Genomic DNA, 118,519 nt, shown 5'->3' with positions numbered 1-118,519 from the left:
AACTAGCTAGAAAGGGATACATTTTGGAGGGAACAATATCAGGCAATCACAGTGCTGCCTTTTGGAGGAAACCAATAAGACAGAGGATCCAAATACAGCAGCTTAAATGAACCAATAGTAGCTGTACCCTCTGGAACCAAAAGGCAGTTACTTTACCCTAAAGCACATACAGACAATACTAGTAATACAGAGATAAAATCCTTTGACTCAATACACAACACCCACACTGGTACTGCACCTCCAGTGGATGTTAAAGGAACACACAGCATATCCTTTCACCAGCACAACCCAGTCACACCCCAATGGCCACCTCGACCCCACTTTCTGACGCACCCCAATGGACACCTGGAGTCCACCTCTGACGCAGACCGCACCCCAAAGTCACCGCCACCGGCACCTCTAACCCACCTCTGATGCAGGCTGCAACCCAAAGTCAGGCCGCGCCCGAGAGACAGACTGGCCACCAGCATCTCACGGACCACACCCGATCCCGCTTCAGATGACATCGCAACCCCCACCCCAAATACCTGACATACTGGCCGGGATACACCAACACCGGCAATGGGGGACTCACAGGGATGAGACGGGGGACACACGGAGGGGGATGGGGGAAGTCATAGGTATGAACCGCATGGTGGGAGGAAGAGGGGGCATTACAGGGAGGGGGTGGGACCACTCACAGGAATGTGCCAGGGGTGGGGTGGGGAGGAGACTCTGATACCTCATGGGTCGGGACAGGGTGGGGACGGTCACACGGATGAACCGTGGGCTGGGGGGATGAGGGGCCAGAATAACTCATGGGTCGCAACAGAGTGGGGGGGACTCACATGGATGACTCAGGGTGGGGGAGGAGGGGGTGCGATACCTCATGTGTCGGGACAGGGGGGGGACTCACAGGCATGACCCTGTGTAAACAGAACACACGTAAAACATTTCGGTAAAATGAAGGGATACTCTGAAGGTGAGGGGAGTCTGAAGGGGGACTCTGAGGATCCATTTAACAGACTGACGGAGCCACAGCAACGCGTGGCCAGGCCAGCTATATATAGGTGTGTGTGCGTGTGAGAGAGCTTCCCAAGCTAAGGGGGAGGCAAGCGGCGAAAACCCCCGCCACGCCATACTTTGGCTTGGGGACTGGCTTGGCGGCAGCGGGAAGAAGGGAAGGAATTCCTTCCCTTCTTCCCGCCACCGCCAAGCCAGTCCCGGAGCCGAATTGCGGCGTGGCGGGGGCTTTTCGCCGTTTGCCTCCCCCTTAGCTCGGGGAAGGCAAACGGCGAAACCTCCCCCTGCGCCGCAATTCGGCTCCGTCCCCGGGCACTTCAGCTCGGGGAAGCAGAGAGGGAGATGGCAACAGCCCCGGAGCTTCCCCGGGCTGTTGCCGCCTGCCTGCCTGCCTTCCCCAAGCAGCCCCCTACGATCCCCGCTGTGTGACAGGCGGGATGGGGGGGAAGCCCAAGCCAAGGGGAAGGCAGGCGGCAAAAAGCCCGCAGCGATCTTTCCTGCGCTTGCCCCCCCATCCCGCTTGTCACACAGCAGGGATTGTAGGGGGCTTGAGAAGCCCTCTACATTCCCCCGCTGTGTCGGTTGGGATGGGGGGGAAGCGCAGGAAAGATCCTGCGCTCCCCCCCATCCTGCCTGTCACATAGTGGGGATCCTATGGGGCTTGAGGCATTTGGCTCGGGCGGGCGGGCGGAGGGAGAAGCGAGGATTGGATCGGTCCTTTGCTTCTCCCTCCCCCCGCCCGACAGAGCCGAACTTCGGCAGTGCGGGGGCTTTTCGCCGCCTGCCTTCCCCAAGCCAAGGGGAAGGCAGGGGGCAAAAAGCCCGCGGCTGTGTGGGGGCTTTCGCACTGCCGCGCTTTGGCTCCATCCCCTGGAGCCGAAGGGGCGCAGTGTGAAAGCGAAAAGCTCCTGCACCGCCACGCTTCGGCTCCGGGGGATGGAGCCGAAGTGCGGCGGTGCAGGGGCTGCTTCCCCCCACTGCCTGGCACACAGCTGCTTGATTTACAATCTCCTACCTTCCCCTTGCCACTTCCTGGGTTTTTTATGGAACCGAACAGTTCAGGCGCTTCGGAACATGCCTTCTGTTGCTACGGGGCTGTGGGTCTTCACTATTTGATCCCCCCCCCCATCGGGATTATTAAAGTAGTTCTCTGGGTTCTCTGGGTCACCTACCCCAAAATTAGAAAATCCAAATAACAACAACAACAACAAAAACCATAACGCACAACAACGCCCAAATAATACAATACCCACCAAAATAAATGACAACCCCCAAAATAAAATTAAACAATAATAACTTCTGCTTCTCATGTTCTTATTCCAAAAAATTTTAATCTAAATACAGTGGTGCCTCACTTAACGAATGCCCTATAAGAAGAATTTCTCGCTAGACAAATGGATTTTGCGATCGGAGGTTGTCTCGTAAGACGATGAGGTTTTCTATGGCTGCCGCTTCGTCTTGTGAAGCGTGGCCATAGAAAAATGAACCTCCGACTGCAAAGCCTGCCGTGTAGCGAGAAATTGCCAGGGCTTTTTGCCGCCTGCCTTCCAAAGGCAAGCAGCTGTGTGCCAGGCAGCGGGGGGGAAGCAGTCCCTGCACCGCCGCACTTTGGCTCCATCCCCTGGAGCCGAAGCGCGGCGGTGCAGTGGCTTTCGCTTTCACACTGCACCACTTCGGCTCCAGGGGACGGAGCCGAAGTGAGGCAGTGTGAAAGCCCCCGCACAGCCGCGGGCTTTTTGCTGCTTGCCTTCCACTTGGCTTGGGGAAGGCAGGCGGCGAAAAGCCCCCGCACCGCCGTAGTTCGGCTCTGTCGGGCGGGGTGAGGGAGAAGCGAAGGACCGATCCGATCCTACGCTTCTCCCTCCATCCAACCGACAGAGCCAAATGCCGGCTCTGTCGGGCGGGGGAGGGAGAAGTGAAGGACCGATCTGATCCTCGCTTCTCGCTCCGCCCGCCTGACAGAGCCAAATGCCTCAAGCCCTGTAGGATCCCCGCTATGTGACAGGCGTGATGGGGGGGAGCGCAGGATCTTTCCTGTGTTTCCCGCCCGACAGAGTGGGGTATTGTATGGGGCTTCTCAAGCCCCCTAGGATCCCCGCTGTGTGACTGGCGGGATGGGGGGCAAGCGCAGGATCTTTCCTGTGCTTCCCCCCCATCCCGCCCGACACAGCAGGGGATTGTAGGGGGCTTCTTCCCTTGCTACAGCTGGTTCCCCTTTCGCTAGATGAATGCCCTGATTTTCTGATCAGAGGTTTTTATAGAAAACCTCGTCGTATAGCGAGGCAACCTCCGATCAGAAAATCCTTTCGTTAAGCGAAATTTTCATCTAGCAGGGCATTTGTCTAGCGAGGCACCACTGTACCACTGTATATATATAAGATTTTGCCATAGGTCTATGTGTGAGGTTGGTGGATGCCAGTCATCAGAATGTTCATTTGATTATTTTATGATGAGATACTAAATAAAATGTCTGCATCTGCTGTATTGTTCAATGCATGTACCCTCTTCATTAGTTTTTCAGTTAGGGTAATTGTTCTTACATTCACTCTCCATTATGTGATATGCAGATGTTCAAGTTTCTTCCAGCTCTTTGCTATAAGTGAAAGTGTTGCCACCAGAAGGAAAATAATGATCCTTATATAATCTTCTTCTTCTTTGGCGATCACTCGTATCTGAGTAAGATTGTCTTCCATAAACACGGTTTTAACAATGGGTCCGTAAGTGACTGTGGAGGCCAATTCTGGATCCACATGTCCTTCCACAGTGGGAAGGACGTGTTTATATAATAAAGCAAGTTGGTCTTCCTTTAAAATTGTTAATAACCCAAACTTGGATTACACAGCACTTTCTTATTTCTAATATAGCTTCAGTGAATATTCCTCCCCATAATGTCCACCTTATAGGGAATGTTGTACAAGTTGCCCTGCATCCTCTCCACTATGCTGGCAAATATGTTTTGTCTATGTAACTGTCTTAAGGGTGTTTAGATGCCATCTGTCATCTGTGAATTAACTTGAATGCGTTTTCTCTAAGCCTTTTTCTTTCCATTTCACAGTTAAGATTTCTTTCTTTCTTTCTTTCTATCTTTTAAATAATGTTTTCATTTATTTTTCATGGTGCAGAAGATACGTTTTAAGAAAACAATTTCCAACAGTAAACAACAAATAAGTTGTCCTGATAAAATTACAGACTTTTGTCATGCTATGTAATAAAGTTGCATTTGATTGCTCCAAAAAATCACGCCACATTTTCCCATGAGTGTTGGGTGGATTCCTGCAACAGTCAGAACAATTTATGTGTTCAATAAACATTTGCCATATGTTATGAAAGGAATAGGGATTGTGTTTCCCACTTGCCACTTGGCCCTGAAATGTTGTTTTCTGCCAAAGTGATTGAAGGAGCGTTTCCACCCCCATCATTCATCCCGGACACTGAGGTCCACCTCCTAGGATCAACCACGCCACAGACACCAGGGAGCATCTGATGGGGCTTCGGAGAAGCGCTGCGCTTCTCTGAAGCCCTGTCCGATGTCGGCTTTGTGCCAGGCGGCAGTGGGAGAAGCGGAGGAGCCGCTTCTCCCACGCCGCCTGGCACACAGCTGCTTGCCTCGGCAGCCGCTGTCTGGGTTCAGGCGGCGGCTGCTGAGGCAAGCCGGCTTTGTGCCGGGCGGCGATGGGAGAAGCGGCTCCTCTGCTTCTCGCGCAGCAGCCTGGCACATAGCTGTTTCCCCAGGCAGCCGCCGTCTGAAGCCAGGCGGCGGCTGCTGAGGGAAGCGAAACCCCCGCTGCTCACTGCCTTTGGCTGGGGTCTGGTGCATAGCTGCCAAGTTATCCCTTTTTTTAAGGGAAATTCCCTTATGCTGAAGGGACCCAGGTGGCGCTGTGGTTAAACCACTGAGCCTAGGGCTTGCTGATCAGAAGGTTGGCGGTTCGAATCCCTGTGACGGGGTGAGCTCCCGTTGCTTGGTCCCAGCTCCTGCCAACCTAGCAGTTCGAAAGCACGTCAAAATGCAAGTAGATAAATAGGAACCGCTACAGCGGGAAGGTAAACGGCGTTTCCATGTGCCGCTCTGGTTTGCCAGAAGCGGCTTTGTCATGCTGGCCACATGACCTGGAAGCTATACGCCGGCTCCCTCGGCCAATAATGCGAGATGAGCGCGCAACCCCAGTCGGTCACGACTGGAGCTAATGGTCAGGGGTCCCTTTACCTTTACCTTTTACCCTTATGCTGAATAGGCTTCCTCGTGAGAAAAGGGAAAACTTGGCAGCTATGGTCTGGTGGCGATAGCGGCATGAAGGGGTCCTCCCCTTCTTGCCGCTGTCGTCAAGCCAGACCCCAAGCAGAAGGCAGTCTGCAGCGGGGTTTTTTCGTCGTTTGCCTCCCCCTTGGGGGAACGCAAGCGGTGAAAAAACCCCGCTGCAGACTGCCTTCTGCTTGGGGTCTGGCTTGATGACAGCGGCAAGAAGGGGAGGACCCCTTCTTGCCGCTATCGCCACCAGACCCCAGCCAAAGGCAATTAGCAGCGGGGTTTTTTCGCCGCTTGCGTTCCCCCAAGGGGGAGGCAAACGACGAAAAACCCCCGCTGCAGATGGCATGGGGTGCAGTTTTGGAGGCTTCTGAAGCTGCACCCCATGCCGGCTTTGTGCCGCGAGAAGCGGCGGTGGGAGAAGCTTCCCCCGTCGCCGCTTCTCGCAGCGCAAAGCCGGCATGGGGTGCAGTATTGGAGGCTTCCGAAGCTGCACCCCACACCGGAGAAGGCAGGCGGGAGAAGAGAGCTTCTTCCCCAGCCGCCTCACACACAGCCGGCATCGGACGGGGCTTCGGAGACCTTCTCCGAAGCCCTGTCGCATGCCGCCGCCAGTCCCCCAGAGCCTATAGGAACGCACTGATTAAGTTTCAATGCATTCCTATGGGAAACTGGGACTCGCTAGACGAAAAATTTGTTACACGAATTGACCCGTGGAATGAATTAATTTCGTCTAGCGAGGCACCACTGTATTAGGAAGTTTTTTTATGTTTGATGATTTATTATATTTTGATATTCTGCTGCGGCCTCCTAGAGTGGTTGGGGAAACCCACCCAAATGGGCAAGGTCCTATTATTATTATTATTATTATTATTATTATTATTATTATTAACCATACTCTGGTATACCAAGAATCAGTGTTCATCCCAACACCAGTTTTCCAACATCCGACTATCTCCATATAGCTAGCTGTCAACAGAAAGGCTAATTATTAGGGTAGTCTTGAGCGGGTGGGATCATAAGCCCAAGTAGTGCTAGTGCAGGAGACATTCAAATTGTTTTATTATATATAATTCCACCCTCGTTTTGGCCAGGACATTCCATATTTACACCAGCTTTACAATTTCCCTTGCAAGATTCAACCTCTTACCATCTGCAGTTTTGCAAGGTAGATTTTAAAAAATCCCCTACTCTGAAAGATACAGTACAGTGGAACCTCGGTTTATGAACACCTCGGTTTACGAATTTTCAGTTTACGAATGCCGCAGACCCATCTGGAACGAATTAATTCACTTTCCATTACTTTCAATGGGAAAGTTCACTTCAGTTTATGAACGCTTCAGTTTATGAACAGACTTCCGGAACCAATTACACCCATGCTTCGGGTTAAGTACGCTTCAGGTTGAGTACTCCGCGGACCCGTCTGGAACGGATTAATCCACTTTCCATTACTTTCAATGGGAAAGTTCGCTTCAGTTTATGAACGCTTCAGTTTATGAACAGACTTCCGGAACCAATTGTGTTTATAAACCGAGGTACCACTGTACTGTGCTTTCGGTCGAATCCATCACACACATTTTACCGGTATTTTATTTCCCATTCTATGCAAAAATATATGATAAGTATTTGGCCTCCTTATTGAAGGAGGGGATTTATTGCACTGATTCTTCCAGGGTGTCTTATCTGCTGAATAATTGTAGATTGTGGATAATGTGGCAAGATTTTTGAGTGACACTATGAACCTCACGCTGTCTGGACAGGTTTATCCTAAACTATCTCCTACTATGTTTCGTTAACTGTGTTGTGTTCTGATCCATGTATATGATGCACTTTTTCTATGCCAATAAAGGAGATTGGTTGATTGAATTGTTTTCTTATGTATCAAGTTATTTCTTTGAAGACACAACTCTGAAAAGGTTTGGTGATGTCACAAAACCACCACATATGGAAAAATGTATATTTGACTATGCAGCCCCTCCAAAAATTAGGATAAACTTCCTTAAATATTACAGATAGCATGATCAGTGTATAGTGCCACCTAAGCAGAAGTTTTAATGAGGATTCCCTGGTTTATGCAGAAACTGATTTCAATGGTCTCTTGGACCACAAAGTCATCCCACAAAGATACGCTTTTTATACCAGATCAGAAATTTCTATATCTTCTATAGTTGTTTTGTTATGGGCAGAGGGGAGATGGAGAGGGGAAATGTGTGAGTTTATGGCATGTTGGGAGATGTTTGCATATGCTGATCCTTAGGGCAGGGTTGCATCCGAGCGGGAGGGGTGCGAGTCTCTGAAGTGGAGCAGAGGTGAAGAAGGTAGCATTGTGCAGGATTCTGGGTAACTGCAGCTGTCAGATTTGGTCACCCCTCTCTGTTCATTTGTAATGGGGTCCTGCAATCCCCCCAATATGATTTTATAACAAAACCCACTCTCCATTTATTTATTCCCACGCACACACTAGTGCAAAATTGAAATCACATATCCTTTACATGGTGTTAGGGGCTCCAACAGCATCCCAGAACGCTTGTGCCACCTCTCCAAAAGCAGACAAAATTGATCTTTTCATTTTGGTGCAACCTCAGGAATGAAACTCCAGGGCTCTGGCAGGTTCCTAGAGCCGTTCACTCCTCCCCAAAGATGGGCAATAACTTACTAGACTTCCGGCTTTGGAAAGGCGACGCATGGCTCTGTGCCACCCTCCAACAGCCACACAAAATGGATGCACTTTGTAATCTTTCCTAAAATGGCGGTCTGTGATAGGCCAATATTTTTGGTGCCCCCAAGTGGATCTTCTAAATTTTGCAGGACCTCAGATCTTGAATAACAGCTACGGTATAACATAGCACTATGTAAAAACACCACCAGAGGAATATACCCTGCAACGAATGCAGGTCCTACGTGTAACTTGCACTGCATTATATCATATATGAGGTTCTGTTACTTGAAAGAGGAGGAAGACTGAGAGACTGAAATGAGCATCCTACATAAACAGAGGTCAGAAAGGAAGGGGGCTGCAATGAGGGCTGAACGATGTCTGCTTTTCAACATTGCGATATGTCACCAGCTAAACATCGTGATATATTGATATAACAGCATGCCTGAAATTAGGATGGAAACAGTGTGTTCTTTCTGGAAAAATAGGTGGGGGAACTCACCACCAAGTTTGTTTATTGCAGTGCCACCACACACCACCCTCAGTGGCTAAATGTAAGATGTGAATTAATAAGCGGACAATGATCTGGATTGGAAATGGCCACAACTTTTTTGATTACAGATATAGGTGGATTCTGGGATCAGGTATTGGCTGTATATCCATTCCAACCCCACCCTGCCCGACAAAAAACCCATTTAATTTAAAAAAGGCAACGGAACTGAATTCGCCCAAACCTCCCTAGATGGAGCTACCGTATGTAGAGGCAAACAGGGTAATGCCCTGATAAATGCCCTGACTTAAGGAAGCAGGTGCAGTTCGACAAGGTCCGTGTTTAGAAAGCATACCCAGGCAAGTAGATAAATATATGGTGGTGAACCCCATAGTTGATAACGACTGGACATAAGCATCCAGGGGTCCTTTACCTTTACCTTTTACCTACTACTTAGGGGTGGTAAACCTACAAATTATTTACCCTTAAGATATTGTTACAACTGTTATTTTATAGTACAGATCATTTTTAAATTAGTACCTTTTCCCTACGGGGAAAAAAAGCTGCGGGAGGAATTACTGGCATAGATACCAAAGGTAAGGTGAGAGAAGAGAATGTTCCATAAAAGACAGGAGGGAGACACAGAAATACAAGCAAACACCCCACTGGCACCAGTCTGGCTCTGGGAAGGAAACTGCAGGACTCTGGCAGTTTCCTTGAGCAGCTCCCTCCTCCGCAATGCTGCACAAACAAGTTTTAGACTTCTGCTTTGAGAAGGCTGTACCAGGGCTCTGGCAGCATCCCAGAGCGCTAGCGCCACTCTTCCAAAAGCTACACAAAATGGATGCACTCTGTAATCTTTCCTAAAATGGCGACCTCTGGGAGGCCAATTTTTGGCGCCCCAAGTGGATCTTCTCAGGTATGCATCTTCTCACTTTTGTGTGGGCAAGCCCTTACTAGGCTTGCGGCTTCAGTATGGTGGTGCCAGGACTTTGGAAGCATTCCAGAAGCTTAGTACAGCCCTCCTACAGCCAGACAAAATGAGCACTTTGTAAAAAATGGTGGTGTCCTGTCTGAGGCCACTATTTTTGGCACCCCCAAGTGGATCTTATCAGTTCTGCAACACTTCAGATATTTTATTGACTGCAATAGCATAGCACTATGTAAAAAGGAGAACAGGGATAATGGACTGGAAACAGCTTTGCTTACCCTTTGCTTACCCTACAATGGAAGCCAGTCCTATGTGCAATGTACTATATCATACATGAGGTTCTGCTACTTCTACTTGAAAAGGCAGGTAGATTGGCAGACTGAAATGAGCATCCTACATAAACATAGTTAGAAAGCAAAAGGGTTGCAACCAAGGCGGGGTGATGTCTGCTTTTCAACATTGTGATATGTCACCAGCTAAACATTACGATATACCGATATAACAGCATGTCTGAACAGCACTGTCTCATGGACTGCAATAAGATCAAACCTATCCATTCTTAAGGAAATCAGCCCTGAGTGCTCACTGGAAGGACAGATCCTGAAGCTGAGGCTCCAATACTTTGGCCACCTCATGAGAAGAGAAGACTCCCTGGAAAATACCATGATGTTGGGAAAGATGGAGGACCCTAGGAGAAGGGGACGACAGAGGATGAGGTGGCTGGACAGTGTTATTGAAGCTACCAACTTGAGTTTGACCAAAGTGCAGGAGGCAGTGGAAGACAGGAGTGCCTGATGTGCTCTGGTCCATGGGGTCACTAAGAGTCAGACACGACTAAACGACTAAACAACAACAACACTGTCTAAAATAAGGATGTGACTATGTAGAGGCGAATGAAAGGGATGAGGTGATGGAAACTGCTATTACTTAGCAGTCTAAAATTTATAAAATCGAACTGATAACGGAAAATCTGAGGGCTCCCTTGGACAAAACAAGACTCCAGCCAAAATATCAGAGCAAAACAGCAGCCAGTAGGCTTGGTCTTTATTAAAGATGGACTGTCGCGACAGGGCCCCACCTGCAACGAAGTGAAGCAAGATGGAGACCCCGAACAAAAGGGGTCTTCCCTTTTTATGTGCTCCCCATCACCAAGATACACCCCTAAGTCTACGTCACTAAAATGTCACTAACACATCATCAGTACATCACAAAAAAGGAGGGGTTCAGAGGTAGTAATTTGAGCACCTGGCCAGGTGTTCCTGGCTCCTTCTCACCCCCTCTCTTCTATATTTCCTCAGGTCAAAGGGAGGTGCACAGTCATCAGGAGGGTGATGGTTGTCCATTGATTTGGGCTTGGTCCGAATCCACATGAAGGGGGAAATCTATAGGAGATGGTCGGCTGTCTAGCACAGTTGGAGGTGGAATTTCCTTGTTTGGGAGGAGGCTGTGTTCTTGTCGTCCCGCTCACCAGATTATGGCTGCTTCTCCTCCCAGGATCCCCCCTTTGATACAGTTTAATATACAGACTTAAACATGGAATCAAAGGAACCAGAGTCATGAGTGTTTCATTTTAGATGTACAGTATGTGAAAAAACGGTCTGTCCTTGACGGTAATGGGTTAACACATTCAAACACTTTGGGTTACAGGCAACTTCAAAAACCAGTCAGTAATCACATGAGGTAAGTGTAGAAAGGGTTCTTATAACGTTGCAATGTCCAGTATATGATGGGTAGAAGTATATTTGGGATGTAGGAAGCTGTCAAAGTAGGTTCACCCGGTCTACCAATTGACGGAAAGCAGACGCGGGAAACATGCTGATAGAGCTGTCAAAGTAGACTCATCCGGTCTACCCATACAAGGAGCGGGAGCGGGAGCGCGTCCTTCCGGAGGGACGAAGTGTCGGCTAGCCCTTATTTACGGGGGGCCATAGAAGAAAGGAGGCTACGTGAAGAAGGGGTGTGCTTGTGGGACTGTGTAAACCTATATTTAGTGTAGAAAGATTGGGGGGGGTTATTCCTACAACAGTACTTACCTTTAATGTATTGTTACAACCTTTATTTTATGATACAGATAATTTTAAAATTCAGACCTTTTCTCTAAAATCAAACCTGTGTAAGTAAATAGTAGCCTGGATATCAAAGTAAAGTGGGAGAATATTTCCTAACAGACACAAGGGAGACATACAGAAGAAAGGGGTCAATGGAGAAATGAGGCTTAAAAAACAGGGCAAGGTTTATTTTTTGAAATAACCCCTGTTTAGGGAAGTAAACAAATAGAGCTTGCGTACACCCACCCACCCACCCACCCACCCACCCACAGAGAGAGAGAGAGAGAGAGAGAGAGAGAGAGAGAGAGAGAGCTTTCCAAAGTTTTCATATTTGGGACACACTTTTTAGGCATACATCATTTCAAGACACAGTGATTCAGTTTTACTAACAAACTGCAGGTTAAACGAATCCCTTTCCAGCCCCAGGAAAAAGGGGGGGCAGGCGAGTGTTTGGGTGACAGGACACACTTACGCATTGCGACACACAGTTTGGAAAGCTCTGCACTAGAGCAAAGCTGCAATCACATTTGTTTTACTCAGCTGTGGGAAGGTGCTGTTTGGGCTCTGGGACAGAGCCCTTGTATTGCCCTTCCAAGGGCAGATAAAACAGATCCTTAAAATTTTGTGCCACCTCAGCTAGGCACCCTGTGCAGAAAAACTGACCATACCGCTCTGGCTCTGGGAAGGAATCCTAGAGCCCTTCCCTCCTTCCCAAATCTAGGCAAGCACTCACTGGACTTTCCGCTTTGGGAAGGCGGTGCCAGGGCTCTGTGCCGCCCTCCAACAGCCACACAAAATGGATGCACTTTGTAATCTTCCCTAAAATGGCTGTGGCCTGTGGGAAGCTAGGATTTGGCGCCCCAAGAGGATCTTCTCAGGTATGCATCTTCTCACCTTTCTGTGGGCAAGCCCTTACTAACTTCCAGCTTCAGTATGGCGGTGCCAGGCCTTTGGAAGCACTCCAGAACCCTAGCGCTGCCCTCCTCCAATAGCCACACAAAATGGACGCATCTTCTCAATTTTGTGTGGGCAAGCCCTTACTAACTTCCAGCTTCAGTATGGCGGTGCCACCCTCTTCCAACAGCCACACAAAATGGATGCACTTTGTAATCTTTCCTAAAATGGCAGCCAGTGGGAGGCCAGTATTTGGTGCCCCCAAGAGGATCTTCTCAATTTTGCAAGGAGGGCTGAGCGATATCTTGCTTTTCAACATTGTGATATATCATTGCGATATATACCGATGCAGCACCATGTCCATGTCTGAAATATGAACGGAGATATGCAGAACGAACAGGGTTACGTGCCGGCAACTCATACTTCTTAGGGGTGTAAAACTTATTCATTTTTATTTACACTTAAGAAATTACATCTGTGAATTCATATTACCAATAATTTTTTAATCAGCACCTTTACTCCAAAATAAAATCTATGGAAGAAACCAGCAGCACAGATGTCAAAGATAAGATGAGAGAATGATCCCTAACAGAGATGAGGGAGACACAGATTTGGGGGGGGGGGCGGAAAAGGGAGGAAAGAGGTTTAAACTCAGAATTAAATAACCCCCATTTATTATTCCATCAGACTAGTGGAGGCTGCCATGCGAGCCACAACAACCTGCCAGGCTTTTGGGAGGGGAGGCAGAAAGGGCTTTCTGCTCTTGCAAGAGCCCCAGATTTTTTGCCCCCAGGCTGGGTGCCCTGTGCATAAAAAACTGCACGCACAATTTTGTGCCACCTTGGCATGGCACCCAGCACAGGAAAACCAGGCTCTGGCAGCATCCTGTAGAAATTAGCAGCGTAGATGTCAAAGCTAAGGTGAGAGTAAGTTCCCTAACAAAGATGAAGGATACACAGATGGGGGAAGGCAACAGGAGGAAAGAGGCTTAAATAGGGCAAGGATTATTTTTATTGTTTTAAACTCAGAATTAAATAATCCCAGTTTATTTTTCTACCAGAGTAGTGGAGGCTGCCATGCGAGCCACAACAACATGCCGGGCTTTGGGGTGGGGAAGCAGAAAGGGGTTCCTGGTCTTGCAAGAGCCCCAAATTTTGTGCCACCTAGGCAGGGTGGCTCTTGCATAAAAACTGCAGGCTCTGATTTGGCTCTGGGAAGGACACTGCAGGGCTCTGGCAGCACCCTAGAGCCCTTCCCTGCTTCCCAAAACTGGGCAAGTAGTTACAGTACAGTACTAGACTTTCGGCTTCAGGAAGGTGGTGCCAGGGCTGCAGCAGCCTCCCAGAGCCCTAGCGTCGCCCTCCAACAGCCACACAAAATGGATGCACTTCTTCTTTCCTAAAATGGCAGCTAGTGGAGACCAGTATTCGGTGCCCCAAGAGGATCTTCTCAGGTATGCATCTTCTCACTTTTGTGTGGGCAAGCCCTTACTAACTTCTGGCTTCAATATGGCGTTGCCAGGCCTTTGGAAGCATCTGAGAACCCTAGTGCTGCCCTCCTCCAACAGCCACACAAAATGGACGCACTTCTTAATCTTTCCTAAAATGGCGGCTAGTGGGAGGCCAGTATTTGGCGCCCCCAAGAGGATCTTCTCAAGTATGCATCTTCTCATCTTTGTGTGGGCAAGCCCTTACTAACTTCCAGCTTCAGTATGGCGGTGCCACCCTTTTCCAACAGCCACACAAAATGGACTCACTTCTTAATCTTTCCTAAAATGGCGGCCAGTGGGAGGCCAGTATTTGGCGCCCCCAAGAGGATCTTCTCAATTTTGCAAGGAGGGCTGAGCGATGTCTGCTTTTCAACATTGTGATATGTCATCGCAATATATACCGATACAGCACCATGTCCGTGTCTGAAATATGAACGGAGATATGTAGAGATGAACAGGGTTATGTGCCGGCAACTCATACTACTTAGGGGTGTAAAACGTATTCATTTTAACTTACACTTAAGAAATTGTTACAACTGTGATTTTATATTACCAATAATTTTTAAAATAATACATTCTCTCTAAAATAAAAGCTGTACAAGACATTAGCGTAGTGTAGATGTCAAAGGTAGTGTAGATGTCAAAGGTAAGGTGAGAGAAAGTTCCCTAACAGAGATGAGGGAGACAGAGATTGTGGGGGGGGGCAACGGGAAGAAAAAGGCTTAAATAGGGCAAGGATTATTATTATTTTAAAAACTCAGCATTAAATAACCCCAGTTTATTTTTCTACCAGTGAAGTGGAGGCTGCCACGCAAGCCTCAGCAACATGCAGGGCTTCCGGAAGGGGAGGCAGAAAGGGCTTCCTACTCTTGCCAGAGCCCCAAATTTTGTGCCACCTAGGCTGGGCTTCCTGTGCAGGAAAACTGCAGGCAGTGATCTGGTTCTGGGAAGGAAACTGCAGGGCTCTGGCAGTCTCCTTGAGCACCTCTCTTCTCCGCAATGCTGCACAAACAAGTACTATACTTCCAGCCTTGGGAAGGCGGGGCCACCCTAGCGCCACCCTCCCAAAAGCTACACCCTCCCAAAAGCTTTGTAATATTTCCTAAAATGGCAACCTCTGGGAGGCCAATATTTGGTGCCCCCAAGTGGATCTTCTCAAGTATGAATCTTCTCACTTTTGTGTGGGCAAGTGCTTACTAACTTCCGGCTTCAGGAAGGCAGTGCCAGGACAGCAGCAGCCTCCCAAAGCCATAGTGCTGGCCTCCCACAGCAGCACAAAATAAATGCACTTTGTAATCGTTCCAAAAATGACAGCCTGTGCATGTCCTATATTTTTGGCGCCCTCAAGTGGATTCTCTGAATTTTGCATCACCTCAGATTTTGGAATGACTGCAATAGCCTAGCACTATGTGAAAATTGACTGAAAATGTGTAAAGTACCTCCAGAGGAATATATCCTACAACAAAAGCAGGTTCTATACGCAATGTGTTATATCCTATATGAGGTTCTACCAATTGAAAAAGCAGGAAGATTGACAGACTGAAATGAGCATCTTACATAACCATAGGTCAGAAAGGAAAAGGGCAGTGCGATTTCTGCTTTTCAACATAATGATATGTCACCAGTTAAACATCACTATAAACCACCATATAACATCATGTCTGAAATAAGGATGGAACTATGTACAGTAGAGGCAAACAGGGTGATCTGCTGGCATATTTTTTGCCCCCAGGCTGGGTGCCCTGTGCATAAAAACTGCAGACACAATTTTTTTGCCACCTTGGCATGGCACCCTGCACAGGAAAGCCAGGCTCTACCCAGACCCCTATGCAGTAGGGTAGGGCAGTCTAAGGCTCTGGCAGTGTCTTAGAGCCTTTCTCTCCTGCCCAAATCTAGGCAAGCAAGTACTAGATTTCCGGCTTGGGGAAGCCGGTGCCACCCTCCAACAGCCATACAAAATGGTCACACTTTGTAATCTTTCCTAAAATGGCGGCCTCTGGGAGGCCAATATTTGGTACCCCCCAAGTGGATATTCTGAATTTTGCAACACCTCAGATTTTTGGCTGACTGAAATAGCATAGCACTATGTATAAAGCAGAACTGGAATGATGGACTGGAAACAGTTAAGAACCTCCAGAGGAACATACCTACAACAGAAGCAAGTCCTACATGCAATATATTATGTCATAAATGAGGTTCTGATACTTGAAAAGGCAGGAAGATTGACAGACTGAAATGAGCATCCTACATAAACATAGGTGATAAAGGAAAAGTGCTGCATCTAGGGCAAGGCGATGTCTGCTTTTCAACATTGTGATATGTCACCAACTAAACATTGTGATATACCGCTATAACAGCGTGTCTGAAATAGGGATGGAGCTTTGTAGAGGCGAATGGACACATAATTCTTAAATTAGCAGCTTTTCTCTAAAATAAAAGCTGTAGAAGTAATGAGTAGCATAGATATCAAAGGAAAGGTGATGGAACGTTCCCTAAAAGAGAGGAGGGAGACACAGAAACGCACACACAGGAGGGGAGAAGAGAGGAAAGAGGCTTAGAAAACAAGACAAGTTTATTTCAATTATTTTTTAACTCAGAAGTTACTTTTTCATTGGAATAGTGGTGGCTGCCAAGAAAGTCTCAGCAACATGGGAGGTGGGGTTGGGGAGGCGAGACAGAAAGGGCTTCCTGCTGTTGAATGGGCTTAAGCAGAACTCCGGTGTCAGGAGGTGTGGGGAAAGTAAATAAATAGAGAGCAGAAGAAACCTACTCTCCCTTGATTTATTGCCACCACACAAAGACACCTGCACAGAGCCCTTATTGCATAAGGTTTATCCTCCCCAAGAAGAATAAAACGGGGCAGACTTTGGTAATCTTTTGAAGCCAATATTTGGAGCCCCCAAATAGATCTTCTCAATTACGTTCCCCCCCAATTTTGTACCACCTCGGCTTGGCAACCTGTGCAGGAAAACTGCCTGCAGCGCTCTGGTACAGCTTCCAGGTCATGTGGCCAGCATGACAAAGCTGCTTTTGGCGAACCAGAGCAGCACATGGAAACGCCGTTTACCTTCCCGCCGGGGCGGTCCCTATATATCTACTTGCACTTTGAGGTGCTTTCGAACTGCTAGGTGGGCAGGAGCTGGGACCGAACAACGGGAGCTCACCCCATTGCAGGGATTCGAACCACCGACCTTCTGATCAGCAAGCCCTAGACCTAGACTCTTTGGTTTAACCCACAGCGCCACCCTGGTCCGTAAAAAGGAGAACAGGAATAATGGACAGGAATAAGCATTAAGTACCCCGGGAGGAATATACTCTACAATAAAAAGGGGTCCTACTTTTTACCATTTTAAAAATAATAATTTTCCAAATTATTATAAATCAAACCAAATTAATTTAATTTACTACAATTTCTTAAATTCAGGTTTCCCACTCCTCTTCCAAACACATGGTCATCATCATTTCCTCACATAGTCACATCATTTCTTATTTAGAGTCCAGTTCATATGTGCACTTGGTGTCCCAGGTAGCTGTTGTAAAAATTTTGCAGAGCTACACGGCCCTAGAATTAAGTGGATCCTCGACCCAGGAAGAGTCCAGGTATCCTGGCAAGCAGACAAAGTTTAAGCGTCTCCTGCCCACCAAATAACAGAGACCAAACCAGGACATGCGAAGCAAGGCACTTTTATTTTTGCTGTTGCAACAGGGTCCTTCCTCTCACACAGGAGAACAAGGAAGGACCCTGTTGCAACAGCAAAAATAAAAGTGCCTTGCTTCGCATGTCCTGGTTTGGTCTCTGTTATTTGGTGGGCAGGAGACGCTTAAACTTTGTCTGCTTGCCAGGATACCTGGACTCTTCCTGGGTCGAGGATCCACTTAATTCTAGGGCCGTGTAGCTCTGCAAAATTTTTACAACAGTTTGGCGACCACTTCGGGGACCCAGTTTTGCCTTGAGCTCCGGGTTCACTGAGGAAGGGGAGCCCAGCGCGCCCTTGCCTCTTTTGCAGGGGGGTAAACCAACCTCAGGACCCGAGGCACTTGGTAGTAATTGAGAGTCCAAGCGGGACCCCCAGGACGAAGCAACGTTTAAAGGGACAAGGCTGTTTTTTTTAGGAACCAGTTGGAAGCTGGAGACAACGGGATTCGACTGAAAGGATCGGTCGTGAGTATTAAAAGGGGACACCTTGGGTGAGCTAAGAACCACAGCAACTAAAAATCTATTTCTCCACTTGGACTATCCTTTTCTACTCTCCTCTTTGGACCTTAGTTGCAGCAAGGCTGCCAGGCACAGTTACAGAGTAGAACTGAGGTCCCGGGCAACAGTCTTTACGTTAAACGCAGAGCTTAGAAAGACTGTCCCAGCTCCCTTCTGCCAAACTGAGCAGAAGTCTGAGCAAACTGTCGCTTTTCTACCAATCTGGGAATCTGGCTATCCCAGCTCTGTTTCCTATTCCTCTGCTCTTAATCTTCGGGTGAAGACGCCCCCCTGCCATGGCGACCTTTGTTAGGAATGACCCATGACCAGAGATTGCAAGTGCGCCCGTTCCTCTCCTACTACTCTGTATTCCTCAGTTCCGACCTGACATTGCGTAGGCAAGCGTTCAGTAGGATCTGAGTCTAGTGTGTAAGAGGCAGGGAAGTTGCTGTGGAACCCTCAGGCAATTGATGACCAGTGGGAGGGTTCCAATAGGGTTTTAGCTGCACCAGGCCGCCTAGTAGTTAGTGCACGCGAACGGCAGGCAGGAACACCACTAGGACGTGGGGGTGAGTCATAGACTCGGGAAGTTAAGAGTGTCCAGGAACAGGGTCGGGGACCCAGAACTGCAGTATAAAAAGACAGAAGTAAAATGGGTGCAACCCACTCTAAGGAATTCCTTTCCCAGACTCCCAACCGAGGCAAAGCACAACTGAGGCTTTGCTCCGGTAAGGACTTTGAGGATGAAAGTCCACTCCAATTCGTTCTCTTAAATTGGCATGAAATCCCCGGGGCGGACAAGCTTGAAGGGAACCAATTGCAAAAACTTTGCAAGAAAAAAACATTGGGTCCGATTTACTATGGACCACCCAGATGAGGGGAAATGGCTACCAGGAGGTTCCTTTAACATACAGTGAATCTCCGCTTTAAAATTAACCCTGGTGAACTCTGAATGGGAAAAGTTTTGTGAGGAATCCTGCAAAGTATGTTATGGTATAAAATTATATATGTTTGCATGATACATGTTGTCTGTGTTGTCTGTTACGTGTATGTGCGTCTGTTCCTTGTGTCTGCTATAGATAGTTGTTTCCTTTAAAGTAAATGAGAGATATAATCCAGGTTTAGGAAATTAGGGGTTTGTGTTTAAAATTTGGCCATGACACCCACAGACTGCCTTTTTTAAAGCATGCATAGTTTAAAATAATATAAAAATTAAGGCAAGCTTGCTTAAATAATCTTATGTAAGGGCTTGATCAACCCAAAAACATGGCAAATATTTAAAAGAGTGGAGGTAGTGTGTAAAGGTTTGTTTTAAAGAGGCTGTAGAAGGCCATTGTTTCCTCTCCAAAAGTAAAAAGAGGGGGCAGGATGAAGGAAAATAACGAGCTGTAAGTTTAAAAATGCTTGCTCAATGCTTTGAAAATATTTTAAACTTGAAAATGTTCATAAACTCCAGCTATAAGTGGATAAGAGATGTACTCAAGGTTTAGAATGTTATGGGGTGTGTTTAAATTGGCTACAACATCCATAGACTGCCTTCTTAAGTGTGCATAGTTAAAACTGCCAACTTGTTTAAATTTCTAGTATAGAAACAATGTTGAACCGATCAATCTTAAACATTATAAATATGAGAATGAGGTGTGCAAATGTTTGTTATTGAGAGAGGCTCCAAAGGGGAGTCTTTCTCCAAGTGACTAGATGAATATTGACTAAAGGAAAATTGAACAGCTATTCCAATAAAGGTGATTTGTTTGTCAAAGGTAGAGCTTCCATAGCCAGGAATTGTCTATCTGAGTCTAGTTTTAACTTCGATTGTGTTGGACAGAAGGGTTATTGTTGGGCTCCCCATATCAGTCTCTTAAGAAAAAAACAACTCATCTGCTCAAGGGTTCTGTATAAAGTTGGTATTTTCATTCAAATCTTGTGAATCCTGTATCTTAGAGGGTTAGACTAAATGACCTCAGGGTCCCTTCTAACCCCCATTTTAGAGCTATGTGAAAGGCAATGTGTCTGATGTGGTGATGGGTTGAAATTCAGCCCAGCTCTGCTTTCTGGCAAGGAAAGATTATTGGTTTTCAGAGTTGGAACAAGAGTGTAATTGTTGTTTTTATGGAGTGATTATATAAGTTTTTATCACTTTCTCTATTAAGGTTTAAAGTTTAAGCACATATGAAAGTCTTGAACATTTCCCAATCTTTCTCTAGAGAGTAAAAGAGGGGTGTATGTGCATACCTACCCCTTTCACTACAGAAAGGGGGAGCTGGAAGGGAAAAGGGAGATTGTAACCTTGAAAATGTTTGTTTGTGAACTCACAATATTTAAGGTCTGTGTCACAAGGGAGCCATGTGCTCTGTATGTAATGTTTCACCATGTGACTATGGAATATGGTGTTCCTTCTAGGGAAATGTTATTAAAAGTAGAGGCTCCATAGCCAGCAAATGTCTATCTGAGTCACTTTAACCTTGATTCAAATGGACAGAATGGTTTTAGTAAGGAAGTAAATTCCCTCTTAAACTGTTTATCCAATCTTAAGGTTTGCTAAAGACTTCTATATAATGTTGGTACTTTTAATCTTCCCCTTCCTTATTTTTCCCTTAGTACACACGTGTGCTTCCGTGATAGGGCATAACCTGTGTTTCCCTCCCAGTCAGGCATCTGTACTCAAATGTATGTGTATCCTAAGGGCGGTGATAGTGTTGAGATCCCCATATTTCAGAAGGGGTAGACTAGATTACTCAAGCACTGAAAAGTGAGTTTAAACTCTGGTGGCTTAGTGAAATGGCCTGAATTCAGTCAAGCTTTACTCTTTGGTGGAGAAGGATGGAAAGACAGATTTTAAAGTTTGGCATGAAGAGTTTGAGGTGCCACTTAGAAAGAGGTAGAGATGGTATATCATACATTGAAAATGAATGTCTGGTTTTTTTCCCCCCACCATATTGTCAGCTATTTTTTAACTGCAAAACTCCAGCCAACAGTTCAAGCACATACAAATTCATAATCAAGCAGAATGAGCCTTGACCATCCCTGTAAATAAAGGGCCAGAATTTTTTGTCTGGAATCGGTAAGGCTGAAAATCAACAAGAATGCAAATGATTTTATGAATTCTGACTGGTCATTTACCCATACATAAGGGGGCGGGTCATTGTTCCGCTAATGACTAGAGGGAAAGCACACTAATAATAATAATCCACATTTGTGAAATATTCTTGAATACAAGTCTGCACCCCCAAAACCCTGTAGATAAAGGGGGCAAATCAAGATTTATTTTGCCTGGGGTATGAGATGTTTATATAGTACAGTAAACATGGCTAATTAGTGCCATGACTTCATTTAGGAGTTTAATTTGACCAAACTTTTCTTGCAGCTTTCTGGTGAAAATATTGGGTTGCCTGGATATTGAAGTTTTATATATTTAAGGTTTAAGATTTATAAGCCTGCTTCCTAAGCAGCAAGGAACAGGAAATAAGAGGTGTCAGAAATATCTCAGGACACAAAAGCTAAAGAAATGGATTTAAACTGATCAAAGAATTTAATTTCACCACTTTTGTTGCTGGTTTGGTGGAAGTGTAAATTGCTGGGTTTCTGTGTAAAATCTAACCCTATTTTAAAATCTACTCTTTCCCCTTCCCTTCCTTCATTCAGATGGTAATTTTGTCAAGAGGTGCAGCACTTTAAAAAAAAATGGTACAATAGACTGCCGAATCATGAACTCTGTACATGCACAGAGGCTATGTCAGCTTGAAGAGGAAAATAGAGGAGAAAAAGGAGGTTTTAACTAAGGGGCGAAAAGGTTATAATCTGCTCATGAAATATTATTCAAATTTCTTAATGTAAAGCTTTGAACCACTGAGGGAAAACAACCTCATGTATGTTACTGGTCCATCAAAGTTAAATGGTTGCCAAGTTTCAAAATCTTAACATGCCAGATTCTTTCCACAGGTATAAATAGCAGAGTACTACTATAAGTCTGTCTCTTGAGTAGTTTATAAATTAATTAAGAGGTTCAAGGTTATGCTTTGCACATGAAACTTAAATTCAAATTTCCTCATGTAAAAATAAATAGATAAAGAACCATTGAGAACCATCAACTGTTTAGAAGCTGCCAATTCCAGTTCAACATGCAAAACTCTGTACATTTTAGGAACATTTCCTGACTGATTTTCACATGAAATAATTTTCCCTTTCCAGCAGGATGCTGAGATTCAGGGTGCAGAAATTCTTTCAGGACCTTAATGCAAAATTATCTCCCAATGGGGGGGGGGGACACGCCACCTAAACAAGCCCCCTCCACACTTGGAAATTCATAGAAAATTGCTGTCTACCAGTTGACAGACTATGCAAACAAAAGGCTCCATTTCTTTCCTAGCAGGTACTCAGGATGGATACTTATCTCTCATTTGCATTTCACCCCGAAGCATTACCCTATGTTAATATAACCCTCCCTTTTCTAATGTAGCAATGATTGAGTGTTTTGCCAATTCTTTTCTTCCACAGCAAAAAAAAAAAAAGGGAGGAGTGAGGAGATACAAACAGTAATTTCATTTCTCTTTGGCTTTGCCTCTTCTCTTTAGCTTATAATCTGCTTCCATTTATTAAATCAGTTTTTCCATTATGTCTATGAAATTATTCTAACAATAACCAGGTATTGTTTTGTGATGCTCATTATTAGATTTATTGGTAAGTGTTTTGTTTTGTTATATTTTGGGGCATGTCCACCAGTCCATCACGTGGAATGAGGTCTTTCACTTATTGCATATCCAAAAACTTATTACTCATGTTTGTTCAGGTACCATCTGTGTTTTTCCCCAAAGAGTTCTCTTTTATCAGATAGCACATGATGAATTTCAAAGCTTTTTCCGTTATTTTACCATTTTTCCATCTTAATTGGATATTTCACCTTCAGATCTTTAAGGTTCCTCTCCAATTTATAATGTCTTTGTATTATTTAATGATAATTCTTTTTTTAAAAAAAAATCTGATAAGTCCAATTTCATTTGAAAAATTGTTGTGTGAGTGGTAATCTACAAATGTAGCATCTAACTCATTCTTTCCTGTAAATAATAATAATAATAATATTAATCCCTTTCAAACAAGATACGTGAACCTCAAAGAGAATTCAGAACCACATAAGGAAAATGTTAATAACTTATCGATTGTGTCCTAATTAACAAAATTTTTCTCCTTTGTTTCCTCCACAGCCAAACTAGGTGAAGTAAATTAAACAGACTGAGCAGACAATAACAGCAGTAATTAAATATGAATGATAATAATAATATTTAAATGAATAAAATGCTTAACTATGATCTTATATTATTTGCAGCTTCCCAAGAAGAAATTTCTAGAATATTCTCCCCTTTCTTGATTATTTTTAACTAATTATATCTTCAGGCCCCAACCCCCTGCAGGCCTATTTTCAAAAGGATGTGTATCATTTACAGCTTCCCGACAATTTTTTTAGAAATACTGTAGGATATTCTCCCCTTTTGTTTTCCCACTCCTTCCTTCCTACGTAACTGTCTTTTAGTTCCAAGCACTCCTGTCCCTCTGCAGACTGTATTTCTGAAGACTGAATAATGAACCTACAGCAGCTGAACAGCATGAGAAAGCCCACAGCCATTGTTTCCATAAATGACTTTTTTGGGACTTTTTGGGACTTAAGGGAGGGGGGAGAAAGGGGGGAACTATTGTTGAAAAGTTTTAAGGATTTTGACTATAAGACTGTTTATTATCTGCAACAACAACAGACATCAGATTTTCCAAAGTAGCCACAGCATCTTCAAAATCTCCTTCCAAAAGAAACAGACTGAAGAGGGGCAAGGGAAAGTGAATTGCAAGGACATACGCTCTCTTTTGACTTCAAGACTCTGTGCCCTATTAAGAATTGGCCTCAAGACATACAACTGATATAAATTATTATGTTTTATGTTGTGTGATATTCGACAGAAACATTGAACTATGTCTGACAGTATGTTATTTCCACAAGGAGGGGGGGGGGTGAACCAATTTTGTGTTTAATTGTTTTTTAATGTTTAATGTATAGTGTCCCAATGTTTTTTTTTTGTATTATTGCCATGCATTGTATGCCTTTTAAAGGATCAGGATATTGCATAGTCCAGTATTTAGATTAGATCAACTTATGACCATGTTTTCTTGTCCCACCTGGCACTCTGCAGTGTGCCAACCTTCTCTACACATTTTTTAAAATTGTTTTTACTCATTTTACCAAGAATAAGCCCCAAGATCCATGAAACACCAGATAAATGAAGGTATTTATGTCTTGATTTAACAGGAATGGTCCCTTTTAGAGTTAAATTTGACTAATTTGGACATGTTTTATGGGGCTGTATAAATTTTAATTTGGCTTCAGTTCTAATTGGGCAAGTGTATCCAAGGTGCAAGTAGCTTTCTTCCTTTAAGAGCAACTGGGCAACTCCCTACAGTGCAAGGCCAGAGCCTCTAATAAAGGCCCATAGAAAGCCCAAGGCAAAGGCATCTCTCTCATGACATGTCCAAACCTGTGGCAGCTATGGTGAGTGCCAGGCGACATGGTCAATATGAAAGCCCTAAGGGGATTCACCAGGGATTGTTGCTGTTGTGCCACGATGGAGGTGTGCAACCAGAGGAGAGCTAGCTTTTGACACCTGAAGAACACACAAAAGGGTAAACAAACAAACTGCACTTTCCAGTCAATATTGGTGGACCATCCTGTTAAATGAAATACGTAGACCATTTTTGAGAAATGCTTCTCCCAAAGTACTAAAACAACACATCTGGTTATTCTTTTGTGGGGCAACAATTTTTAAGAAAAATTATAGCCCCAAATGGGGGATATTGTTATAAGAATTTTAAGGTCATATATATATATAATAATTGTTCATAAAACATGTACATGAATGTACAGAAACATGTCTGAAGCAGCACAGGAAGATAGGCCTGACTGACACCATTTTGACTCTCTCAGACCTGGCATTCCTCTGCAAGGAAGAAGGGGGGGGGAACCTTCTCATTGTCTCAGGAATTAAAGTGATAATCCCTGGCATCCTGATACCTGACTGCCAGACAAAAGGGTGTGATTAACTTGGCTGGGAAACAGGGAAATGTAAATATCTCTAAATTTTGTTGATTAGGTTTTGGGGGCAGGGGGCAGGGTCCAGGATGCTCAGATTACTGCCACCAGACCTCCCCTTTCATGATGTACCTATGATGAATCTAGGGAGAGGGGTCTTGGGCTACACCCCTTCTGTGACATATGGATGATGCTTCTGGGGGGTGGGCTGAAACCAATTTCAAATCTCTTTTTAAGGACAAGACATCTTTGTTTGGGGTTCCTTCCTTGTTCTCCTGTGTGAGAGGAAGGACCCTGTTGCAACAGCGAAAATAAAGGCTTTGCTTCTCAAACTTCTCTGGTTGGCCTCTGTTATATTCTCCAACCGATGGAGAACCCAATAAGGGAATAAAGGCAGATTTTTGCCTATATCATAGCCAAGGAGACACAGGTACAGGAGTGTTGTATATTCATCCTGTATACCTGAAGGAGCGCCTCCACCCCCATCGTTCTGCCCGGACACTGAGGTCCAGCGCCGAGGGCCTTCTGGCGGTTCCCTCACTGTGGCAAGCCAAGTTGCAGGGAACCAGGCAGAGGGCCTTCTCAGTAGTGGCGCCTGCCCTGTGGAACGCCCTCCCATCAGAAGTCAAAGAGATAAACAACTACCTGACATTTAAAAAATATCAGAAGGCAGCCCTGTTTAGGAAAGTTTTTAATCCGTGACATTTTATTGTATTTTAATTTTTGCTGGAAGCCACCCAGAGTGGCTGGGGAGACCCGGGTGGATGGGCGGTGTACAAATAATAAATTATTATTATTATTCATTCATTCATTCCTCATCCCACTTAGAAGAGGGAGTTCTGTTCATCAGAATCCCCCTTACGCTTGAGCAATATAATGCAGACTGCTCCATGCATGGAAACTCAACATCCCACAATCTAATATCCTAGTACCCCAGTGCAGAATAGGAACTGCTCAGAGTTCTTGCAAACAGGAAGACTCAACAGGATGATGATGATGATGATGGAAAATTATTTATTGCCATCTCTACGACAACCAGAGAACTTGTGAGGAAGGAAAATATTATGATGTCATCATGGAAGATGGAAATGTAGAACAAGAACTACTCAGGGAGGGAGGGGGTAGAAAGAGAAATAAATTCACTCTTCCTGGTGGTACCCAACCCATTCTCACTGGCTCCCTACACCTGGAGGGGCCAAACCTATATTTTTGAGAAGGATAAATTGGGGGGGGGATTCCTATCCTCCCAGCCTATTTAAACTAGGCTAAAACTCTTAATTCAAAATCCAGTTGTCTACATTGGGGTTTTGTTTTTAATATTGAAGTGTATTCTGTCCCATGAGCCCCCAACTACCATCCAAAATGGTAAAGCCTAGAGTTTACCACCTCATCAGTTGTTGTAGGAACTAGGCCCAGAAGCCTTCAAAAGGCCAACTCAGGGGAACATTTTTGACGCCTCAATTGCTGAGCCCAACTCAAAGTACAGGCTGTTCTATTGAAAGCTGTAAATGAAATGTGGACAACCATTGGGCCCTAGGGCCTACATAGAGTCTCATTTTATGCGTCCCACGTCTCCTGAATTTAATCCCTTTTCTCACATGCTAACAGTGCTTTTCTTTTCATTATACACCCCAGCTTTGTTACATGTCTCCTCATCTTAATATATAGTGTTGTGACGTGGGGTTCATGATTTCAGCTCTCTTGACATAATATGCTGGAGACAGTTCTCTAGTAACACTTCTTTATTCAAGCAAACAAGACTAAGCTCTGAGGAGAGGAAAGCTACATTTATAGGGACGGGGGGACTAGCTAGAAAGGGATACATTTTGGAGGGAACAATATCAGGCAATCACAGAGCTGCCTTTTGGAGGAAACCAATAAGACAGAGGATCCAAATACAGCAGCTTAAATGAACCAATAGTAGCTGTACAAATTGGACACATTCCAATTTGCCTACAAAACGAAAAGATCAACAGAGGATGCCGTGGCGATTGCCCTCCAAGCTGTTCTTGCACATTTGGAGCAGCGGGGGAGCTATGCCAGACAGTTTTTTTGTAGATTTCAGCTTGGCATTCAATACCATTCTACCGCGACGTCTGATAACTAAATTGGGAAATCTGGGGCTCCCGCTATCACTCTGTGGGTGGATACTGGACTTTCTTTCAGATCGCTCCCAGAGGGTCCGGTTGGGCCCTTATATGTCTAACATGCTTAGGACTAACACAGAAACACCACAAGGATGTGTGCTTAGTCCGCTCCTTTATACTCTTTATACGTATGATTGTGTCGCTGCCCACCCTAGAAATAGGGTTGTCAAATTTGCAGATGACACAACCGTGATCGGGCTCATCTCTGATAAGGAGGGTGAAACGGACTATAGAGATGAGGTGGAGCGGCTGACAGAGTGGTGCAGAGTTAATAACTTGCTCATAAATACAAACAAAACAAAGGAGCTTGTGGTGGACTTTAGGAGACAGAAGAACGAGGTCCAGCCACTTTTGATTGACGGAATCTGTGTGGATAGGGTAACAACGTTTAGATTTCTAGGCATTGAGTTACAGGAGGATCTGTCCTGGAATGTTAATACAAGGGGGCTTGTGGAGAAGGCGCAGCAGAGACTGTATTTTTTGAGAATTTTAAGGAAAAACCATCTTCCACAAAAGCTGCTGCTTGCCTTCTATCACTGTGCCATACAGAGCGTGCTCACGTACGGTTTATGTGTATGGTACGGAAGCTGTACTTCTCAGGATAGAGCAGGGCTGTGTAGAATTATTAAAACAGCAGAGAGCATTATTGGCTGCTCACTCTCCACCTTAGAACAAATCTACACCACCAGGTGCCATAGAAAAGCACTAGACATATCAAGAGATCCAACGCACCCTGGTCACCATTTCTTTGAGCTCCTGCCATCGGGATGGAGATACAGAACAATGCAGGCAAGAACGAGCCGTCTCAGGAACAGTTTCTTCTCTAGAGCGATTTTGGCCTTAACTGGAAAGCCTGGACTTTGAAGTCATCTTATTTTACTTGTTATTTTGTATTATATTTACTGTTTTTAATTAGGTTTTGTAATTCTGGGTTATGTGGAATGCTTTATCTGAGTGGATGTAGCAACCGAGTAATTTCGTTGTTCCCGCAAGGCGACAATGACAATAAAGATATCTTACCTTCTGGAACCAAAATGCAGTTACTTTACCCAAATGCAAATACAGACAATTGTAATACCGATATAAAATCCTTTGAATCAATACACAACATGTAGTTTCAGAATGACTGGAAGGGGCAGTATTATTATTTTTTTAAACTTTATTAATGTCAAAAGAAAAAGTTAAGAAAAACAATACAAACCAGTAATCAATAAAAACATATATCACATTTCGTTATTGAGTCTTCTTTATCCCTTTTTTCCCTCTCCACCCTTATCCCTCCCCGCCCTTATCCCTCCCCCCATATTTCTCCCCCTGTTTCAAGCTTATCCTTTTATACCATAAGATCTTAACATACCAAAATTCATTGAATTGAAAAAGGTAAGTAATATATACATGCTGTATTAACAAAGTTATATATCGTTTTAGTGAATTGTTCATAACAGAGTTGTTAGACGTCTAAGATTATATTTGGTTTTTCCAATTTTTCCTTAATATAGTTAAAAAAGGGTGCCCAATTTTTTTTTATATCTTCTGAATTCTTTCCTCTAGTTTCTTCATAATGTTTTGCTAAATTATAATAATTAAATAATTTTATTTGCCAATCTTCTTTGCTCGGGATTTCCGGGGTTTTCCAATTTTTTGCGACTAATAATCTGGCGGCTGCTGTCGCATAGCTGATTACACACCTATCATTTGTTTGTATGTCCTCAGGCATCATTCCAAGGAGGAACATTTCGGGACTTTTCTTAAAGGAATATTTTAGCATTTTTTAAAATTCCTTATATAGCATTTCCCAAAATTCCTTAATTACACTACAATTCCACCACATGTGGATAAATGTTCCAACCTCCTTTCCACACCTCCAACACAGCATTTCATTTGATAAAAATAAATTTATAGGGTGTGTGTTTGTGTGTGTGTGCCCAAAGTCTGAGAACAAATTGGTAGGCTTCTACCAGCAGTGTGGAGAACTGGAGTCTATGATATCTGAAACCAGAGAGACAAAATTGTCCTGGGTTATCTAATCCAGAATAAAAAACTGCCCTGTTTCAATTTTCACTGAGGCTACCTCAAATTAGTTTTCAGTCCTATGCAGATGTCCTGCAAAGGTGAGGGGCCCCAGCCTCACCATTTCTCACTGGGAAAGGGTAGGAGGGAAATGTGCATAAAGATGAATATATTAGTGAAAGTTACATACAGAAATATTAGGAAAAATGCTTGCAAAATGTTTACACTAGTCAAAACTGCAGAGAAAGATGTGTTTTATCACAATAAATTTGCACTACAATGCTGCAAATTTTTTGTGAGGGGTTTTAAAAGGAAAGTTGGCAAACCGCTTCATAAATGTGGAGAACTTGATTAAAGATTGGGAAAATGAGAAACTGAAATGGCCAAAGTTGACAAGAACCTTCCATCCCTGGTTGGTTGACACCAACCGGGAATCTGCTTGAAAGTAGAGCAAATGCCTCTTCTAACCCCCTGCAATCCTGGTTTTCTCTTTTCTGTCTTGTTTTGCTGTGTGTGCATTTTCAAAATAACCCATCCCAAAGCTCCTATTTCCATCACTGATTGTTTGGCTGAAGCCAGTCTCTGCAAACATTGCACAAGCCTTCCTCCGCCCTTCAGCTCCTTTGGCAGAGCCCCCAGCTGCAGCAGAAAAATACCTTTTCCCCTGAAATGCCCCACCTCACTTGTTTAAACACTCTGCCGTTTGTTGATTCTGCTCCACAACACGAAAAAGTCAAAAGGAAGCCCAGAGTTTCTCACTTGCTCCGAGGTGTACATTGTAGATCCTTCTGGTATCATCATGACCCTAAACACCTGGGTGCTATTTTATGCAGTGTTCCCCTTGGGAGTTTGCTGGCTGTCAAGAACCCAACGGGTAAGTTTGACCTCTAGAAAAACAGGGTTGCAAGGGTAAGAGTTTGTTTCCTCCTGCAAAAGAAAAACTTGATGGAGTTGATCCAGCTCTTTAAATGAGACTGTGGGGTAGTTCAGTGGTAAACCTCCATTACCGTTAATTTGCCCTCCTCAGCTTTGAGCCTGACCCCTGCTCCCACATCTGTATGAATGTTGTTTAGTCGTTTAGTCGTGTCCGACTCTTTATGACCCCATGGACCATAACACGCCAGGTACTCCTGTCTTCCACTGCCTCCCGCAGTTTGGTCAAACTCATGTTCGTAGCTTCGAGAACACTAGTCAGCAGTTTTTGTGTGGCTAGTTTCACGCATGGGATGGAAAGAAGCACTCAGTCAGATACCAGGTTGAAAGAATATATAAGCCCACAGCATTGCAATGGACGAGGGGAGAATGTTTTCCAGTAGTGATATCTCTGAACATGGGCGTACCCAGGATCAAAACTAGGGGGGGGGCAAGGGGAGGGGCCAAGGCACGGAAGGGGAGGGGCCACAAAGTGGGCGGGAACGGCGAACTCGCGCTCCGCCGGGCTGTGCCCCTCCCTAGCAGCAGGGCTGGTGGGCGGAGGCGGAGCCCAGCCCAGCGGAGCGCGCGTTCGGCATTCCCGCCCACCGCGCCGCGCTCCCTGGTTCCCTGCCGCGCTTGGCCTTGCCTGAGGGCGCGCCGGGGAGCTGGAGGGAGGGTGCGGCGCGGTGCGGCGGGAATGGCGAACTCGCGCTCCGCTGGGCTGTGCTCCGCCTCTGCCCACCAGCCCTGCTTCTAGAGTAGGGCAGCTGCCCTAACTTGCCGCATGGTGGGTACGCCCTTGTCTCTGAACAAGATATTTAAAATTTATTTATTATGGCACTTGGACCTCTTTAACCAGAGACTTGTCAGAGCAGCTTACACAGATAAACACTAAGATGGCCCCAGCCCTCAACTATCACAATCTAAAAAACACACAGCAAACAAGGAAAAAACAAGAGGGAGGGAGGAGTATAAAGTTCAAGCACAAGTCCTTTCAGCTGCAGTTTTTAATTTACAGCCAATGTCAGTGGATGTTCTGGCATGCTCTCCAATATTCCTCAGATGAAAATAGGGACGTTTCTCCCCACCTCCCAAGTGACCCTCCTCAAATCCCCATTCCACCCCACAAGCATTTCCTATCAGAAGAAGGGTGGGGGCCACCACCACTTCACCAATGGGACACAGTACACACGCCTTCCACCTTCCTGGGAAAACCCACCACCACCTTAATCTTGATTTTATTTTATTCTTTGGTAGATTTACAAAAAGAAAAATACACCAAAAACTTGCAAGGGATTATGAGAAAAAACAAACTTTTTACAAGCGACACAAACTTTCTTAGAATGCTAGGGGTGACTTTTGGGGTAAGGGCTCCTGACACTTGGCTCCTTTTAGAGCGGGGCTATTTTTTTGTTGTTGTTGTTGTTAAGAGTCCTGGCTATTTAGTTTCTATCTCAACACAGTACTTGTATTTGACCTCTTTAGTTACACAAAGACCTGTTCACAAAGTTAGCCACTAAGGAGACAACTCTCAGATAATTTCTTCTTCTTCTTCTTCTTCTTCTTCTTCTTCTTCTTCTTCTTCTTCTTCTTCTTCTTCTTCTTCTTCGATCACTCGTAGCTGAGTAAGATTGTCTTCCATAAGCACAATTTTAACAATGGGTCCGTAAGTGACTGTGGAGGCCAATTCTGGATCCACATGTCCTTCCACAGTGGGGACATTGGTTTCCAGGCGGGAGTTGATCACGATGTGGATTTGCCAAGTGTGCCTTCCTCTTAGCACGTTTCTCCCTTGCGTCCTGAGATCGAGTTTCTTCAAAGCCCATGACATCTTTGGTAAAGGCTGTTCTCCAACTGAAGCACTCGCAGGCCAGTGTTTCCCAGTTGTCAGTGTTTATACTACATTTTTTTAAAGATTTGCCTTGAGACAGTCTTTAAACCTATTTTGTTGACCACCAGCATTATGCTTTCCATTTTAAAGTTCGGAATAGAGTAGTTGCTTTGGAAGATGATCGTCAGGCATCCGCACAACATGACCAGTCCAACGAAGTTGATGTTGAAGAATCATTGCAAGATAATATAGGGACATGCCAGACCAGTCCCTATCCGCTTGACAACTATGGGTTCCCCAGACCTGCTTTAAAATCATGATCAATTACACACAAACTAGCCACCTCTTAAGCAACACACACACACACACACACACACACACACACACACACACACACACACACCTATCATTCCAAATACTGTATATGACTACACTTTCTTGCTTTTAAAAATGGCCCTCAAATACAACCTGGGAGGGTGGGTAGGGATTGGGACCCTCCATATTGCAGTTTCGTCAGGCAGGCTGTCATTTGAGGAAGTCCCCTCTGGTTTACCCCTCATACGGTAGTCGCCAGGTTCCCTGTCTGCATTGGAGGGGCTGCTCTATCATCCCACCCCTCTTCTTCAGAGGACATCCCATCAAGCCAAGAGCCAGGTCCACACATTGATAGTTTCTGACTCTCTCCCCGCCCTCTCACCCGTTGCAGACGTTTTTGGATTCTTTGGAAACTCATGACATTTCCTCATATTTTGGCACCAATACAATATTTGAAGGTAAGAAGCTTTGCATTAGCAAGCCCAGTCTGGGTTCAAATAGGTCATCTGCTCTGCAGTTGCAGGGGGGGAAGCCTTCTATTGGCTACCAACTTTGTAACCTGGGATTGGAGGGAGAAGGGGATGCACTGTGTGTGTGTGTGTGTGTGTGTGTGTGTGTGTATGATTATGATTATTAAAATTTGTATACTACCCTATACACATGGGTCTCAGGGCTGTTCACAGGATAAAATCACAACAAAATACACAATCAAAATGAAACAAAAACAACCAAATAGCACCCCCCTCTCTCACACACACATACACATATTTTTAAAGAGCATTTGGATGTCAATCAGCCAAAGACCTGGTTAAAGAATCACTGCACCTGTATGAATTCTTCATCAATATCTATTGTTTTTTATTAACGCCAAGTGTTTCCACTCCCAATTTCTACAGTGCCAGAGTTCAAAGTGGCGTACCTGACTTGCTCCTGTGAAGAGGGCCATGCCGGACAGACATCTTGCAAAGCCCAACTTTGCTCATTCAGAGCCTCAGGCGAAGTCTTTGCCTTCAAATTCCCAGAGTACCAAGCCCTCTTTCCCACTTCCTTCGTGAGCAACCGAAGGCTGAGCTCATCCAGCAGTTTGCTGCGCCATTTCTGGGGCAACTGTTTTGCTGGGGGACAGGTCCTCAGCCCTCCAGGTGCAGAAGGCCGAATTACATATTGTGAAGGGCAGCTGGTGAGTTTAGCCTCAGCATGTTTTAGGAAGCAAAGAACCCCCATGAGGCGGGCAAATATCACATTTCTGCAAGTATCTAAATACATCACATTGGGCTCCAAGATTGGCAGGGCAGGCCCTCTTGGTGATGTTACCTTTGGGGGTTACCAAGTTGGTTCTGACCTGGCACAGGGCCTTCTCAGTGGTGGTTCTCCATTTGTGAAACGCATCTGGCTGATAGATACTGTTTCTAGAAACTTCGAAATTATTAGCTGTGAGGATCTGTGATTGTTTCTATATATTTTACAAAAAATTGTTAACATTGTTAGTTGAGAAGTATTACTTTTTGGGGTGGGGGGCTGGGGTTTTTGGTTTGCCAGGCTGGGCTTTGACAGCAAGGGAAGAATATAATTTTAATTTAATAATCATAATCATATCACATAGTTAAACTATAGAACTCATTCCCTGAGTAGGCAGTAAGGTAAAGAGTGACCGACTCTGGGGTTGCGTGCTCATCTCACATTATTGGCTGAGGGAGCCGGCGTATAGCTTCCAGGTCATGAGGCCAGCATGACAAAGCCGCTTCTGGCGAACCAGAGCAGCACATGGAAACACCGTTTACCTTCCCGCTGTAGCTGTTCCTATTTATCTACTTGCATTTTGACGTGCTTTCGAACTGCTAGGTTGGCAGGAGCTGGGACCGAGCAACGGGAGCTCACCCCGTCACAGGGATTCGAACCGCCGACCTTCTGATCAGCAAGCCCTAGGCTCAGTGGTTTAGCCCACAGCGCCACCAATTTGGATGGCTTAAAAGAGGACTGGATAAACTCACGGAGGATAAGGCTTTCAGTGGCTACTACCAGTAGCCATGATGGCTATTCTGTGCCTCCACAGCTGAGGCAACAATGCTTCTGGATACCTACCAGTTGCTAGAGACTGCCCCAAGGGAGAGTGTTTTTGTGCTCAGGCCTGCTTGCAGGCCACTGTGAGAGGTGGATGCTGGACTAGATGGGCCTTTGGCCTGATCCAGGAGATTCTTCATACTTTCTTATGTTTTTTACATTCTCCTAGCAAGGATTTGTCATTGTCCATGGGGCTAAGATTCACATTAGGCCAGTTAGAAGACAAGACCAAGGGCTGCTGATGGGCCCACTCCTTCCCAAACCTCACGTCATCTTCAGGACTCAACAGAATGACAAAACAACACAAACAGGTAGACATTTTCCCCCTCAGAATCTTGTCAAGAACCAGGGGATCTGGTCTGCATGCCAGTCTATGTTGTTCAGAGGAGGAAAGAAATTCAGTACAGTAAAGGTGAACCTACCTGTTCCCTGAAACAATATGCAAATCGAAATGCAGGCATCTCCTGAATTTTGCAGTGCAGGTCTCTAGCCAAGTAATACTGTACTTTTAAAAACACACACTGTATAGTATGCAATGCATGAAATACTTAACGTTAGTTATAATGACATCCATAAATCTGAAGGCAGTCCTGTTTAAGGAAGCTTTTAATATTTGATGAATTATTGTACAGTGTTTTAATATTTTGCTGGAAGCTTCCCAGGGAAACCTGGCCAGATGGGCAGGGTATGAATAATAAATTATTATTATTATTTATTAAATGGATTATATCAGAGAAAACTGTGTAAACAATGTGTATATTAGGAGAACAAAAGGAAGCAGCCTCATATCGGCTCTGAGCACTGGTCTAAATAGCTCAGTACTATTTGCTGGCTGGCAGAAGCTCTCGAGGGATGCAGTCTGTGTGCTATTGCAGGGCGGAAGTTCCCATCCCGATACCGTAGAGGGGCTGAAGGGGACGTGAAACACTTGGAGCTCTTGGTTGTGGTGGGACCAGATGTCTTCCACTTCCACAAAGAGGATACCGAGAGGTACATCCTCACCAACGTGAACATTGTGAGTTGCTCTCTGGCTCTATGTTTCTCTCTCTCCCTTCTTTTCCTGATCCTGTGGCAGTTTGTATGTGATGTTACACTAAAAAATTTTTTAAAGGTCCTGCTAGATCAGGTGAAAAGCCTATCTAAGAGCAGGATTCTCAGATCCCAAGGCCCAGCCCGATGCCCTAACAAGAAGTTTGCAAGTAGGGCATGAGCACACTAGTAGCTAGAGCACAAAAAAGTAGGTGTGAAGCAACGATATCTATACATCTAGCAAACTCTGCAAACATCCTGATGGCGCTGGAGGTTTGCTTCTTCCCCTCCACCCCCAGTAAAACCCCTGCTTCATCAGACCAAACGTTTGTTGTTAGCACCCTGTTTCACTTCCATGGTGGTGGCCAGCCAGATACCTTTATGCCCTGCTCATGGGCTTCCAAAAAGCCAAGCCTCCTCCTTTGCTCTTCCTCGTTTCCCCCCCCCCCCAGCAACTGGAATCCAGAGATAGTCTGCCCCTGGATCTGGAGGTTCTATTCAGTTAAGCGTTTCTGAGACAGTTTCAGCTCTCACATTTATTGCAACAGAGAGTGCAAAAAAATCAGTGTTGAAAAGGTGGCCCTTTCCTTCCAAAGCTTCACGGAACAAGTTGAAATGGCTTGTGTTCTGCACTGTAATCCATCTACAGCTGTTGATATGAAGCTCATAGCTTTGTCTTAAACCAGGGACTTGTAGCCCTCTGTGTAAAGTTAGATTAAAACTCCTTCCATCTATGTCCGTTGGCTATGCTGGCTGGGGCTTATGGGAGCCGTAGTCCTACAACATCTAAGATATCCGCATGTTCCCCACCCTTGCCTTAAGCTTTCTTTCTTTCTTTCTTTCTTTCTTTCTTTCTTTCTTTCTTTCTTTCTTTCTTTCTTTCTTTCTTTCTTTTTCTCAACAGGGAGCAGAGCTTCTTCGAGATGCGTCACTGGGAGCGCAGTTCAGGGTTCACCTAGTCCAAATGATTGTCCTCACTGAACCTGAGGTATAAATAAATAAAGATCGTGTCGGCTCTAGGCATGGGTGATGTATCGATTCATCACCTGAAAACAGTTTTGAAACCTGCATCACAGTGACAAATTCACGATTTTAGGCAAGGCAATATACTCTGAATGCCAGCAGGTGTCACCAGTGTTTCATGCATGGCCTCCTCAGCTCTCCTCAGAGAGCCATGCAAGGCCACCTGAGGCCCACTCCCTCCCTCCCTCCCTCCCTCCGCTGCCCAGCCATCCCCTAAGACAGTGTTTCTCAACCAGTGTGCCTCCAGATGTTTTGGGACTACAACTCCCATCATTCCTGACCACTGGTCTTGCTAGCTAGGGATGATGGGAGTTGTAGTCCCAAAACATCTGGAGGCACACTGGTTGAGAAACACTGCCCTAAGATACTGGAGTGGTCCTGGGGGCAGCAGCCGTGCCTGTACCTACCTGCACTGGCTCACTCGCTCACCCACCTGCCCGCTGGCCTGCCAGCGCCATCCCCCCGCCAAACAAGTGGGCTGCATCCTCCCTTCTGCCTCACACTTGGTGCTGGGAAGCGGAGGCATGGCCGCGTCCTTTGAGCCCCTGAGGAGGGAGCACACAGGGAGCAGTGGCAAGAGCAGTGCTAGCTCCAATTCCTCGCCTCTAGGCCCAGGCCTTCATGGTGGTTTGGTGGTAGTGGCGGTGCCCATTTCCCCTCAAGTGGCTGCCCTCAAGATGGAGGTTGTGGGACTGGCTGTGGCGCTGGCACCATGAGGCGCAGCATGAAGCAGCGAGGCCCATGGGGTAGATCAGAAGGGAGCCAATGTGTCTGCTTGGGGGCAGTGAGAGGTGCTGAGGCAAGGTGATACTGTCAGTATCTGCTGTCCCATCAGTGATGGAAGCTACAATGTGGTACTAAGGAGGAAAGGCTGTGGAGAGCTGGCTGGCTACTGTACTGAGATAGTTCAAACTGCTTTGAAGTCCTCCTTCCTCATCCTTTTCAGACATTATCATATATCACAGTGTTTGGCTGGTGATACATCACAGTGTTGAAAAGCAGATATCACCCAGCCCTAGTCAGCACCAGGTTTTAGTTGGCCCTGGCGCATGACACCCTCCGTAGGGACCTCTCGCACAATGAGTCCGTCTCCTAAATGCATCAGGTTCTAGGGACTTTTGTCAGTAGAGCTCCCTACTGGGAACCTTTAGTTCTGAGTCCAGCTCATATGGATCTGTGTGCACTCAGATCCAGAACCCTCCTCAGGCAGGAACAAACTAGCACTCAGATTAAAATATTAAAGCGAGCCGTGGGCCAAGCTAGGATCGATAACTCGTGAACGGTAAATGAAATGAATTCAACTCATGAATGACGTCCCTAATTGGGTGGTTGTTGGCCGTTGGGATGGGGAGGGGGAGGCCAGGAGGCCAAACAGTAGGTGGAGCCCCAGTCCATGGCAAGCAGAGCCACAGCCATTGAGGACCAGAGACAACTAATTCTTGTTTGTGCCCATCCTCTTCCCTGCGGAGTCTCAAGGGCACCCCTGAGACTAAAGTGGCCTCAGTGAACACCCTCTCTCTAGGAAGGCATTGACATCTCTACCAACATCACTTCCTCAATCATCAGCATCTGCAAATGGGCTGGGAAAGTCAACCCTGAGAATGATTCGGATCCTCACCATGCAGATCTAGTTCTGTACGTGACCAGGTAAATTAAGCTCTCTCTCCTTTCTTTGAGTGATGTGTAATGGAAGGTGGACCATAGGCCCAGTGTGTTCCAAGTTTTGCTTGCCTGAACCTCTCCCGTGAGCACATGGTCCCTACATGGATGGTGTGGGAGCACCCAGTGCTGGATCTTAGCGGTTCAGTAGATCTTGCAATGCCCATAAAACTGCAAAGCAGATCTTGATAGCCTTGTCCAGTGACAGGAAAAACTGAGGCCTTCCAGATGTTGCTGAACTCTAAGTCCCATCAGTGCCAGCTAGTGGAAAGGGGATAATGGGAATCGTAGCCCAACAGCATGGACAGAGCCACTGGTTTCCTATCTCTCCATCTTCCTGGGCTCCTCTAGACAACGTATTTACTGAACATATTGCCCTGATCTGCTTGCACAAAACTTACACAGAGGTTAGACAATGCCTGTCTTTATTGAACATCTATCTTGATTTGCTTGCAGGAAGTTTATACGTCTTTCCATTAGTCATTTCTTAACGCTGAACTTTTCAATGCATTCCCCCACCACTTTCCTAACTTCAAAAAAGGTAAAACTTTGCTTAAAAGTAGATTTGTTGCGCCAGGGCAACTTTAATTATGCACACCTAAATCTAGTGTTCTTCCTCTTTTCCTGTTTTGCTTTAGATTTGACCTGGAATTGCCTGATGGAAACAAGCAAGTGCGTGGTGTCACTCAGCTGGGCGGGGCTTGTTCCAGTTCCTGGAGCTGTGTCATCACCGAGGACACTGGATTTGGTCTGGGAGTTACCATTGCCCACGAGATTGGTCACAGGTAAGTGGGCAAGGAATTAATCTTATCATTATTACTTATTGAATTTGTATACAACTCTTCATCCGAAGATCACAGGGCAGTTCACAACATTAAAAATACCAAATGAAAACAGAAAATGCATGATCAAAAACAAATCAATAACCCCCCCCTCTCACAAATGCATTTAAAAGGCCATAGAATGTTTCATCAGCCAAAGGCCTGGTTTTAGATAAATGTTTTTGCCTGGCGCCTAAAGATGAAGGCTGGAAGGCCTCTCGTGTTTTGAGGGAACCTACATAGTGGTGTATGGAAGTGAGAGCTGGACCATAAAGAAGGCTGATCACCGAAGAATTGATGCTTTTGAATTTTGGTGCTGGAGGAGACTCTTGAGAGACCCATGGACTGCAAGAAGATCAAACCTATCCATTCTGAAAGAAATCAGCCCCGAGTGCTCACTGGAAGGACAGATCCTGAAGCTGAGGCTCCAATACTTTGGCCACCTCATGAGAAGAGAAGACTCCCCGCAAAAGACACTGATGTTGGGAAAGATGGAGGGCACAAGGAGAAGGGGATGACGGAGGACGAGATGGCTGGACAGTGTTCTCGAAGCTACGAACATGAGTCTGACCAAACTGCGGGAGGCAGTGGAAGACAGGAGTGCCTGGCGTGCTATGGTCCATGGGGTCACGAAGAGTCGGACACGACTAAACGACTAAACAACAACACAAAGCTAAGGGCAGATCCACAGCATACATTTAAAGTCTATTCAAAACACATGACTTTGCTCAAAGAATGCTGGGAGCTGTAGTTTGCTGAGGATGCTGGGAAATGTAGCTCTGCAAGGAATAAACTGCTTTGTGCTTTGTATACAGCCTCTAATATATTTTTTTCTATGTGACTTCTGGGTGCTTTTATTGCACTTTTCTAATTTAAAACCATGCAATACAATTCAAACAGCAAAGAATAGTAACGTGTGTCTGTTGTGTATTGAGTCAAAGGATTTTATCTCTGTATTATTATTGTCTGTATTTGCATTAGGATAAAGTAACTGCCTTTTGGTTCCAGAGGGTACAGCTACTATTGGTTCATTTAAGCTGCTGTATTTGGATCCTCTGTCTTATTGGTTCCCTCCAAAAGGCAGCACGGTGATTGCCTGATATTGTTCCCTCCAAAATGTATCCCCTTCTAGCTAGTTCCCTGTCCCTATAAATGTAGCCTTCCTGCCCTCACAGTCAGTCTTGTTCACTTAAATAAAGAGCTGTTACAAGAGAACTGTCTCCAGCATGTTTTGTCAAGAGAGCTGAAATCACAAACCCCACGTCACAACAACTGGCGACGAGGATGGGATCCGGAATGCTGAGGAGCGGTTAAACACAACCCTGCCTCAGAGTCCGGATTGCAGCTGAGAACAAGACTCACTGGCCAGCTGAGAAGACGACCCTGCCCGCTAGGACAATGGAGAGTCCAAGGGTATTGGAGCCCTTCCAGCCATCAGAACCCCACACCTGGGAAGACTACGTCGAACGCTTCGAGTTCTTCGCAGTGGCTCAAGGGATCACCGATGCCAGCAAAAGAAGGGCCACATTCCTGAGCTACTGTGGGCCCGAGACCTTCAAGCTAGCCAAGGCATTACTTGCTCCAGCGAAGCTGAGTGAGACATCTCTCCAAGATATTCTTGCCTGCCTAACAAGCCACTTGGCGCCTACTGAGACCAAGATGGCCCGGCGGATGGAGTTCCATAAGAGGCAGCAGCATGCTGGGGAGTCTGTATCCGCATTTCTGGCTGAACTCCGGAAGCTCGCTCAGCACTGCGGCTTCCAAAATCTGGAAGAGACTCTCCTGGATCGGTTTATTGGTGGTCTGAGCAGCAAGAAAGCCAGAAGACGCATCGTGGCTAAAGAAGAGGTTACCCTTGCTTCAGCCTTGAAGGAGGCCACCGCCACAGAGAATTATGAAAGAGAGGAGCTTGATGCCAGTCGCAAGGCCACTAAGCCACAGATAGAAGTTGCGCATGCCATGGACGAGCTAGAGGCTACTCCGAGCCAGAGCCCAGTCCGTGGGGTCGAGTTGGTGCGTCAGGCCTGCACAGTGCACAAAGATCGCGGAGGCAGTTGCCCAGGTTGTGGCGGAAACCATGGGCGGAAGAGTTGTCGTTTCAGGGATGCTATGTGCCGGATGTGCGGGAAGACAGGTCACATCGCCAGGGTCTGTAGATCGGCAGCGTCAGGAGCAACAGGAGCACCTATACTGGAGCATCGCAGACCGCCCACAGCAACTCATTTTCGAAAGGACTGCCACTACATAACGGAGATCAACGGGAGGGCCGTGCAGTTTCCAGCGCAAGGCAAGGCACACGTCAAGGTGAAGATTGAGGGTCAGCAGTGCGACATGGAGGTGGACTCTGGATCTGCATTCACCATTGTGTCGGACCAGACCGCGAAGACATTCTTCTCCAGGGGTAAGTTGCCCCCTCTGGAGCCCTTCCCGGCAACCTTGCAGTCGTACTCAGCAGGCCGCATCCATGTTATGGGAATGTGTGCCGTGAGAGTACAGTTCCGGGACAAACAGGCTGTACTCAAACTGGTGATTGCGAAGGGCAGTCGCCCCAGTCTCCTGGGCACTGACTGGTTCCCCGCCCTGGGACTGAGTATCTCAGGGCTTAATTCAATCCAAACCTGCCCTGAGATGAGTGAGACATTATGCAAGGAATTTGCTGGTCTCTTTAATGGAAAACTGGGTTGTTATAAAGGGCCCCCAGTTGACTTCGAGTTGGACCCCGGGGTGGCCCCAATCCGACTCAAACCAAGGCGAGTGCCATTTGCACTGCAACCCAAGATCGAGGCAGAGCTGGATAAATTGGTCAAGCAAGGAGTTCTCTCACCCGTGGACTCTGCTAAGTGGGAGACTCCAATCGTCACGCCCCTTAAAGCAAATGGGGAAGTCAGAATATGTGCAGATTACAAATGTACTATCAATAAGGCACTCAGGGGAAACTCATACCCCATTCCAGTCGTATCACATCTGTTGGCTAAACTGGCTGGGGGCAAGGTGTTCGCCAAAATTGACCTGGCACAAGCTTACCAACAGCTGCCAGTAACCCCACAATCAGCGGAAGCACAGACTATTGTCACACATAAAGGGGCGTTCAGAGTTAACAGATTACAGTTCGGAGTTTGTGTGGCCCCAGGGATTTTTCAAGGGCTCATGGAACGCCTGTTAAGGGGTCTGCCGGGGGTCTTGCCATTTTTTGATGACGTTTTGATTGCTGGAAAAGACCCACAGGAACTGGTTGTGCGTGTCCGTGCAGTGTTGCTCAAGTTCAAGGAGGTGGGGTTGCAACTGAAAAAAGAAAAATGCAGTTTTGGGGTGCCAACTGTGGATTTCTTGGGGTTTAAAATTGATGCATCAGGCATCCACCCCACAGATGCTAAGATTAAGGCCATCATCGAGGCACCACGACCACAGAACAAGACGGAGTTGCAGTCATTCCTGGGACTTATTAACTTTTATCATTCATTCTTACCCCAGAAAGCTTCGGTAGCTGAACCATTACATAGACTTTTGCAGAAAAAGAATTTGTGGCGCTGGGGGCGGGAGCAGCAGAAGGCTTTTGACTCCTTGCGAGAAATGCTGAGTAGCAGGAGCGTCCTTGCTCATTATGATGAGTCGAAGCCGCTGGTCCTGGCATGTGATGCCTCTCAATACGGCCTGGGGGCTGTGCTGAGTCATAGGGAACCGGATGGGTCGGAAAAGCCCATCTCTTTCTATTCCCGTACGTTGTCACCCACGGAGCGCAACTATGCTCAAATTGATAAAGAGGCACTAGCAATTGTGTCAGGAATCAAAAGGTTCTATGATTATTTGTACGGTCGCCATTTCTCCATTGAAACGGACCACAAACCACTGTTAGGGTTGTTCAACCCAAACAAACAAACGCCACAAATTCTCTCCCCCAGAATGTTGCGTTGGTCAATATTCCTGAATGGGTTCCAGTACACCTTGACCCATGTGCCGGGGAAACAGTTGTGCCACGCTGATGCGCTGAGTCGATTGCCCCTTCCTGGCGGGAGCAATGAGGATCCTGCTCCGGCGGAGCACATTATGATGCTAGAAACACTTCCTGGGGCTCCTGTAACAGCTACTGATATAGCTGAGAAAACGAGGAAAGATGCTGTTCTCTCCTGTGTGCTCACTTGGGTGGGGAGGGGGTGGCCAGGTGGTCCGCATGAAGAAAAATTCAGGCCTTATGCGACAAGGCAGCACGAATTGTCCATGCATAAGGGTTGTCTCCTATGGGGAGATAGGGTGATCATCCCAGCACCACTGAGAAACAGGGTTCTTGAGACGCTTCACATGGGACACCCGGGAATGGTCAGGATGAAGTCGCTAGCCCGATGTTATGTGTGGTGGCCTGGAATGGACCAGAACATAGAACAATGGGTACGAACATGCAAGGCATGCCAAGAGGTGCGGCCAGAAGTGGCCAGAGCACCAGTACACTGGTGGGAGCAGTCCAGGACTCCCTGGAGCCGGCTGCACATAGATTTTGCTGGGCCATTCCAAGGGAAGGTCTTTTTGGTTATCGTTGATGCATATTCCAAATGGTTAGAAGTGGTGATGGTCCCTAGCATGGCATCAGCTGCCGTAATCAAGGTGTTGAGGCAGCTGTTTGCAACCCACGGGTTACCTGAGACCATTGTATCAGATAATGGGGCAGCTTTTGTATCCCAAGAATTCAGGGCATTCTTGGCTGATAACTTCATAAGAGGGGTCACATCCGCGCCCTTTCACCCATCCTCCAATGGGCAGGCTGAGCGCATGGTAAGAACAGCCAAAGAATCCATTGCGCGCTTAATGGAGGGTAACTGGTCGGCTCGCATTGCACGAATGTTATTTTTGCAGCATGCGACGCCGTGTACTGCGACGGGCAAGTCGCCAGCTGAGCTGCTCTTAGGTAGAAGACTGGTAACGGTGCTGGATTATGTCCACCCAGATAAAATGCCAAACCGTAATTCAAGAGCAACCCCCCAGGCTGAGACTGACACAACAAGGTATCTCGCCCCTGAAGATCTGGTCTGGGTGAGGAACTATTCACGAGGTCCACGGTGGGTGGCCGGTGTGATCACCCGGGCTAGTGGACCTGTGTCCTATTATGTGACCTTGGAAAATGGGCAAGTTTGGAAGAGACATATAGATCAGCTGAGGCGCCGGGCGCTCAGCAGGGAGGAGTCAGATAATTCATCCCTGGCTAATGACGCACAGCTGCGAGACCAGAGTGAAGATGGCCCAGAGGTGCAGTCACCAGGGGCTTCAGCAAATGAACCAGGGTCTGCTAGTCCTCAGGATGACGAGGTACAGGTAGGGGACCCTGAGATGTCTGGGACTCCATCTGTTCCTGACGAAACCCCTATAGCAGCCCCTCCACCACAGGTAACACCCAATCCAGAACCTGCAACACCTGTTGTCAGGAGATCAAGTAGAAGTTGTAGGACCCCACAGTACCTGAGGGATTACGTCTGCTGTGCTCACTAGGGGGGGAGGGGTGTTGTGTATTGAGTCAAAGGATTTTATCTCTGTATTATTATTGTCTGTATTTGCATTAGGATAAAGTAACTGCCTTTTGGTTCCAGAGGGTACAGCTACTATTGGTTCATTTAAGCTGCTGTATTTGGATCCTCTGTCTTATTGGTTCCCTCCAAAAGACAGCACTGTGATTGCCTGATATTGTTCCCTCCAAAATGTATCCCCTTCTAGCTAGTTCCCTGTCCCTATAAATGTAGCCTTCCTGCCCTCACAGTCAGTCTTGTTCACTTAAATAAAGAGCTGTTACAAGAGAACTGTCTCCAGCATGTTTTGTCAAGAGAGCTGAAATCACAAACCCCACGTCACAACAGTGTCCATTTATGAATATGTGTTTTACCCTTAAACCTATACCCGCAGAAGTTCTTGCACAAAGGAATAAGTGCATGCACACTTCTTCAGATACCTTTTAGTGGCAACTTGATTCACACGTGCTGACCTTTCCGAGGTGTGAGCAGCTCAGGATGTCTTCCTGACTGGCTTTCAGAAGATGTTTGTGATAAGGCTGGTACCAGGGCCAAGCAAGGTTTATGCCATGATTTGCAGTAATAAACCATAGTATTTAAGTTCAGATTCTCTCTCTCTCTCTCTCTCTCTCTCTCTCTCTCTCTCTCTCTCTCTCTCTCTCTCTCTCTCACACACACACACACACACACACACACACACACACACACCTATTCACACTTCCTTCCTTTCATTCCTTCCCTTTTTATTGTCATTGCAGCTTTGGGATCCAGCATGACGGAGAAGGGAACCGATGTGCAGGCGATGGGCACATCATGGGCTCTGAAGGTGGCCACAACAGTGTGGATTTGACCTGGTCCGCCTGTAGCAGAGAGCAGTTCTTAGCCTTTGTCAGGTAAAAGGGCCAAGGGGTGCTTCGGACCATCTCTTTTGCAACCTCTTGGGCAATGGTGGATGGGTGTTCCTTGGAACTGGTAGGGCAGAAGGTAAGGAGCACAACAGTAGGGGGAGCCAGCCAACACCAGGCAGAGCCAACTAATTTTTGTTTTTTCCCCATCATCCGCCCAGCTGAGTGCTCCCACCCCCTGGAATGGTTGTAAGTAAGAAGGCAGGCAGGCGGGGTATGCCAGGGTGGGGGTGGGGGAGACTGAGATTGGCAGGGCTGTGCCCTGCTTGCCTCCTAATGGACCATCCTTCACTTGGTCTTGGGCACACAGTTAATGGGAAGAAAACACCAGGCAAGAGAAGCCACATACACTTTGTATAGGTCATTTTAACAATGGGATTCTGTGATCACATCAGTCTATATACAGGAAAAACCACCAGTAGCGCTGTGGTCTAAACCACTGAGCCTCTTGGGCTTGCCCATCAGAAGGTTGGCAGTTTGAATCTGCGTGACTTTGTCCTAGCTTCTACCAACCTAGCAGTTTGAAAGCATACCAGTGCGAGTAGATAAATAGGTACCACTGTGGCAGGAAGGTAAATGTCGTTTCTGTGTGCTCTGGCACTTGTCATGGTGTCCTGTTACGCCAGAAGCGGTTTAGTCATGCTGGCCACATGACCCGGAAAGCTGTCTGTGGACAAACACTTGTTCCCTCGGCCTGAAGCGAGGTGAGCGCTGCAACCCCATAGTCGCCTTTGACTGGACTTAACTATCCAGGGGTCCTTTACCTATAGACATGGAGAAATTATTTCAGCATATGTTCTCCACAGGGTGTGGGGAAATAAAACTGGGCAAAAATCTCCTGCTATAAGGGAATCTTCCTTTTCCATCCTCTTTTTATTATTATTAATATAATATTAATATAATCTTATTAATTCATCAATAGCAAAGCCCCAGGGCAAGTTAATGATTCATATCAGTGGAAGCCACTGAGAGCTGAGTCAGCCTTCAACTTCATAGCCCCACTTCCTTCATCTGCAAATGCTAAACTGCAGTCCCAGAGAGCTCAGCCAGCTCCTATCTGAATAGCCCATCCATCTGCATATTATAAACTGCCTCACCAGGGTGTTTTTGCTCAGCCCCATAGAACTCAATGACAGCCGGTGAGAGCTGAGCCAAGACTTACCGGTATCTGCATAGCCCCATTTCCTTCATCTGAGAGCTGAGTCATCTCCTAACTACATGGCCCTGCCCAGAGTGGGCTTGACCATTAAGCGGACTGAGGTAGTTGAAGCCCCCAAAGGCAATATCCCAGATTGATTTCAGCAGTAAAGGTAAAGGGGTCCCTGACCATCAGGTCCAGTCATGTCCAACTCTGGGGTTGCGGCGCTCATCTCGCTCTATAGGCCGAGGGAGCTGGCGTTTGTCCGCAGACAGCTTCCGGGTCATGTGGCCAGCATGACAAAGCTGCTTCTGGCGAACCAGAGCAGCGCACGGAAACGCTGTTTACCTTCCCGCTATAGCGGTTCCTATTTATCTACTTGCACTTTGATGTGCTTTCGAACTGCTAGGTGGGCAGGAGCTGGGACCGAGCAACAGGAGCTCACCCCGTCGCAGGGATTCGAACCGCCGACCTTGTGATCAGCAAGCCCTAGACTCTGTGGTTTAACCCACAGCGCCACCTGGATCCCCACAGCGCCACCTTGATTTCAGCAAGATTCATGCAAATTGGTGCAGATGCAGGGTGGGCAGAGAAGCAGGTACAGCAGCAAGAAGGCAACACTTTCCATTCTGCTTCAAGCAGCAAAATGGGCCACACCACTCCCGACTCTGCCTTTTCCATCTGCATAGCTCTGCCCTAGCATCTGGACTATGATGGAACCCATTGGTTTTTTTAAGAGATCACTGGTGGGCTACGCATTTACAGTACCGGTAATAACATTTGGCACTCCTTGAAGCTAACCCACAAGCAGTTTTTCTGTCTTGGTTTTTCCCCAGTACAGGCCAAGCAAGCTGCACAAATGACTTGCCAGACCTCAAGGACAATATCCCAGGAGGGAAGCCAGGCCTTTATTATGGGGTAGATGAGCAGTGCAAAACGGCCTTTGGGGGCGGAGCTACAGCTTGCACTTTCTCCAGGCACGACACTGTATGTATTACATTTATCTGCTGGGTCATGCTGATATTACATGCAAATAGTAATAATCGTAGCATTTCCAATTCAGTTACGCATTACATTTTAATCTCATCTTTTCTTCAAAAAGCTCGAGGTGTCATACATTCCACTCCTCCCTTCACGTGCTTCCCCCGTATTTTATCCTTGCAACAGTTCTGTGCTGTAGGACAGGCTGAGAGATGGTAAGTGGCCCAAGATCAGGCAGTGAGCTTTGTGGCTGAGAAGGGGATTTGAACCCTGGTCTTCCAGATCCTAATCTGACACACCACCACATTGGCTCTCGGATTCACTTAGCGTTTTAGCATGTTCAAAGCATATCATATTGGACAACACCCTAGTAAGGTAGGCCGGTGTTATGGCAGGGTGCTGAGGCTGTGGAAGTGGTTTCCCTTATACTCCCCACTCCCATGTTTTCCCCAAGTCAAATAAATAATAACCAATAAAGCAGCAGGGCACCTATCTCCCTGCCCCCCTTCTCCTATTTCTAGGACATGTGCAAAGTTCTTTCTTGCCACACTAATCCAGCCGACCAGTCCAGCTGCACTCGGATCCTCATTCCCCTCCTGGATGGTACTGAATGTGGAATCAACAAGGTAAATGGGTCTTCTGATATGAAAGAGCAGTAGAACAGCAGGGGGTGAGGACATTGTGGCCTTCTAGATGTCTAGCTCTCTGAAGGTCGGTCAGGCTGCCTTGAACTGATGGGAGTCCCATCAGTCTAAGGCAGTGTTTCCCAGCCATGGGTCTCCAGCTGTTTTTGGACTACAACTCCCACCATCCCTAGCTAGCAAGACCAGTGGTCAGGGATGATGGGAATTGTAGGCTGAAAGCAGCTGGAAACCGAAGGTTGGGAAACACTGGTCTAAGGAACCTGTAGTTCTCCAGATGTTGTGGTCATGGGTGATGGGAGTTGAGAGTTCAACTACATGCATTTTGCTTAGCTTCTCTGTGGCCCTTCTGGGTTCACACCTCCATGGCCTTAGTTGTGCTGCTGTTCTGGTGCTTGATGGTCGTGCTGTTCTCAATTCCAGTGGTGCTCCAAGGGCCGCTGTAGATCTTTGGAAGAACTGATTCCTATTGCAGCGGTCCATGGGGAGTGGTCTACCTGGACCGCCTTTACTGCCTGCTCCCGGAGCTGTGGTGGGGGAGTCGTGGCTAGGCGACGACAGTGCAACAACCCCAGGTGAGTAAGTCCTTGTTAGAGTAGCGGGTTTTTTTGGGGGGGGGGGACTGTGTTCCATAGAACCTGGGAGAGAGTTGGATGCAGGTAGACTGAGGATGGTGGGGCAAAGCTCCATTCACCCCAATGGGACAGCCTGTGCGGCACTTAATTAAAATGAGATGTGTAAATGTCTGCTTAGTAGCGCAGTGTTTATTCCTAGGTCATTCCATGACTCCTGGGCAAAGCTCCTTGATGGCCAGATGTGTCCCGGGTCTGTGCTGACAGCATCTTGTCTATGCTCAGAGAGCAGCTTTGCTTCAGAAACTGAGATCTGATGGGTCACACACCATGCATTTAAAGCATATTTCACTCACCCAATACAAAGAATCCTGGGGACTGTAGTCCATCCCCCCATGGAGCTACAATTCCCAGCACCCTTAAGAAACTACACTTCCCAGGACTGGGGTCAGGACCTGCTTTAAATGTACAGTGTGGGTGTGATTAAGATCCTCTCTCCTCCTGCCACACATACAAAGGTGTACTTTCCTTTCAGACCTGCTTTCGGTGGACATCAATGTGAGGGAGAAGACTTGCAAGCAGAGATGTGTAATGAACAGGTAGGCAGGCAGCCATTTTTTTCTTCTGTCCTCTGTTTAGAAAGCCCTGGCAGCTTTTCCTTTTGTAAATAGCAAGACACTCTTCATATTCATAGGCTCTGTGTTGTCTTCCATGATTCCTTACATGTGGAATGTACCAGTTATGCCAGTTTCTGGAAAATCACAGGAGGGGAGAGTGCTGTTGCACTTAGATCCCACATATGCTTCCCAAAGGCATTTGGTTGGCTTCTGTGGAGAACAGGATGCTGGACTAAATAAGCAACTGGCCTGATCCAGCTCTTCTTACATTGGTGAGGAGTCTAGTTCAGCATCCACAGACATGGACCTCTGATTCCTAGCTTTGTGTCAAGTTTCTATTTTCTCAAGCTGTAGAGAAAATCTCAGGCACATAGAAAGCTGCCTGATACCAAGTCAGACTATTGGTTCAGCTAACCCATTACTGTATTGCCTATACACTGTTCGGTCGCAACTCTCCAGGGTTTCAGGCAAAAGTCTTTCCCAGCTCTACAGGACTGTCCACCCCTGAGCTATTACAGCTCTTCCCAATGCGGCATGTATAGAGGTTGCAATGAGAAAGAACAAGCTCCAGGTAGTTATGGGTGGTCTTAGGGTGGAACAAGGCTACATAAGGGAATTGTATGGATGTGGTCCCTTGCAGAAGAGTATTAGCAACTATAATTAGAGTATGTGTGCACGTGCTTAAATTGAGGGAAGAGTTGGTGGACACAGGAAGGGTTAAGTACCGTACCCTACCTTCCCAGCTGCCATCCATATCTAACTCTCCTTTGATGCTATCTCCACAAATTCAGGTTTGGGACATGATATCCATCCCTTAAAAGCCCCTGATTGGAATTAAGCTCCATTTAAATCAGCAGGACTTGCCTCCAACTCACCAATGTGGTTAGAAGAGTGGGCCATTTACTTGTTCCCCCAAAGCAAAGGGCAGCCCAGCTGTTATGGTGGTAGGAAATGGCATGTTTGATCTCAGCCATTTGATCTGTCTCCTCTTCCACAGCCTTGCCCAACGATAACCCAGGTGGGTTTCATGGATGAACAATGTGCTTTGACGGATATGAAACCACTTTACCTCAGCCTTGAGTTCCCATCCTTCTATAAGTGGGTGTCTGCTGTTGGCTACACCAAAGGTAATCCAAATTTGGGATTTTTATGAAAAGGGGGTGGGGAGGGGAGTTCTAACATTTTCTCAAAAACTATTTAAATTCATTGTCATACTAAAACTCTTAGGTACTTTCTGCCCATCACAGGAGACACCATGTGCAAACACATGTGTAGGGCATCTGGGAAAAATTTCATGGTGAGCCGAGGGGACCGATTCACAGATGGAACAAGGTGTGAGCTGAGCAGCCCTGCAGAAGAGACAGCAGTTGGCCTGTGTGTGATGGGCAGCTGCAGGGTAAGGACAATAGCCATGTAGAGGTGTGCCAGAGAACAACTGGCACTTCATTAAGGCAGGCAGGTCCTGGTTTGTCTGTTTTTTTATCCTGTGCCTTTTTTTGTCTTGCACCCATTCCTAGTTCGTCTCCTCAGTGACTCAGCCAAGTGAAGCTTTCCCTATAATGTATCTCCAGGACAGGAAAAGCCTTGCTTGTGCATTTATGTAATTATTATGATTCATTTGACATTAGTTGCTCCCTGCATAAAAACATGCTTTCAAAAGATTAAGAGCTGAAGGCATAACATAAAATCAGAAAACAATGCTTTGTTATTAAACATAAGAATTTAAGAATAGCCCTGCTGGATTGTGCCAGTGGCTCATCCGGTCCAGCATCCTGTTCTTTCAAATGCCCCAGTGGGAATTCCACAAGGCATAGCTGCCAAGTTTCCCGTATTCCTCGGGAAACCCCCATTTTTCCAGCTGTTCCCAGCCGAAAAAACAGATTTTTTTTGTTTTCCCCCGGGTTATTCTGGCGCGGCGGCCATTTTTGAACTGGGCGGAGCATGCTCAGAAGCGACTTTTGATGCTGCTCTGCCCAGTTCCAAAATGGCTGCAGCGCGACTTCTGGTACGACGGCCATTTTGGAACTGGGCACAGCAGCATCAAAAGTCACTTCTGAGCATGCTCCGCCCAGTTCCAAAATGGTGGCAGCGCTACTTCAGGTCTGCTACTTCTGGTCCCATCCCTTATTTCTCGGGCAGGGACTTGGCAGGTATGCCCACAAGGAGGAATTGAGCAATAACCCGTTAAGAGAAATAACCCGCTAAACACACTCAGTTTAGTTTTCTTAGCTGCTGTTAAAGGCACAGGAGCAATGCTGAAAGGAAAAGGTGGCAATCCTTAATTATGCCTCCCTGTTTCCCTGTGCATCATCTAGTTGCACAGAAGAGAAAGCGACCTTAGGAACACAGGAAGCTGCCTTATTCCATGTCAACCCCTTTGTCCATCTAGCTTAGTATTGTCCTCTACACTGACTAGTAGCACTCTCCAGGATTTCAGACCAAGTTCTCCCCCAGCTTTACCTGGAAATGCCTGAGATTGAACCTAAGACCTTCAGTGTGCAAAGCAGAACCTCTGCCACTGTAGTGGTTCTTCCCTTGGCCACTGTGAGAGCAGGACGTTGGGCTAGATAGGCCTTTCAGTAGGACACTTCTTATCTAGTAAACTGCAATGGGCTCCACAGAATATCCACTTCTCGGGGGGGGGGGGAATAACAATGCTTAGAACACCCCCCAAAAGACCCCCCCCAAACCTGCAACTCCCCCAATAAGTAAAAATATATAATAAAAAAAACAGGAGGCAACTCCCACGCAATAGACAACACTCCCCAAAGTCCAAACAACTCATGCCCCCCCCCCGAAACTAAGGGGTGGTGGACTGAGGGCCCTATGGTGTCCATGGGCACCATGCTGGGGGATTTAATTATATCCTATCACTACATTAGGCCAGTTGTGGCTCCATTATTCCCTGGGCACAATTGAAGCAGCTTTCTTTCTTTTTTTTACCCAGATGTTTGGTTGTGACGGTAGGATGGATTCTGTGAAGAGGATGGATATGTGCCGAGTATGTGGTGGAGACAACACTACCTGTTTCGGTGTGAAGGACTCTTACGCGGAAGGAAAATCTAGAGGTGCTCCTTCTCTTTTTCTTTTCTAATTGTTACATTTTTATTATTCTTTTCCTCCAAGAATGGAGCACACTGTTTTATTACATTACATTCAGAACAAGCCTGGAAAGTAGGTTACGCCAAAATATAGTGAGCGGCTCCTGGTCGGGATGGAGAAGAAACAACTTGCAGGCTGAAATTTTGGTTGGATCTAAGTTTAGTTCAGTGATTAAAAGTTAAAAAAAATTAAAACAGTTTTTGCACTGGGACACTGGAATCCTTTGGCATAGCTTTGGCATAGCTTTGAGTGTCACATGGCTGGGGCTGTAAAAAGGCAGCAGCTTCCAGTCTGAGCTGTTCTTATCCCAACCAGCACTGTTTCCTTGCCCCAGCAGTTCGGTTTCCACCAGATAATATATCATTTGCCTTGCTTTCTGCTATTTTATGTAAGTTAAATAATTTCCATATAGCCGCCCAGAGTGGCTGGGGAAACTCAGCCAGATGGGTGGGGTATAAATAATAAATTATTATATTATTATCATATCACATGTACCGTAAGTTACAAATTTAACGCAGTGAATGACATAACAATTTTCTCATCATTCATTTAAATACAAAGGATGCACAATTTAAACTGAGGGCGCATGAGAGGAAGTAATCAAAACAAAATAAAAAAAATCCTTCCAGTAGCACCTTAGAGACCAACTAAGTTTGTCATAGGTATGAGCTTTTGTGTGCATGCACACTTCTTCAGATACACTGAGAAGTCACCAGACCCTGATGTATAGTGAGAGGGTGGGGAGGGGTATTACTCAGAAGGGTGGTGGGAATGGGTGATTGGCTGATAGGAGTGGTAAACCTGTGATGACTGTTAACGACTGCAATTGGTCTTGCAGGAAAAAGCAAGGTGCTGAAGAAAGCTTGATCATGTATAATGAGATAAGAAGTAATCAATTACCCATCCTTTGCAGACTGAAAACACCACCAATTACCAATCAGTATTTTCTGGATTGATTTGCATTCCAAACACAGGCCAAGCAAATAAGCACCAGCAATTTCTGCTTCTATTTTTCAATGGAATTTTCCACTTTGCCTGGTTGTGCCTCAATCCCACACATTTTTAGCTGCAGACATCTTCTCCTGCCTCTCGTTTTTGCTTTCTTGGATCTTCTTTGGTATAAATGTGCCCTATTCCTCCTTTCTCTTTTGTCCCCCTTCCAGAATATGTTACATTTTTGAGGCTCCCTCCTAACACCACCATGGTCCATGTGGTCAACCGGAACCCACTGTTCACGCATTTGGGTGAGTTTAGTAATGCAGCTTTTTATATACATATATATAAAAAAACTGAAATCCTTTAAACATATAAGACAAAGCTGCAGATAGCAAAGCTGCTTTAAGATTGCCACAACCAACCTGAATAATTTCTAACGCAAACCCCTACGAGATTGCCTTGAGAATGCAAACATTTTGCAGGGGGAAATCAGTCACAAACCAGAAATATACATTTGCGTAATTAAAGTGGATTAAAGTGCTCTGTCGCTCTAGAACAACAAATTCACTTTTTAAAAGAAAAATAATGATGTTTTGTGGTAATGAAAGTGACGGGGAAATGCATTAAAAAGTGGAATAAATGAATAAACACCACACAAGAAAATCAGGATGAATGCTCTCATTTTGATGTACAGTGGTACCTTGGTTTAAGTACACAAACGAACTTTCCCACTGAAAGTAATGGAAAGTGGATTAATCCGTTCCAGACAGTCTGCGGAGTACTTAAACTGAAGCGTGCTTAACCTGAAGTGAACTTTCCCATTGAAAGTAATGGAAAGTGGATTAATCCGTTCCAGACGGGTCCGCGGAGTACTCAACCTAAAGCTTACTTAACCCGAAGTATGAGTGTAATTGGTTCTGGAAGTCCGTGCTTAACCTGAAATCCGTACTTAACGTGAAACGTACTTAACCTGAAGCAAACATTCCCATTGAAAGTAATGGAAAGTGGATTAATCTGTTCCAGACGGGTCTGCGGAGCACTTAAAGTGAAAGTACTCAAACTGAAGCGTACTTAAACCGAGGTATGACTGTATAATCTCCCTGCAGACAATTCTGAACAACAGCTCAGTTAATAGGGTACGTTGTCTGCCCTCTGCATAAACTTTGCCCAAGCAAATCAGGATGAATGCTCAACAAACACATCATTTTGTGGGAACCCGAATATTCCAATGTAGCAACCACCCCAGTTTCCTTTAAACAAAAGCCAATCCAAAAACAAATGTCTTGGGAGTGTGCCTACTAAGCCATGCTTTCGCAAAGCTCCATTTTTAATATGCTTATATTCACATCAAAAGCTGTACCAATTAGATGTGGTGAATAGGCCTGGGCAAACATCGCCCCAAACTGGTTTTGAAACGGGTCCTAGAGGTGACAGTTTCACAGTTTTAAGGTAGGCAATATACAATGAAGGCCAGCAGGTGTCACCAGCGTTTCACGCATGGCCTCCTCAGTCCTCAGCTCTCCTCAGACTGGGGAGCATAGCTGCCAAGTTTTCCCTTTTCTCGCGAGGAAGCCTATTCAGCATCAGGGAAAATCCCTTTAAAAAAGGGATAACTTGGAAGCTATGCTGTGGAGGGAGGGAGGGGAGGCCTCGCTCACCTGCCAGTGCCATCGCTTCTCCAGCCAAGCAAGCAAACAAGCAAGCTGCCTCCTCCCTTCTGCCTCACACTGGGTGCTGGGAAGCGAAGGCATGGCCGCGTCCCCATGTGCTCCACCCCTGTGGTGGAAGCACATGGGGAGCAGCACTGGGTTCTCTTCCTCTGGGCCTTAATGGTGTTTTGGCAGTGGCACCCGTTTCCCCTCAAGCTGCTGCCCGCAAGATGGCTGGGGCATCGCCAATGTCAGGTGCTCTGTGAGGTGCGGCAAGGCCCACAGGGTAGTCTAGCTGGTGCACCTGCTTAGGGGCGGTGAGAGGCGCTGAGGCGAGGCAATGCTGTCGGTATATGCTGTCCCATCAGCGCAGCAAAGGAGGAATGACTACGGAGGGTTGTACTGAGCCAGTTCAATCTGCTTTGAAGTCCTCCTTCCTTCTCATTTTCAGACATCATGAAATATTACTCTACTGCGATGTTTTGCTGGTGATACATCACAATGTTGAAAAGTGGGCATCTCCCATCCCTTGTGGGGACACATTGCTGTTGCCTTCTTCTAGGTGTGAAGGTCCAAGGGCAGTATGTAGTGGCAGGGAAAGGCAGAATCTCTTTCAACATCACGTACCCCTCGGCCCTGGAAGACAACCAGATAGAATACAAGGTCTTTCTCACAGTGGAGAACCTGCCGAGCTTGGAGGAGATTCATGTGAATGGGCCAACGCAGGAGGACATAGACCTACAGGTAACACGGTACAGCCCAATAGAGAGGGCTGGCAGGCCGTTTGGCCTATGGGCCTGAGTTTTCCCACTCCCTGCTTAAACCCATTGAAATCAGCCAAGCCATTGGTTGATCTCTGGATGCCATTCAAACCCTGGTTCCTTTTCCCTTCTAGGTTTATAGGAAATATGGGAAGGAGTATGGGGCTGCCACTAGCCCAGACATTGCCTTCAGCTACTTCAGACCAAGTGAGAAAGAGGTTCATTCATGGGTACCCCAGCTTGGCCCCTGCTCCGTGAGCTGTGGGGAAGGTGAGGCACATTGTTTTCTGGCTCCACGCTCAATTCAATGGGACATTTCTGTGATGAAGTTATTTGAGGAGAGGTGGGATTGCTCTCCAGGGTGCTGACTTAATAAAGGTACTGTGGGGCAAGTGGAACACTGTCTCACCAGCCTCTGTCTACCTTCTTACTTAAATCTAGTCCACAGGCCCACTGGCGTAGGAAGCTGCCCAGGCACCCAGAGCGGCAAACATGATGGGCACCCAGGGGCGGGGCATCGCTATGTAGCGCGCATGTGCAGCATCACTACATAGCGACGCGCCAGCGCTTGTGCTGCCCCCCCAAAAAACAGAGCTGGGAGCGGGCCACCCCCTCTGTTCCCCTCCTTGCTATGCCCCTGCACAGGCCCAGCCTGTCAGCCTCCTCCTTAGTTGCAAGGGTTGCCCTTGGAGAACTCAGTATGGAGGAGAACAGGATATTGTCATTGGCTATGGCTCCACCTCCTCTTGGTCTTCTTGCACACCCCACCACTCCCAATTGACACCACTGGATGCTATAACCCCAGGTTTCCTGCAAGGGGTTGAATAAGGATGATTGAGGATTTCATTTGGTCCACATTTCTAAGTGGACTAACCTGATCCACCCTACTTAGGGCTAAAAGGCATTAACTTTCCAGTTTTGCCACTCTCAAATTCCTTGAGTCCCCAAGAAGAGAGAGAAAAGTGGCAATATGTGTGCTTGGGGTTGAGATGTGCACAAAAATGAGCTTTTTTGGATTAAATGTGTACAAAGATGCATACTTCATGTGGCAAAGTATGTACTGAAAAGCAATTTGTTGTATCCAGCTAAGTTCTACTTAGAGTAGACCCACAGAAAATAACTAACCTGTTAGTTGTGGCCATCTGTTTTAATATTGTCTGTCTTGTCACCCATGGCTGTTCTGTCCAATCAGCACTGACTCCCCTCTTTCCTTCCCGCAAATCTTGATCTCCTTTACACTTCATATTTTGCAGGCGCTCTGAAGGTCAGTTACTCCTGCTTTGACAAGGCAAGGAATGAAATGACGGATGACCTCCATTGTCTGAAGACCCCAAGGCCCCCTGCCAGGCAAGAGCCTTGTGCTGTGGCCCCCTGCCAGCCCCAGTGAGTAAAGGTTCTGCTAGTTCTCTTTGTGGGAAAGGAAGAGCCCAGGGCACCCATGTTCATCTTCAAAAGCCTCAGCATAGCCCATTGCTGCCATCACTGAAAAAGCTAAAGTAGGGTCTCAGTGGTAGAGCATCTGCTTTGCATACAGAAGGTTCCAAGATCAATCCTGTTAGGGCTGGGGATGTTCCCTGCCTGAAATCCTAAGAGAACCACTGCCAGCGTGCACAGAGAATATTAAGCTAGATGGACTAATGGATTGACTGGGTACAAAGCAACTTTCTTTGAAAGGGTTGTAGCTCATGGTTTCCATGCAGACGGTCCCAGATTTAGTTTCCAGCATCTTCAGGTAGGGCTGAAAAGAATTCTCTGAAACTCCAAAGAACTGTCAGTGTAGACAGTGAGTTGGGTAACCAACAGTCTGGGTCAATATAAGACAGCTTCCTATGTTAGCTTATGTCCTAACAGTAAATATAGGTTAAGATAGATGTGTACATAATGAAGCTATCTCAGAAGACCAACTCTGCATGAATCCACCAGTCCTAATATTCCAGTTTGGTTGCTAGAATTGGCTAGGCAAGAGTCGTGCAATGGTTTTACTAGGTGGCATAGAGTCCCAGGAAGTGTATCTGCCTTGCATGCAGAAGGTCCCAGGTTTAATCCCCAGCATCTCCAGCTTGGGCTGGGAGAGACTCTCTGCCTGAAATGCTGGAGAGTCACTACTGAGCTAGATAGACCAGTGGTCTGACTCATACAAGGCAGCTTCCAACATTCCTGTTTATTTCATCCCCTGTACTCAGAACCACAAGGACTAGAATATTGCTTTCTTTTCAAGTAAACTGCAGCAGCTCAGCATCTGCTTTGCTTGCAGAAGGCTCCAGGTTCACTCCCCAATGGCATCTCCAGATGGGGCTGGAAGAGACCCATCTGAAACCCTGGAGAGCCACTGCCCGTCACTGTAGACCAGGCATCCCCAAACTTTGGCCCTCCAGATGTTTTGGACTACAATTCCCATCATCCCTGACCACCGGTCCTCTTAGCTAGGGATCATGGGAGTTGTAGGCCAAAACATCTGGAGGGCCGCAGTTTGGGGGTGCCTGCTGTAGACATTACTGTGCTATTTGAATCAATGTTCTGAATAGGGCTGGGCAATATCTGGTTTTCAACCTTGTGATATATCACCAGTTAAACATTGTGATATACCAATGCAGCCCAATGACTGAAATAAGGATGAAGCTTTGTAGAGGCATTGGTTGGCTTCATGGCTTTCCCCACATTGTGATTTTTGCATAGCACATAAACACGCACACATCATGATTCGTAATATATTGTCAGGTCCAAGACTTATGAGACCGATATGATACGGACTTCAAACTGGTTCTGGATATATTGCCCAGCCCTAGCTCTGACTCAGTTATAAGGTAGCTTCCTGTGTTCCTGATGCCACTTCCTGCATGGCTTTGGGTGGGTGTGACAGGCCCTTCCTGTTTTCTCCAAGATGGGTAGCAGAGAACTTTGGGCCCTGCAGCACCCCCTGTGGTGGTGGTGTGATGGAGCGGCTGGTTCACTGTGCAAAGGAAGAAAGAGGGTTGAATGTGACCCTGCCTGATTCAGAATGTGTGGATACTCCCAAACCATCAGCTATCGAGTCCTGCAACACTGAGATGTGTCTTCCAAGGTGAGTAAACATATAAGTCACCCATAAGGGCCAATGGGTTGTCCATTGTCTTGGCCTCCTGTGATTCTGCGGAAGGAAAAGGAAGACCTGCAGAAATGTGCAGTGATTGGTGAAGATGGGTGGTGGCACACACATACACCTGGCACCCTAGTCTTTTCATTGGCTCACAAAATTACATTGGTTTTTTCTGATCTCACCCAACTACAAGGAAAACTTTGATCATTTCTAAGTTAATCCAAGGAGAACACAGGAAGAGCCTGGCTATTGGGTCAGACCAAAAAATTTAGTCCAGCATCCTGTTTTTGTAGTGGCCCACCTGATTCTTCCATTGGCAAGTCCTGAGTGCAACAGCAACTCTCCCCTCTTGCAGAGGCAGACTGCCTCAGACAAAAGATTTGGAAAGCTTATCCATCTCTCCACCCACGAACACACAGTAAATACAGAATCTGTTGCAGAGAAATCCAGAAGTGGCCAAGGCCATTCTGTAATGGCTTTTACTTCCTATCCAGGTGGAAGGAATCAGAGCCAGGCCAGTGCTCTGCCATTTGCGGCTTGGGGGTTGCCCCAGTGAATTTGACTTGCGTTCAGCTCTGGGATGGGGTGGAAAGTACCGTAGATGCCAGCCTGTGCCCAGCGGATGAGAAGCCCCTGGCCTTTGTGTCTTGCATGGTGAACATCTGCCCTTTGGGATGGAACATGGTACGTAGAGCATAGGAGGAGCTCTGTTGGACTAGACTAAAGGCCAGTCTAGTTAGGGTTGCAGGGAGAGTCCAGTTTAGTTCACGCCTGAAGAGAAATCTGCATAATTTACCATTTCTAAACAATATACAAACTAAAACGCAGCCATGGTTCAAAATGTGCACTTCTCCGAGTTTTACAAGGCAGTTCTCCATGTATACCAAAATATGCATGTATTAAAGTGTGCATAAGAATGCATATAGTAGTGGAAAGAACATACAAAGTGCATTATATAAGGGGAAATGAAATATTGAGGGAAATACAATTGCAGTTGAATGTAGCCGCTTGTATGCTAACTGCTCAAGCCATATCTGATACACTTATTCAGCTTTTCCCTCCTTTGACTCCTGAGTAATAAAGTTCTGTGAGAAGGCTCTGCAACTAACAGAAACCCCAGCATATCTGTAACATGAAATGGTTTTCTGGAGGAGACCGTGTTGACAATGTAGCCTATTAAAATAAGTTGGTCAAGTATGTAGCATAGATGCATCCTCAAACTGGACGCATCAACGCTACATACGTCATCACCCTGGGAGCTGTCGTATGATGAAACTGCTGAGAAGATCCCTGCGCCAAAACTGGAGTCCCCAGGATTCCCTAAAGGGGAGCCTTGACAGATATGTTACATTCCAACTCCTAACTTGTTTCCCTGCCATGAGATATTGTGCTCTTCTGCAGCAGGAAGAGATGCCCCACTCAGAGCTCTTGGTCCCATTTTGGCCTCATAAGACTGGAAATCGCTCAGTGTATGTCTGGAGCCCTTTGGCTGGAGCATGCCCTGTCACCTGCGGCGGAGGTAAGGTGGTTTCCTAGGTGCTTCTTTTGCATTAATGAGCTCATCAAAGACTATTTTTGTGTATTATCATTTTTTTTCAGAAGGGAGCTGTGTCTTGACAACACTCTTATCCTACACTAATTGTTTGTTTGACTTCAAAGCATTTTCATTCTGCTCTTCAACCAAAACAGCTCCCAGAGTGGCTTACATATCAATAAAGCAAGACAATCCCTGTCCATTGGCTAACTGTCTACCCTGAGTGATGTGACATGAAAGAAAATAGGTATGAGGAGGGGAGAGGAAAAAGCAAGCTCAGGGACAGGTTCTTAACGTTAAATAGTAGCCTGATGGAATGCAAATGCAAAGGCCATGGCTAGATGGCAGTTGAAGGCTGGAGAAGTCCAATGGTCCCTCAGCAGAGCTGATGTGGTCCCAACCCTCACTCTGCTGCAGCCTGATGGAATGGCTGCTGCCCAGCTGAGAGTTGAGATGAAGCCAAATGCAACTGATCTCTTAGCAGAGCCAGTAGAATAGCTCTGTTTCCATTCTCTTTTTCTGCTGCAGTCCAATGGAATGATCACTACTAGTTTCATGTGAGTCAAACAAAGACGACTGGTAGAATAGCCCTGCTTCTTTTTTCTTTCCCACTCCTCTGCAGCCTGATGGGATGGCAGCCACTAGGTGACAGTTGAGGGAGAACCAAAATCAATTGGTCTTTCAGCAGAGCCTGTGGAATAGCCCTGCTTCCCTTCTGTCCTTCTGGCTTCACAGCCAGACAGAATGCCTGGTGCCAGGCTGAGAGCTGGAAAGAGGGACGATCCAGTGTCCCTGCAAGAAGGAATTTAAAGAAATTGGAGCTCATCAAGTGGGCTCCTGGGGGGGAAACAAAGGAGTTTTACATAACTGACAAAATCCACTCTGGCCACTTCTCTTTCCAGCCTTGATGTGGCTGAGCTATGTCTGCCTGGTCTTTGACACTAGAGAGGAAGCAGAGGAGGAACGTTGCAACCAGACACCAAAGCCAGCAAGTCAGCTGGAACTCTGTAACCCCACGCCATGTCCAGCAAGGTAAAAGTGCATAGCATGAGCATAAGTGTGAATAAATCTTGCAGATCTAGCCTTGTATTCCTTTCACAGGCCCTTGAGGCACATTTGCAGCCCGGAAGAAAGAAAAAGGAATCCACTCACTCTTGAGTTTACAAACGATTCCTTGCCTGACGGTCACCTGGAGATTATTCCTGCTTGCCACCAGTGACCGGATCCATGGTTTTGTCACAAGCCCAAGGAAGTTGATGGAATACCGGTAAGTTGATTTGTGTCTGTCTCCTCCTTTCCGGCTCTCTCTCCAGCTGGGAAGTGAAGGAACTTGCTCCATGCCCTGTGACCTGTGGTGGAGGAAAGATACCCCTCTTGGTTCGCTGCATCCGGCGAGACAAGAACACAACCCGGACTCTTCCTCACTCAAAATGTAGCCGGATGCACAGGCCAGCTGGCAGCAGAGAATGTGCTGTGGAGCCATGCCCAGCAAGGTAAGTGCCAATCGTTTTGAGGGCAGTGGCCAAGGAGAGCCTTCTTTGTCTTTTATGATGAATTCACAATCTCTTGAGCCAGGTCTGGGATTGGCCTGTTAACAGTGGGTGGAACTGAGGGTGGGACCCATGTTGGCCCCCGGGTGCTTTTGATTCAACAACTGGGTTCTGTTGTTCTGGGTTCTGCCAGGTGGTCCTACAAAATGGGCACGTGTAGCACCAGTTGTGGTAGAGGCGTGATGCGCAAGATCCTGTACTGTGCACGGGCGACGGGGGAGAAGGCGGAGGAAGAGATTGTACCAGACACGGTCTGTGAGAATTTGCCTCGCCCCGAAGAGCAGGAAGTGTGCAACCTGGAGCCATGTCCCCCAAGGTCATTCATTAGTTGTACAGTACATTCATTTAACTGGAGTCTTTTCCTCATCGCCACAAATATTATTTTGTTATTATTTAGCCAACTTATAGACTGCTTATCTGTCTAAAGGTAAAGGGACCCCTGACCATTAGGTCCAGTTGTGACCGACTCTGGGGTTGCAGCACTCATCTCGCGTTATTGGCCGAGGGTGCCGGTGTACAGCTTCCAGGTCATGTGGCCAGCATGACAAAGCTGCTTCTGGCAAACCAGAGCAGCACACGGAAATGCCGTTTACCTTCCTACTGTAGCGGTACCTATTTATCTACTTGCACTTTGACGTGCTTTCGAACTGCTAGGTTGGCAGGAGCTGGGACCGAGCAATGGGAGCTCACCCCGTCATGGGGATTCAAACCGCCGACCTTCTGATCAGCAAGCCCTAGGCTCTGTGGTTTAAGCCACAGCACTACTACCATATATCTAGGAAAGTTGTTTGTTCAGTGTGCATTTGAATTTTGCAACCCAATTTAGCATGATGGTTCCTGAGGTGAAGAGGCAGATATTTGTCTATATTGGAATACAGTTGAAAGCAATTTTGAATTAAGATGGTGGACTGAACCTTTCAAATCTTCAATGATTTTCTTTTGTTTCTTGAATTCCCAAGGCATGCCAGCTACGAGGCTGCTTTTGTTGTTGTTTAGTCGTTTAGTCGTGTCCGACTCTTCGTGACCCCATGGACCATAGCACGCCAGGCACTCCTGTCTTGCACTGCCTCCTGCAGTTTGGTCAAACTCATGTTCGTAGCTTCGAGAACACTGTCCAACCATCTTGTCTTCTGACGTCCCCTTCTCCTAGTGCCCTCAATCTTTCCCAACATCAGGGTCTTTTCCAAGGATTCTTCTCTTCTCATGAGGTGGCCAAAGTATTGGAGCCTCAGCTTCACGATCTGCCCTTCCAGGGAGCACTCAGGGCTGATTTCCTTAAGAATGGATAGGTTTGATCTTCTTGCAGTCCATGGGACTCTCAAGAGTCTCCTCCAGCACCACAATTCAAAAGCATCAATTGATGCTTTTGACGAGGCTTTTGACAAGGAATTGATGCTTTTGATGAGGCTGCTAGTTATGCATAAAATATCTTCAAATGGTTCAGACTGAGACGAAGACACTAGAACAGCAACAACAAAATGTCAAAGGCTCTGAAACATGCAACAGCTCTTTACACATAAACAGATAGCTTTAAAAATTGCTACATATAATTTTTCTTATTACCTTGATGTTTTAGATTGAATTTGAATGTGGTGTGTAAATTGCTCTGGGCTGTATTTATGAAGAGCAGTATAGATAGATATTCCCAAATGTTCTGTGCAAAGTGGAATGATAGGAGTGCCCTGTTAAAATCGGGGGATGGTGCACAGGGCAGTTGTGTGTGTTTATTTGGCTCACTGATCAACTCTCTTCTATCTCTATCTCTCTCTCTCTCTCTCTCTGAGAAGGTGGAAAGTGACAAGAATGGGTCCGTGTTCCTCCTCCTGTGGACTTGGAGTAGCCACCCAGTTGGTGACTTGCATGCAGCTTTCTGGGGGCCAAGAGATTGAGCTGGCTAAGAGCCAGTGCCGAGAAGCAGAGAAGCCCCCCTTCAGTGTGCCTTGTGTGATCCGGGTCTGCCCTTATGAATGGAGGGTCACCAAATGGACACAGGTAAACCTTTCAGTTAGGGGTGGGGAACTAAAGCCTTGAGGTCACCTGGCCTCTCTATCTGGCCAGCAAAACTCTTCCCAGGCCACACACACCCCATTCACCTTGCTTCATATCTCAAGTGCTTTTGCCTGGCTAGAATGTGTCCCTGAAGTCTGACAATGCCTCTTGCTTGGATGGAAGATGGAGAGGGGGTGGGGTGAGTCTGTACAAAAGCAAAATTTCAATCCATTGCTCCTCCCACTTATGCCTCTGGCCCCAACAACAACAACAGGAATGTGGCCTTCAGAAGGCTGCCTAGAAGGGAATGTGGCTCTCAGGCAAAAAATGGTTTCCCACCCCTGGTTCAGGCTTCAATACCATTCAGAGATGTATTGGAATTAGGACAGAGCTGTGTTGCTCTCAAGAACACCCCCCTTGGCACTTGCCAAGGCCCCCTGCCCCTCTCGTTATTATTTTTTTACTTTGAGGACTTGTTCTGGTGGCATTGCCTGCTATTTTTGTCAGTCTTTGTTTTTTTGGGAAAGTGGTTATATGTTTTGTCTGTTTAGAGAGGGGGATTCAGTATCACTAGCTTTTCTTCTGTGAAATGGGCATTTTGTGGTGCCCACCACAGTTTTCTTAGATTTCCAAATGTGACACCCTCCAGCCCAAACTGGTTGTGGGGGGTCCTGGGTTAGACTCTTTGGCTAGAGCTGGATCAACCTAGCTTCAAATCCCAAATGGAAAAGGAAAAGGCAGCATAGAAGTGTCAAAGCCAATGATAGGACAGTTGGGGGTGATGTATAAAAGTGTTTCCTGCCCATATTATTCCAGGGCTCCTCTCATCCGAGAATACTTACTGTGCATTTAAAAATAGCTTCTGGGTTTCTCCCTCCAGTGTTCTGCCTCTTGTGGGAATGGTGTTCAGACACGACAGGATTTCTGCATCAATCCCGAAACTGGGGCACGGGTCAACCCCACCTTTTGCATGCACTCCCCTAAGCCTGTGATGCTGCGAAGTTGCTCCGTCACTCCCTGCCTTGAACAGGCCACAGAAGGTCCAGTCTCCAGCTCAGATCTCAGGACTTTGCCGCCTCCTACAGAGCAACTGATGACTGCAGTGAACATTGTCCCTAAAAAGCCACACCATAGAGCTTTGGACCTTCCACAGCCTGATGGACTAGCTCCTTCCAAGAAACGATTTGAGGATATACTGTGGGACGCTGGTGAGTACAGTTGCACAGCTTGTATTTACTTATGTGTGGTTATCACTAGACTTCGCCTTTTAACAGGGGCTGCCAACCCTTTTTAGGCCAGGAAGTACATTTGTGAGGAAGTGCAATTGGTGGGGCATATTTGAGAGGCCACCTCTTTCCCTACAGACTCTCTTGGGTGTTAATATCAGAAGAGCCTTCAAAAGTTCAGGGGTGGTGGTTGCCTGGAAGAGAGCATTCTCTGTGGCAGCCCCTAAAGAGAAGGCTGTACAGATGTACTTTTTTACCCTGGCCGTTGACACCTGAGTTGTGTGTGGTTTTGGACCCACCCTGTACCTATGATTGCTATTTGTTTTAAGTGTTCTTAGTAGTAAATTCCTAATTGTTGTAACCCACCTTGGGACCTGCAGGAGAAAGGCAGGTAATTATTTAATAACAATAAATTCATAAAATGGCTGTTGCAGGGCATGGCATAATGACTTCAACATAAGAGAAGCTGGTGCTCTGGTACTGAGCTATGCCCTCTTAAGAACATAAGGAGAGCCTACCAGATCAGTCCAAGGGCCCAGCTAGTCCTCTTCTCACAATTGCTGATCAGATACACTAATGGGAATGGCATTCAGAAGCGTTGCTGCTTTTCCTCCTTTGCAGGTCCCTGTGGGCAGCTGTTCCTAAATTCCACTGGGTTGATCAACATGACTGGGGTGCAAGCCAGTGACTGCATTGTCGCCATTGGCCGCCCCTTAGGAGAGGTCCTAAGGGTGCAAGTGCTGGAGAGCTCCCTGAACTGCAGTGCAGGTGAGTGTTTGGTTCATAGCCTTGGAGGACATGAGAGCTGGGGAAGCCACCAGTTCAAATCTTAACCAGGATATGCTAGGCTGAAATAGTTTCCCCACCCTATTCATAGAATCATAGAATCGTAGAGTTGGAAGAGACCACAAGGGCCATCCAGTCCAACCCCCTGCCAAGCAGGAAACACCATCAAAGCATTCTTGACATATGGCTGTCAAGCCGCTGCTTAAAGACCTCCAAAGAAGGAGACTCCACCACACTCCTTGGTAGCAAATTCCACTGCCGAACAGCTCTTACTGTCAGGAAGTTCTTCCTAATGTTTAGGTGGAATCTTCTTTCTTGAAGTTTGAATCCATTGCTCCGTGTCCGCTTCTCTGGAGCAGCAGAAAACAATCTTTCTCCCTCCACCATATGACATCCTTTCATATATTTGAATATGGCTATAATATTCTGTGGCCTGAATTGAGATTATAGGTGCCTGTCCCTGGCAGTTTAGGATGGGAGAGAAATCCAACTGAATTTGCATTGAAATTATGAAATATCATAATTCACATTTTCTGAAACAATTCATGAACCAAAGCACAGCCCTCCTTCAAAATTTCTGCAATGCAGTTCTCCAGCCTCAGGTAATGTGTGCAGGAAAGCATGCTTTTGGGTAAAGTTCACGTATATATATATATATATATATATATATATATATATATATATACATATATATATGTGAAAATAGTGGTTTATAAATATTTTTGCAATTAAGATTACAAACAAGCACGTGCATATAAAGATAAAATAGCAGGTTATGAGAAATAGCAGCTAAATGTTCATGAGGACCTTTTAAAAAAATTACACACTGGTGCAGAAACACAGTGAGCACAAAATCGGGAAAAAAATTAGCAACTGAGAGGAACCAAGATGGACAGAATTAATTGCAGATGGACAGAATTAATCAGCAGACAATCTCATTTGTTATAAAATGGTTGTGGGTGATCAGTCTGACAACATCCCTTGTCTTTTGCTCCAGGTGACGTGATGTTGTTTTCTACGCGGATGATGTGGCGGACAGGCTGTAAGAAGCTGATGCATTCTACCATAAACACCAGGACCAACACGCTGGTGGTGAGACAGCGCCGCCTGGGTCCTGGGAATGGAGTTTTCCTTTGGTATAGCAGCAAAGTGGCAGCTAAGAGATACCACCAAGGTAGGTTTGGTTGCTGCCACCCTGAGCTGGCTCCACTGGAAGTGAAAAAGGGAGCTCTAAGAAGGGCTTAGGCCAGGTTCCATGAGAGACATGAGGTCTGTGGCTGGATCCTCTGGTACCTTTTTCAGAGTGTAAAAATAGGTTGGTGCACGGGCCACACAGGCCAGGCACATGTGTTAGGGGTCGGGCACACTGCTGAGCAGTGAACTCAGCCATGGGAGCCTACCACTTCCCTTGCTTTTAATGTTTTGTTCTTGTAATGCAACTACAGTCTGTTTACAGTCTGACCTTTAAAGCCCTAAACGGCCTCGGTCCAGTATACCTGAAGGAGCGTCTCCTCCCCCATCATTCTGCCCGGACACTGAGGTCCAGTGCCGAGGGCCTTCTGGCGGTTCCCTCGCTACGAGAAGCCAAGTTACAGGGAACCAGGCAGAGGGCCTTCTCGGTAGTGGCACCCACCCTGTGGAATGCCCTCCCACCAGAGGTCAAAGAGAACAACAATTACCAGACCTTTAGAAGGCATCTTAAGGCAGCCCTGTTTAGGGAAGCTTTTAATGTTTGATGGATTTCTGTATTTTAATGTTTTGTTGGAAGCCGCCCAGAGTGGCTGGGGGAACCCGGCCAGATGGGCGGGGTATAAATAATAAATTATTATTATTTTCATTGCTACTTTGTCCCTGCCTTGCTCTGAGGAAGGGAAAGCGGGTCCTTTCATAGAGTGAGGCATTTGGGGGAGGGATAGTCTAGGAGAGTTCCTGGATTGCTGTCATTTTTCCAGGGCAGCTAGGCATTCTCTTTCAAAAACATTTGTAAAGTTTTAAAGCACAAGTAAAACCCCTGGACTCATTGCTCTCTTCTGCATCCATTTCCTTAACCACAGATTGTGACGTGCAGTTGTTTGGTCCCAGTGGGAGAATAGTGACCCCTACGCCTTTGGCAGGCTGGGAACAACAAGGGGCTTGCAGGACATTTGTTGACGTGGCTCCAAGGCATCGCATTGCCATTCACGCTGCATATGTGGACCCAACAGCTGACTCCAACCAAACACACTCCAGTTACATCTCGGTGAGAAAACTGCACAGAGTAAGGGTCCAGGTGTCACACACTAGGAGAATAAAAGCAAAACATTAATCAGATGCAAGGGTGGGGAACCTGATCAGCACTCAATTTACAGCGGTGTGGGTGGTTCCTTCTGCGCAGGGCGCTGAGCCAAGGGGGTGCAAAACAACAACAGCCTGTATTCATATGGGCACCTACCGTACTGAGAAGATCCATAAAAAGCAACTGTACCAAAAGGAATTATTGTGAAAATAAAAAATATGGGAGGTGAGGAAGACGAGCCAGATTTTCTTCTCAGGGCGACATATTACCAAAGTCCGCCACTGACCTATTGGCTGCATTCCTTCCTGGACAACTTTCTGGGAGCCATTTACCTATGATGAGTAGAGCCAGAGACAAAAGTGTGTGGAGCAATGAGTTCAAATGTTACCTTTGTACAGGGGGCTAGTTTCTAACATGCACTCAGATTTTGTTGTTGTATTCTGCTTTTTCTCTCCCCCCACCCTGCTCCTTTTCCATCAAAATGCTGCTTCTACCCTGGACATTTATGGTGGAATAGCCACACTTGGGATCCCTCCAGAGTCCCATACTAGGTTTGGGTTGTTGTTTTTTCCTGAAATCATGTAACTTTCCACACCACAAATGTTCTGGTTGATTTTTTATCCCACATTTGTTACCCTGTAGCAGAAGAGTTACAGGGACCCAGGTGGCGCTGTGGGTTAAACCACAGAGTCTAGGGCTTGCTGATCAGAAGGTTGGCGGTTCGAATCCCTGCAACGGGGTGAGCTCCCGTTGCTCAGTCCCAGCTCCTGCCCACCTAGCAGTTCGAAAGCACATCAAAGTACAAGTAGATAAATAGGGACCGCTCCGGCGAAAAGGTAAACGGCGTTTCCGTGTGCTGCTCTGGTTCGCCAGAAGCAGCTTAGTCATGTTGGCCACATGACCCGGAAGCTGTCTGCGGACAAACGCCGGCTCCCTCGGCCAATAGAGCGAGATGAGCGGCGCAACCCCAGAGTCGGACACGACTGGACCCGATGGTCAGGGGCCGCTTTACCTTTACCTTTTAGCAGAAGAGTTACCCTTCCAGGGTAGTAATAGTGTAGTTCCAATTTGGGGAAGCATTGCAGAACAACCAATAAAGCAGAAGAATGTGTGAGCAGTCCAGGATAAACCCACCACCAATGCAACAAATGTAGGACAAAGAATAAATAAAATAAACCAGAATGTTTGTGGTGTGAAAAGTTACATGATTTCAGCAGGAATTTTATGGGACATGTGCTGACTGGAAATGGAGCAGCAAGTCCCCCTCGAAACATCTGCAGGTGCAAATGTGTGGGTGGGTATAACCCTCCTGATACCATCATAAGCACAAATAAAAATGAACGTAAAATAAAACTGGAGAAATGAAGGAATCCTTAGGCATTGTGAACATAAGAACATAAAGAAAGCCTGCTGTATCAGGCCAAGGGCCTACCTAGTCTGGCATCCTGTTCTCACAGTGACCAGCCAGGTGTCTGTGGGAAACCCAAAAACAGAACCCGAGCACAAGAGCACTCTCCCCTCCTGTGGTTTCTAGCAAATGATGCTCAGAAGCATTGCTGGCTCCAACTGTGGAAGCAGAGCATAGGTAACATGGGTGGTAGCCATTGATAGCCCTCTCTTCCTTGATTTTGTCTACTCTTCTAAAGCCGCTCAAGTTGATGGTCATCACTGCCTTCTGTGGGAGTGAGTCCCATGGTTTAACTCTGCACTGCAAAGTATAGTTTAACTGTTGTGGGTGTCACGTTTCTGGGCCTTTGGCTGACCTGACCTTCCATTCTTCAGATCCGAGATGTTAATGCCATGAAGACCGCAGTTTTCCATGGAAACCAGCCATTCTACTGGGAGTCGGTTGGGAGCAGGGCCGAAATTGAATTCAGCAAAGACTTTGCCAGCGTCGGTTTCCAAGCAGAATACTGGGTCACTTTGCCCAAATAAACACAGCCTCAAGTTGTTTCAAGGGCAACTGTTCATCCAAGGCTTATATAGCCAGGGGAAGTTAGTAAACACAGTTTGTCTTGTAAGAGGGATGAAAAGTGATATCCGCTGAAAAACTCTTAGAGGTTAAAGGAGCCGCCCTTTTTTTTTGCACCTGTTCCCATTGCTGCAGAAGGGAGGGGCTTCTCGTGCCTGAACTCACCCTGGCTCTGCCACTGTCTCAGGTGGGGATCTCCACCTGGTCAGTTATTTTTCCTTCAAATGCTGCTTCTTCTTTTCTAACAGGGTTGGTCCTGCTCCTCTCATGTGCTAAAGTCAACAAACACATTCCTCTTGGAGATCTGCCAATAAAGTCTTTATATGGGGGGTGAACCTGAAAAGTTGTTAGCCTGAAATCAAAAATCCCTGCACCTGTGTACTGTATCATGTAAGCCTGGGTCGGCCAATCTCTGCTGTCCTCTACCTGGAAATTATTATTCCAAATGCCTCTGATTTTTAGGTGAGATGTTTTAATATAAACAGTATATCGAAAAATGCAGTGTGTTCAAATATGTTTGCAGCTGTGTGTGTTACGCATCTACACTCACTACAGATACAGGCTTGGCCATGGCACGCTGGAGGATGAGTAGACTCAGTTGCAAATGCAGGTTTTCCAACTCTTGAATGTGAGGTAAACAGTGTTGGAGTTTGGCGTATATCTTCCTATATACCTAAAAATCTAAAGCTGTCATTGTACAGCCAGCGGCGGAGCATATGCCCACGCTGCCCAGGGTGGGCATGCTCCCGAGGGGGGCGCGGTGCGGAGGGTGCCCTCCCAGGTGTGGAATGAACTGCAGCACAGGGTATAAATCGGGGGAGTTTGTTAGGATTCATTCCCCGTCTGCAGTCATGGGGTTATTGTGTATCATATGACTGTATGTGTTTTCATGCCCACAGAGTGGACGTGACGTAGACAGGATACACTAAAGTCCTCAGCTACACTAAAGTCCTCGATCTATCCATTGTTTCTTATAGCATACCCTCCAACATTTCTGTGATGAAAATGGGGACATCCCATTCTATAATGGTAATTTTACCATATATACTCCACACATCTAACTGGAATTTCAGAAATAGACTGGAAAGAGAAGTTGCTGAATTGCAACTTATTACCAAACTTAAAACCATGGAGAGACCTGGTTTGAATAGATCTAGTTACAGGTTTCTGACGTAGTCGAAACAAAATAACAAAATTCCTTCCATTAGCACCTTAGAGACCAACTAGGTTTGTGATTGGTATGAGCTTTTGTGTGCATGCACACTTCTTCAGGTATCTATTAGAGACCAAACTGAGTTGGTCTCTAAGTCTAAGGTGCTACTGGAAGGAATTTTTTATTTTGTTTGGTCTGAATAGAGACATTGGATTCTTATCTCATTATACATGATAAAACTATTTTTAGCCATCTCACCCATTGCTTTTTCCTGTAAGACCAATTGCAGTCGTTAACAGTTTTACCACACCTATCAGTCAATCACCCATTCCCACCACCCTTCTGAGTAATACCCCTCCCCACCCTCTCCCTATATATAAGGGTCTGGTGATTTCTGTTTCAGTGTATCTGAAAAAGTGTGCATGCACATGAAAGCTCATACCAACAACAAACTTCGTTGGTCTCTAAGGTGCTAATGGAAGGAATTTTGTTATTTTGTTTCGACATCTGACTGGGTTACCCTAGTCACTCTGGGCAGCTTCATATATATATATATATATATATATATATATATATATATATATATATATATATATATATATACCTAATAAAACCTTAAACATTAACAAAACAAAAACCACCATCCAATATATATATATATATATATATATATATATATATATATATACACACACACACACACACACACACACCTAATAAAACATTAAACATTGACAAAACAAAAACCACCATCCCTATACAGGATTGCCTTCAGATGGCTAAGGGTCCGATAACTCCTTGCCCTCCAACATTTCTCCAATGAAAAACACAGACCTCCTAAGGAAAAGTGGGACATTCTGGGATCAAGTCAGAAACGGGGGCAGCTTCTTTAAATCAGGGCCACCCCTGGAAAACAGGAACACTCGGAAGCAATTTTTATTACGTGGCTTCGAAATTAACAAGGGAGTTGCAAAAGGTCAGTCTACTTTTCCCTCCTGAAGTCTATGGATGAGAGATGCAGACAGCCCTTCCTCCTCTTGCAAAGGGGGAGGGGACCCAGAATGCAATACAAAGGGAGAAGCGCTTGGGGGGGGCGGACAACTGGTTGGGGTGGGCGGGGCTGTCTCCATTGTCAGCTGGAGCTGCTTTTAAATGGGCAGTGGGTGTACAGCGATGCGCTGAGGACTAGGATCCTGCCCGGGGCTGGGGGCGGGGGAGAAGTCACAGTGGCAAGCAGCAGAGGAGAAAGGTGGATTTACCTGCCGATTAACACACATACCCAAGGGCAGGATGAATTCCCATGAAGAGCAGCCTCAGTCAGATGCAGCTACTGCTGCTGCTACCCCGTCTTCCACCGATGATGATGGGATGACCTGGTGGTACAAGTGGTTATGCAGACTCGCTGGCATCATTGGGGGCATCTGTGAGTATTTCCTTTACTCCTCCTACCCCACCGTTTCCCCCTCCAGTGATTCCCCTACCCCCGCACCTCCAGAACAAAGTCCCAAGACCCAATTTGCCTCCTATGGTTGGGGCTTGCTTTGCACCCGCTGGCTGATTTTGTGTCTTTGGGGGATTATTTGCTTTAATTTTCTCTCCTGTAGGGGGCAGGGGGATACCACTGCAAACTTTTTGTACACATGTTTTGGGGCTGGTTTTTTTTATTAAGAAAAACAAAAACATGTTTTGCCACTCTTTTGTTGTGAGCTATCAAGAGGACTAGGCTATTGACTGCCTTCATTTAAATATAGTTTGCAGGTAAATAAATATCCACGTCAGGGTGTGTGGTATGCAAAACAGATCAAAAGTGCAACAGGGTAGTGCCTATTTTGCATTAGCAAATGCTTGTATTTCTGCATTACGTTTTGGTGTTTGATTGAGTTACTCAAGAGTCACTTCATTGTATTTGTTTTTATTAAATATTTATATCCCGCCTTTCCTCAAAGGAGCTCAAGGCTCTTCCCCTCCCCATTTTATCCTCTCAACACAACCCTGCGAGGTAGGTGAGGCTGGGAGGCAACGACTACTCCAAGCTCAGCCAGTGGTCTCTCTCATGTCTCAGTCTACAGTGGTGTCATGTGGGGAACACCTACCCAGTCTCTGCTTGTGCCTAAATGCCCCCCACCATCCTGATTCATAAGAATTCCCTGACTGAATCAGATCGAAGGTCCAACCAGTCCAAAACCCTGGCCAGCCGGATGCCACCAGGAAAGCATTAAGAATGGTACAATGATATTAGCCATTCCATATTCTTCACCTCCAGGATCTGATATTCAGTGGGTACTCTGCTTCCGAACATGGAGGCTCCACTATCTTATCAGGTCCAGCCAATGTTGACTCAGGCCCCACCTGCACTACACATTTAAAGCAATAACATACCACTTTAAACAACCATGACTTCCCACAAAGAATCCTTGGAACTGTAGTTTGCTAAGGGTGCTGAGAGTTGTTAGAAGACCTTCTATTCTCTTCACAGAGCTACAGTTCCCCGAGTTCCCTGTGAAGAGGGATCAACTATTAAACCACAGTGGAATTGTAGCTCTGTGAGGCAGGGGCATGGGAACTGGGGCCTTATTAGTGGTGACTCCATGCTCCAAGTTATTTGCATATGTCTGCCATCAGCACAGCTGGACTTTTTATATAAAAACCACATGTTTCCAGGGTCTTTTTCCTTGAATGATTTAATAGGGCAGCTGGCCTGAAACTTTTGTTTTAGTTTAGTGTTGTTGCTGGCTTTATTCTAATTTTAAGTTTCTTTTCATTCACTACAATGGCACTTTGCTAGCCTGTGGGTTAGTTAAGGGACCTGGTTTGACTGATTTGTTTTTGTTTTTAATTGAAATGTTATATTGCATTTTGTGTTTGCCATAAGCTGCCTTGCAAGGGTGTTGCTCTGAAAGGTGGCCTGGAAACCTTCAAATAAATAAAAGCAGATAGATGGAATGAAGCTCTTTGCAAAAAGTGCACCCACTCTTCATTCAGGAATGGAATGGAGGGCATGGCTGCCCAGGAAGGCATGTCTGTCCAGCCGACTGGGTACAGGAGCACTCCGCGCTATACCACATAGCTGTCAAGTTATCCCTTTTTTTAAAGGGAAATTCCCTTATGCTGAATAGGCTTCCTCGCGAGAAAAGGGAAAACTTGACAGCTATGCTATACCATTTTGTTGCAGAGCCCATTTGTATACTGTAGTTGATTTGCTCGTTCTCTGGTATGTTTGCATTTCTAAGCAGAGTTTACTTTTGTAGAAGTCAGTATTTTTTTAAAAAAAGTGTCTTGCAAAGGCTGAGTAAGTTGGGGACGGTGCCTGAAACACTTGCTTATGACTTGAAAGACCTTCTCCCTTGCTACACCCAGCCCTGAGTACCTGTTCCCAGTTGCTTCTCTGTAATGTGATGTCTTACTCATGGTTTAGGGCACACCTGATAACGCGCGGTTGAACTTTTCTCCTGCTGTACTTTGCTCCCTATGTTTAAACTTGTTGGGTAACCTTTTGTCAAGCTGGTATTCCTCAGCCCCAGGCCACTCTTTCTGTTCCTTGGATCCCTCTTCATGCCACAACGCCTCACCAGCCAAGTGTTGACCCCTCCTTGAGCAGAGGCGCCAGGTTACCCCCAAGATTGAGGGGCCCCGGCAGATGTGGCGCGTGTGTGTGACATCACAGGCATGATGCATGTGCAAATTCATGTCCTCAGAAGGAGGCCGAGCACTCTGGCGGAGGCTGGGTGCTGAAACTGCCGCACACACTGTGTCCCCTTCAAACACATATCCAGGAGAGTTTTTGCCCTTGAACTCTGATAATGCTTCCTGCATGTCTACATGGAGGTTAGAGAGGGGTGTGTTAGGCTGTAGAATTTGGCCTACTGTACAAAAATTCACATTCATTGTCCCAGCCACTATTCTCCTGGCTGCATGGGCGAGCTAGCTCTGAATATAGTAGAATTTGGCTGGGTTCCACTTTCTGCTTTGCCTACCCACTTGCTAGGGAAAGTTTCACCTACTAAAATTCTCAGACCTTTGGCTGCTTTTAAAGGCAGCGCTTCCCCCTGCCCCTCCCCACCCACAAAAAAGCAACTATGCCATGAACAGTCCGAAAATAAGCCTTGGAACCACCTGGGATTTGGTCCTCATTAAACTTGCAGCAAGGTTCTCTGCATCCGATACAGCATCAGACCCCTTTCGCGGTCGTCAGCAGGTAACTTAATCCCAGTATTATGCGACACTGCTCATGAAAAAACAAGGGCCAGCAGAGCTGAGTTGACAAGAAATAATGCCACAAAGAAAACAGATGCAAACAGATGCACTCAGTCCTCCACACACACACACACACACACACACAAAACCCCTACAAAAATTAATTTTGGAAACATTTTCAGAGTTTGTAGAAAACAAACGTCCAGTTCTCAAAGCTCTTGGAACCCAGTCTGGTTACGTCCAGGAGAATCACATAAAAGTTTTTCCTCTGCTATGAAAGCGGAGCGTGGCCTTAGGCAGGTGACTAGCCCTCAGTGTCAGAACCTGCCCTCAGAATGGCCACAAAATTCTGTGCAGCTTCATTTCTCACAGTCCATGGTTGAACTGTGGAACTCACTCCCACAAGATGTAGTGATGACAACCAACCTGGATGGCTTTAAAAGAAGATTCGTAGACAAAATCATGGAGGGACAAGGGTATGGATCCCGATGTTCTACCTCCACTTTTGGAAGCAGTGAATACCATTGTTAGTGTGCCTCTTGGAGTGAAGTCAGACTGCTGTGACCTTCTATGGTGTGCAAGCCTGGGCAGTATTGGGGGCTCCAGGGTTGCCCAGACTACAAGCCTCTGGTGTTTGGCACCAGCTTGGCTGCAGGATGTGCTGAAAGGAGGACTGCAAGGCGCCACCCATCCACCTTTGGGACTCAACTCCAAATTTGTGTAGGATTTACTCCTTAGCCTTCCCTGCCCCCCTGAATATATCCCACAAGGCAGTGGAGGTTTAGGATCAGAGTTTTCCTTCAGCTAGATGGGCTACCTTCCTAGGTTGATGAGCCCGATCTGTCCCTCACTTCCCTCTACAACAGGCATAGGCAAACTCTGGCCCTCCAGATGTTTGGGACTACAATTCCCATCATCCCTGACCACTGGTCCTGTTAGCTGGAGATGATGGGAATTGTAGTCCCAAACATCTGGAGGGCCAGAGTTTGCCTATGCCTGCTCTACAACATGAATGCAAAACGCCTTCTTGACTATTGGACCCAGTTTTGGTCTCATCCACTCAATCTGCCAGAGCCTGTCTTCACATGCAGGGGAAGTCCCAGTGTATACCAGTGACAGACCAGTTGCTGGGAAATGCAAGTGGTTAGAGTGTGCTGTTGCACTCAAGACCTTCTTGGGAGCCTCCCAGAGGAATCAGGTCGGTCACTGTGAGTACAGGATGCAAGACTAGATGGCCTTGATCCACCAGGGCTGTTATTAACATTTTCTACCTGCATTGTCCTTTCAGCGTGTGCCTCTGCTGGCCTCTTTAACTGTGTGACCATCCACCCTCTCAACATCGCAGCTGGCGTTTGGATGATGTAAGTAAACTTGACTTCCTTTGCGATGACTATTTGTTTCGAGTACCGGGGTGCTGCAAATCAATGGCAGCTGAGATGAAAGTCTGTTGCAAATGCAGAGGCAGGCAATGAATGATTTGTCCTGGTGGGATGTGTGGCTTTTGCACTGCCCACTCAGCACAGTCTCTGGCCTTCCTTTTAATAATAATATAAAAAGTAGTAACGTATATATGGGATTTGCCATTAGCTCACCAGCGCCAACTAGTGTCACATTTGTTTAATGCACTTAAAGTGCACTTAAAACGTTATATTTGCAGCTCCCACAGCTTCTGATTGGCTACAGGATGCTCCTACAGCCAATCGGAAGCCACGCCTTGGTTTTCGAATGGTTCTGGGAGTCGAACGGACTCCCGGAACGTATTCTGTTCGAGAACCAAGGTATGACTGTACTATTTAAATAGGCCCCAGTAAGGTTATAAAAGCTTAGAACCTAAAACAGCCTAAGTGTTTCACTGGCTGTGGTGCCTAGGACTTTTGAGAAAAGGCAAGCAAGAGTTGGCATGTAGAAGTTTATAAAATTATGCATGGCATGAAGAAAGTGGGTAGAAAGAAGTTTAAATCCCTCTCTCATAATGCTAGAACTCATGGGCGTTCAACATGGCTATAAGTCAAATAATTTAGGAAGAAGAAGAAGAAGAGTTTGGATTTGATATCCCACTTTATCACTACCCGAAGGAGTCTCAAAGCGGCTAACATTCTCCTTTCCCTTCCTCTCCCACAACAAACACTCTGTGAGGTGGGTGAGACTGAGAAACTTAAGAGAAGTGTGACTAGCCCAAGGTCTCCCAGCAGCTGCATGTGGAGGAGCGGAGGCTTGAACCCGGTTCCCCAGATTATGAGTCTACCGCTCTTAACCACTACACCACACTGGACAGACAAAAGGGTGGACTTCTTCTCTCAGTGTAGAGTTGAACTATGGAACTTGCTCCCACAGGAGGCAGTCATGGCCACCAACTTTATGTTGTCTTTAAGAGAAGATTAGGTAAATTCATGGAGGAGAAGGCTATCCATGATTTCTAAGCTATGATGGCCCCTCCCTGCCACCACAGTTCAAAGCAGCAATGCTTCTGAATGCTGAAGGAGAAGAGAGAAGGAGAAGAGAGAAGCTCTGCTTGTGGGTTTCTTATTGGGGCAACTGGTTGGCTACTGTGAGAACAGGATGCTGGACTAGATGGGCCATTGGCCTGATCCAGCAAAAAAATTCATGCGTTCACCAGATGGGCCCTTTCATTATGGATGGGGTGGGTTCTCTCTGGTTTTGAGTGTGACTTCTTGCCCCAAAGGTTGAATGCCTTCGTCCTTTTCCTGTGCGAGGCCCCCTTCTGCTGCCAGTTCATCGAGTTTGCAAACGCTGTGTCAGCAAGGGCAGACAAACTGCGCCCATGGCAGAAAGGTGCCTTCTACTGCGGGTAAGTGTGTCTTAGGGCTGGGAGTATCTCTGGACCGCCAGGATTGTGCCAGAGGGATTCAAGTGCATACCAGAGCTCTAAATTTGCACAGTTCAAGTGCTCTGGCATAACAAATCCGCAGTAAACACAACAAAGCATACTCTTTGTGGTTTGGAAGGTGACGATGACTAGTGAGAAGAATCGCAGAATCATAGAATTGTAGAGTTGGAAGGGACCATGAAGACCATCTAGTCCAACCCCCTGCAATGCAGGGATCTTGTACCCAACATGGGACTCAAACCCACAACCCTGAAATTAAAAGTCTCATGCTCTACCAACTGAGCTATCGCAGAGTTCATTTTTTTAATAAAAAAGGCATTTGTACCCTACTCTTCAGCCAAAAAGGGTTCCCATAGCAGCTTGCAATACAAACAAAACAAGACAGTCCCTACCCAGAAGCTTAGAATCTAACAAGAACCCACATGACACACAAGGGGGTAAGGACAGGGAGGGTAGAGGAAAACAAAAAACACAGGCGCAGATTTCTAGACTGTATTGCCCATCTGGCACTGTATAGGGTCAGGAGGTGCCTGATGGAGCTGGGCCTCAAGTAAAGCTGACGAATTGAGCCGGGCTTCCCTTCTCTCTCTCTTGGCGGAGGGAGTGGGGGTGGAATGGCTGCCCTCAAGTAACAGTTAAGGAAGAAGAGGCCTGATGGAGGCTGGCCTTCTCCCTGGGAAGAGGGGTTGATAATTAAACTACTCTGGGAATTGTAGTTCTGTGAGTGGAATGGGGATTTCCTAAAAATTCTCAGCTAACTACAATTCTCAGGATTCTTTTTTTTTTTAGGGGAAACCATGACTGTTTAAAACAATATAATAAAGCTTTAAATGCATGGTGCAGATGTGGCCAAAATCTTTTTTTTAAAAAAAAATATATACTGTATATATAAAAAGTTCATGAGTGTTGCCTGGCGTATGCTTCCTAGAAAAGTTGTTAATGGGCAATATCTCATATTTGGAGTAGACCTGTTCAGTCCTTTGTCCAGTAACTTTCAGTGAATCTACTCTGACACTGACCTGTTGGATATCACCCAGTATGTTTAAAATACAAATTGTTCTAAACTTTCCCCCCTTGAATGACTTTGGTTCTTGAAGCTGGGTATGTTTTCCCTCTCCACAGACGCCTTTCCAATATCTGGTTTGTATGTACCCTAAATCTAGTTGTGTGGTTAAAACACATTGTAATTCATGGGCATGCCTAACTTGGGTTCATTCATTTTAGTGGGTCATTTCAGTGACCATTTGGAAGCGAAAAATCTGAGGTCACAAAATCCTGTACCAGCAAACGCTTGGTCCATATTTGGGTCCTTTTTTTGCTAGGCATCCTGTGTTGAAGTGGATTGCAGCACAACACTGCCTTAACTTCACAAGTTTCCTTTCTTTCCCCCCAGGATGGCTATATTCCCAGTTATACTGAGCCTGACTCTGACAACTTTATTAGGCAATGCCATTGCCTTTGCGACGGGAGTGCTCTATGGACTTTCAGCATTAGGCAAAAAGTAAGAGAGAAGAGTCTTCCCTTCCTCCCTGTTTCAGCCAGTGGATTGCTAGTCTTTCTTGTGTGCTGTGCCTGTCAAAACCACCACTCACTCCAAGCTCCTATGCTGTCTTTTGCCTTTTATAGGGGAGACGCCATCACATACGCAAGGATGCAGCAGTTGCAACGGAAGCAAACAAACGAAGAAGGGGTGACAGGAAGTGTCGAACCGCAGGCCGTGTGACATCACCATTCCTTTGAGGCCAGTCATTCCCATCTCATTGAAAAGCAAAGCTTGGGAATTCACTCCAGCCTTAGAAACTGACCTTGGAATCCTGTGCTGTGAAACTCTTTCAAAACTTCTAATTTCAAGCCGGAGAGTGCAGAATGAAAACATACCTTCCCCTTTCTCCCCAGAACATTTTTTTTTAAAAAAAACACATTCATGCAACACTGTGAATCTTATATGCTGCAACTTTAAGACGGCAGGATTTAATGTGGGGACCCTCCCTTCTCCCACCCTGCTCCTTTCTCAGGTTGGTGTGAAACCAAATAGGGTGAACAAGCCCCATTTGTCACACCACTGTGGTGGACTCTTAGTCGGCTGTTAAAAGGCAGTGTTGCAACAGCCTTTTGATACAGTTTTTGCAGCTCAATACAGTACTTCTGAGATCATCAGAAGCCACATTGTGGGCCTTGATTTTATTTTCACATTTGGGGTGATGGGGAAGCTATTTTGGGAGCTGGAAAATGTGGTACCAAATCAATTCTAGGACCTCAGCGTTGAATATTTGAGCCACCAATCCAGTCTCTGATTTGGTGTTTTCCTTTAGTTACAAACTTTGGGAGCTTGATGGAACTTGCTGTCTTCCTACTTTAGAGTCTTGTTTTTTTTTTCCTCTGCATTGCAGAGAATTATTCCTCTGATGAATTTTTAGACCCATTTCTTTAGTAATTTAAGAACTGAGCAAACTGTGTTGATTTGTGAGATGCATTTTCTTAAGGAGAGAAATTACAGTGGTACCTCTGGTTAAGAACTCAATTCGTTCTGGAGGTCCATTCTTAACCTGAAACTGTTCTTAACCTGAGATACCACTTTAGCTAATGGGGCCTCCTGCTGCGCCGCCGGAGCACGATTTCTGTTCTCATCCTGAAGCAAAGTTCTTACTATTTCTGGGTTAGCAGAGTCTGTAACCTGAAGCGTTTGTAACCCGAGGTACCACTGTACTTGAAAACCCTTAGTTTGTTTGCATTTGGTCTTTTTCCTTTTAGGATTCTTCAGCAGTGAGGGGGGGGAATACCTTTTGCTGTGGGGGAAAAGGATAACTTTTTGGAGTGATAATGGCTTCCGAGGGTGGAAAGGGCAGCCGTTATTGCATCCCAAAGTCTAGCAAAGGACCCCCTGCTTCCTTGAGAGAACTGTCACTCTCACTTTGCAGCAAAGATGGCCAGGGGTGGCATGAGAGAATTATTGGTTTACAATACCTCAAAGCATTTCAAGTTAAGGGCCGCAGTAAGCCCCGTCCCCCATAAAAAACACTTGAACTGCAATTATAGGCATTTTTTGTACATGTTAAAAGCACAAATCTTAGGTTCCATAATGCAATACTGTAAAATGGTTCAAGCAGTTGGCCAGTTTTGTTTCTGGTCACTGCTTTTTATAACTGGAAAAAACTTCCTTGCCCTGAAATGCTATGCAGTTGCAATCTTCTTAGCTACTGCTTAACCTGTTTGACTACTTGATAATTCCACTTTCCGTATTTATACCCTGTAGCTATAAATTTAATTTATTATTCCTTTTCCTAGTAATTTGCTTTGGAAAGCATAAAAAAACGTATTATTATTCTTTATTTGGAGTTCCTCGAACTGTTCTGGTGGGGATCTGTTCTCTTGGCATATAGAACATGATACTGTACAGGTGCTTTCATTTGCTGGGAAACCATTTCTGTCTTGTAGTGGTAGGTCACTCTCTTTTTAGGAAGAGGAAGACGGGGCTAGTTGGGAACTGAGTAGGGCACAGAAATAGTGTGAAGTACTAATTAAGTCTATAGATGTAGTTGATACAGGGGTGTGTGAGAATCTTACTTGCCAGGTGCAATGTTGTGTTCCACCGCTAAGGGTCAGTATTTTCAAATGCATTTTCAAAAAGAAGTGATGGTGTTATAAGCTTCCTTTAGGAGGAAATGCTTTGCTAGAGATTCCCATTTCTTGTTGAAAGATAAGGTTTCAGAGGAAGGGACCTTTGTCAAATAGCTCACCCCTGTCTCTGAAGAGTGAACAAAGCTGGATCACTGCCATTTTGAAACAGCATAAAAAGAATGAGGCAGTCTCTTCTCAGGCGTAGTTAATTTTTGCGAATAATTATTGGAGACTCTGGATTCTACATTGTAAGAATTTCCTTTTCTTTTACTGTGATGTATAACGGATGGTATTTTCTTGTTTCTAGGATGTGTACTGCACAATATTGTCTGATTTTTCCCTTCAGGAACATACCACTTGTATTCACCAACACCATCTTTCAAGCAGATTGAAACGCAATAATTTAATTCTAGGGTCCCTTCTGAAATTTGTAATTAATGGCAGAATGAAAAGCTGTTGTTTGAAAGACCGTGCATGCATCCTAGTGCAGGGGCACAGAACGCTTCTCAGCTTGAGGGCCACATTCCCTTTTTTTGACAACCTTCAGGGGGCCACTTAGCAGAGGCAAAAGTGGGAGAAACGACAGGTGTAAACTGTACCTTTGTACAGTAGGCAAGTTTCAGCACACACACTCCCTACTTTCTTCCATCCTGGCAAGCAAGCAAGGGCTCTAGGACACATTTCAGCCTGGCAAAACCACTTGAGGATGTGATGCAGGGCTGCTGAAGGGTGTGGCTTGGGGAGCTTTCTGAAGGCCGGCTTGAGAGGCCTGGAGGGCCACAGCTGGCCCCCTGACCCTGAGGTTCCCCACCCCTGCTGTTAAGGGGCCTCAGCAAGAGCTGTGCTGGATCAGACCAAAGGCCCATCTACGGTACTTCAGCATCCTAGTCTTATAGCGGACAACCAGGTGCTTGTGGGAAGCTCACAGGAACAGACCCAAGCAAAGCACAACAGCACTCACAAGTGATTCCCAGCAAGTGGCACTTAGGATGTAAACCGCCTCGAGACCTGCAGGTATAGGATGGTATATAAATTCAATCAACAACAACAACAACAATGCGGCTGTGGCCAGTAGCCTTATTACCCTTCACAAATTTGTCTTAACCCATTTTAAAGCCATCTTTGTTGGTGCCCCTCATGGAACAACTCTCTGGAGTAAAATCCATAGCTCAACTACGTGCTGTGTGAAGAAGCCTATCTCGTGAATTATACGATGCACTAGTGGAGGGATATTGTGTAGAGTATGTCCCCTAGATGTTCTTGCACTACAATTCCCATCAGCCCCAGCCAACATGGGCAATGGCCAGGGATTATGGAAGTTAGATTCTGGAAGGCAACTGGCTGGTCATCCCTGGCCTACAGGATAAGCAACCATGAACAGGTGGCCTCCTCCTTTTCAAGGATGTGAAGCTGCAGGGCCCATGAGGCAGATGAAGCAGCCCACCTTAGCCAGTGGAATCCCATGGGTTAGTGCCGGGGTTGTGCCGCCATGGTAGCAACTAGAAGTTACCATGCAGCTCCAGTAAGTGAGGCTTTGAGGGGGCGCTGCTGCAAGGGCGCACCTCCCCGTTTCTCCTCAGTTGGCAAAATGGGATGGGCCACTTCTGTGAAGCTGAGACTGCTGGCTTGCATCACTGGTCTACGGGGAAAGGGTTGATCTGAGTAAACCAGTTTTTATTCTGTGTAGAATCCCTTGACAACCACTCGTTTGCTGAACCTGCCTGTCACTGATCCTCTTTTTGTGTATGCAGTGAATAAAAAGACCATTCTACCTCTGGTAATAAGTTCTTCAGTTTCAAAAGCTACTTACTACAGTGGAATGTGTGTGTGTTTGTGTATGTATGTGCTTCCTGCTGCTAAAGAATGTACTCTGGAAACAGAAAAAGCAGGATGCATTCTATAGAGCTGATTCCTGTGGATTAAAGAGCTTCTAACCTTTTTGATCTTTTCAGAGCTATTTCAGACTTAGAGGAGCTACTTCCTATCTTATGAAAATTGCACGTGTTTCACTTTTTCTGAAAGTTCCCCAATACAGAATTGGGTGCTTTCATGGGCGTACCCAGGATCAAAACTAGGGGGGGCAAGGGGAGGGGCCAAGGCACGGAAGGGGAGGGGCCACAAAGTGGGCGGGAACAGCGAACTCGCGCTCCACCGGGCTGTGCCCCTCCCTAGAAGCAGGGCTGGTGGGCGGAGGCGGAGCCCAGCCCAGCGGAGCACGAGTTCAGCGTTCCCGCCCGCCGCGCCGCGCTCTCTGGTTCCCCGCCGCGCTTGGCCTTGCCAGAGGGCGCGACGGGGAGCTGGAGGGAGGGCGCAGCGCGGCGGGCGGGAACGGCGAACTCGCGCTCCGCCGGGCTGTGCCCCTCCCTAGCAGCAGGGCTGGTGGGCGGAGGCGGAGCCCAGCCCAGCGGAGCGCGAGTTCGGCGTTCCCGCCCACCGCGCCCCGCTTCCTGGTTCCCCGCCGCACTTGGCCTTGCCTGAGGGCGCGCCGGGGAGCTGGAGGGAGGGTGCGGCGCGGCGCGGCGGGAATGGCGAACTCGCGCTCCGCCGGGCTGTGCTCCGCCTCTGCCCACCAGCCCTGCTTCTAGAGTAGGGCAGCTGCCCTAACTTGCCGCATGGTGGGTACGCCCTTGGGTGCTTTGCATAGTTTTTCTTTTTAATCACCCCAAGTTCTAACCATCACGATTCCAGAAGATAGCTTAATGTGGCTGATGAATGTTCAAAAGACCAAAAGTGAGGGGGGAGATATCCAGCGATTGAGGGTTGTGGGGAGTCTCAGTACTACTGAAAAGCTCCTAGTTCTTCTGCAGTTGTTGAGCTTAACCTAGTCCAGGCATGTCCAAAGTCTGTTTCGGGTGCCTAATCCGGCCCCCCAGTCGGTTTAATTCGGCCTCTGTGGCATTTTATTTCCTAAAATCCTAAAAAAAACCTCAATAACTTCAATCCTAAAAAAGATTAACAACTTTGGTTGGCCCCTTGGTCGGTCCTCGTGGCCCTTCGTTTCATCAAATCTGGCCCTCTTTGAAAAAAAACTTTGGACACCGCTGACCTAGTCCATAAAGCCTGCCCCCCCCCATTTCTCCATTCCCCTCTTGTGCTCTCTTCTTTGCCAAACAATTATTCATTATTTGAAAAATGGCACTATTAAAGCCTGGGATGAACAAATGATTAATTGCACCCATGGCACTTTCTCAAAATTCCAGATAGGCTCACAGATGTTGGCAGCCCCTGGTTTACAATTTTCAAAATGCTTCACACACATCCTAATAGCAGCCCTTACAATAACCTTTTCATGTTGCAGATGGAGGGAGTTAATAAAGAGAGATTGGCTTTCCTTCAACCATTTAATGAGTTTGTGACTGAGGCAAGGTTCCAGCTGAGAACTTTCTGGTGTGTACTGCAACCTCTTAGCTGCCATGGCACCTGTCAGTTTTAAGGAAATTAATAAATCTATATGAGCAATAATAGCCCACTATATCCGCCCCACCTCCCATCCCAGTTTAAGGACTGGGGAAACTTGGATAATAAGTTATGACAGTGGTCAACCTGTCATGGCCTCAAAAGCCTCTCATTTTCTCATATTGTAATTTCTCATATTGAATTAATGTTGAAAGTTCATTTAAGGCGGTGGAAAGATAAATGATTTCTGCCCAGTCCGGAAGTATGATTCAATCTGCTCCAAGGACCTTGCTTTAGTTTCAGGAATGAAAAATGTGAAGATAAGTTTCACTATGCAGGCAGCCCCGAAGAAGAAGTAAGGAACCTCCAGGCCATACTTTGCCTGGAAAAGAAAAAAGAATTCATCCTTTAGACAAGCAGGGGAAGTGGACATGGGGCGGAGTGAAAAGTACTTATTTATGCATTAAATCTATATCCTACACGCTCCACCCACTTTTGACTGTGGCCTTGCCCACTAGTAATATGTGGCCCCTGTGGTTAAAAATAATTCCCCAACCCTGCTCTAGTCCCTGGTTAGGGTGCTGAGACTTTGGCTTCATTCACACCACACATTTAAAGCGCTGTGATGCCACTTTAAACAGCCATGGTTTCCTCCAAAGGATTCTGTGGGTTGTAGTTTGTTAAGGGTGCTGAAAGTTCCCAGGATCAGGGGTCAGACTGTTAAAGCAGGTTAGGTAAAGGTAAAGGGGCCCCTGACCATCAGGTCCAGTCGTGTCCGACTCTGGGGTTGCGGCGCTCATCTCGCTCTATGGGCCAAGGGAGCCGGTGTTTGTCCGCAGACAGCTTCCGGGTCATGTGGCCAGCATGACAAAGCTGCTTCTGGCAAACCAGAGCAGCACATAGAAACGCCGTTTACCTTCCCGCTGTAGCGGTCCCTATTTATCTACATGCACTTTGATGTGCTTTCAAACTGCTAGGTGGGCAGGAGCTGGGACCGAGCAACGGGAGCTCACCCCGTTGCAGGGATTCGAACTGCCGACCTTCTGACCAGCAAGCCCTAGGCTCTGTGGTTTAACCCACAGTGCCACCTGGGTCCCTGAAGCAGGTTAGGGCTGTGTAAACATTACCAGCTTAAAACGCCACTAGGTCCTTTTTCTCAGTTTCAACTGAACCTGGGTTTGTGGGGAAAACACATCAAAAGATAATATTTCAAAAGAAATGACACGAGAGATACAGATTGTGGTGGAGCTACACTAAAGGTGAATGGGGTGTGTGTGTACACAGCCCCTTTCTGTGCCATATCTTGCAACATGTATGAAGTCTCTTCTTCAGGGCCGTCTTAAGCATATGCAGCGCCGGGGTGCAAAGATCTGCCCCTTTGCCCAGAGTCGACCATTTTTTAGGGGGGGAACCCCAATGTTGTTGACCATTTTTTAGGGCAGGCTGACAAGGTGCGCACGGCAGAGGTGGCCTGGCTAGCCGCCTCAGCAACAACAGAGGAACCCGAGGCGGAGGCAGTAGCAGAGCAAGGCTAGGGCCAGCGCCTGGGGGGGCAAGCAGAGCCCAGCCCAACAGTTGAGCCAGGCGCCTTGTCTGAGCAGCGTGCACTGGGTGGGCCTCTCAACGGCCCACCAATCCCAGGCGCGCAGGAGGGCAGAGCCGGCCGGCTGCCTCAGCGCCTCGCTTGCCCGCAGCAGAAGAGCTGCGGTGCTCTGATGGGCTCTGCTCGGCAGTGGCTGTTGGCTCTTCCCAATCCCCCGACTCCAAATCTCGGCCCCGGACTCTCGGCCTGGCGCCCCTGAGAGCCAGGGCCCGATTGCCCTGCACCCCTTGCACCTATAGGTAAGACGGCCCTGCTCTTCTTCCTCTACTTACCTTAACCAACAGAAAGGTGTTTGTCAAGACAAAGGCGGTCAACCAGCTCACAAGCACACACAGCCCAGACACTGTCCCTCGGGCCTTCAGTGGGAGAATCTCAGCCATCAGCAGCCAGCTGATGGGACCCCAACCAATGGCATAACCTAAAGACAGGAAAGAGGAGCTCCTCTGAAAAACCTGGAAGAGGTGAGGCCTCAGGAAAAGCTGTATGACTAGTCCTTCCTCAAACATGTCAGTGTGGCAAACCAAAGCAGCTTTGAAGTGTCAGTTGTCGTGAAGCTTTGGAAGAAGGAGAGCCCTGCTGGCTCAGAGCAAAGGCCCATCTAATCCAGTATCCTGTTGTTATAGTGGCCAACCACATACCCCAAAGGGAAGCCAACAAGCAGTTTCTGAGCACAACAGCATTCTCCCAACTCATGTTCCCCAGTGACTGGTACTGGAGGTAATACACTTCCATCATGCCTGGTAGTCATTAACAGGCTCCTCTTCCTCAATGAATTTGTACAGTATACTCTTTTAAAAGTCATCCAATTCAGTGATCTTCACTGCCTCTTGTAGGACTGAATACCATAGTTAAATTATGTGCTGCGTGAAGAAGAACTTTCTCTGATCTGTCCTGCATCTTCCAACATTCGGCTTCACTGGATTTTCCATGAATTCCAGCATTACGACAGACAAGAGAAAAGTTCCTCTCCACATTCTCCACACCTTGCATAATGTTATACTATAAATGCCCTGTGAGCCTCAGTTGAAGGATGGTATATAAATTTAATTTGCAGTAATAATAGGCCACATCAAGCTACTGCTTAAAACATTCAGAGGGTATCTGAGTGGCTTCCTGACAATAACATACCTATGATGAAGACGATGGTGGCGATCAGAGGAATGACGGTGAGGCCACTTGTCCAGCTGGTAGCCAGGCCCTCGTGGCTACTACTGTTAACCATAATTGCTGAGGAATTGCTGAGGGAATATTGAGGTAGAGGTATGAAGTGGATGTAGAAGCCCAAGGCCAAGTTTGAGGCAAGCATAATGCAGGCTGTCAAAAGTGTGGAGAGAAGAACAACAAGGTTATTTATGTCTGGGAATTTCCTCAACCTGCTCGTTACCGTGTTTCTCATATTTTAAGGCATCCCCAAAAAATAAGCCATGACAGGATTTCTAAGGGTTGGTGAAAAATAAGACATACCCCGAAAATAAGCCATGTCGTGTAGCCCCGATCGAGCGAGAGGCGAAGGCGCGGGACCCAGCAGAAGCTCCCTGCCTGCTTCCCCGAGCCGTCGCGCATCGGGGGACAGAGCCGAAGATCGGTGGGCTTGACTTGCTGGGCTTGACAAGCCCGGGAAACAGCGCCCGCCGATCTTCGGACCTGTGCTGTGTGACAGGCAGGGGTGGGGGGAAGCGGAGATCGTTCTCCGCTCTCCCCCCACCCCCGCCTGTCACCAAAGATCGGCGGGCGCTGTTTGCTGGGCTTGACAAGCCCGGCAAACAGCGCCCGCCGATCTTCGGACCTGTCCTGTGTGACAGGCGGGGGTGGGGGGGAAGCGGAGATCGTTCTCCGCTCTCCCCCCACCCCCGCCTGTCACCAAAGATCGGCGGGCGCTCCTTGCTGGGCTTGACAAGCCCGGCAAACAGCGCCCGCCGATCTTCGGACCTGTCCTGTGTGACAGGCGGGGGTGGGGGGGAAGCGGAGATCGTTCTCCGCTCTCCCCCCACCCCCGCCTGTCACCAAAGATCGGCGGGCGCTCCTTGCTGGGCTCGACAAGCCCGGCAAACAGCGCCCGCCGATCTTCGGACCTGTCCTGTGTGACAGGCGGGGGGGGGAAGCGGAGATCGTTCTCCGCTCTCCCCCCACCCCCGCCTGTCACCAAAGATCGGCGGGCGCTGTTTGCTGGGCTTGACAAGCCCGGCAAACAGCGCCCGCCGATCTTCGGACCTGTCCTGTGTGACAGGCGGGGGTGGGGGGGAAGCGGAGATCGTTCTCCGCTCTCCCCCCACCCCCGCCTGTCACCAAAGATCGGCGGGCGCTCCTTGCTGGGCTCGACAAGCCCGGCAAACAGCGCCCGCCGATCTTCGGACCTGTCCTGTGTGACAGGCGGGGGGGGAAGCGGAGATCGTTCTCCGCTCTCCCCCCACCCCCGCCTGTCACCAAAGATCGGCGGGCGCTGTTTGCTGGGCTTGACAAGCCCGGCAAACAGCGCCCGCCGATCTTCGGACCTGTCCTGTGTGACAGGCGGGGGTGGGGGGTGGGGAAGCGGAGATCGTTCTCCGCTCTCCCCCCACCCCCGCCTGTCACCAAAGATCGGCGGGCGCTCCTTGCTGGGCTTGACAAGCCCGGCAAACAGCGCCCGCCGATCTTCGGACCTGTCCTGTGTGACAGGCGGGGGGGGGAAGCGGAGATCGTTCTCCGCTCTCCCCCCACCCCCGCCTGTCACCAAAGATCGGCGGGCGCTGTTTGCTGGGCTTGACAAGCCCGGCAAACAGCGCCCGCCGATCTTCGGACCTGTCCTGTGTGACAGGCGGGGGTGGGGGGGAAGCGGAGATCGTTCTCCGCTCTCCCCCCACCCCCGCCTGTCACCAAAGATCGGCGGGCGCTCCTTGCTGGGCTCGACAAGCCCGGCAAACAGCGCCCGCCGATCTTCGGACCTGTCCTGTGTGACAGGCGGGGGGGGAAGCGGAGATCGTTCTCCGCTCTCCCCCCACCCCCGCCTGTCACCAAAGATCGGCGGGCGCTGTTTGCTGGGCTTGACAAGCCCGGCAAACAGCGCCCGCCGATCTTCGGACCTGTCCTGTGTGACAGGCGGGGGTGGGGAAGCGGAGATCGTTCTCCGCTCTCCCCCCACCCCCGCCTGTCACCAAAGATCGGCGGGCGCTGTTTGCTGGGCTTGACAAGCCCGGCAAACAGCGCCCGCCGATCTTCGGACCTGTCCTGTGTGACAGGCGGGGGTGGGGGGGAAGCGGAGATCGTTCTCCGCTCTCCCCCCACCCCCGCCTGTCACCAAAGATCGGCGGGCGCTCCTTGCTGGGCTTGACAAGCCCGGCAAACAGCGCCCGCCGATCTTCGGACCTGTCCTGTGTGACAGGCGGGGGTGGGGGGGGAAGCGGAGATCGTTCTCCGCTCTCCCCCCACCCCCGCCTGTCACCAAAGATCGGCGGGCGCTGTTTGCTGGGCTTGACAAGCCCGGCAAACAGCGCCCGCCGATCTTCGGACCTGTCCTGTGTGACAGGCGGGGGGGGGAAGCGGAGATCGTTCTCCGCTCTCCCCCCACCCCCGCCTGTCACCAAAGATCGGCGGGCGCTGTTTGCTGGGCTTGACAAGCCCGGCAAACAGCGCCCGCCGATCTTCGGACCTGTCCTGTGTGACAGGCGGGGGTGGGGGGGAAGCGGAGATCGTTCTCCGCTCTCCCCCCACCCCCGCCTGTCACCAAAGATCGGCGGGCGCTCCTTGCTGGGCTTGACAAGCCTGGCAAACAGCGCCCGCCGATCTTCGGACCTGTGCTGTGTGACAGGCGGGGGTGGGGGGGAAGCGGAGATCGTTCTCCGCTCTCCCCCCACCCCCGCCTGTCACCAACGATCGGCGGGCGCTCCTTGCTGGGCTTGACAAGCCCGGCAAACAGCGCCCGCCGATCTTAGGCCCTGTGCTGTGTGACAGGCAGGGGTGGGGGAGAAGCGGAGATCGTTCTCCGCTCTCCCCCCATCCCCGCCTGTCACCGAAGATCGGCGGGCGCTCCTAGCTGGGCTTGACAAGCCCGACAAACAGCGCCCGCCGACCTGTGCTGTGTGACAGGCGGGGGTGGGGGGAAGCGGAGATCGTTCTCTGCTCTCCGCCCACCCCCGCCTGTCACCGAAGATCGGCGGGCGCTGTTTGCTGGGCTTGACAAGCCCGGCAAACAGCGCCCGCGTGCACTTTATTAAAAAATAAGACATCCCTCAAAAATAAGCCATGTCGTGTTTTTTTGAAGAAAAAATTAATATAAGACATGACTTATAATATGAGAAACACGGTATTTCACACACAGTCTCTGGATCCTGACCTTCTAGGGAGATGGCCCTGTGGTTAAGAACTTACTGGGGGTTTTTTCCTGTAAAGTGCTTGGGCTAGGAGAGCTTTGGCCCTCCAGATGTTGTGTGAACTACACCTACCACCCCCAGTGTAGTTTAATGATCAATCTCTCTTCAGAAGGAACTGAGGAATTGTAGTTCTGTGAAGGCCATAAGGGGTTTACTTAACAGCTTTCAGTACCCTTAGCTACAGCTCCCAGAATTCTTGTGTGGAAACCATTGCTATTTAAAGTGTTATCATAGTGGTTTAAATGTGTGGTGTGAATGTGTCCTAGGCTGGCAAAGGCAAATGTTGCAAAGCACCAGCGGCCCATTTTACTTTGGGGGGGTGATGGGGAGAGAATGCCCACCATAGCTGCCAAGTACCCCGTTTTCCCCGGGAAACCCCCGTTTTTACTTACCTTTTCCTGGTGGTCCCCTGTATCACTTCGTCTCCCGTTTTTCTCCGTTATTTTCTCCTGCCGGCGGCCATTTTGTTTCTGATTTGCCCTTCTATGGGCACAAAAAATGGCCGCCGGCGGCTTCAAAAGTCGCATCTACGCATGACCGGAAGTGCGTAGAAGCGACTTTTGAAGCCACCGGCGGCCATTTTGGGTGCCCATAGAAGGGCAAAGAGACATCGGAAGTTACATCGACGCAACTTCCGGTGTCACACGGCTGCCAGTCCCGGATTCTGCAGTCCAGGACTTGGAAGGTAAGATGCCCACCCGCAACCCACATGTTCCGTTTAGTGCTTTCAATTCAATACTTTCTCTCCCCACCCTCTCCCCCACACATCCCAATGATTGAGCCAAACAATTCCCCAAAGCTGGTTTTGACTCTGCAAAATGCACCAGGTGGGGTGTGATAGGAGTGGACAAAACCTGCACCTGAGATATATAGAAGAATCTTCCTTCCGACTTTATCCATTAAGAAGGTGGCAACTGCCACCGATGCTAAGCGTACGGCCCCCACGATAACAGCATCGTATTGTGGCTCCTGCAAAGGTAAAAGGAGAAACCATTTAGAATGTCTGAGGCTCCTTCTTCCCTTAGTCAGCATTTTCTTAAAACACACACAGCGAACAGGAGATAACTGGCCAAACTAGACATGATAATAAATCCTCGCCCGTCCCCAACCCTTTCCCCCTTTTTCTCATGTCTCTTTAGGTTGTAAGCCTGAGGAGGACAATAAGAGTTTTATTTTCTCTGTTACGAGAACGAAATTAATAAACTATGAATGATATTATATTTTTCTTCATCAATAGCAGATGTGGATGAGGAGCAATTTTTTATGATGATTCCAAATGCCATATTTAGCTTCATATCGAGTCTGGTGCTGGGGTGTGGGGAATGTACAGGTGGTAAAGGTATTTTACTTTATTTATCACCTCTATATGCCACCTTTTCTCAAGGTGGTGTACATCGTTTTCCTCCTCCCCGGTTCATCCTCACAAAAATCCTGTGAGGTAGATTAGGAAGAGAGATGGTGCCTGGCGCAAGGTCACTCAAGCAGCTTCATGGCTGAGTCAGGATAAGAACCCTGGTCTCCCAGGTCCTGGTCCAACACTCTAACCATTGTGCCACAATGGTAGAAATGAAACACACAGTGAAAAAACAGCGCCCTCACTTCTGTAGACTGATTTGGTATTTGATTCCCTCTAGATGCTGTTAAACTAGAACTCCCATCAGTGGTCAGGGGAGTTGTAGGGCGGGGCTGTATAATGAAAAACTTTAATAAAAATATGGAAAACCCCTCCCCGTAGGCAGTGATACTGATGTAGAACAGAATGTCTCTCCTTTCAATGTCTGAGGAACATTGGAGGGCATGGTTTAAAAACTAAATTACATCTGCTCCATACATTTAAATCACTCTCTTACCACTCTAAGCAGTCATGGCTTCCCCCAAAGCATCCTGGGAACTGTTGTTAGGAGGCCCCTTCACAAACGAGAGTTTGCAGGATACTTTAAATGGAAAGGTAAAGGACCCCTGACAGTTAAGTCTAGTCGCAAACGACTCTGGGGTTGTGGTGCTCATCTCGCTTTACTGGCCGAGGGAGCCGCCGTTTGTCCGCAGACAGTTTTTCCGGGTCATGTGGCCAGCATGACTAAGTTGCTTCTGGCGAAACCAAAGCAGCACATGGAAACGCCGTTTACCTTCCCGCTGTAGCGGTCCCTATTTATCTACTTGCACTTTGAGGTGCTTTTGGCAGGAGCTGGGACTGAGCAACGGGACCTCACCCCATCATGGGGATTCAAACCACCAACCTTCCCATTGGCAAGCCTTAGGCTCAGTGGTTTAGACCACAGCGCCACCTGCATCCCAGGATACTTTAGTGAAAGCCAAAAAAGGAAGGCAATGGGTGGAATGTGGGGGGGGGGGGACAGGTCCTGAGGAGAATTTCGGATAAGTGGCTAGCTTACCAATATGACCTCTGTGCTGTCAAATATCACTTGCAGGTATACAAGAATGGGGGTAATCCCTGAGAGCTGCTGCAGGAACCTCATCAACAAGGTGATAGCCATCGGTTTCCAGATGTAGGGCTGCTTGATCTCTTCCCAGGAAATTGGTCTGCTCTAAGGAAATATGGATACAAACGGCTCAGACAGATCCATTTCACGCACACACCCAGGCACAAGATCAGGATTTCCTGGAAAGGCCTCCAAGGAATGGAGCGGTGCCTCCTCTTTTGCTTGGCTCTCGTTTTCGATATTGCTGTATATGTGCAGGGAGCCTTTGGCCTTCCAGAAAGTGCTGAAGTACCATTCTCCCCTGGGATTCTGGGAGTTGTAGTTCAGCAGCACCTGAAGGGCCAATGGCTCCTCACACCTGCTCTACATCAAGAAGAAGACATATTCACATTGCACTTGAGGATTTCTTGCCTTCCCAATGAACGGAGGAGGGATTCCTGTGGGAAACTATTTCCATCCAGGGGTATATTCTAGCCTCGCCCAACCTGCTGCCCTCCATATGTTTTGAAGTACAATTCCCAACAGCCCCAGCAAGCATAGGCAGCTAGGCAGGCTATTTCAAAAGCTTCAAAGGTGGGGAAGACAGTGGGGGGGGAGGAGTGTGCAATACTCAGACTACCCTGTTAAGCAATTGTACCTTTAAAACTCTGGGCCACATTGCAAAGGAATCTGCCAGACTGCAGATTCTGAAATGGGCTACTGACCTGCCCCCCCCCCCCCGGTCATAATCCTCTTGGGTTGGATTAAGTACTGTACTTTTCCATGTATAGGACTAGGTTTTTTACTGGAAAATTATGCTTAAAACAGGGGGTTCTCTTATACATGGGTAGTGCCTAGGGGGGCCATGGCATTTTCTTAATTTTTAGTCCCCAGAAATAGGGGGCATCTTATACATTGGGCCGTGTTATACACGGAAAAGTACGGTAAGTGAGATTTAGAATCTGAGTAAAGGCAGATTCCTCCTGCAGCCCTACTTTTGAGACACAAGAGTAATTTGGGAGCAGGGGGCACAGAAGGAGATCAGAAAATTGGGGTGATGCCACTTTAGACTTCTCCTAGTTAACTGAAAACTGCAAGGCAGTTTTTATATTACAGGGTGGGTTGGAGTATCATTTCCCATCATTTCATAGCAGCCATAGCAGTAGGAAGGGATAGGGGAAAAAATTTGGTTTGGTTACCAAGTTCACTGTTTCCAAAACAATATACAGTGGTACCTCAGTTTACAAACTTAATCCGTTCCAGAAGTCCATTCTTAAACCGAAACCGTTCTTAAACTGAGGCACTCTCTCCCTAATGAGGCCTCCATTCTTAGACCGAGGTAAAGTTTGCAAACCGTAGACACTACTTCCGGTTTTGCGGAGTTGGTAAACCGAATAGTTCGTAAACAGGGCTATTCTTAAACAGAGGTACCACTGTACAGACTAAAACACAGCCCTCCTTCAAAATTCACACTTTGCCAAATTTTGCAGTGCTGCACTTCAGCCAAGTAAGATGCACAAAAATTAAAATGCTAGACAAAGCATCCATAAAAATGCATATATGGGTGAAAATTAGTTCAAAAATGCATTGAATTAGAGAAAACTGGCCTTGCCAAAAAAAGTGGGGGGGGGCATTAGGCAACACTTCATTAAAAATGTGTACAGTAAGAGAAATTAACACAAAAATGCTGCTGACAAATTTTCACAAGAGCTTCTTTTTTTGTAAGTTGCAAAAGGATGTGAAAATGTGGAGTACCAAATTTACGACCGGAAAAAAGGAACTGAAATTGACATGTTCGCCCATCCTTCCATAGCACACCTGTTCACTGAAGCTGTCCTTGATTTCCTCGTATTCCCGCCAGTACTCTGCATTTGCTCCTCTCAGCCATACCAGGGCATCAAGGGCCTTCTCCTCCTTCCCCTTGGAGACCAGAAAACGAGGTGAGTCAGGCATGAAAGACATCAATACGATCATGAGAAGGACAGGCACCTGTCCAGCCACCGCCAACCAGCGCCAGGGAACAACGAGGGCTGCAGTGGGAAGAGGACACAGGAAGAGGTGAGTGTAGGACTGTCTCCAAGAAGCAGCAACATTAATAAACAACCATACCCCTCTATTTCCCATGTTCAGAGATTATGGGGGTTGTAGTCCACACTTGGGGAACCTTTGGACCTCCAGATGTTGCTGAACTACTGCTCCCATCATCCCTGGCTGACTGGGACTGATATAGTTCAAGAGTATCTGGAGGGCCAAAGATTACCAATACCTATTGTAGTCCAATAACAGCTGGAAGATACCATGGTGACTGCCCCAGCTTTGGGCACAACAGCTTAAATGTAATTCCAGTCCCTTTTGTCATCTTTGGAAGGCCTGCAACATTACTGCTGGATCCACTTTCTCTCTCCATTCCTTTACCAGCCAGGCTGTTTCAAAAACATTACAATATGTTCTGAGTTAATTGGCAGGCGCCCTGAGCAACTGCATTATCTCTATCCAATCTGTTGTTTCGATCTCTGGTTTTGCAACCAACAGCCTGACTGTGACATTATCGGCTCCCCAATCCTGTCCAGTGTGTTTGGTGTTCCGTGGGCACTTCCTGGCTCTTGCGTTACACAGTCCTTGCCTCTTGAATGTCAACCTGAACATTTATAGAAAAGGTTGCCTGGCCCCTGAAAGAGTAACCTGAAGAGCCAGTGTGGTGCAATAGTTGGAGAGTTGGTCTACGACCTGGGAGGTCAGGGTTCAAATCTCCACTCTATCTGATTCCAACAGGAAGTGGCTTTCGTGACTCCAATCATTGGTTCATCTAGCTCAGTAATGCCTGCACTGGATGGCAACAGACCTCGAAAGGTTTCAGATGCAGGTCTCTCCCAGCCTTAACTGGAGAAGCTGGGGACTGAACATGGCACGCAAAGCAGCTGCTCTGTTATGGTGCTATGGCCCTTTCCAGGAATAGACTGCGAGAAACCACCTTATGTTGAAACAGTCCATTGGTCCATCTAGCTCACTACTGTCTGTACTGACTGGCAGGAGTTCTCCAAGAGTTTCAGACAAGGAATAAGAGCTTGCTGGATCAGGCCAATGGCCCTTCTAGTCCAGCATACTGTTCTCACAGTTGCCAACCTGATGCCCCAATGGGTAGCCCACAAGCAGCACCCAAGTTCAAGGGCACTCTCCTCTCCTCTGGAGTCTTTCACAGCCCTACCTGGAGCTGCTGGCGATTAAACCTAGGACCTTTCTGCATGCAAAGCAGATGCTCTGCCACTGATCTGAAGCCCACGCCCCAGACCAGGCTTCCCCAAACTAAGGCTTGCAGGCCAGATGTGGCCCATGAGGCTCATTTATGCGGCCCCCGGCAACCCCTGCCGCCTGCTACAGCCACCTGCTCTCACCGGCGTGGCGCAGCTGCCCACTTCCAGGTTCGAAAGGCACTGGAAATAGCTTGTGCGCATGTGCAAGTATCATTTCTGGCACACTTCCAGGTCGGAGGAGGCCCTTGTGCAGGCGCACAAGCTATTTCTGGCGCTCCTCCAACCTGGAAGTGCACCGGAAATAGCATGTGAGCATGCATATGGGCGCACGCTCACATGCGCTCCCCCGCCCTCCGGCCCGAAGCAGGGTAAGTTTGGGGACCCCTGCCCCAGACATTGGCTAAGCTCTGATAACCAATGTGTGTTTCTGCCAAAGGTCTGAGAAATGGTTAAACGCAGAATGACTTCAAAAGATCAGATAAATAGCTTGTGAAATTTCCAGTGTTTCTCCAAACAAATAAACAAGGAGTCACTGGGTTTGAAACCCTGCAATTTGGGGAGGTCCTGAGCTGGTCCTACTTGTCCAACCAGAAGGCTAGGCCCCTGGATTGGAAGAGGGGATGCAAGACTCTGGCAAGGGAGGGGGAGGAGGAGGATACTTTAATTTTTCCAGAGCAAACAAAGCATTCCAACCATCTCTGAAGTCCAGTTCTCCTGTCTGAAGACACCGCTGATCTAAGGACCACCAGCCGCCCTACATTTAAGCCAATAGTCTGACGCTGATCTGTTCCTCCAGAATTCACATCCAATTACTTGCCTAAAGCATAGAGGAAAAGGGCACCCAAGACGCCCATGATCTGAGGGCAGGATCCCAAAGTTCCCCGGACTCCAGGGTGAGAGATCTCAGAGATGTACACCTGGAGGGACAGAAAAGGAAGGTAAGTTGCCAGAATTTTAATCAGCAGAACAGGTGTGTGTGTGTGTGTGTGTGTGTGTCCACTCCAAGTAGGCTTTGCACAGAGTAGACCCAGCGAAATTAATGGACCTAAGTTAATGGATGTAGCCACAATTAGGGATGGATGAATCTATCAGTTTTAGCTTCTCTCAGTTTCTCGTTTTAACAAGCATAACGTCAGTCATCCATGTTTGTACATCAGCCTGCGATTTTTTAAAAAAGAAATAACATGTCCTCGGAAAAAGATGATCAACATTTTTTGTGCGAATGTCTCCTACTCTATGTGTTATTTCCGAGCAGTTTTGCACTTCTGTAGGTTATTTTCACTGCTACGGTACATTAATGCACTTTACCTTAGCACATACATTTTTTGAGACACTGCGTGGCTGGAAAACTGTAGCGCAAAATCCAGATGTGTGGGGATTTTGAAGAATGGCTGTGTTTTGGTTCAAATATTGTGTTGGGAATTGCATTTTTTAGAAGTTTACATTTGAATGAGAACTTCATTTCTCCCTTGCCACATACTATCGGATGCAATATGCCTCTGAATTCCAGTTGCTGGGAATCATAGGTGTAGAGAACTCTGTTGCACTCAGGGTCCTACAAAGGTAGGTTAGTATGAAAATCAAACAGTTCATTATTGTCAACACTGATTGGCAGTGACTTTCCAAGATTTTGGGCAGGGAGATTTCCCCAGCCCTATCTGGAGATGACAGGGACCTTCCACATAAAAGGCAGGTGCTCTACCACTGTGCTACGGCTGTTGCCCTAAAATTAAATTAAACTTTCCAGTCTTTATGGTTCTGAATAATGGTCTGGTTTCAATGGGAGAACTTGGGAAGCTGCCTTCTACTGAGTCAGACTCACTGCTCCTCTAGTTCAATATTGTTGACTCTGTCAGTGGCTCTCCAAGGTTTCAGACTGGGGATATTCCCAGCCCCACCTGAAGATGCCAGGGGTTTAATCTGGGGCCTTCTATATGCAAGGCAGATGCTCTCCCACTGCACAATGGTTCTTCCCCTAATATTCCTGTGGTCCTTTCAGGAGACAGAAAGGAAGAACTACAACTCAGGACATCACTACCTCCAACTTCCCTATTTTAAATATTGCTTGACCAAATTATATTGGCTCAGTCAGTAAATGGAAGATGAAGGGAGGGTGTGGCAAAGACAATTATCACTTTACCACCCAGGCTCTTGGGCACATGCCCAAAAGTAGCTAGCTGCAGAGGCAAGAAAATCTCTGTGACCCCTCCAAGTCCCAATGTGGGCTTGGCAATTCCAGGATGTCTTCTGGGAAGAGGGACTGGTTGTTACACCAACCAGTCAACCAGTCAGAATGGCGGTTTTGGGAGGGGAACAGGAGTCTCCTAATGACTCTTGGGACCCTGAACAAACTACACTTCCCAGGATTCTTTGGGAGGAAGCCATGACTGTTTTAAAGTGGCCTCAAAGTGCTTTCAACGTATGGTACACAATCTGAGTTTGCTGGAATGAGATGGAACCTCAAGGAAAAGTACATTGTTGACTTACTGGGATGGAAGCAGAAATCACTCCCCCAGCAAATCCTGTTAACAGCCTGCCGACCAGCAGCATCCAGGTCTCTTGAGCGCTGGTCATGAAAAGATATCCGATGAAAGATGGGACAGCAGATAACATGATGCTCAGCTTGCGGCCCAGGTAGTCGTTGAAAAACATGGTGCCGAAACCACCTGCTGCGACTCCAAGGCTGAACACAGACTGCCAGGCACACAAAGAAACAGGGGCAATATGTTAACGAAAGCAAATCTGATCATGATAGCGGCCTGCGACCGTAGAAATAGGAGTGCATCTAATAGGCTTTGAATTCAGCACCCTGAGAAATCTGGCCTGGGGAAAAATAAATTTTCTATGATGAGGGAAAGACTTGAGGGAGCTGGGTATGCATAGCATGGAGAAGAGCATTCTGTGAGCTAATATAAGGTAGGGCTGCCATACGTCCGGCAAACATAATACGGCGGTATTGGTTTTTTGAGATTTTGCACACACAAAAACCTCAACAACTTTTGTGTTCGAATTGTGTCCGAAATATGGCAACCCTAATATAATGTTAGGTTAGAGCCGATAACTAATGAGGCTCAGCTGTCGGACTTGGCTGATAGCCCGGAACTGGAAGGGAGGCTTGCTTTGATAAAGGAACTGGCTGGGAGGGGTGAGCAAATGGCAGAAATAACTCAAACCTCAGAAGAGAGTTTGTCCGAGTCTGTTCCTAGTTCTTTAAAGTTACAGGAACGTAGGAGGGGAGGGTTACAGGATAAGAGGAAATGGCAATTACAGAGAGAGAGGCAGAGGGCGTTGTTCGAGCGTAGGAATAAAAGGAGGTGGACTCACGCTAGAGAGCTAGATGAGTCATGCTGTAAGCAACAGCAATGGCTAGCACACAGTCTGTGTGTAAATAGTGAGTTTTATTCCAAATAGACAAAACAAAGGCAAGTAACCACAAGAAAGACTGCAACTTCCTGCTCAAGACCACTAGTTAATCAGATGATGACTCATCTAGCTCTCTAGCGTGAGTCCACCTCCTTTTATTCCTACGCTCGAACAACGCCCTCTGCCTCTCTCTCTGTAATTGCCATTTCCTCTTATCCTGTAACCCTCCCCTCCTACGTTCCTGTAACTTTAAAGAACTAGGAACAGACTCGGACAAACTCTCTTCTGAGGTTTGAGTTATTTCTGCCATTTGCTCACCCCTCCCAGCCAGTTCCTTTATCAAAGCAAGCCTCCCTTCCAGTTCCGGGCTATCAGCCAAGTCCGACAGCTGAGCCTCATTAGTTATCGGCTCTAACCTAACATATAATGGCCGAAGTGCTGTCAACATGGAAGATGGAGCCTCTTGTTTTCTGTTGCTCCAGAGGGCAGGATCTGAACCCATAAATTCAAATGATTAAAAAGAAGATTCCGACTAAACGTAAGGAAGACATTTCTACAGTAAGAGCTGTTTGAGAGCAGTGGAATGGACTCTCTCAGAAGGTGATGGACTCTCCTTCATTGGAGATTTCTGAACAAATGCCAGGCGACCATCAGTTGGGGATTCTTTAGCTACAATTCATAGAATCATAGAATCATAGCGTCCAACCCCCTGCCAAGCAGGAAACACCATCAAAGCATTCTTGACATATGCCTGTCAAGCCTCTGCTTAAAGACCTCCAAAGAAGGAGACTCTACCACACTCCTTGGCAGCAAGTTCCACTGTCAAACAGCTCTTACTGTCAGGAAGTTCTTCCTAATGTTTAGATGGAATCCTCTTTCTTGTAGTTTGAATCCATTGCTCCGTGTCTGCTTCTCTGGAGCAGCAGAAAACAACATTTCACCCTCCTCTATAAGACATCCTTTTATATATTTGAACATGGCTATCATATCACCCCTTAACCTTCTCTTCTCCAGGCTAAACATACCCAGCTCCCTAAGCCATTCCTCATAAGGCATCGTTTCCAGGCCTTTGACCATGTTGGTTGCCCTCTTCTGGACACGTTCCAGCTTGTCAGTATCCTTCTTGAACTGTGGTGCCCAGAACTGGACACAGTACTCCAGGTGAGGTCTGACCAGAGCAGAATACAGTGGTACTATTACTTCCCTCGATCTAGACACTATACTCCTATTGATGCAGCCCAGAATTGCATTGGCTTTTTTAGCTGCTGCATCACACTGTTGACTCATGTCAAGTTTGTGGTCTACCAAGACTCCTAGATCCTTTTCACATGTACTGCTCTCAAGCCAGGTGTCACCCATACTGTATTTGTGCCTTTCATTTTTTTTTTTTTTTGCCCAAGTGTAGTACCTTACATTTCTCCTTGTTAAAATTCATCTTGTTTGCTTTGGCCCAGTTGTCTAATCTGTTAAGGTCATTTTGAAGTGTGATCCTGTCCTCTGGGGTATTAGCCATTCCTGCATTGCAGGGGGTTGGACTAGATGACCCGTGGGGTCCCTTCCAGTGGCGGAGCTTCATGCTCTGGCACTGGGGTGGTGTTGGTGGAGAGCACGCGGGGGTGTGGCTGGCGCGCATCCCGGGGTCGTGGCGCTAAGTGCGGGCCCTCCTCTTCCTCCGCCAGTGGTCCCTTCCAGCTCTCAGGGGGATTAGAGTGTCCTATACAGAACTATGAGTATTTTGCGCAGGAAGGGAGGAGGAAGCATCACAAGCAAGTCTAGCGGGTTGTATGGTCTGTTCATTAAAGCTATGTTTGTCTTTGGAGTCAGTAAGGACACATGAACAATTACTCTCACTAGAATGAAGATTACAAGATAGAGGGGTTGGGATTGTGGAAAATAGACAGAGCTGACATGCCTCTTAAATCCACCCATCAACTATATTTAAGTATATTTGCATATTGTTAAAGCCTCAGTGTAGGAGATGTTAAGAGAAGAAAAGGAAACATGTGACATTATGGTTTAACCAACAACAAAAACTTCCAGATTGTCAGAAAGGAAAGGCAACTTTTAGCACAGTCTCCTCTGCTAGAGCAACACACTGGAACCAAAGCAGCAGCACCCAGCGGGTGTATTTATCTCTCTGCCCTACTGGTTAAAATTAGCATCCGTTGACTAATCTGATGGATTTGCAGATCGCTCCCCAGATTAAAGTTCTTAGGCCTAATCATCTCTGCAAAATCCACTTGTTTAATTTTGCAGAATGAGTTGGGCAGGGTCTTGAAGGCCATCTTCTAATTCAGGTCCCTGGAAAATCTTCCCAGGCCACAACCCTCACCAGCCCTGCTTTGCATCCTCCTCGAGTAGTTGAAATGAGCTGGATGAAGGCAAAATAACTCAAGGAAGGTATTTCCATATGAAGCAACTTGGACCCCGAGATCATCTTCTGAGGCCCTTCTTTGTATGCCTTCTCCAAGAGAGATCCAGAGGATGGCAACACAAGAAGGGGCCTTTTCGGCAGCGGCTCCCTATTTGTGGAATGCTCTCCCCAGGGAGGTTCATCTGGTGCCTTCATTATACACCTTTAGGCACCAGGCAAAAACATTCTTCTTTAACCAAGCCTGTGGCTGAATGACATCCACTGCCCTTTAATAATAATAATAATAATAATAATAATAATAATAATAATATATTATTATTATTTGTACCCCAGCCATCCAGCTGGGTTTCCCCACTCTGGGCAGCTTCTAACAAAATATACAGTAGTCTGTCAAACATTAAAAGTTTCCCTAAACAGGGCTGCCTTCAAATGTCTTCTAAAAGTCTGGTAGTTGTTTTTCTCTTTGACATCTGGTGGGAGGGCGTTACACAGGGCGGGTGCCACTACTGAGAAGGCCCTCTGCCTGGTTCCCTGTAACTTGGCTTCTCGCAGTGAGGGAACTGCCAGAAGGCCCTCGGAGCAGGACTCAGAACAATGGGGGTGGAGATGCTCCGTCAGGTATACTGGACCGAGACCATTTAGGGCTTTAAAGGTCAACACCAACACTTTAAATTGTGCTTGGAAATGTACTGGGAGCCAAATGTGTTGGGGAGGAGGGGATTATTGGATTGTTTTTGTTTTTATTATTTATTCTCTGTTTTTACATTGTGATTTTATGTTGTAAATTCCCTGAGACCTGCAGGTATATATATTCATTCATTCATTCATTCATTCATCCACCCTGCCCACTCTGGGCGGCTTGCAACACATATAAAACCACAGAAAAGCATCAACCATTAGAAACTTCCCTATACCTGTACAGGGTTGCCTTCAGGTGTCTTCTAAAAGTCGTGTAGTTCTTAATAATAGCATTTGCATTGTAGTCCCACCCACTTTTGCCTCTAGCCCCTCCCACAACTGCTATGCAGCCCTTGGAAAGTTATCCAGGAGGGGGGGTGGCCCTTGATCTGAAAAAAGGTTCCCCACCCCTATGCTAATCCAACCACAAGGTCATAGAAGAAAACTTAAGAGCAAGAACATCCCCAGGGCTCACCAGGTTCCGGTTGAAGACTTCCAAAGCAGAAGAGTCTACTCTTCCTCTTGGTAATTGGTTCATTGTTAAACCTCTCTTACTGGCAATATAATTACCCTTACATTCCATCTAAATCTTCTCTGCTGTAACTGAGCCTATGAGATCCACTTCTGCCCTCTGGAGCAGCAGAGAACTGTTTTTGTCCCCGTAGGGATTTGAAAAATGCAACCATGTCCTCTCAACAACCCTGCAAGCGAGGTAAAGGTAAAGGTAAAGGGACCCCTGACCATTAGGTCCAGTCGTGACCGACTCTGGGGTTGCGCGCTCATCTCGCATTATTGGCCAAGGGAGCCAGGGTCATGTGGCCAGCATGACAAAGCCGCTTCTGGCAAACCAGAGCAGCACATGGAAACGCCGTTTACCTTCCCGCTATAGCGGTTCCTATTTATCTACTTGCATTTTGATGCGCTTTCGAACTGCTAGGTTGACAGGAGCTGGGACCAAGCAACGGGAGCTCACCCCGTCACAGGGATTCGAACCGCTGACCTTCTGATCAGCAAGCCCTAGGCTCAGTGGTTTAACCCACAGCGCCATCTGGGTACCTGGCAAGCGAGGTAGAGTGGACTAATCCAAGATACAGCAGCTTGCCGAGACAAAGAAGACATATCCTTGCTTCAGCCTCATCCCCTCACTCAGCTTGGATTCTTCCATTGCAAAGGTTAAAGCAGATTCTGGGGGCCAACAATCTTTTGGTTGAGCCCAGGGCTGCTGGGTCTCTCCTGAGGCTCAAGTGATGGCATATCGGTGAGGGGGTGGAGCCTACCAGGATGGGGTGGGGCTTGGTCAACATGGAATGGGTGCTAGCAGCAGGGCTGGCCCAATACATTTTGGCACTTGAGTCAAACCACAAAAAGGTGCACACACCCCATCATCACCACCACCAGGGAAGGAGTGAGTGAAGATCTACATCAGGAACAAGGCGGATGGGGAGGGAATAAGGACATTCTTTGGGAACAAGGGTGGGAGGAGACTAGGAGCACTTCCTGTTTAGCAAAAGGCCGCTGTAGAGGGGGCATGGGGGTGCTGCCAAGGAGGTGGCAGATCTGGCCTCCAAGAAGCATGCTGCAGCTGTCGCTGCTGCCACTGGGTAGAAGCGATAAATTTATTGAAGGGTGGATCTGTTTCCTCTCTAGATCCTGCCACCCTTGTGGATCCTGCTTCATAGGTGGACCAGCCCTGGCTAGCAGCAAAAGTTACCAAGCAGAAACTAGACCTCCCCACCAGTCTTAGATTTTAATATTTCCCATGGAGACCCAGAGAAAGAGGCTAAAACCCTGCAGCTTTGGGTCATATTTTGAGACCTGGCACCCCTTGGGAACACTGCAATCCAACCGATGGCATGCACCTCTCTCGGGTCTAGTTCTCCCGCCCTTCCTGCTGGCTGGCCACTCTTACCCCAAACCAGGATGCCGTTTCCTCTGTTAGTCTTAAGTTGAGGGTCAGAGATTTTTCCAAAGCGGGGATGACCGGGGAGGTGTAGACTAAAGCAAAACCAAAACTAAAGTTCCCAAGCACAGCAGCAAAGGTGGCAAGGAAGACCCGATGGTTTTTAAGAGTCCTGGAAAGGAAAGGGAGAGAGAAGAAGTACAGTTATGGAATGACCAATGTGGTCCATCACAGATGTTGATGGCAAGAGGGTTCCTGTATTTTTATGAGTTTGGTGGAACATAGGAAAAGCCCAGCTGGATCAGGTCAAAATTGGTGGCCAAGACAGCCATTGGCAGCATGCCCCTGTCAGGCTGTCAGGCTCCTGGCAACTTTTTTTAAAAAGACATTTTATTAGATTTTCCAAACAAACACATTAAACATACTAAACAGAAATAAACATAACAACACATTCAAAAACACATACAACACACACAATTTTCTCTTTTTTAAACCATTATTTCCAAATCTCTGATTCCCAATGCTCTGCCGAGCTTAGACTTCCCTCCCTCCCCTCATTAGGTTTTCTTTCCAACTCTTATCTTGCAGTTCCTTATTCCTTGGTTAAAGTCAATTCGCAGGATTTATTTCAACCCTGCAAGTGTCTTTAAACTTCTACAGTTCTTTTCCATATAGTCCACAAATTTACTCCAATCTTTTTGGAACCTTGTTTCCCCCTGGTTTTGGATCCTGCTAGTCAGTCTTGCTAGTTCCGCATAGTCTATCATTTTTGTCTGCCACTCATCAATTGTCGGTATATCTTGAGTTTTCCATTTTTGGGCTAACAAAGTCCTAGCCGCGGTTGTCGCATACAAAAATATATTATATTATATTATATTATATATATATATATATATATATATATATATATATATATATATATATATATATATATACCGTGTTTCTCATATTATAAGTCATGTCTTATATTAATTTTTTCTTCAAAAAAACACGACATGGCTTATTTTTGAGGGATGTCTTATTTTTTAATAAAGTGCACGCGGGCGCTGTTTGCCGGGCTTGTCAAGCCCAGCAAACAGCGCCCGCCGATCTTCGGTGACAGGCGGGGGTGGGCGGAGAGCGGAGAACGATCTCCGCTTCCCCCCACCCCCGCCTGTCACACAGCACAGGTCGGCGGGCGCTGTTTGCCGGGCTTGTCAAGCCCAGCTAGGAGCGCCCGCCGATCTTCGGTGACAGGCGGGGATGGGGGGAGAGCGGAGAACGATCTCCGCTTCTCCCCCACCCCCGCCTGTCACACAGCACAGGTCGGCGGGCGCTGTTTGCCGGGCTTGTCAAGCCCAGCTAGGAGCGACCGCCGATCTTCGGTGACAGGCGGGGATGGGGGAAGAGCGGAGAACGATCTCCACTTCCCCCCCACCCCCGCCTGTCACACAGCACAGGGCCGAAGATCGGCGGGCGCTGTTTGCCGGGCTTGTCAAGCCCAGCAAACAGCGCCCGCCGATCTTTGGTGACAGGCGGGGGTGGGGGGAGAGCGGAGCACGATCTCCGCTTCCCCCCCACCCCCGCCTGTCACACAGGACAGGTCCGAAGATCGGCGGGCGCTGTTTGCCGGGCTTGTCAAGCCCAGCAAGGAGCGCCCGCCGATCTTTGGTGACAGGCGGGGGTGGGGGGAGAGCGGAGAACGATCTCCGCTTCCCCCCCACCCCCGCCTGTCACACAGGACAGGTCCGAAGATCGGCGGGCGCTGTTTGCCGGGCTTGTCAAGCCCAGCAAGGAGCGCCCGCCGATCTTTGGTGACAGGCGGGGGTGGGGGGAGAGCGGAGAACGATCTCCGCTTCCCCCCCCACCCCCGCCTGTCACACAGGACAGGTCCGAAGATCGGCGGGCGCTGTTTGCCGGGCTTGTCAAGCCCAGCAAACAGCGCCCGCCGATCTTCGGTGACAGGCGGGGGTGGGCGGAGAGCGGAGAACGATCTCCGCTTCCCCCCCACCCCCGCCTGTCACACAGCACAGGTTGGCGGGCGCTGTTTGCCGGACTTGTCAAGCCCAGCTAGGAGCGCCCGCCGATCTTCGGTGACAGGCGGGGGTGGGCGGAGAGCGGAGAACGATCTCCGCTTCTCCCCCACCCCCGCCTGTCACACAGCACAGGTCGGCGGGCGCTGTTTGCCGGGCTTGTCAAGCCCAGCTAGGAGCGCCCGCCGATCTTCGGTGACAGGCGGGGATGGGGGGAGAGCGGAGCACGATCTCCGCTTCTCCCCCACCCCCGCCTGCCACACAGGACAGGTCCGAAGATCGGCGGGCGCTGTTTGCCGGGCTTGTCAAGCCCAGCAAGGAGCGCCCGCCGATCTTTGGTGACAGGAGGGGGTGGGGGGAGAGCGGAGAACGATCTCCGCTTCCCCCCCCACCCCCGCCTGTCACACAGGACAGGTCCGAAGATCGGCGGGCGCTGTTTGCCGGGCTTGTCAAGCCCAGCAAACAGCGCCCGCCGATCTTTGGTGACAGGCGGGGGTGGGGGGAGAGCGGAGAACGATCTCCGCTTCCCCCCCCACCCCCGCCTGTCACACAGGACAGGTCCGAAGATCGGCGGGCGCTGTTTGCCGGGCTTGTCAAGCCCAGCAAACAGCGCCCGCCGATCTTTGGTGACAGGCGGGGGTGGGGGGAGAGCGGAGAACGATCTCCGCTTCCCCCCCCACCCCCGCCTGTCACACAGGACAGGGCCGAAGATCGGCGGGCGCTGTTTGCCGGGCTTGTCAAGCCCAGCAAACAGCGCCCGCCGATCTTTGGTGACAGGCGGGGGTGGGGGGAGAGCGGAGAACGATCTCCGCTTCCCCCCCCACCCCCGCCTGTCACACAGGACAGGTCCGAAGATCGGCGGGCGCTGTTTGCCGGGCTTGTCAAGCCCAGCAAGCAGCGCCCGCCGATCTTTGGTGACAGGCGGGGGTGGGGGGAGAGCGGAGAACGATCTCCGCTTCCCCCCCCACCCCCGCCTGTCACACAGGACAGGTCCGAAGATCGGCGGGCGCTGTTTGCCGGGCTTGTCAAGCCCAGCAAGGAGCGCCCGCCGATCTTCGGCTCTGTCCCCCGATGCGCGACGGCTCGGGGAAGCAGGCAGGGAGCTCCTGCTGGGTCCCGCGCCTTCGCCTCTCGCTCGGTCAGGGCTACACGACATGGCTTATTTTCGGGGTATGTCTTATTTTTCACCAACCCTTAGAAATCCTGTCATGGCTTATTTTTTGGGGATGCCTTAAAATATGAGAAACACGGTATATATATATAGTCTTCCTTTGCAATCTCTTGTCCAATAAGTCCTAAGTATACCTTTCCCAAAAACCTCAGGTTTTTTGGGAAAGGTATACTTAAAAATCTTTTTCAGTTCATTATATACCAATTACCAAAATCTTTTAACTTTTTCGCACTTCCACCACATATGATAAAACTCTCCCTCCTTCTCATTACATTTCCAGCACATTTTATTACTCATCCTATACATTTTAGCTAACTTTGCTGGTGTTAAATACCATCTATACATCATCTTCCAGGGCGGTACATGCCGTGAACTTCAATGTTTGATTCCATAATTTCAACCACGCATCATATTCGATATTATGCCCAAAGTATTTTGCCCATTTTATCATCACATCTTTTGTCAATTCATCCTTTGTATACCATTCTAACAGCAAATCATACATTTTTGACAACAATTTAATTCTACCTTCCAACAATTCTATTTGAAATTTAGACCTTTTGTCTTCAAAGCCTATTTTTTATCCTTTGAGAATACATCATTTACTTGATGATATTGCAACCAACCACAGGCTCCTGGCAACTTGCCCAGGGTTGCCAGGTACTGGTTCTATCGTTGAATGGAGCTTTCCTCTTTTGCAGCCCCATCTTATCGTCCTAAACTCCATGGACCTGCCCTCCATGCAGGCTGAATCCAACCCTCCAAGTTTCTCTGTATGGCCCCCTGAACATTCTCCAGGCCACGCACCCCTCCTAAGCCACAACCTCTTTTAGTGCTTTTTCTTGGCTGAAATGTGTCCTTGAACTCTTATGTGTTAAGTATAGGTTACTTGTTTAATTGACACTGAAATTGTGAATGCCTGTATGTATATTACTAAGGGTTGAACTGGAAATTTCCACTGAAACTAAAGAAGAGCAACAGGAGCTCTCTAGCAGGTTGATAATTAACTGTTGATGTCTTCTGATTTATCATGTGACTGACTTAAATCACATGAAAGAGATAGAATAGAATGACCTTTTATGCATACTTTAATCTGCGGGTCTCTGTTTTGTGTGAGTTGAGACATTGTTCTTAAGCAGCCAATAACAAAGGATGTGGTAATGAGGTCTCTGATAAAGAGAAAACAGCCCCAGGCTGTAATGTAATGGAGGTTGTGGGAGAGACAGACCCTTGGTTTCATATTTTATAAGAAGCCAAACCTGTGCTGGAACATGCACATGACTAAGGAATTATTTTGGATGTATCATTAATGTTTTTGTACCTGTTTTGAAAGAAGATTTGGTTAGTAAAGCTTTGAACAATACTTATGGGACTGGACAGTGTTTTATTCCAAGAGGAGTTAGCTTTAATGCATCCAATTGCTTCCAACTGCACAATATTAATATCTAAAAAAATTCCTTCAGTAGCACCTTAAAGACCAACTAAGTTTTTATTTTGGTATGAGCTTTCGTGTGCATGCACACTGCACACTGCACACGAAAGCTCATACCAAAATAAAAACTTAGTTGGTCTTTAAGGTGCTACTGAAGGAATTTTTTTATTTTTGCTTCGACTCAGACCAACACGGCTACCTACCTGTAACTAATATTAATATCTGCAATATTATCAGGCTTCTTGCTTTACATGTGTTACTTTGCCCACTGGCATAGCTGCCAAGTTCTCCCTTTTTTTAAGGGAAATTCCCTTGTGCTGAATAGGCTTCCTCGCGAGAAAAGGGAAAACTTGGCAGCTATGCCCACTGGCAAATCTGGCTATCGCTGGCATGTAACCCTTGCCAGAAGTGAATGCCTTGCCTCGGGCTGAAAATGTTTTCTCCCACTCCTGGATCACAGCAACACAAACAACACATTATCAAAGTACATGATGTTTTGTACAGGAACTGTCAGCTCCCTGGCCACCAAGAATCCTGGGACCTATAGTTTTCCCTCCACAGAGCCACAATTCCCAACACCCTTACAAACTACAGTACCCAGGATTCTTTGGGGGAGGGTGAGCCCATGTGCTTTAAACATGTGTTAGATATGCTTTAAAAGTATGGTGTGGATCTGGTGCGGGATGAGGACTAGCAGCTTAAGCCAAAAGTATTCCAGGAAAGTGGGATTTAAGGGGGAAGAGTTGTAAGCAAGAAAGGTGTACCTTTAGGCATAAGAAAGGGGAAAAGGGAGATGAAATTAGCAGAGGCAGAAACTTTACCTGTAATATTCTTTCTCCGCCAGCTGAGCATCTTTCGCCTTGAAGGTTTGATAATCTTCCCCAGGCTCCCTGCAGAGGAGCGGCTCTTTGATGCGGGGATCCAGGGTGGCTCAAGGTGTGCCTTTCCCTCCCAGAGAGAGATGGAGATGGAGATGGAGGGCACAGAGCTGTTTGCCCAGTTGTTCCCACTCCCTCTGCACCCAGAGATGCTGTTTGCCTTCCAGCAAACCTTCTGGTCTGGGGTTTCCCCAAATGGGCAAGGAAAAAGCAGAAAAAGCAAAAATAATAGCAGCCTTGGAAGAAATACCAAACGAAGTGTGCTATTGTGGAGAAAAATCTCTGTTGCTCTGGTCTAGCAGCAGACCAAAAAGAGGAAGTCAGGGAGGATGAGCAAACAGGGTGTAGAAATAAGATAACACAGGAGGTATCATGCTTGAGCTGGGTGACAAAGATAGGCAACTCAGATAAGGGATACAAATAATTAAACAATCATTATTATTGCCATCATCCTTATTATGGTAGAAGAGAATCTACATGTGTACATGCCATACATTTAAAACACACATCTCCAAAGGATCCTGGTAATTCCAGTTTATTTCCTCACAGAGCTACTACCGTAATTCCCAGCAGCCATAACAATGGTGGGGGGATGTTATGCATGCTGTAAATGCAGTGTTTGTCCTCCCCATCCCCAATAGGTCTCTTCCCCAAGGTCAACTGGGGGAGGCTGCACCCTGCAGCTAAGCCCCTCCCACCATCTTCCCTCAGTTCCACCCACCCACCAACCCACCCTGTTCTACCCTAACCTATGGGCATTCCAGTATCTGTGGCTCCAAAATTTGCACTAAGTTCAGCTCCGCCGGGAAATGACAGAGACCACACGATGCTGTCAGGAAAAACAAACTGATCCTTTTATTACAGAAAAGAAAGAACTACAGCTGTAGGGTCTCTGCCTCAAAGAATGTAGGAAGGACCCCAGGAAATGGTGAACCTCCCCACGTGAAAATCCCTTTACTTGGAGGGAGGGGAAGGACAAGGAGGATGGGTGGTGATGGGATTAACTGGGTGCAGAGAAGACTATTTCTTCATATGGCGAGATGTCAATCGCTCTCCTCCTGTTGTTGATGGGTTTCCCTTTGTTTGATCAGTCTAGATGGGAATTGAGGTGGGGCCATTCCTGGCGATTGCCATGGGGTTGGGGTCCATCCGGCAGGTGTTTTCCCCCAGGTCACACAAGGATGATCCCTGGGATTATGTAAAAGGTGACACTTCTGGAGGTTTGAATAAACTGTCCCAGTTAATCCATCTTTGTCCATGTGTGTCTTTTGAATCAGGATGGCGATGGGGCAAGGTTCAGGTGGGCTGGGGTCATACATGGTTCATGCAGCATTTCCTTTTACAGGAGACATATCTAATACAGAGAATTCTATGCAAAAGGTAGTAGTCCTGATATATAAAGTTTCTGAGACATAAAACAGCAATTCTAATACAGAGAGAATCGGGTTCTGTAGTGAACCCGAGTCTGGGGCGGAGTCTGGGGCGGAGGGGAAGGTGGAGAAGGGAAATGTGTGAGCTTATGCTAATGTTGAGACATGTGTGCATATGCAGATACTTAAGCGTTCCTTCAGGCAGGGTTGCGTCCTAGCAGGAGGGGTGAGGAGACGGGAAGATGGCATTGAACAGGATTCTGGGTAGTTGCAGCTGTCAAATTCTGTCACCCCTCTCTGTTCATTAATAATGGTGTCCTGCTCCCCCGCCCCATATAATTTTTATAACACCTGACAGGAATTTTCCCAAGTCCAAGACCCCTGAAAGATTCCCACCCAGATGCTGCCTAAACAATTTCGCCAAAGAAGAGCAAGTCTATTCTACTATCAAGCAGCTTCTTCTGTTAGGAAGTCTCTCCTAAGATTCATTGTGAATGAGCAGAGCTTGACATAAGTCTGAACCCAGTTTGTTCCTCAAGTAACTTGTGCCCATAATTTTAAGTGGGTCCACTCTGTGTAGGACCAACAAGCTATCATTTAATAGGTGATGCATCTGTTTTTTACTAACCCACTGGTGGTCTCCCCCACCCAATTGCCACAAGGCCTTGAAGGAGGGTGAAAGCTGTCCACAGGACCGGACCAGCCATTTGAGTGCAGCATCTATATCTTCCGGAAATTGGGAGACCTGTGGCCCTCCAGATGTTGGTGGGCTCCAGCTCCCATCATCCCTGATCTTCAGCGGTGCTGGCTGGGGCCAATGGGAACTGAGGTCCAACAGCTATACAAAGGGCAACTGAGGTTCTCCATTCCACACAGATAACACTGCAGCCACGTGGGATCACACCACATGAAAACAGCAAGCCAAGTGTATGTGAGAGACTAAGAAGTCTCAGGGGCGTTAGAACTGCCAAGTTTTTCTTACCAGCTTTACTTTTGTGCTATCTTTTTAACTGGCCAAAAGCACTGGGTCTTCCTGAACCGCTGTGTGCTGGAAGCGGGGGAAATCGCAGGCTGCGTTTCCCCAGCCTCTCCTTGGAAATAGCTCAACCTGTTGAATTTTTGCTTGGTGTGCAGGTGTTGCAGGCGGTCGACTTAAAACAGGGCATAGGGCACCCTTAAGGGAGGTTCATTCTGGGAATCTCCACTTTCAGTGGAAACAGCCAGCTTGCTTTTGCTTTCCAAAAGAAGCAGTGCAAACATTATTGCATAGTTACTGGTTAGGACTTGCCAAAACTTTGCTAATTTGTGAGGCTTGCCTGGCGGCTTCACTACATATTTTTAGGCACCAGGCAAAAAGCTTTCTTTTTAGCCAGGCTGATTAACATTCCATGTTCTTTTAAATGTGTTTGGTTGAAGGGGAGTTATTGGCTTGGTGTGTGTGTGTGTGTGTGTGTGTGTGTGTGTGTTTTGCTCTTGCTTTTATTATGTGATCCGCCCTGTGATCTTCGGATGAAGGGTGGTATCTATGCAGATTTAATAAATATCAATAATTATAATAGTTTAGCTACTGTGCTGCCTTTGAATCTTATCCGCTGCACTAACTTTTACATGCATGGTAGGCAGGAGGAAATCTGGGGGTGCGGGTTTAATATAAAGGCGTGGGAAACCTATGGCCTTAGACATGCTGATGGACTACAGTTTCCATCTCCCTCAGTCAGCATAACTTGTGACTAGGGCTGGGGGAGAAATTAGTTTCTGCTCACATTTAAAGATGAATCTACCTGATTTGAACTCTCCAAAACCAAGTGCGGATCGAAGCGCAGCCTCCCTTTGAAATTTGCTCTTCTCTGAATTTTGCAAGCCAGATCGCCAGTCTAGTGTTGTGTACAAAATTATATATATTGGCTTGAAGTGTGCATAAAGATGTCTATATTAATGGAAACAAGATACAAAGATGAAGGGAAAATTGCTTTGCAAAAATGTGTATATCAGGCAAAATTGCATAGCAAACTGTTTATATTAGCAATAATTTACATCAAAAAGCTGCTGAATTTTCAGGAGGACGTAAAAATAAATAAATCACAAACCAATGTGGAAAGGGAGACTTAAAATGGAAAGGGAGAGAATGAGAAACAAAAATTGATAGGTTTGTTTGTCTATCCATACCTGCTAGTTACAATAGGTGGAGGGAGGTTTTTGAGCATGTCCAGAGTGCCTCTCTCAATCCACAGACAGCAGGAATTTGCCATTAGGATTGCTGGTTCCTGTTTTCTAAATGGCAGCATCATATATTGTATATGCAGGAGGCTTTGTTGTCATGCTGGGAAATGTTTCATGCCCTTATTTTTTGTTTATAACACATTTAAAAAATTTGCACAGGAGCACAGTAGTGGGGGACACACATAGTGCATAATAGATTGCATGTAGGACTTAGCTGTAGTGTGTTCAGTTGCATGTATCTTAGTAGCAGAGTACATGTCTCACATTTGAAAAGGTCCTAGGTTAAATCCTCAGCATCTCCAGTTCAGGATAAGAGAGATTCCTGCTCAAAACCTAGGAGAATCTCTGCTAATCAGTGTGGACCTAGATGGACCAATATGCCTGAAGTACTGTAAGGCAGCTTCTGATGTTGCTGGGATGAGATCAAGCCAGGTGTGACTTCTCTGCAGAACCTGTACAAATGAATTAAGCCCTGGTCTGTATGCACTCATTATGTGTTACGCCCAAAACTAAGAGGTACTAGCTTTAGGACCTGGGGAAAACTGTGCCTTGGAGGGAGGAGATCTTCTGTTAGTTGCATACCTGTGATAACTGTCTACCTGTATGCAGATGAGAGGTGTCTGCAGGGAAGTTGGTGGTGCCAAGTTGACAGAGCAGTGAACAACTTGAATTGAAACAAGGGAACCTTTTCATGGGGGAGTGGAGTGTACCCCATTTGTACGTGGAAAGGGTGGTAAGTATTTGCTCCTTTTCAAGACTTTTTCTCCTTGGTTCTATAATACCTGTAACTTTTTTGGGGAGAGGGAGTGGGGAACGAACCATTTTATGTTTCGTGCAATTCTAGAAAGTGCCAGGAATCTGAGAACTTTTGCCAACTTTTGCGCATACAGCAAAGCATGAAGTAAAGGCGAGTCTAAACATCTCAAGAATGAAGATAGGGTTTATATAGCTTGCCCTGTCTACTCTGACCAGCAGAAGCTCTCCAGAGCCTCACTTAGAAGGGTCTCTCAACTCTACTAGGAGATGCCATTGGAGAACCTGGCACCTTCCGCATGCAAAGCAGATGCTCTACCACTGAGCTATGGCGCTTTCCAGGAACACAGGATACCTGCTCTAGCCCGAGTACTGACCGGTAGCAGCAATCCAGAGTTTCAGGCAGAGGTGTCTCCCAGCCCTACCTGAGGTTCCAAGGACTGAACCTGGGACTTCCTACATGCAAAATGGTGGTGCTCTTCTGCTAAGCTACAGCGCTTCCCAATAAGATGGTTAGGTGAATATTGTTAAGAGTTTGGTCAGGGGGAGACCCCCCCTCCCCCAAACCCAATGGGAAATGCAGGCTACAGAACTGTGTCAGAAAAGGAATCCATGGGCCAGCTTATGCAAACCAGTCTGGCCTGGCTGGTTGAATGCAAACCATTATGAAACAGTGGCCAGGTACTATACATCAAATAAGGTTCTCAGGTCTGTGCAAAACAGGAGTGACAGGGAGGGGGCGGTGAGGTGAAAGGGAAAAGTGTAATTTCACAGGAGGCTTGGGGTTTTGGCAGGAGGTGTGCTGGGAAGGAGAGCAAAGGCTAGTTCTCCATGAGCTTCTGGGGAGGCCAGAACTTTATATGGGGTGTGTGTGTAGAGGTCAGAACCACTTTGGCACTGGCTGGAGGCCAGGAGCCATGACTGGCTGCTGTTTTGGACCCAAGTTTGCTGAAGATATGAGAGGGACAATGATGAGAGACACTCCTGGGGTATAATGTTCAGCAACCCCTCCATGGCAGATATCTAGGTGTAAATATGTGTTAATCAGCCATATTTATTAAAGATACTAGCCTCTGCTGTGCCTCGATCTTCCCAATGGAGACACAACCTTGGCTAAACACCTGGAGCCCCAGGAATCTCTTACAGCTCATGGAGATGGGAGTGGCGTGTAGCACTGGTGTTAGATGTGGGATCTGTGTTTGTCTGAGAGCAAAAGTGTGCATGCAGCTGAAGAACTATTGCCTTTAAAGTGATCGAATATATATACACTAGCAAACGTGGAAACTCAGCAGGGAGCTCTTCATTTTTCTCCCTCTTTAAAACTTTGCCTTTAGCCTACTTTGTCCCACCTCACTGGAGTGGCCAATGTTTATTGATCACTTTGTAGACAAAATAGCACCTTTCTCTGAGATTATCCTATAAAAGCTGCCAGGCCTTTTTTTTTTAATGGCTCATAACAGACCATAAGAGTTGATAAGCATTTCAGTGCTCACATTTCCTTTATTTCCAAAGTTCAGAGTCAAGTGCCAATCCTTTTATAGCCACATGACAACACCCAGACACAAGAAAGCAGAAGCTGTATCCCCAAGCAAGTTCGGAGGAACCCCATTGTTTGCAGAAATACAAAAATATTTGGGGAGGGGAGCAGAAATCCTAAATTGAGGAAGCTCCCTGCCCCCCAATACTTCCCAGTTAGGACTGAGTGTGCCCATTGATCAGCTTCCTTGGAGGGTTAGTAGTGGCTGGTCCATTGGACATATGGAGCACTGCCCCCACCAATCTCACCATGCCCTCAGCCAACCCCCAACCTACCTGCCTTCTTACTTGCTGTCAGTCCATGCCAGAGGAAGAGGGAAGTTTTCAAACTCACAACAAGGGTATATCTTAAAGGTCTGTTGTTGTTTAGTCGTTTAGTCGTGTCCGACTCTTCGTGACCCCATGGGCCAGAGCACGCCAGGCACTACTATATTTCCATGCTTTACTTTGCTGCATGTGTTGTGATTTTTAAATCTCTGCTGGGGTTCTGTCACCAAAGAGTACAATTTATTTTTGCTCCTGTGGGAGGAGAAAGGTGGAGCCAAATAAATTACTCCCTCACTTTCCCACGACTCTCTCTCTCATTACCAGCATCTCCAGGTAAAGATTGAGAGACACCCTTGCTTGGAACCCTGGAGAGCCACTGCCAGTCAGAGTAGACAAGACTGAACTATATGCACCAGCTGTCTGATTTGGGATTAGGCAGTTACCTATATTTCAGTCTCTGCAGCCTACTTTGTGTATCTGACAAACTGGGCTCCTCCCTATGCAAATGTTTGCCACAGATAATGTGTTGGTCTCTTAAGGGATCTCAGGGGTCTTGGCTGTTTTTGCTACAAGAGGCTACTTTAACTAGGCCACTCTCCTCTTTTCCTTCTCTCCATGATCAGTAGGTGCCAGATGTAAGGGAGATGTACCTATAGATGAAGATTTGTGGGAAACAATCCTCTGTCCAGAGAACGGCTCAAGACATGTCTGCACTCCAAGCTGAAAGTAAGTCTCTGGTGTAGGTATGGCAACTTCTTGGCATTATCTTTTGCATGTGATGTGCAATAAACCTTTGGAAACTCACAACCACAAGGTGTTGCGATGGCCGCTACCAAATATGGCTTCTAGGTAGAGGCAAATAGCCATTGTTAGCTCTGTCTAATGATAAACCTGCACTTGCAACGTCATTTATTTTATTCATTTGCTTATTACATTTATATCCCACCTTTCCTCCAGGGAGGTCAAGGTGGCATACACACTTCTCCTCCCGCTGCTGCTTTTATCCTCACAACGACCCTGTGTGGTAGGTAAGGCTAAGAGTTTGTGACTGGGCCCAAGGCGACCCAGCGAGTGGAGAAATGAACTCTGGTCTCCCAGGTCCTAGTTTAGCATTCTAACCACTACATCACACTGGCTCTCAAAGAAGGGGTAGAGTTTTAAGGGGACAAAAACTGCAGACAAGGGCGGCCTCTGGGGTGGTTATTTATGCTTCTCTGTATGAAAATAAATAAATAAAATAAAATGAATTCATTCTATACCCCAAAAAATAAAAAGCTAGCACAGCAGGCAGAGAAGTTCCAGCTATGTTGGATTTGGACCTGCAGGGAACATTCCAGAATGTGACCCTCTGCCTTCGGAGTGAAATGGTACAGCCATACTATTTCAGGTCCCTACTACCTCGTTCAGAGCTGTGTGTGTGTGTGTGTGTGTGTGTGTGTGTGTGTGTTGTTTTAAACACCCTGCTTCTCAGCTTTCCTTTCTTTCTCTGTGCTAGAAAACCAAGACATGCAAGGGATGTGGAAAGACGTTGATGATGAGGAGACCTACTTGTTTGACTGTAGAAACTTCCCTGAAGAACCGTGTTGTGAACCCTGGAAGCGTGCAGAGGTGGAGGCCAGAGAAAGATCAGCTCCTTCTGCCTCTACCGAAACTCCTGCACCAGACCTGCAAGACTCTGATTTCCTCCCTTCTGTTTCCCTTGCTGCCTT

General features: G+C 47.1%; 4 protein-coding genes across 8 annotated transcripts in view; 3 read left to right on the top strand and 1 right to left on the bottom strand.

The window, feature by feature from the left end:
- Positions 1 to 29,834: 29,834 nt before the first annotated feature.
- On the top strand, positions 29,835 to 71,232 carry ADAMTS13 (ADAM metallopeptidase with thrombospondin type 1 motif 13). 5 transcript variants are annotated; one of them, XM_060270651.1, is made up of 32 exons: positions 29,881 to 30,048; positions 32,627 to 32,693; positions 33,132 to 33,415; positions 34,466 to 34,607; positions 35,172 to 35,311; positions 36,230 to 36,313; positions 37,871 to 37,995; positions 38,646 to 38,792; positions 45,076 to 45,210; positions 47,197 to 47,347; positions 47,863 to 47,967; positions 48,406 to 48,557; positions 49,090 to 49,153; positions 50,169 to 50,298; positions 50,419 to 50,567; positions 52,119 to 52,239; positions 53,437 to 53,517; positions 55,421 to 55,602; positions 55,754 to 55,889; positions 56,873 to 57,002; positions 58,501 to 58,680; positions 59,190 to 59,379; positions 60,097 to 60,214; positions 61,132 to 61,261; positions 61,543 to 61,722; positions 61,913 to 62,095; positions 63,567 to 63,771; positions 64,649 to 64,976; positions 65,616 to 65,762; positions 66,778 to 66,954; positions 67,835 to 68,037; positions 69,838 to 71,231. In XM_060270651.1, exons 1-32 carry the CDS (start codon positions 29,974 to 29,976, stop codon positions 69,988 to 69,990), a joined length of 4,794 nt encoding a protein of 1,597 aa, XP_060126634.1. In that variant the 5' UTR covers positions 29,881 to 29,973; the 3' UTR covers positions 69,991 to 71,231. The 5 variants fall into 5 exon arrangements, with proteins under 5 accessions (XP_034968549.2, XP_060126633.1, XP_060126636.1 ...); XM_035112658.2 differs by lacking the exon at positions 32,627 to 32,693 and having other exon boundaries at positions 29,835 to 30,048; positions 67,835 to 68,019; XM_060270650.1 differs by lacking the exon at positions 32,627 to 32,693 and having other exon boundaries at positions 29,835 to 30,048.
- A 1,084-nt stretch (positions 71,233 to 72,316) lies between these two features.
- CACFD1 (calcium channel flower domain containing 1) lies at positions 72,317 to 83,833 on the top strand. The gene is made up of 5 exons (XM_035114137.2): positions 72,317 to 72,603; positions 76,663 to 76,735; positions 78,058 to 78,183; positions 79,616 to 79,723; positions 79,849 to 83,833. The coding sequence occupies exons 1-5, from the start codon at positions 72,471 to 72,473 to the stop codon at positions 79,943 to 79,945; spliced, it is 537 nt and encodes a 178-aa protein (XP_034970028.1). The 5' UTR covers positions 72,317 to 72,470; the 3' UTR covers positions 79,946 to 83,833.
- Positions 83,834 to 85,067: 1,234 nt separating this feature from the next.
- On the bottom strand, positions 85,068 to 109,061 carry SLC2A6 (solute carrier family 2 member 6). The gene is made up of 10 exons (XM_060270562.1): positions 108,961 to 109,061; positions 105,181 to 105,343; positions 99,344 to 99,550; positions 97,674 to 97,773; positions 95,424 to 95,635; positions 93,579 to 93,731; positions 92,046 to 92,154; positions 87,968 to 88,153; positions 87,112 to 87,257; positions 85,068 to 85,618 (listed from the first exon to the last, which is right to left on the bottom strand). Exons 1-10 carry the CDS (start codon positions 109,059 to 109,061, stop codon positions 85,457 to 85,459), a joined length of 1,539 nt encoding a protein of 512 aa, XP_060126545.1. The 3' UTR covers positions 85,068 to 85,456.
- A 5,800-nt stretch (positions 109,062 to 114,861) lies between these two features.
- LOC118083896 (uncharacterized) overlaps positions 114,862 to 118,519 on the top strand; it is a 4,355-nt gene continuing 697 nt past the window's right edge. The window contains exons 1-3 of the mRNA XM_035112924.2: positions 114,862 to 114,987; positions 117,434 to 117,536; positions 118,306 to 118,519. The exon at positions 118,306 to 118,519 is cut by the window's right edge and continues 697 nt beyond it. Of these exons, the coding sequence (XP_034968815.2) occupies positions 117,467 to 117,536; positions 118,306 to 118,519 (284 nt within the window). The 5' untranslated portion in view covers positions 114,862 to 114,987; positions 117,434 to 117,466. The remainder of the gene's footprint in view (positions 114,988 to 117,433; positions 117,537 to 118,305) is intronic.

Source organism: Zootoca vivipara, chromosome Z (assembly GCF_963506605.1).
Source record: "Zootoca vivipara chromosome Z, rZooViv1.1, whole genome shotgun sequence".
In the NCBI taxonomy this organism is placed as follows: domain Eukaryota; kingdom Metazoa; phylum Chordata; class Lepidosauria; order Squamata; family Lacertidae; genus Zootoca; species Zootoca vivipara.
Note: the sequence above shows the minus strand (reverse complement) of the source record. Positions and strands in the feature narration are given on the sequence as shown.

Excerpts from the sequence above, each read along its gene's own strand:
- ADAMTS13 (XM_060270650.1), top strand. The coding sequence starts at position 29,844 with ATGCCCCACCTCACTTGTTTAAACACTCTGCCGTTTGTTGATTCTGCT. Across the intron at positions 62,096-63,566 it reads CTGGAGCCATGTCCCCCAAG|GTGGAAAGTGACAAGAATGG; the intron begins GTCATTCATTAG and ends CTCTCTGAGAAG. Across the intron at positions 64,977-65,615 it reads GGATATACTGTGGGACGCTG|GTCCCTGTGGGCAGCTGTTC; the intron begins GTGAGTACAGTT and ends CCTCCTTTGCAG.
- CACFD1 (XM_035114137.2), top strand. The coding sequence starts at position 72,471 with ATGAATTCCCATGAAGAGCAGCCTCAGTCAGATGCAGCTACTGCTGCT. Across the intron at positions 76,736-78,057 it reads GCAGCTGGCGTTTGGATGAT|GTTGAATGCCTTCGTCCTTT; the intron begins GTAAGTAAACTT and ends CTTGCCCCAAAG. Across the intron at positions 78,184-79,615 it reads AAAGGTGCCTTCTACTGCGG|GATGGCTATATTCCCAGTTA; the intron begins GTAAGTGTGTCT and ends CTTTCCCCCCAG.
- SLC2A6 (XM_060270562.1), bottom strand. The coding sequence starts at position 109,061 with ATGGGGCTGCAAAAGAGGAAAGCTCCATTCAACGATAGAACCAGTACC. Across the intron at positions 92,155-93,578 it reads ACAGCACAGAGGTCATATTG|GAGCCACAATACGATGCTGT; the intron begins GTAAGCTAGCCA and ends TTACCTTTGCAG. Across the intron at positions 88,154-92,045 it reads GATTCTTCTATATATCTCAG|CCTGCATTATGCTTGCCTCA; the intron begins GTGCAGGTTTTG and ends CACTTTTGACAG.